Consider the following 144,179-nt stretch of genomic DNA (forward strand, 5'->3'; position numbering starts at 1 on the left):
GCGCGCTTTTACTATTTTCTTTTCTCGAGGCAACACCGTCGTTTAGATTTTCAGAGTCTGCCCTCCATCCAGGCGTGCTTTTACCCTTCTCTTTTCTTTATCTTGTGTCTTCTTGGTTATCTCCTTCTTCCATTTCTCCCACACTTCTGCTCCATTTTTCGTTCTTCTGTGCTACGGTAAACACCATTCTAGCCACCTTAGGACCTCTTCTCTAGGCCATTGTTCAATACAGTGTGGTTGCTCCTTCAAGTTCTAGTAAGTTTTTAGCTTTTGTGGAGGGCTTCCATATCCTGCTAGTCCATCAGCCACCATCATTGGGCCAATCTTTCCCCTGGCTTAATACTTAGTCTTTGTAATTATTGGACACCATAGCCATCTCTCTCTCTCTCTCTCTCTCTCTCTCTCTCTCTCTCTCTCTCTCTCTCTCTCTCTCTCTCTCTCTCTCTCTCTCTCTCATGTCAGCCCCTCCACCTTTGTCTACTCAAAGCAACTTATATCTATAGTGACTACCATGGAAGTCGATGCCCCTTCATTCATCCATGAACCTCTCCCTAATCAAGCTTGTATCTACAGTTATTCAGTAGAAAATAAGCATAAGCAACAAAGCAAGAAAAGGAATTATGGTATGAGAGCTCAACTATAAAAAACCAGGTCAAGGAAGAACATATGCTTAGCCATGGCTCAGTGTTGGCACAGGTAGACTACTAAAGGCCTTACAATAAACGAACAATAAGAAATTATTGAGTAGCTCATGTATCATACGACATTTTCCAAGCTTAGAAATGCATATATTAAAGTGACTCTTATCTTCAGTGTTCATGACACACTGACTCAACTCAAGATACCACACTTAGCAAAAGCAACCTTTTTCTCAAGAGAACCTCTTTAATGATGATCTTGAATAATGATGATAGAACAATATCAATCAATCAAGCAACAATTGCTAATGTCTTAGGTGTTCATCGAAGGAATATAGTGGCAACAATTACTTGGTTGAATATGAAAGATGATGATAAAGTGTTGCTAACAGAGTTGCCTCAAAATAGTAGTATCACACACAAAACCAGAGATTTAGTCTATGCCTTCAAGACATTGAAGATGAGAGTTTCACATTGAAAAAGGACATGTAAGCAAAGAATTGAGGAGACATGTGTTATCAAGCATCCCATGCATCTTCTTGATGAATCTTAGCTAACACGTTATTCTTGTGATCTTTGGTTGCCTCGATTTTGATTTGTACTGATGCTCATGAGTGCATTCTAAAATAGTAGGAAAGAATTTGGACCAGTACCAAATCTGATGCTATAGGTTAATACTCCATACATCATCGGATTAACAAAAGTTTTTGCTTATCATATGTAGGCCACTTGTTCCATGTGTCGCCAAAGAAACTAGATATATACTATCCAAGTGTTAACCCTAGCTCGAGACGGAAGAAAAAGAAGTAAAATATGGAGGCAATGGAAGAAGCAGGACAGAGAACAAGCAAATGCGCAAGGATGGCCTCTAAAATCAAGTTAAAAGCAAAAGTGTGTTTATAAGTGAAAGGTACCCCAAAACTTTTGTAAAAGAGCACTAGGCTCCCTCTTGTGCAAATTGTAAAAGGGTAGACATGCATAAGCTAAAGAGATAGGCCAAGTAGAAGGGAATGAGAAAAAAGACCTTGCCACAATGGCTAGTCATGTAAAGAAGGGGATGGGTGCCCATGGGATTTTAGGGCATGTATATAAAGTTCAAAAAGTGAATGAGAGCTCATTCTTTGGTGTGTGGCAAAGTGGACTCTTCTTCTTCTCTCCTCCTCTTCTCTTGCTTGCTTACTTGTGAGTGCTTGAGGGAGGGAGTGTGATTGAGTGAGAAAGTGAGTGTGTGAGGGTGAGGGATCTTGGAGGTGAAGTCCCCCCCACCATCTCCTCTCTTCTTCTTCTCTTCTCTTCTCTTCTCTCATCTCACATGTGGCTATGGAGGATGGAGCTTGGAGAAAGAGGCTTGAGGATGCTTGAGCTTGCATCATGAATCGTGGAGCTATCGGAGTGCTTGAGAGAGGAAGCAACTCAATCGGGCATCAAAGTAAGCTCAATACACTCATAGAGAGGGATAGTGTGTCAGCTATATGAGAGGTAGCAGTTAGTGCTCGCTTGAAATGCTTGAAGGAATAAGCGGTGGTCCATGGGTCTTGGCGGTTGAGTGCGAGCCTCCTTTACATTTTGGTTTTGTTATTGGGACTAACAGATTCAAGCTTAAGTGCTTGTGCACTTCAAATCGAGCATCGAAGTAAGGTTTTCATCCCCGAATCGAAGCTTGAGATAGGTAGAAAGTTTTGGAGTTTTCTAATATTTCCAACAAGTAAGTATTTTAGTTATTTTGATGGTTGGATGACTTGGAGAGTAGGAGAAATCAGTTCAGTACATTGCTTTCGATTCTTGTTGCATTTAGAGTAGGTTAAAATTAAGAAATCAGCTAGAAAAGCATAGGGTTTGCTGTTATAAAACAATCATGAACAAGACATAAATCAGGAAAAACAAGGAAGGAGGAGTGCTCAAGGGGATTAAGGTCAACAAGTGGGGGATTAGGAGTGGCAAGACCTTTGCTAGGAAGGGGTTTAATAGCCACAAGGCCAAGGGAGAGCTCATTTGAAACCCTAGTTTTGTGTGTGTGTGTGTGTGTGTGTGTGTGTGTGTGTGTGTGTGTGTGTGAGCTCCATTGCATGGATTCACTTTGATCTCGTCACACCTTCTCTTGAATATATAGATAGGATCTAGAAGTGCTTGACAAGTATGAAGCCTTGAATCTCTCGGCGCAATGAATTTTTTGCCATTTCGATAAAAAAACGAGCCGCGTTTGGCCCATTTGAGCAGCTCAATCTTGGATCGAGTCCCAGAATCGACCCTCGGCTACTCATCTTCAGCCATTTGGAGTGTCCAAATCATCTTGGCACATTCGGACACGTAGCCACTCAGCCCACCTACCGTCCAAGTTGCACATTCGAACATGTAGCCACTCTGCCCTTCCAATTCGGCCTCCGATTGCCCGATTTGGCCCAGTCCTGTTCGGCACTCTCGGCCCTCGGACTCGGACACCACACCCACTCGGCCCTCGGTCACTTTGCCCATTGGCCATTCAGCATGCCCCAGTTTCACTCGGCCCTTTGCCATTCGGCCCATCTGAGTCATACACTTAGCCCCAGCAATTTGGACCTGTTGGGCCGAATTTGATTTTTCCCAAAATTTGTAAATTCTAGACCAGACCCACTAGATAGCGGTCATATGAACCTCAGAAGGCCATACAGACACTTGAAACACCTTTATGGCACAAGGAATAGAAGAATTAGTGAGATGTAGACGTAAAGGCGATGCTAGTCGACTATCGAGCGACCCAGTCGTTAGCAGTATCAAGCGGAGTTGTAGATCCCCAAACGAAGTTTGACTGAGCGGGAGGCATTGCAAAAACCCTATAAACCGGTGATGACATGGCCCAAAATCGAAACGTACAAGCCTATCAGGCCAAGCCCATAAACGAGAGTACAAGAGCTCCTTAGACACTTTGTTTTCTCACTCACTCTGATTTTTAGCACTTGGAACACACTTAAGAAAAGCTAAAAACCTGATTGCGCACAATGCACGAAAAAGAGTATGCACACACACACAAAGTGAGGGTAAGTTGAGTACTAGTTGTGATTAACAAGAAACTCATTTAGACATAAAAACTTGAAGGAACCCACTAGTAAGAGAATATCCCAAGACATAGACAGGTGATCGAATCCCCAAGTGTAGGACCAAGTGAAGAACACAACTGAAAAGCCAAACGCAGCAAGGACCAACACTATCAAGAAAGTGAATCTACCCGACCTCATCAACCTGATCGACAACTTGGCAAAACAAGAAATCTTGGACATAGAAGAGGGCAGCTCAATTCGTAGAAGCAATGAAGAACTTGACCTAGGAAACTTTCATGAGGTGATCCAACAATTAGTGAGAAAATATGATCAAATCAGGCTAGAACACCACGGCAAACAACCTGCAGAGGACATCATAGCAGACCTTGAGGAGGAGAGAAAACTAGCACGCAAAGCTCTACAAGGCATAGTTGCTTACAACCAGGATTGGAAGACTAGGAGCTTACGCCAAGACATAGAAATGCGAGAGATCCAGAGAGTGTTAGCCCTAGCAGACAAAAATCGAACAAAGAAGGAGAGAGGGCTACGAGCCCTCATGCTAAGCGAGCTTCTAGCAAAGCGGTTGCTAGATAACATGACAATGGAGCAGAGTGCTATAGCATTAGCAACATCGCTACCAGTAGGATTAGGAGTCAGCCAAGGCTCTAAGAGCCAATCGAAAATTCCCATGGTAGCGAAGCAAGTGGCCGAGAACGATGACCCGTATAGCTTCGTAGAGCAGTTCGAGCAAGTATGCGAGGCCAACTACCTCACATTGATCTCACCTAACACTTGCAATCTTTTGGCCTATGCTTAGGCAATAAGGGTAGAATTTGGTACATAAGTCTAGATGCTGCTGAGCGAGCCAATTTTAGTAGCCTAAAAAATCTATTCATTAAGAGATTTTTCGAACCTAGATACTTTGACAACTTGCTAGTACGACTCGTGAATGTTAAGCAGAGAGAAAAGGAGGACATCCGAGATTACATGACCTATGTAAAGAGCCTCTTCAAGAGAATCCCTTTGGGCGAGAGACCAACTGAAAGAGTGGTATCCACAATGTTCATTAACGGAATACGAAGTAAAGAGCTCTACAAAGACTTGGCTGGCAACTCGAGCCTGCAGTGAGACACACTGGCAAGGGTCTTTAAAGAAACTATTAGAGTGGACGACCAACTCAAGGAGAGAAGCTCCAGAAGCTTAAATCTAGAAGATCCCAGTGCTAGGAATTTCTAGAGGGCTTTGATGTCGAGCGAGAGATCATGTCCAAGTGCTCAGGATAAAGGGAAGGGCATTGATTTAGGATAAGAGCTAGCAGAGAAGAAGATGGAAATAGCCAAATTACAAGAGATGATGAGGCACCCAACACACCCACATGTCCAATGCATGCATTGTGGCGAAAACCACCTGCCAACTGAGTGTCAGGACCCTAGGTCACAACCTTGCGCTAATTGCAGTAGGTTCGCGGCCATGACGCCATGCATTATCAACTACCTTGGAGACTTCCATACACGCAACCTTACATTCAACCCTACCATGCGAACAGGCCGCCGAACTTCTTTGGAAGGGGAGCCCTATTGGCCCTCCTAGCACCTAATGATGCTAAGTCGGCCATCCCTAGGATGGAGATAAATGTTATGGGTATCCCTAGACCACCTGGACCTTACATAACTCATCCACCGAGTGACACTCCACTCCACTATGTGGAGGGGCCGAATGGCAACGAGCCTTATGTATACCCTTACGTATCATACGACAAAGAAGGCAATGCAATTCTTATGGACTACATACCGGTATCGATGATGGTGCTAGCTAGAGGGAGAGGCAGAGGCCTAGGGGGATAGACACAAGAGCCAATCATATGTTGCGACTTGCAGTCACCCCCCAGGGCACATTTCTTTGCGCTACCCTGAGAGGAAGCAAGCAAATAGAGATAAGGCTGACCTAAGATGTGCTGAGTGTGGAATCACACATCTCTTTGTTGATTTCCCTAGACGAAAGCCATCCTCTAGTTTAGCAAATGAGCCATCGGCCCCATTGGGGTTATTTGGTGTTGAGACACTCGATAGGGAGGCCACATCTATACCATTACATGTCATGACCCATGCGCAAACAAAGCAGGCCCCAGCATATCATTGCCAGGGCCTAACAATCTGAATGCAACCTCAATTGGAAAGAGGAGCTGGAGACGGAGAAAGAAGAGACCAGTCGCTAAGGTTACACTCAAAACCGAAAGTACCACGACACTACCTACTAGAAAGAAAATCAGTGATGTAGAGGCAGAAACTTCAGCTCCAAAGACGTCTAAAAAGGGAAGTGCTAAGGTTGGCGAGTACCCCAACCCGAAGCGCCAAGTCAAAGCCATCAAGAAAGTGAAAGAGTTGGTGAAGGAAGCCCAAGATCACCTAAAAGATGTTGAGCCCATACTAGAAGATGAGATCGATGATCTCTCAAGCATAAGCACGCCAATCTCACCCCCACGACCAAAATTGAGGGATGCAACTACACCACAAGCGGTGTTGCTTAAACAAAATCTAAATGCTATTGGCCAGCAAATTAGTCAAGACCATTAGCCAAGAAGCACAGATTTGGGAGAGAGGCAAGCAGTTAGCAACCTCCTTAATACATTGATGACTACCCCTGTGACTCTAAGCTTAGGAGAATGACTTAGGCAACATCCAACACTATGGCAAGAGTTGAAACAGTAGGTCGAAGAATCAAATGAGCAAGCTGCCATAGACTTGCACGAGCACGACGCAGAAATGCAAATACCGAGCCTGACGTCGCACTCCATGCCTAAGTCCTTGCACGTTAATGCCTTCTAGGAAGGCATAGAGATGCATGCAGTACTGTCAGTCTTAGATCTTGGAGATGTCACAAGGAAGGGAATCATAGACACGAGAGCGGGAGTTAGTGTGCTAAGCCTTGTAGTACTCCAGACTTGGGATAACCCACCGGTCAAGACTGCTAGGTTCAACGTCACACTTGCCAACGGAATGAAGGTGAAACCATTCGACGTGTTAAAGAATTGGCCAATGAAGATCGCATGAGTCCACTTCTCTATTGACTTTATAGTCATGAAGGGAGTGGACTACGACATCCTGCTAGGCCAACCCTGGATGCACAACATGAGAGTCATAGAAGACTGGGGCAACAGTCTCATATTCCTAGGTAATCAAACAAAGGTTGTAAAAGTAGAGATGGACACTTGGAAGACTATACCAGTTGACCTAGGTGCCATCTCCACCATGCTGAAGGGTGACGGCCAGTTTAAGAAATCCTACGGGGCCTTAACCAAGTATATCTTGTGTCTTGAGGACGAGCGAGACTGGATGCATGTTCTTGCTACCATCGACCTGCCATTCTCAGACAATGAGGAGTATGACAAAGCCATCAAGACAATTGGCAAGCCCAAGGAGACACCCTCAATACCAATTTGCGTGATGGTTGGAAGCCTATGCGGACGACCCAACCCTATCACATTCCAAGTCCCAAACAATAGACGGGAGCTCCTGGAGATCCTAGGATATCTGACTAACAAGTTGCATGGCAATCCAACAACGAATCTCAAGCCACTCCAAGATCTCTTGGATGAGCCTAAGTGGCTATGGTCTAAGGTGCACGATTTAAACTTGATGTACAATTGGGCCCTAGTCTCTGACCAACAAGAAGAGACGTATCAAAACTTGTGAAATGATGAACAGTTGTATGTGGATAGCTCTAACGACAAATATAAAGACTACTATTCCTTCAATATAAGAGCGAAAGGGAAATAGACACTATAAAATACGACATTAGGAGGCGTGTAATTGAACAGATACGAGTTGACTCCAGACCACACAAGCTGAATGCCTTTAGGATAGAGAAAGGAGTCATGCGCATGGATTGTGATTGAACTTTGTTGGAGCACATAGGTGCAATTGACTATGAGCAGGCATGCCTAACCCAACTAAGTGACACACCACTACTAAGAACGGACTCGCCTTCCGAGCTACGACCACCAGGAGAGACTCCCTCTTTTAGCGAAGATGGGGAGTTTGATTTTGAGTCAGAAGTCAACTCGGAGAGTGATCCTAAGATACCTCAACCTCCCAAGGCTAGATGCACCAAGGGAGACCTACCCGACCACTTAAGGCACGACGATTAAGGGAGGAACGACGAAAGATGCCTAAGGATATGCATGCAAAAGAGCAACGAAAACAGCAAGGCCAAAGCGATTCACGAAATTCAAAAAAGGAGATAGGGCAGTGATCTTGCTAGGAGCCAAATGACAGGGGCAAGCAAGTGAACCAATCGAAGGACCTGCCAAGGTCAAAGAGGTCAATTTAGCTAGAGAAGGGGAGATACCCTGACCTATCTTTGTAGCCGATGACTAGACTAAGGGAGAGGAAGCAAGTCTCACTACTCTCTTACGAGAGTATATAGACCTCTTCGCTTGGTCCCTAGAGGAGCTCAAAGGGGTAGACCCAAGTGTAGTGACTCACAACAAACCCATGACACCTGACACAACGTTGGTCAAAGCAGTGACTATATCCTATGAATCCAAAGCATGGCCACACCGTCAAGGAAGAAATTGACAAGCTAATGAGAGCAGGTTTCCTCTACAAAATTGAACACGCAGACTAGGTTTCGCCCATAGTCATCGTATTGAAGAAGAAAGGAAAGATTAGAGTGTGCGTCAATTACAAGAAGGTAAGCGCTGTTATGAGGAGAGATAGCTATCCATTGACGTACACCGAGCACATGCTTAAGAGAGTGGATGACAAAGAGGCCTATAGTTTCCTGGATGGCTTCTCTAGATACAATCAAGTGTAAATGCATCATAAGGATAGGTGTAAGACCGCATTTGCCACTAAGTGGGGTGTCTTTGCCTACATAGTCATGCCTTTTGGGTTGACTAACGTGCCAACCACCTTTCAATCTTATGTGCACTATATTCAAAGATGTGCTTAGGAAGGAGTTAGAGGTCTTCGTAGATGATTTGTGTGTTCACTCTACTTGGAGGGAACACTTAGACAAACTCCGAGTGGTCTTTGAATGGTGTCGACTATATAGTCTCTCATTGAACCCCTTGAAGTGCCAATTTTGGGTAAAGCATGGATGCATCTTAGGGCTCATAGTGTCGAAGATCGGCATTGCTACAAACTTCTCGAAGGTCAGGGTCATTGTTAATCTTCCACCCCCAACTGATTATAAGGGCGTTCAGTGCTTCTTAGGCCATACAGGGTATTATCGATAGTTTGTGTTGAACTATGCATTGATGGCTAGACCTCTATACAAGCTGCTGATCATATTCAAATGGACCAAGAAATGACAATGCGGATCTTGAGCTCCACATAGGAATAAATTGTCACTACATTGTGTGTGCTAGAACGACTATGGATCCCAATATTCTACAATTCAAGCATGTGTTAGGGAGAGACAAGGAAAGTAAAATTGTTGGGAGATTGTGAGAGAGTTAGGGGTATTAGAGTGGCATTGGTGTTTGTGGGAGCTCATGCTTGGAGCAAGGAGCACGGGGAGTTCAGCTTTGTATCAAAGGTTGAGGATTTGAGCTTCTTCTTTGACATTGATGCTTATTGCTTGCATATCGATAGAGGTAGTATTCTCATAGCAGTCATCTAGATCTAAGTGAAGTAGGTGCTTAAGCCATTGAGGCACCACTTGGGGTTGCAATAGCCCATTTTGGCATTGATTTGGGCAACCATTAATGGCTAAAAGTGATGCAAAACAACTTGGTTTTGATTGCTCAAATAGAGATTTTGGATGCTCCTAGAGATTGAGCAACATTGAAGTCTTTCAAGAGAAGATAAATTGGCATTCTCTTCCATTTTATTCCTCTCATATCTATATAGCAAAAAGGAGAAAGTGAAAATACCTTTCAAGCATTCAATTTGGAGCCATTCTATCCCTTTTGAGTGGATACAGAGCATGTTGTAGAAGTCGTAGACAACTATGGTAGCATGATAACACTTTCATATTTTGGCCATAACTTTTACATATGATATCAAATTGAGATGTTCTATATATTTTAAAAAATATCTAACAAGAGCTATATATTTGAGCAATCATGGATTTAATTCTATGCAATTTTCTACATATAGCAGAAGAGTTCTAGTTTGCACAACACTTTTGGATAGTGACTTGCACTTTAGAGACTCCTAGACTACTCCTGGTTTAAGTTTGTACATAGATTCCCATGAATTTTTTGTCTTGAAGAATTTACATGTTGGTTATGCTTAGTTTGTAGAAATTATATGGACTAAAATCAATTTGAGAAGGTAGTTTGCATGTACTTGAACTCAAGTGGCAATTTTATGCCCAAAAGATAGGCAGGATACTTGGGAAAGCTTGCAAAAAAAATTTATGCCTTTGAGAGTATTGAAATATCATTTTTACATTGGTTTTATACTAGTTTGATATTTGGATACTTGTTGCTTGGCTTTGCGGGCCACTCTGTTTACAATTCAATGGTCTATTTAAGCTTACCATTGGATATTCTTTGTTACTATTTTTCGTGTACAAAAACATACTTTTGTCATTATGTCTTCTTCATTGAGTTCAAAGAATGCATTGTTCACTATTGAAAAGCTTGATGCTACGAACTTTTTATAATGAAATGAGTAAATATACAATGTATTAGTTTAGAAGAAGCATGTAAAGCCAATCAAATACAGTGGGATTAAACTTGAGGATATATATACTGATGTATGGGAGGAATTGGATGAGTTGGCATGCTCTACTATTATTTTGACATTCTCAAATTTGATGTATTTTAATGTAAAAGACACATTAGGTATATATGGTGTGTGGAAAAAGCTTGGTGACTTGTTCAAAAAAGAAAGTGCAACCTCCCAGGTTTATTGGTTGAAAAAACTCATTGAGCTTGCATGCAAGAGGGACCTTTGATATCTAATCACCTCAATGAGTTCAACATGATTTTCAACCAATTAATGTCTCAAAAGATTATCTTTCATGATTCAATAAAGGAAATTTGGGAGACTTTCAAGAATGCCATTAGTAACTCTGCACCCACAGTGGTCTTACAAGTACTAACGTTGAGAGCAACTTGCTCACTAAGGAGGTGAACAAAAAGGATAATGTAGGGTCAAAGAGCTCCCATGTACCTATGGTAAAAGGAAGGTCAAATGTCGGGGGAACTCTCATGAGAGAGGTAAATCAAGAAGCAAGTCACGTACCAAAAAGGATATAGAATGCTACTTCTGTAATAAGAAGGAACACATAAAAAGGAGTGCTAAAAGTGGAAGAACAAGAAAAAAGGCAATATGGAAAATGAGGATGATGGCAAAGAGTAAAGAAATGCAAAAATTGAGGACATTAATGCATGTGGAGTGATAATGGTGATGTGTTGTTTGTATCCTCTTTTGGTGATGCATTCTTGGTTGCCATGGATAATGGCATATCTCAAAATTGGCTTTTGGATTCTGGAGCATTGTTTCATGTTACTCTACAAAGGGAGTGGTTCTCTACCTAAGATGCTAGAAAAAGAGGACATGTCCATATATTGGAAACAACTATGTATGTAACATTGTTGGCATTAGAGTTATACATTTGTCATTGCCAAATGGTTCTTATTTCATATTGCAAAATGTACAACACATTTTGGACTCGACAAAGAGTTTGATCAATATAGGATAGCTCGATGATTGTAGTTATAGAGTGATCTTTAGTGATCATGTGTGGACAATTTGCAATCGATCTCTTATTGTGGCCATAGGACCAAAATTAGGTACTTTGTATCCTTTGCATGTTTTGGGTGTTCAAGACCATGTTGTAGCTATCCTTAAACATCCATCTATCTCTTTATGGCATCGTTGTTTAAGGCAAATGTCAATCGTTAAAATGAAAGCTTTATGCCATTTGGACTATCTTCATTGTCTAAATTTTTCTACTCTCAGCTTTTGTGAGCATTCTCTTTGGAAAGCACACTAAAATATCACATAAGAGATGTAGTGGAAGTAAAAGATCATAATAACTTGATTTGGTTCATAGAGATTTGTATGGGACAATGCCCATAGTTTTATTCGGTGGAGCTTTATACTTTGTCACCTTTATAGATGATGCCACAAGGAAGGTTTGGGCTTATCCTCTTCATAAGAAAAGTGATGTACTAGATGCATTTAAAAAGCTCTTAGCATTTGCAGAAAATTAGTCATGCAAGAATCGTAAGTGCTTGAGGACTGACGATGGAGAGTACATCTCACATGCCTTTACGAACTTTTGTGCAAACCGTGGTATCAAGAGAGAGTTGATAACTTAATCTTGCTCAAAATGGTGTAGCTGAGAAGACGAACATGACCATTCACTCAAGAAATGATATGTAGTATGCTCTCTAATGCTAGTCTTACTAATGGATTTTGGACTAAAGTTATAAAAATAGTAGTGCATTTTATCAACACATTTCCTTGCAAGCCATTGGATAGCAAGATACCAGAGGAGTTACAGTATGGCAAGAGACCTAGTTATGATCACTTGTATGTTTTGGATTTGAGGCATTTATGCCTATACCTAGGGACAAGTCAAGTAAGCATGATCCTAAGTTTAAGAAATGTATTTTTCTTGGCTATGGAGAGCTAGGTGAAAATGGGCTATCACTTGTGGGATCATGGATCAAATAAGAAGGTACACAACCATGATATCATCTTTAATGAGAATAAGATGCATAAGCAAACTATCAAAATGGTTGAGATCCATAGAGTAGTATTGTGGGAGTGCTAGTAGATGATGGACTTCCTCACATTTTACAGGATAGCCATAGCTCCAATTGAGGCAATTTTACAGAAGTTTATGAGGGTTCCTAGACTGCCATATAGATATATTCAATCTCTAGACTTTGTCATGGTCATGGTTTGTGATGTATGAAAATGCTCTGACTAGGGATGGCAGTCATAAGTGGATGAGGACTGTGCACTCATAAATGGAGAAAAAAATGTTGCATATGAGTTAGTCTCTTCTCCTAAGGGTAAACATGCATTGCCATGTAAGTGGGTCTACAAGTCGAAGGTATCTCCATCTGAAGCATTACTTAAGTACAAGGTAAGATTGGTGGCCAAAAGATTTAAGTAGCAGAAGGGAATTGACTTTGATGACTAATCAAGATGACCACCCTTCATACGGTTGTTGTTTTGGTTACTAGAGAGGACATGGAGTTTGTTCAAATAGATGTAAAGATTGCTTTCTTGCATGAAGATTTGCAAGAGGATATTTACACAAAGTAACTTGAGGGGTTTGCTGAGGAAGGCAAGGCGAAATTGGTATGTAAGCTTTGTAAGAGCTTATATGCATTGAAACAGGTTCCCATGGAATTGTATCATAAGTTTGATGCCTTTATGCAACCTCAAGGGTACCTTAGGAGTGAGGTCGATTACTACCTTTACACAAGGAAGGCTAGGGATGGTAACCTTATGATCTTGATTCAGTATGTGGATGACATGTTGCGTAGAATCTAGGAGGTCTACTACAAGTTTTGTCTTTACTTTCATAGGTCTACTATAGGTTTTGTCTTTACTTTCATAGGTAATGTAGTCTCTTGGATCTCTTGATTACAACCATGTATGGCTTTATCTACTTTTGAGGCCGAGTATGTTGTAGCCATTGAGCCCTACAAGGAAGCTATATAGCTTACTCATTTAGTGGGAGACTTGGGCATTGGAAGAGAGGTACCTACATTTCACTATGATAGTTAGATATCATTTTAGTTTCTGATTTAAAGATTTGAGAATTGAGATTTTTGATGATGAGAGACCCAATGCAATAACTAAGACAATCATTTTTAATGCTTGGTAATAGTGACAAGTATAGTTTGGCTCAATGCTTCTCTATTAATATACAATTATGTTCTAACATCTAATACTATGGGACCTTTTGATAAGTGTTGGACCAAAGCCATTGTAAATGTTGAAAAATTATCGCATGTAGCTAGTGTGTGGATAAGTTAAGATTGCCATAAATTTGACTCCATGCTTTCATCACCTATTACTCTATTTCAAGCATAGAATCATAAAGCTCTGACATCAAATTCAAGTAGTATATTTGGACTACCTCTTAGTTGCATATAGGTGAATTTCTTATTCAAAGTGATGTTCCAAATTGAAAGCCACTAAGCTCATGCTAGGCTAATACATGGGATTTTTAAAAAAGTAGTTATTATCCTTTCTTGCTCTGTTGATCAATTCTCAAGCTTTTAAATACATGCACTACTTATGCTAGGATATATAAAAAATATTGGAAATCCTAAACATGCAAAAAGAGATGTTGTAAACTTTACGAGAGTTAAACCATAAAGTTCTCATTGGATTGGCACAATGGTTGGCCAAAAGATCTCATTAGAGCTCCAAGCTCACTTATGATAGTTTTGATCTTAAGTATATACGTGTAGTTATAATACAAAATGCATAAGCTTAGTTTATCTATATATGATAAGCCCTAGTCCTAAGTGTACTTAGGAATCTCTACCTAAATTCTTTAAATGAGGACATTGTAGTAGACTAGGAACTTGTCACCATAACATGGGTTTCCTTATGGTGTTTATGGACACTTGAAAGAGGTCTATACATAACATGAAGTATCTACCTACATTTGGCCTTGTGACTTGGATTGAGGTCTTTTTATGGTTGTTTTTAATGGCTTAGGAATACGATTCAAAGTTCTAATGGTTGAACCTCTAAGAACTATTGTATACTAGCCTAGTGACTTGGACAAATGAGTAGATTTATTGACTTAGGAACTAGATTTGGAGCTTCAATTTTTTACTATTGAGACTTATGAAGTTTACTAGCACTTAATACTTGATGGTGTCTCAATTGTTTTATTGCATGAAGTATTGCTTCTAGGTCTACTAGATATATTTAACCTCATAGTATGGTATAGTTGTGATTCTTTTGGGTTCATAGAAGAAAATACATTTTCTTGAAAATTTAAACCTATGTATATGTGCAAACTTTCTACGATAACTAAACATACAAAACTTTTTAGATTTTCCTTTTGACTACATATTTCTAGTGTAATTGCTAGAATTTAATCTTAAAAAAAACTACTTAAACTATTGTGTTTTATGTTGCGAATCATTGCCTCTATAATAGGAACTTAATCACAAGATGGAGTACCAATCCATTGTGCTCTAAATCGACTTATGTCCTTTGGGTTAGGATTTTCATTTTGGAAAAACACATGCATTTACTTGTCATTGTAAACCTTATGGATCAATTGTACAATTCTCATAATTTCAAGTTTTTTAATAAGCTCATTTTTGTCAAAACTTTAGCATGTAAAAACAAAAGTTTTATACTTAAATCACATCTAATTTTTAGAATTGAAACTCATATTCAATTGTACTTTAGTATCTTGTTTTTATTAGTTTATATTATAAAATTAATGTTTGAAGATAATTGTATGCATATTACTTTTTAAAAAATTGGAAATTTATTACTATTTGTTTGATTTTATATTTATTTTTAAAGTTATATTATATAATTTAAATTTTTGGGGGATATTTCACACACACACACACATGCACGCGCGCGCACATGCACACACACACGCACATGCGCGCGCACACACACATGCACGTGTGCCTATGTCCATGTGTGTGCATGTGCACATGTGATTTGGGATGCTATACCATAGGTATTGAGAAGGGGCTTTAGTTTTCGGTCGCTATATATAAATTTATGTGCACATGTGATTTGGGATGCCCTAGACCTTGATGTAGTTGATAAAATCATTCTACATAGACTTGGGATACAAATGTTCTAAATGCTTTACTAGACTCCTTTCAAGGTTTTGCATATGCACCTTAAGCTCATAATGAAGGGAAACTCGAATGCCCTAGAATTTGATGCATTGCCTTAGTGCTATTGTAGAAAGAATATTCTAAACAAGATTGTTCTATTATGTATATACTCACTAAAGCATTTGAGGTTATCATAAAGGGCAAGGAAGAGGCTTCTTTTTATTTGTGGCTCAACATCAGGTCTGATCCTACAAAAATTTATATTAAAGGCATTGAGAAAAAGAAGAAATCCGAACATGAAAGTTGTTATGCTACAAGAAATTAGGACTATCAAAAGTTGACCTAGATTTTTTCTTCACTCTTGCACATCCCCATTATGCAAAATGCAAATCTTGAATAGGTTTTATAAAAGAGCTAGCTCATAAACTTCTATGAAAGGGAAGCATGGGCTCTTTCCAACCTCTCCTTGTTGTCATTCTTATCATTGTCGTCATCACCTTTCTCTCCCATTGTCATCACTATCATATTTGAGTTGCTACCTACAGCCTCCAAAAGTTGTTGCCCTATTGTCCCTTGGTCTCTTCTCACCAATGCCAACCTTTAGTTATTGTCATCACCACATGCACTTTTGAAATTTACTTTTTCTTGTCATAATGGTCACTCAACTATTGTTGCTAGCCTGTGCATTGCTGCATTTTCATTTTCTAGCCACTTCAATGCTACACTTCACTTCCAACTTGCAAATTTGTTGCGGCTCATTTGCTAGACATCATCATGTTGTAGTTAGCAGCCTTCATGTCGTTCCATTTGATCGTTTTGCTTACTTGTCCATATTAGGAACTATTGTGTTTTGGGTCTTGTTGCTTGTGTAGTTGCCCCATATCTCCCCCTCCTCATTTGTTATCGAGCATTGGCGATTCGTTACAGTTGGGATTTATTGTGGAAGATGACACTCTTTGACATTGTCCCCATGCCTACTCCCACTAGAGACAAGTGTTTATTGGATAGCATGATGCTCCTTCATCGGTCGTGTCAAACCTTGCATACTCGTTTTGTTCATTGAGTTTTCATCTTTGTTCATCTCTTCCTTCTTGATTTGCATTTGGCTGAGTTCATTGTGTTAGTCCTACTCATAAACTCTTTGTGTTTTTCTTGTGAACCCCATGGCATCCTCACAAAAGGCCTCATTTTCAAGGACTATTTTAACTTGTAGGCTAAGGAGGGGGAGAAGAAAGAGTAGGGTTCTTGGAAGGATCTCCACATTATGTTTGGGAAGACTTTGTCATTAATGTTAAAGAGTACAATTTGATCCCTTGATTGAGGTGGGGTGGGCCTTGTCAATGCAGGCAAACTAGTAGCAAAAGAACATCTACTTTGTTAGGAAGTAGGTGATGCTAAAGGAGAAGTCTCCTATTTGTGAAGAATTGCGACAAAAAGAGAGCATGCTTCCGTTTGTGGAGGAAATGGAACTTGTGCAAGCCTTGTAAAACACCTTCCTACATATGTAAAGATGATTCCTACCTTTGTAGACAGATTCTATGATTACTTTTCATAGTTCAAAGTTAGGAAAGGGATTCTAACTCTCTTTTTTCTTTTTAATAAGATTTTGATTTGAAGTGTCTTCATAAAATCAGACTTTACAATTCTACTAACAGTTAAAAAATAGACAAAAATGAAGCAAGAGACCCAAAAGGACCCTTTTGGATTCTTGGAGGTAGAACTTAGAAGAAGAAAGGGTAGGGTGAGAGAGATATATAATAATGGCCCTTCGTAGTTTTACGATCTTCTTAGAAATTATCATCGCGTAAGGAGGTTCGATTCCCAAGAAGGAGCTGGTGGGGTGGATTCCTGACTTTCCTTGTATGGGGTGTTGTGCCGGTACCATAATAATATATATGTTGTGATTAAAAGTAAAATTAAAATATTCGGATATATTGCTGTAGAAAAGTAGAATGAAATAAAAGATAAATGGATGTAAGTGTATATATGAATCATGATGGATATGAGCCTTGAAGTCGCTGTCTGAGAGAACCGATGCACAAACGGAACTGCCGCAACAACCAATGAAATAAAAAAACCAACACGAAAATAAAATAATAAATGGCCGAGGTGAAAAAAGTGCAATGCAAACCGGACAATTTCCCCACCCACCCACACACACAGGATCTCATCTCATCTCATCTCATGTTAATAAAATCCCTTCATCCTCGTCCTTCTCGTCGCCTCTTGACTCCGCCTGATGAGTCCTCCTGTTCCTTCCTCAGGCGGAGACTCATCGCCCTTTCTTTGTGTTTCGGAAGGACAAGCTTATGATGTCAAGTGCAGAGCCACCGTCTTGTCTTGGCTGCCTGCAACGCTGAGATTCGTAAAGGCACAATACCTTTTCCTTCCGGTATGGAAATTTGCAAATCCCATCGTTATAACGCCTGTCGTTCATTGGTCTCGGCAGGCAGATCTCTGATAAATCTGACGATCTTTGCTTGTTTCCAATCGTGCAGCTCGAGGCTCTTGTTTGAACTTTATGTCGATTGTGATAATACGCAGTGTCCTTTTGGTATCAGGATTGGAGTAGAAAGAGAAAGAGAGACACACAGACGTGTGTATCAGTTACTCCCGGATTATTATAATCAGATGATGTGAATCGTGCTTTCATCCGAATCATTCAGCTGCAGCTGTTAGGTGGACTGCTGTGCCATCGTTATGGCCGCAGGGACAGCCCAATGGCGTGACAGAGCAAGTGGTTTCTTTTCGTTCTCAAGTATGCTTGATGGAAATCTCACATTATTGTCAGTACCATGAATACTTGGCTGAATCAAGGCCGCATAAATTTGTGGCAGCTCTGTGTTGAATGCTTGAAGTTTGTGGGTTAGAACATTGGAGATTTGTTACCAAGAGGCTGGTGTGAGAGAAGTTGTATCTGGATCTCTCATGTTATCTCTTCTTAAAGATGCATGATCTGATGCTTTCATTTCAAACATCTTGATCCCATTCATTTCAGATATTAACTGTAAGTGCTATGCAGGTTTTAAGCTGAAGGATGTGACGCAAACGGCAAGCATTTTCGTTGGAGATGTTGCGAAAGATGCAGGAACTGGTGTGGCCGAAGTGGCAGAACTGGCTGCGGAGGTGGCTGAGAGGGCCAGTACAGCAATGCGAACTAGGTGGGCTTTACTACAACAGGCTCGGCAGCAGCAGTCACAGCAGAATCTTTCCTCACAGGAGACTGTTCAGGATCGCCTTAAGTCTGCTGCAGCTTCTACGAGTGTTTTGCTGAAGAGAAGCTTGTTGGAAACTAAAGAGAAGGTGGCAGTTGGGAAGACAAGAGTTGAACAGGTTAATCATTTTAATGGGCTTGCTAAAGCGAGTTGCTCATTTGTTCTCTTGAATCCTCACTTCCTGTTTTGTTGAACATTAGTCCCATGTTTAATTGTTTATGAGGGAATAGGCTTGCTAAAGTGAGGTGCTCATTTGTAATTGGGTCAGAAATGAGTATACTCTATCTTATTGTCATTTTCCAACCTCACTTGTCAACAGAGGGTTCGGGTAAGTCATTTTCCATGTTAGTCTCGAACCCTTACTTCTCTTTTCACTTCCAAAAGTAGTCTTCTGTATGGCAATTTCCTTGCTTGCATTTTTGTGTCACGTTCTTGAGTTTTGTGTTTTGTACATCATATTTCTTCTCTCTGGTATGAGTACACATTTATCATATTTGGTCTTCTTGTGTGAAATTCTTGATCAAAGATATTGAGCAGTCCCATTCAGTGGCAGTTTGATCAATTTGACTGCAAGTTTGATCTGTTCGAACAGCAGAGAGTGACTCAGATTCTTGTGATAATAGCTTTACAGCTGGGCCACTCACAATGCCATCTGGAAAGAAAAGTTGTACAGGGTCATGTCAAATGTTTTTATGACTGGGCATTGGTTTTCACCCTTATGATTATTGTCATCTGAGTTGCTTGCAGCTGAGCCTTTATTTTTCTTAGAAAGCAATCCATGGAATATAGAAATTAAGGTTGATGTCCTTGCTGATCAATTTTGTTCAGGATCTGAAAGTCACGTCCTGACTCATATTTCTTTACATTACATTCAAGATTGCCAAGATGTTCTATAAAAGGGACTCAGTGTGCACATCACTCTTCATGTGATTCCTATTCATATCCCTCAGCCTTTTGCTGCCATCAGTCTACACTCATCTACACCATCTGAAAGTGCTGCCCTTGCTGCCTGCCATCACCACTTGCTCTAGAGGCTTCCGCCAGCCTGTCCATGGCCCTCCACCAGCTGACGCCTGCCTGCATGTGGCTCCATTTGCTGCATTATGCTTGCCAGCCCATCATTGACTGCTGCTCTGTTTGGAGGTTTCCCAGCCATCTTGATCTGGTTAAAGGCTGTGATTTCATCTCAATTCAGCTGGTGGCCTGCTGCAGATCCTCATTGACCATCTCATTCCTGCATTTTGGCTGGGATTTGCTTTGTGGACTGATTACAGCACTCGGTGATCTGTGTTTTGCAGTTCTAACTCATTGTCTTCAGACTTTTCATCATTATCATCGGATTTTCAGTCAGTTTCTTTTCCGACTGGCCCTTGGCTGCTGTGTCACATCACGCTCAGCTATGATCTACTTTATCTACCTCAGTTTTTGGTGGTACTGCTGCATCTGTACGTGTAGGACACCACTCCTCAGCACTCTCCCTGAGCCCATTCTTAAAAGAGTCAATAGTTGTTTGACGTCCCCACTCCTTGAGCACCGCATATAGATGATCTTCTTCACTCATTCAGTTACAACATTCATACATACATTTTTATCTCTTTTGCATTTTATGTACTTGTCCAAGTTCATATTTGTTTTAATGGTGTTTGTACATTTTGTGTTTTCTCTATGCAAATCCTAGCATATCTTCACAAGGTATGTCGAATAAGATATTGGATGAGGGCAGGCAACAATGAAGGGAGCTGGATGAAGGTGGGCAACAGTGAAGGGAGTGGAACCTAGTCTTTGTATTGTAAGGTGATGAAGAAGAATAACCTCTAGGGGCTCTAGTAGTAAAAGGCAACTGCATGCTGATGGAAGGACATGTAGCAGCAAACACAGCTGTCTGGTGATGAATAGAGCTTCTAGGAAGGTGGGCAACTATTCGAGAGGATAAGCCACTATACATAACAGCAGCAGCAGCAGCACAAAACACAAATGCAGTTTTTAGAATGTGATGGTGATGTGCTTTGTGTAGGAGATGATAGACTGCTGTAGCTGATAGGTGACTGCTCCAAATAGATGAGAGCAGCAGCAGATGATGGTCATCAACCTTGTTGAAGGGATGAAACACCAAAACACAGACGGCAGCTCTTGTTGATGAAGACAATTGCTTAAATCGGGGTAGAAAAGCTGCAGCTACCAGGTGACAGCATGTAGATATCCAGCTAATAAAATACACAGCAGAAGTGATGATGACTATTACAGCTGATGATATCAACCTCTAGAAGCTAAATGTAGGTGGGCAGCAGATTGATAGCCATGAGTAGCTGCTAGGCGATAGTCAATCATTGATAGTGACAATCCTACAATCCTTTGAATGGGCAACAACAGCTTCGTTGTGATAGCATCCACCTAGTGTTTGTATTGGGATGGGAACACTTGGACAAGAGGGAGATTGTGTTGGAGAAAGTGGAGTGAGATTGAGTGTGGGTGAAGGTGATGGTATTGATGCTATATGAGGATTAGGAGATGGTGGGGGTGGTGTAGAGCAACAGGGGATGTAGAGGACAAGGGCGCGAGACACGGAGATTCCATCCTGAAATGTTGGATGCCTATGAAATGCGTCTCAAAACTGGCCCATTTTGTTTTGACTGCTTGCCACAAGGGGATGCATTTTGGGACGTGATGGAAGTTGGAACATGTGTGAAGATATGCTAGGGTTTGCATGGAGGAAACACAACATGTACGACCAAGATTGAAACACAAAGACTTAGATAATGACAAACAAAACTCAAACCCAAAACGCAAAATGCAAAATGCAAACACGAACATAAAACTCAAAACTCAATCATAGAGACAAATAGAGAGAGAAGAAACTTTGAAGTGAATGAATGCTGTAAATGAATGTAAGAGAGTACAAAATGCCCAAGGGTTGAGCAATGGAGTGTTAGAGAGTAACGTTCATCGGATATGGATCCCAAGTGCTATGACCACCAATTGGAGTGTGGAAGAAGAGGAAAATACTAAACCCTGATCACTAGAGGGTCAGAAGATTGAGGCAACAGTTGTGGATGATACTTGAGCAGTGAATGGCAGTAGTAAGCTGCAAATGCACTTATAAGAGGGCTGCTAGTAGGGTAGAGATGGTCGCTAGCTGCTGCCTGGAGTAGAAAAGGTCCAAATGCAGGTTGCACACTGACGCCCGATGAAGAGGAAGGGGTGCCACCTATTGCTTGGTTGGAGTGTTGAATGCATGCAAGAGGCAATTTGTGGGCTAGCGATGGTAGATGGACCAAATGCAATAGAGAGTGAGATCTTGCATCGAAGGGACGAGGCTAAATGGGGGCAGCTTGTCTATTTAAAGATGTTGAAGGGTGCTCCAAAAATTAGGGTTTTGGGGGCTAAAACTCTTGAATCGTGCACCAATTTTGCGGTTTTCATTAATTAAGTGTGTTTTGGGGCTGTTTTAAAGATGCTAATTAGCTGTAAAGCATGTTTGAGCTCAACATCCCCTCTTAGGCCCAAAACCAAGCCAAGAAGAGAAGGCTAGCAATGGTTATCCCAAAGCATCTTGTGAAGATATGCTAGGGTTTGCACCAAGAAAACACATCATAAAGACTCAAAAAGCAACAAGTAAAATTCAAACCCTAAACGCAAAACACAAAATGCAAAGGCAAAACTCAAAACTCAAACACAAAGACAAACACAAAGAGAAGAAACTTTGAAGTGAATGAATGTTGTAGATGAATGTAAGAGTGTATAGAATGTTTAAGCGCAAAGCAATGGAGTGTCGGAGAGTGACATTCACCAGAGACGGATCCTAGGTTCTGTGATCACCAGTTGGAGATGAGAGTGTTGAATAATGAAGGGTAGCAGGCTAGTCACCACTGGTCACCAAAACAGAGTAGTCAGAGGTTGAAATCTGGTAAATGTAGCAGTGTACCACCAAAGGAAGGTTGAAAATTGATCACCCGAACTAGAGAACTATCAGGCGACAACAAGAGAGGTGTTTGCTGATGTAGACGGCCTGTAGGACAACAAAAACGTAGGTATTGTAGAAGTTGCTTGGCATGAGAGATGGCAGCAGCTTGTGGATTGGCAGAAAATGCTGAAAACGCTGGCTTATTAGGGTCTATGATAATGCAGTAGATGGAGACCCCCAAACAGTAGGGCAATGGCTGCAGATGGAGACCTTCGAACAATAGGGCAATGGTTGAAAACAAGCCCCCTAGGGCTAGATAGTGAGGGGCTGCAGTGGGTGATGCAGATGGTAGGTAGTTGATGGCTGAAATCTGCACGGCAGAGTGAGAAACTTGTACCAAAGGATAAGGTTGAATGGTGGGTATTTTGTCTATTTATAGATGTTGAAGGGTGTCCCAAATAATTAGGATTCTAGGGTATCATTGAAACTCTCGAACCGCATACCAAATTTACATTTTTCATTAATTAAGCATGTTTTGGGGCTATTTAAAAGTGCTACTTAGCTATAATGCGTGATTTTAGCTCAACACCCCTCTCTTAGGCCCAAAATTGAGCGGAAAAGGAAAGGTCTAAAATGTTTATCTGAAGGCCTCCCACCTCGAAGTAGCCAGGTCATCGAACAAAGGGTGCATGTCGATTGCCCAATGGTCTACCAAGACTACAAAGGCCACCAGTGGCCTATCAAGCCCTACAAAGGTATATGAAACCCTATTGAATCTTTTTTTTTTGTTTGGGTGGAAAGTTAATTCTAGGGGGTGGCGGTCGAGTAAGTAATAGTGACCTAGAAGATGGGAGTAGGTATGGTACACCCAATACATCACAAAATAGTACAAGCATATCCAACCACTCCAGGATGTCAATGACGAGGGAAAGGTGATGAAGAATCATGTGAAGAAGGATGTGATGTAATCTGCTGATGGAAACAACTTTTCACTTGCCTAAGCGTCCTAGTACAAAGATGATGAAATCATGCAATGCATAGGGAAAGGTATAATAGGGGGGAAAGGCCGATGTTGAAGAGAAGTGCTAAAACTTATAGAATACCAAGAAGGGTAAAACCCCCCTCTTAACCTGGATGTCGATGCCAAAGAAGGAAGAGCCTGAGGATGTCCGACTTCGTGTGGTGTTGAGAACCATGTGGATGAAGATGATGAAGCATCCCTACTACTGGAAAAACAAGGATAGAAGTCAAGTACAAATGGAGATTCACAATATCCTTTGCTGTTCCAAAATGCCTCTTTGCTGTAGCAACAATTAGCAATCGATTCGGGCCAATCGCCCCTTGATTTTTCACTCAACACTTGCACAAATGGAACCACGAACTAGCCAAAGGCTGCCCCAAATTACAATGAATGGGTTGGCATCTGAATTCCCTGACAATTATACAAATTTCAGGTGTTGAATTCAGTGTACGATGGCTTCACCAATTGGCACGGGTCTTAGGGTGGCTGTCAAACCCTAATTTTTGCAGAAATTTAGGGTATACAAAAGATATCTCTTTGCTGTTTGCCAAATTTGTGTGAGATCTGCTCAAAATGGTTGAGAAATGCCAAGATCTCTTGAGAATGTGTTTGAGAAGATGAGAGAAAGCCAAGATGAGAGAGAAATCTGATTTTCTTCGCAAGAAAACCCTAAATTCTGCTTGCTGCCTGCTGCTCCGTGCATTAAATGCAGTCACCTATTGCCAGGTACCTCCAGAATGCTATCACTTGATCAGCAATACTGTTGACAGCCCTTGGAAGGTGACTTCTTGCTGTCCCCTGCTTGTCGAGGCCCCTAGATGGTTGTTTTTTGTAGCAAATTACTGTTCTCTAATCAGAAAGTGGACCAACAAATCTCTCTCCCTCTTCCAAGTTGTAAAACTGATTGAATGGTTAAGACCTACCCCCCAAAAACGTTTTCTTAGTTTGCATGGTCATTTTTGCCAAGTGGTAGCTTTCTAAATCCATTTTTCAGCATTATCCAGCCATTTAATTAGTTTTTAGAATGAAGTAATTCTAAAAATTATTAAGTCCTGTTGACCCTATCCAAAATTAAATGTACCTATCCATAATTAAATTGGCTAGGCCATTTGCAACCTAGAGCGGTTCCCAATCTCTATTGACCCTTAGACTGGCATTAATTAATTAATTAATGCTTGTCCCTAGTATCGCCACCGACACCTGTTGGCAAACCATTGGCCTAGGGTGCAATCTGATACCAATTGACCAACAAAAACCACCCAGTCGGCATAACTTATCACAACTTTTGTCTTTGACACCCATCCTTGGGGTCCTTGGCCTGTTACTATGGAATATTTGCCTTGTGGAACACATGTGCTTAAACAACCTTGGACATTTGATTAATAAATTAATCAAATGTGATTAGCAAGGTTAAAGCATCTAAAAAATTTCATGTCCTCACCGTAAAACTCCAAGTTGATGGAACCATGAAAGGAACGACATGCATCTTCTGTCTCAGGACTGGTGCAAGCTTGTATGTTAGCCCTATACTGAAATACAAAACCTTGCAAAAGGGATCAAAATCTGCAAGCACTGAGATAAGTAGTGAGGTGCTTCAAAAACAAAATTGAAAATAAAAGAAAGCAAAGCTAAGCGCAGTGCAATGAGTATGTAAGTATGTAGCGGAAGCCTAAAAAGGGAAAGGCTAAGTGTGTGGCCATCATTGCGTATTGCGAGGTGGGGAATGTTGAGAAACCCTTCACCCTTCACCTGCAGTTTGCGTTTTTGCGTTTTGCATTTAGGATTTGCAGCCCTAAAAAGGGGCGCTATCCTAGACTAACTGTGCCTATTTATAGGCCATTCTCTCATTCATTTCTCACGGCTGATTCATTCAGTCCGTCACCTCTTGTCTCCAGTCTCTCCACTACCCTCACACCCCTTCAGGAGGACATTGCGGTTCGTGGTTCGTGGCTATCTTCATCATCTTCCTTGTGCTACGGCACCCTTGGTCCCTTGTATCACATTTACTCCATGATTTGGAACTTCATCATTCCATTCATGAGAGTTTCTTCTCTCTTCTCTTCTCTTCTCCATGTTTGCCGAGTTCACTCCGTGTTCCTTCCCGCAAATCCTACTGTCTCGCTGGTACGTCATCTTTTGACATGGTATTAGAGTTGGATTTGCTCACCTAGCAGCGAAGATCCTCCAGTCCAGTGAAGGTAAAGACCGGTGGCGGGTTCGGCATCCACTTCTCTTTTTCTTCTGCTGCATCAACACTTTTTTTGGCGGCTGTTCTAAATTGCGTTTGCAGCCCTGCAGCTCAGCCAAACCAGTCCAAGGCTCAGCCTAGCTTGCGTTTGCAGCTGGCTGACCTCCGCCTTCTCTACCTAGCTCTTGGTGGCTGTTTTTCTACCGCTGGCCGGCTCTGTCCAGCTCTTGGCGGTTGTCCTCTCTCATTGGCCTACTCCACCTTGCATCTTGGCAGCTGTTTCATGTCTGCCCTAGCAGCTCAGCTCTTGCTGCCGGCGGCTACACCCAATTTGCTTGCGTTTTTCAGGTGATTGCCGTTGGCGGCGCTGGCTACAGACTGGTAGTTCCACCCAGTCAATTGGTGGTGTTGGTTGCAGATTGGTGGTTTTGCCTAGCCAGCTGGCGGTTTCTCCCTATTTCATCATCTTTGTACTAGGGCGCTTGGGCAATGAACAATTTCCCCACGAGGGACACTATCCAAGTGGCACTTGCTGCATGAGCATTATTCAGTATGTAGCATTGCATCTCCACCTCACTCTTCTCTTGTTCCCCTTTCTGAGCCTGAGAGGGGGTGTTGAGAAACCCTTCACCCTTCACCCGCAGTTTGCGTTTTTGCGTTTTGCGTTTAGGATTTGCAGTCCAAAAAGGGGCGCTATCCTAGACTGACTGTGCCTATTTATAGGCCACTCTCTCATTCATTCCTCACGGCTAATTCATTCAGTCCATCACCTCTTCTCTCCAGCCTCTCCACTACCCTCACACTCTTTCAGGAGGACATTGCAGTTCGTGGTTCGTGGCTGTCTTCATCATCTTCCTTGTGCTATGGCACCTTTCGTCCCTTGTATCACATTCACTCCATGATTCGGAACCTCATCATTCCATTCATTAGAGTTTCTTCTCTCTTCTCTTCTCTTCTCCATGTTTGCTGAGTTCACTTCGTGTTCCTCCCCGCAAACCCTACTGTCTCGCTGGTACATCATCTTTTGACAAGGAAGGGGTCCTAGAAGGTGCAGTGGATACCCTAGGAATGGATGCATAAAGTGCAATAGGCGAGCAAACCAATCAGCTAATCCTTGAGGAGTAGTGAACGAGATAGCTGTTGAGACTGTGTGCATGCCACATATCCAACAGTTGTTGGGGCAGATGGTGTAACAGCAGGAGGCATAGCCCCACTGGACAGTTGGAGTGGAGGTAGTCATAGCAGTTTGCAGTACTTTCTAGGAGGAAGACCATGGGCCTTGGTGCAACACTCCTTGTCCACATGGCCCGACCTTTGGCAGTGTGTGCAAAATCTATTTTTCTTAGGAATTTGCTGCCAAAGGGGTCATGGTTCTTTGGTTTCATCAGAGGAAGTCATGTCATCTTTGTTTTGGCTTATCTTCGCATCTTATGAGTTCTTGCGAGTGGTGGTTTTCCCTCCTGGAGAAGAGAGAACCAACCCTCGCACCTCTGAATAGATGTATATGGAGGACTTCTTGTGAACTTGATCGTGCAACCTCACATAATGCAAGAACTAGCACTCAAACTTGTAGAAGGTTGGCAATTTAGATAGTGAGATAATGTGCTGGATAAAATGGAAGGATTTGTTGGGCAACTTAATCAAGAAGAACGTGACTTGATTGTCGTTTGACTTCGGGGAGCTAGTAGTGGCAAATCCAACGAGTAATTGCTGATATTCAGCCAACTTGACTTTTAAATCATTTCATTTTTTAATGGAAAACTCTTGAAGCTCAAAATTGAGATTGATATGTCGAGTGCGATCTTGAGCTGCATAGTGGTCAATGAGATGACTCCAATGCTTATATGTGAGGGAAAAATGCTATAATGGAGAGTGGAACTTAGGAAGCAATCCTTGCATTAACTTAGCATTGGTTGTAGCATTGTGGGCTCTCCATTGACAGATATGATCAAGGTGAGCTAATCGAGGGTCCAGGCTGGGTATCAATGACAAGGTACCAAAGTCCTTGATATTTAAGCACTTGTTGCATGAAGTTCAACCAAGTGGTAAAATTCAACCTGTTAAAACGAGCCTTATCCATGAAGGCATTCTTGGCTATTGCAACAGGGGTGCAGTGCTAGGAGATAGTGAAGGTGTGTAATGGGGATAGAGTGAAGAGGAGGGATAGGGTGGGGGAGTGGAGCACTCTTGGGAAGGAATCCTAGAGTATCCACCATGCATTCAAAAAGTGTACACAATAGATCCATATGTGGGCAAGGGCGGATTAGGTATGGGTATGGTAACTGCCTGTGGAGCCAAAGGTGGAGGGATGGGGACATAGGGAGCTAAGGATGGAAAGCCTTGTGTAGGAGTGACCCAAGGGATGTGTGATTACAGTCCATAAGTAGAGGATGGATATCCTTGTGTGGACGACATGATTAGAGATAGGATTGCATACCTATGGATTGGAAGATTGCAGCGCTTCATTTGTTATCAAAGGTCCCTTTTTTCTAGACTTTGAATTAGTGCATGCTTGTTTCTATTATGGGATTCTTTGTATAAAATCTTCTCTAAGATCATTGCTAACAGAATGTAGAAAGTGTTACAAGCAAAACTCAAACCCTAAACGCAAAACGCAAAATGCAAACATAAAACTCAAAACTCAAACATAGAGACAAACACAGAGAGAAGAAACTTTGAAGTAAATGAATGTAAGAGTGTATAGAATGCCCAAGTGTAGAGCAATGGAGCTTTGCATAAAATCTTCTCTAAGATCATTGCTAACAGAATGTAGAAAGTGTTACAAGCAAAACTCAAACCGTAAACGCAAAATGCAAAATGCAAACATAAAACTCAAAACTCAAACATAGAGACAAACACAAAGAGAAGAAACTTTGAAGTAAATGAATGTAAGAGTGTATAGAATGCCCAAGTGTAGAGCAATGGAGTGTTGGAGAGTGACGTCCACCAGAGATGGATCCCAAGTGTTGTGACCACTAGTTGGAGATGAGAGAGTGCTGAATGATGATGGGCAGTAGGCTGGTCACCAAAACACAATAGTCGGACGTTGGAATCTGGTAAAGGTAGTAGTGTACCACCAAAGGAAGGCTGAAAACCGATCATCCAAGGTAGAGAATTGTTAGGCAACGAGAGGTGTTTGCTGATGCAAATGGCCTGTTGAACAACAAAAAGTAGGTATTGCAATAGTTGTCTGGTGGGAGAGATGATAGTAGCTTGTCGCCTAGCAGTAGATGTTGAAAATGCAGGGTTATCAGGTGCTATGATGCTCGTGGGAAAATTGTTCACTTGTCTGATTGCTCTAGTACAAAGAGCTAATCGAAGGTTCTTTGGTACCAAGGACGAGGTCCCAAAGTTTGTGAGATTCAAGCACTTGTTGCATGAAGTTTGACCAAAATCGACCCGTTAAAACGAGTCTTATTCGTGAAGGCATTCTTGGCTGTTGCTACAGGAGTGGTAGTGCTAGAAGATAGAGGTGGTGTGTAATTGGGGTAGGGTGGATAGGGTGGAGGAGTGGAGTACACTTGGGAAGGAATCCTAGAGTGCCCACCATGCATACGAGAAGTGTGCATGGTGGTTCCAAATGTGGGCATGGGCATATTGGTTATGGGCATGGTAACCGCATGAGGAGCCCATGGTGGAGGGATAGGAACATGTGGAGCAGAGGATGGAAATCTCTACATGTTGATAGTCCATAAGCAGATGATGGATATCCCTAGGTTTGAAAGGTCGTGTGGGGGATTTGCGAGTGTTTGGGGGTAGTGGGGGGGTGTCCATCACAGCCATCCTAGAGTGTAAGGAACATAGTACCTGTCAAGTACAACTTATTACAACTTTTGCCTTTTGGTACCCACTGATTTCTTAGGGTCCTTGTTTTTATCATTGTGAAATAACTAACTTGCACATCATATGTACTCCTTACATTTGCATATTTGATTAACAACTTAATTAAATGCTAAACAAAGCATGAAAATTTCACATCCTTGTGATCGGCCTCCCCCTTTAAACCCTTGGAATAGTCCCCGATTGCATTGCCATGTGCCCAAGGAAAAATATACTGCTTTGGAATTTTCAATAAGGCATCACTAGTAAAACAACATCAGCCGCTATTGCTGAACCATGCTACTGCCAAATACTTATCTGATGATCATCAATTAATACAAATGTACAGTTTCAAAGCTGTAGATGAAAAATCATAGCATATGTATACTTATTGTAGTGACTAGTACAGTGAATAGTGATCCCATTGTCGACATATTGTTAGCGATAATACCTTGGATGCATGCTGAGTACATCTGTGATCCACTATACATTAGAGTTGTTTGTCACTGGAAGAGTGGAAATGCTACCTCCCTCTTGAGCATGAAGCAATGCTTTGGGCCCTTGCCCTACTGAACCTAATTGAGCCCGATCCAAATTCGTCGGTTCCAACTACAAGGCATTGAGGTAAAGCTATAACAATTGAGGGTAGTTTGCGAAGTCACTCTCTTCCATCCACATCTAGCATCCATTGATTAGTAATTTTGAAACTTCACATGGTATCTCTTTGAAACTTTACCTTTGGTCTTTCTCTCTTTATTTGCCAAAATCTACTTAGGTACCAATGTCTCATTCAGCTCCTCAACCTCTAGCTCAATTTCAGCCTAACATCCTCTGACCCATTACCATGAAAAGGCCTCAACAAACTAACATGAAAGGCATCATGTATTTGCTAGTATGGAGGCAATTTCAACTTATAAGCAACATCATTGATCTTCTTCAACACCTAGAAAGGTCTAATATGTACGAAAGGCAAGTATTGCACCCATTGTGTCTTATACTTTCACACATAGGACCTTAAGAGATCTAAAACTGTGGTGCTTACCTCTTCAAACCGACCATTTCTTTGCGGATGGAAGGATGAATAAAATTTCAGGATGATACCTATGCTCTCAAATAGCCCCTTTCAAATCGTGGAAGGGCTAGTATGTATGAAAGGCAAGTACTACACCCATTATGTCCTATACTTTGATACACAACACCTTAAGAGATCTAAAACAATGGAGCTTACCTCTTCAAACCGACCATTTCTTTACGGATGGAAGGACGAATAAAATTTCAGCATGATATCCATGCTCTCAAATAGCCCCATCCAAAGCAAACTAGTCATATGTAGATCTTGATCGCTAATGATTGACTCTGGCATGCCATGATACTTAATCGCATGCTGCAAAACTAATTGTGCCATGTGGTCAACCTTTATCTTCTTTCTCACTAGAATGAAATGGGCTTGCTTAATGAACCTGCAAATGATAGTCCATGTTCCATCATTCCTTGTCGGTGTCCTAGGAAGATCAAATATAAAATCCATAGCAATGCTTTGCCGAGGCCTATCTAGTATAGGCAAGTGTTGTAATAAACCCAATTTCTTCTACCTGTAATACTTACTTGCTTGACATATGATGCATGTATAGACAAACTGCTCTACATTGTGCCTCAAAGCAAGCCAATAGACAAAGTGCTCTACTACCTCGACTATAGCATCAATACCCCTATGTCATGCATAAGAAAGAGAATAACTCTTAGTCATCACCTTGTTAGCAGGATTGTCAACTCATGTCTAAGTCTGTGCATGCTAGTTGGGCTAGGCACACTAGTCATTATTTTAGTGATTTTTTGGGTGGCATCTGTGGCATTTTATGCCAATTGACCAACATTAAATGTTGGCTGACCAACTGCCATACTTGGCATATTTTGGGCCTGTTTATTTAGGGCTCCTCCTCCATCATCATTCTTCAAGTGGTCTTCTTGTTGGAGAGAGGAGCCAGTGTGTCAGTGCCCACACAACCAGTGACTCACTGTTGTACGCGTCATTCTTGTGTTTGGTATATGGATTGTATTTTCCAAGCACATCTTTGAGTTCTCTTCTTTTGTAGTGTTCTTTTGTTTTCTTTCTCTTCTGTCTTGTGTTCAGCAGTTTATTTCAGCACTTGTCTTTGCTTCCATTGTTTACCACTTTTGACATGGTATTAGATTGTAGGATCTAGATTCTTGTTGCAAATTTTTTGCTGATTGTAGGTCTTTTTTCCCTCTATTGATCAGGCCTACTTTTTCAGACCAACTACTTGCATTTTCAGCTTGTGCTTGGATTCCAGCCTGCAATCGTCCATTTGCTGCATTAAATGCTCAATTAGCATGCGTTTTTCATTTTCTACCCCTAATTGTAGCTATGCGATTGTTTGTGCAGGCTGTTTTTGCTGTTTCTAGCAGTTTTTGATTGGTTTTTCTTCATTTTGTAGTAGCTGGCCTTCATTTCTAATTAGATTTTTGGTTATACTGCATGTGAACTCTCATTTTGTGAAGTTTGCTATTGGTTTGGTTGTATTTTCTCTCTATATACATTTTTCTCTTCTTATCCTCTCTCAATGGCTCCTCCTTGCACTTCTACAGATTATAAGTTACATGGACTTGACTATCTGACTTGAAGTGTTGTGATGAAAGCCTGGTTTGTGCAAAAGCGGATTTGGTACATTGTATGTGGAGCTATTCCTTGGCCTCAATGTCCTTTTCCTCTTCTAGACAATTGATGAGGACAACCACGAGGAAGTTGTGTTTACATGGGATCTAGACGATGCCTGTGCGTATTCTAAACTGCTTCGGTGTTGGTCAAAGCTTCAAATGTTTTATGAGGCACCTTTCCCCATGCTTGCTGTGACCCTTTATGGATAGCTTCAACAGATGAAGTTTGAGCCGAAGGACACCATTTAGTCATTTTTGCTCTGTGTTACATAGGTACAAAACCAACTTAGACACATGTAGTTTGCCCTTCTTGAGACACATGTTGTGGGAATGGTACTCTACAAGCTCCCCTCGGAGTTTGATGGAGTGGCGAATTCACATATACGTCCTTGATGCTACTTCAGCATTAGGCATCTTTGTGTTTATAGGGGAGGTTTCCATCTCATTATGGAGATTTCAATGGGCCTTTACAGCTTCCAAGAGGGGTGACAGGAAGAAGAAGTCAAAGGCTCAATGTTATCACTGTGGTTAGAAGGGGTACTTGCAGAAGGACTGCAAGGAGTTAGCAACCTCACGGAAGAAGGAGAAGAAGCGAGATGGGGACTTCTTCGACGAGTCGAACTCTTCCTTAGACTCCTACTCCAATCCTTCAGCAAAGGAGAAGTCCAAGTTGATGAAGGGATCTGAAACCAACCTTCCTTCTTAGATAGGATGTTAATTTCCTGATTAAGCACTAATTTACAATACTCAACAAAGGAGAAGTCCAAGTCGATGAAGGGATCTGAAACCAACCTTCCTTCTTAGATAGGATGTTAATTTCCTGATTAAGCACTAATTTACAATACTCAACAAATGAACATAACCTAAAATGCACAAATTACCTTGATAATCTTGGACATGGCCCCAAAACTAGTACCCCTTTCGGTATTTCTTTAACTTGATTGCTAAGGAATGAGTATAAGCCGAGATTCACAATCTCCTTTGTTGTTGCAAAAGCCCCTTTTGTCGTAGCGACAATCAGCAATCAATTCGGGCCAATTGCCTCTTGATTTTTCACCTAGGACTTGCACAAATGGAATCTCCAACTAGCCAAATGCTACTCCAAATTACAATGAATGGGTTGGTATATGAATTCCTTGACAATTACACAAATTTCAGCTGCTGAATTCAGTATACAATGCCTTCACCAATTGGCTTAGGTCCCGAGGTGGTTTCCAAACCCTAATTTCTATAGAAATTTAGGATTTACAGTAGAGATCTCTCTGCTCTCCATCAAATTTGACTGAAATCTGATCCAAAAGGCTGAGAAATACTGAGATTGATTGAACACAAGTCGGAGAAGGTGAGAGAATGCCAAAAGAGAGAGAAATTCAGGAATTCTTCACAAGAAAGGCCTTCAGATTGGTTGCAGCCTATCAAATACTGCCTAGGAGCTGTCGCCTACTGCTAGGGATGCAAGAATTTGTTGTCCTCACCCATCAGCTGCTGTTGCTAGCTCCAAGAAGCCTCAAAATTGCTGTTGCGTGCTGCTAATTGGTCCTCTCTTGCCCTTGGTTGCCTCAAAAGGTCCTCCAATGGCTGTAGATTAGACGAGCAGCATCTCCTCCCTCTCTCTTGCGGGCTGAATGTTTTGAATGGCTCTCTCTAGCCTCCCAAGACGTTTTTTAGTCTTTCATGGGCATTTTTGTCAAGTGGTAGCCTTCTAAACCCATTTTCCAGCATTATCCAGCCATTAATTAATTGGTTAGGCCATTTGCAACTTGAAGTGGTCCCCAACCTATGTTGACTCTTAGGTTGTCATTAATTAATTAATTAATGCTAGTCCCTACTGTCACCATTGACACTTATTGGTCAAACCACTGTACTAGGGTCACATTTGATACCAATTGACTACTAAAACCCAATTGGCATAACTTTTCAGAAGTTTTGCCTTTGACATCCATTGCATTCTTGAGGTCCTTGGCTTGTTGCCATGAAATAACTGCCATGTGCAATACATGTGCTAAACAACCTTGCACATTTGATTAATAATTTAATCAAATATTATCAGCAAGATTAAAACATCTTAATATTTCACATCCTTATGATAGGATACGGTTCTTTAGACCAAGGAAAGGGCTTGACCGCCCCTTCCTTTGTTGCTTTCTAGTATAGGTGATGCGGTCATCCCTCATGACTTTCTAGTGCCCGAGAGGGAGTGTGAAGAGGGCGGTGAGATCGAGTAGTTGAGCCTCATCTATACAGGTATATAGTTGGACAAGTTCCAAAGAGGGATGTTCTTGATGCATCAACCAAAGTTTGGCAAGTTAAAATCTTGGAGTTGGGATTAACATCCAGGTTCGTGATGGGCTGTTTCTTTGATAGAGAGCAGGATTGGCTCCTAGTCCGAGCTCACATGAGGGGACCCATTGGTGGTCTTGGCCGAAGGCAGGGAATCCTTGGTCATGTATGTTTCAAGGCATTTTTGAAAGGATAGTCTTATATGCTACTGCTAGACATTGTTGATAGACACAAAGATCTGTTATGACTCTTCTCTATTTCTAGGAATTGGTACGATTAACATTGACATCAAGTTCTATCCGAGGCACCTTGGTGGTGGCTTGATCACCGACTTGGGCATCCGCGGTTCTATTGTGGTAGTTCTATGTTCTATGGATCGTGATGAGTCATTATCATTGTAGCATTGTATTGTATTAGATCACCCATGATCTGAGAGAGGGTGTTAGTAGGATTGTCAGCTCACGTGTGAGTTTGTGCATGCCAGTCGGGTTGGGTGCACTAGTCATTATTTAGGCATATGTGGCTGGGCGCACTAGTATTTTTTGTGTGGCATCTGTGGCATTTTATGCCAGCCAGCCAGCATTAAATGCTGGCTAACCAGCCGCCATATTTGGCATATTTTGGGCCTATTTATTTAGGGGCTTGTTCTCCTCCTCATTGTATGATCATCATTCTTTAGGTGGTCAACTTGTTGAAGAGAGGAGCAAGTGCCAGTGCCCACACAGCCAGTGACTCACTATCGTACCGGTCATTCTCTTGTTTGGTATATGGATTCCATTTCTCGAGCACATCTACGAGTTCTCTTCTTTGGTAGCGTTATTCTGTTTTCTTTCTCTTTTGTCTTGTGTTCAACAATTTATTTTAGCACTTGTCTATGCTTCCATTGCTGCACGACTTCTGATACACCTTTGGCCTCAATTGGTTTGTAACACAAAGTCGCCCTCGAAAAGCCATCCCTAGGTACATAGTGCTACCCTTGGCTATTACAAAGCTGGCCATAAACATTAGCAAAGTTCAACAGCAGTATGTTGATCTTTCATGCTATCCAACTTAGTGCGATAGACCATAGTAATTGCTGAAATCTGAGGGTTTCTTGATAGTGCATCAATTGCTACATTCTTTTTGCCATCAACATGCACAATGTGGAAGTGAAACGTTGAGAGGAAGGCCCATCTCACATCTTTCTCATAGAACTTCGTTTGGGTCAAAAAGTACCATATTGTATGATGATATGTTTGCATAGTGAAATCAGCCCCCAAAAGATAGCGTTTCCATGTAGAAAGTGCATGAATTACAACTAATAATTCCTTCTTATAGACTTGGAAATTCTTCTCTACATCATGGAGAACATGGCTCTCATATACCATTGCACAACCGTCCTGCATTGAAACAGCCCCAATGCTGTTTCCACATGCATCACGTTGTACAACAAATGACTTTCTTAGCTCAGATAGCACAAGCATAGTATCTTAAGTCATCTTTTCTTTCAGCTTTTTGAATGTTGAATTTTTCATTGCTCTCCATTTAAATGAAACACCCTTCTTTTGCAAAGCATGCAATGGAGAAGTAATTTCAGCAAAGCGCCAAACATGCTTTTAGTAGTAAGAATGTAAGCCCAAAAAGCGGTGAACTTCATGCGCATTTTGCAAGTGTAGCCATGACTATATTGCCTCAACCTCAACCTTCACAGGATTCGTCCATACCCCATCAGTTGATACAATATGCCCCATATGAAACTAGCCTTCCTCCTCGAAGAGGGTGGTAATTTCACTTGGCCAATAATTAAATTGGCTAGGCCAATTTGTCTTCCAAGTATGGGCATTAATTAATTAATTAATTAATGCCTAGTCTCTAATGTGGCCACCAACATTAGTGGCCAAAAAATTGGTCTAGGCCAAAATTTCACATTGGGTACCACCTAGTATTTGTTAGGCATAACTTATTACAACTTTTGCCTTTGACATCCATTGCATCCTCGGGGTCCTTGGCCTATTACCATGAAATAACTGTCATGTGCATCACAGGTGCTAAACAACCTTGCGCATTTGATTAAGACCTCAATCAAATGTTAGCGGCAAGATTAGAGTATCTCAAAATTTCACGTCCCTATGACACCACAAAGTGGATTTTATGCAAAAAGAACTTACATTTCTTGGCATTGATCACTAACTGATCCTTATGCAGCTCATTAAACACTATGTCGAAGTGCTTTCTATGCTCCTCCTTATTCTTAATTGAAGAATGTACTCACAAATGCTCTATGTGGTCTAAAGATTTTGTTCATCATCCGATTGAATGTGACAAGAGCATTTATAAACCCAAATGGCATGAGAAGAAACTCATAAAGGCCAAAGGATGTCTTGAATGTTGTCTTTGACACATCTATTGGTCTTATATGAATCTAACAACAATTTTATACATATTAACTTATGCAAATGCACACATATGGACAAACATCCAAGTATTTATGCATGGTTATATTGAGATATATACATGGTTATATATAGATGTACTAACACATGCATAGATATGTACATGGTTATATATAGATGTACTAACACATGCATAGATACATATACATGCACATATTTATACATAACATTGTATGTGTACATGGTTACTTGTATTTGTATATGTACATATATGGAAACCTGTACTCGTACTTATACACATGTCTAATCCATGGACTAAATCTCCATTTTCTTGGTCAAGCGTAGTCCTAATTGTGTACACTAATGGACCAAATTGTAAGAACCTTTTTATAAATATTACCACTAACTTCATAAAAGGACCTCATATTGGCTGAGAAAGTCTTTGGTGAGTATTCATTTTAGATTTCAATTAGAAACTCTACCCAGATTGTAAAGTATGATTTGCTACTTTAACAATGCCCATTATGCTTTCAACTTTAAAGTTTGGGATTCATTGCATTGCTTTCTTGCGTCTTAAAATGATCCTACTAGGATTACTATTACTATTTTTTGCAACACTTAATGTAGGCAGTTGGTGTCTGTCACCTTGTTTCACTTCTTCGTCATGTATGTTCACACCATCCACTTGTGATGCATATTGCAAAGTACAACTTTGGTGTAATAAAGCTGTTGAGTCTTTTCTTAGTGTAATTCTTGTCTAGACCCTATTTATGTTGTAGTGTCAAGAAGCTATGGCCCTTGATATGTCCTTTATTGTGCTGAACAGGCTGCAAAGCGTGTGGCAGAAAGAAGTCGAAGTATTTTAGAACGTTGGCAGAAGGTTGGATTTCATTCAGTGTAATTAGTTATTGCCATCGAGCTTTAAGAATGGGATAATGTCTGAGATAATGTCTGAGATAATGGCTGTAAATTTTGTAGGGACAAGCAAACACAGGTGGGAATCTTGAAACTTCTTGATCAACCTTGTAAGTTTTAAATTCATTTCAGTTAGACATACCTTATACGGCTTGGATTTTCTGGTTTTGGGTGCCTTGTGATGTCTAAAGGTTTTGACACCTGTTATAATTGCCTACAGATGTATTGATCATGTTTTACACTTCATACATTGTCTATTGCATCTCAAATACTTTGAATGATTAGTACCAATCATATCAATCATGTTGCTTTGATATAACTTTGATCCTGATCAACCAGCTAAAAACATCATTAGGTTGTACTGATCATTCGTACTGTTAATCACTTCTGTTAATACGACGATTGATTTCTCTTGCCAAATTCAACCATGGCTGGAGACATTTTATGATAAAGATCCACCTCATACAGGTGCAGCTGTTGATACCAAACCCCATGTTTCTGCCATGTTGTTTGGTGCCAATGCTGCTGCCGTCAAAATCAGGCCAATCTGGAGAAACTGACTGGGTGCCACATGCAGGCGTTTATTTTCAGATCTGATGCTGCAGTTGTCAGATCTGTGGCTGTGAGAAAGCCATCAAGAAAGTCCAAGGTAGGTAGTGTTTATACAAATGCTAATAGATGTAACGAAGTATAGGCCCGAATGCAGTTTGGGGAGACTATTTTTGGGTTCTTGAGGCTTTAGTCATTTGAGCCATTAATAACTCTAAGCATTTTTTTACCCAAGTGCTTCAATGGGTGTTGGCTTGAGCTATCAAATCAAGTCAAGCCAGTGATTGAGTGCAATAATTAGCCTTGTCACTTACATTCCTCCAATCTTGTATTGAAGTTTGATGTTGGGATAAACACTACTTTTAGAAATCCCAAATGAGTGAGACCTTTTCACCTTATGGATTTTGAAGGTAAAAAGTTGAATGGCTCGTTTTTTTAAAACACGCGAAACTAGGTGTACATCATTCTACTCATGATGATGAATTCTTAAACTCAAAAGGAACCTTGGTTGAGAGCCAAAACCTGTATGGACCGTATTGGGAGTAACTATCCGTTCACAATGTGCCTTTAGTGTACTTGCATTGAGTCAAACCCTCCAAAGCCTATAACTTCCTTGCCAGTGTTGATGGAAAGCATTGTGATGCTAAAAAATGGAACTAAGAAAGGCATATGCAAAATTGTGGTTGTGTGTATATATTACATTAATTGTCTAGAGCACTTGATTGGATTGTGATTGTATTTTCCTTCTCGTAAAAGTATAGCATGATTTGTTTGCATTTGAGTTGTGTAACTTAATTAAAGTGATACTCCTTATGGCATTTTTGGGAAGAGACTAGTTCTTGGTTTGCGACTTCTTACCTCAAGATTGGATAATTGTCTTGACCTAGGAAAACATGATAAAAAAAGGATGCAAATAGGTGAGCGATTTTGGCTTTGACATGGCCCCTTAAGCCATGCGCACTTCTCTTTCAAATATCAACATGTTATAGCACTCTTGCGATGCTTTTATTTATGGAGTTACAAGGATGGATGTGTGAAGAAATACCCTATAGCTGAAACATAAATGAAAGCGTATGACAAAGCATAAACTCAAAAGAACATAGTTAGGATTAGGGCAACTCAAAGACAATGAACACAGTGGAAATCTGAATCAATGATTAAACTCTGAATATACAATGCTCATGCAGCCAAGGTAACCACAAAGGTTTCACCTTTGGACAAGTCCCAAGCGAAATGCCAAGTGAAATTATTGAATAATATATATGAGATAGTTTTCTTTATGAACAATGAGTTGCAACTTACATATTTATACTATGTGAATTTGTCAACAAATGATGTCTATCCTATACATTATGTAGAGTGTGTAAAAACTCTCAAAAGAGCAATAAAATAAAAATTTTTTTCATTTAAAAATTTTGTTTCAACCAGTTGTTTCACTTAGGGCGTTTCATGTTTTACTGAAACATTTCAGCTGTTTCACATTTGAGTGCTAGCAACATGTGTTCTGTGATTACCATGCATGCAGCAAACAAATTGTGTAGGAATGAAAATTGTACCTTGAACTTGTGTCTCGAGAACCAAGGCAGAGGTGTTGAGTGGGAGTGTGAGTCCTACTCTTGATGGATCTTGAAACGCAACAAGGCAGCCTCCAAATGTTGAATAGTAGCAAACACAGTAGTGTGTGGTACTAGATAGGCAGAGGAGAGCGAAAAATTGCAAATTCAGCAAGTTGATGATGACATGGTACGTTGATGGCAGCAAAAACGCAGGTATGATGATGTTGCAGGCTGATGGTAGTAAAAAGCACAGGTATGATGATGTGGCAATCTGTATAGTAGTTGCAGATCACAAACATAGTAGTTCAGGTCACTAGTTGTAGAGGATGTGGTTGATCAGCAAACGTAATAGAAACGATGTAGACTGTGTGATAGAGGCCGAAAACAGGCGCTTGATAGATGTAAATAGCAATGGGTAGCTTCAACTGAGATGTCCTTTGCAATCAGGGTGTGGAAGTGAAGTTGGGGGGCTTGAAACTTGGAAAATTGAGATTGGACTGAATGGAGGGTAGCCTACCTATTTATCAAAAGTTTCGGGACCTCGTACCGTACACCGTTTTAAAACTCTCTTGAACCATGCACAATTTTATGGTTTTCATTAAGCATTTTTTGGGCTGTTTGAGTAGCTAATTCAACGTGTAATGCTTATGTTAGCTCAACACCCCCTCTTAGGCTCCAAAACTGAGCTAGAAAGAAAGACTAACCCAAAATTTTGAGGGTTTTCTTTTTGGGTGTTTTTATGTATTTTTACCCCAAGGCATCCCATCCCAAAGCAGCCAGGGCATGAGACATAGGGTGCACGGTGGTTGCCAGTGGCATACCGAGACTACAGAGGTGATGGTTATTTTATTAAGAAAGTCCAAGTGGTCACCCTAGCTAGGGCATCGGAAAACGGGTGCATGTCAGCTGCCCAATGGCTACCAAGTCCTACAAAGGTAGATGGAACCATAGTGAATCTTTTTTTTTTGGTTTTATTTTTTTATTTTTTGGTTGTTTGATAATGAGTGTTTCAAAAAGTAGAGGTGGCAGCCAATTAAGTAATAGATAGGAGACTAGTAGCTAGACCCAAAGGCTTTCACAAAATAAGCAAGCTATCCCTATCACTATCGGATGTCGGTAATGAAGGAATAGGCTAAGGGTTTGTGAAGCAAATATGGTGGGTATGTGGAGAGACAAAAAGGAAGTGCAACCAAGGGAGATTGCTAGGTGCAATGCCGCAAATATGGTGAATCTAGAGTCAACAACTTAGAAAGACAGAAAAAGAATAAATACATATGGATGTATATATACAATAACAAAATGTCAATGCATTGGAGTTATGTAAGAGGCAATGTAGGCATGATCATCCTCATGCAAAATGCTATGCAATGGTGTCCTTGGATAATGCTCTCATAAGGAAATTGTTCACTTACACAAGCATCCTTTTACAATCATGTCATTTTGATGATGTGGATGAAGAAACAAAATACAATATTTAAAATGTCGTTTTTTTTTTGTAAACAACATCTTATCACCACCAAGAGAAAAAGGCTGCTCCCTCTCAAACTGGAAGGGAATCCTTGCCAACCCTTTCCTCGTCAATGTGAAGAAGTAGAGAAGGGTGTACGCAAGCCAATTTTGGGTAGAATATATTGCAACATCGAGACTGATTGATTTCATTGGTTAATATGTATGCAAAATTATCGGATGAAGGCACAAACTCTAGGTATATGTGCCTAGCTCAACTTGCTCTTTGGTGAAGTGAAAGTGGACTCAACATACCGTATTCCTGGAGTAAGGATTGGATTGTTTGCAAGGACAATGGCACTTTGGTTGTCGTAGTAGACAATGGTGGGAGAGTTGTATGGAAAATGAAGTGTTGCTAGGAAGCTCCTCAAGTAGATAGTGTGTGTGGTATCATTGAAAAGAGCTCGGTACTCGGCCTCAGCCGTGGAAGTAGCCATCGTCTCCTGCTTATAGTTGCCCCAAGAAATGGATGCCATGCCCAAGGTAAAGAGAGAGCTGCCATGGGAATGCCAGGTGTTAGGATCTCCTGCTCAATCAAAGTTTGTGCACCCCTACAAACATAAACTAGATCCATGAGTTAGGCCATAAGAATAGGTACACTACACCATAAGTTAGGCCATAAGAATAGGTACACCGCAAATAGCTCTAAACATGAAGATATGCAATCCAATGTGACATCCTAGGTGCAGTGAAATATTGACTAAGCAAACTAACCGAGTAAGCTAAATCTAGCCTAGCGTGAATTAACCAAAGAAGTTTCCCTACCATAGATCTATAAGTATGCTCATCGAAGGGCTTACTAACGGTATCCTTAGAAAGATGGACAATGGGATCAAGAGGTGTGGCCATAGGCCATGTTTGATCCGTGTAAAATTGGTCTATTAATTGAAGAGCGTACTTTTGCTGTGACATAAAAATACTACTCCTAGATCAAACTACCTCTATCTCCAAAAAATAAGACAACAAACTAAGGTTTGTCATCTCAAAAGTAGAGCAAAGCTGGGCCCTCATTTTTGCTATAGGAGTAGAATCTGAGTTAGTGATAAGTAAATCATCTACGTATAGTAGGATATAGCTGATCTCCTCTGAAGTAGTATGGACATATAAGTTCAGGTCATAAGGGGTACAATGATATGAGTAAGTTCTAGGGAACTCATCCATCCTTTGGAACCAAAACTGCGGTGCTTGCTTTAGCATGTAAAGAGCTTTCCACAAGCGAAATACCTTATCTTTTTGGTAAGTGGAAGAAAATATCGAAGACATTGCTCCACATAGTCTTTCTTCCCTAGATAACCATTCTGAAAATTAATGATTGGATAATGCTGAAAAATGGGTTTAGGAGGTTGCCACTTGGTAAAAATGGCCATGCAAATTGAGAAAACGTTTTTGGGGGGTTGGTTCTCAACTGTCTTTCCTATTTTTTCATTAGGGGTGTGCATGTAAGCACGATTCCCAAAGACTCTAAAGTGGGAAACTATAGGTCCAGAGCCAAAGAATGCCTCATATGGAGTCCTCTTGAGGGACGGTTGTAGTTAGGCATAGGTTGAGGATGTATACTTAAGTGTTAACAACCTCAACCCAATGGCCTAGGGAGCTGTGCTGTGAACAAAATAGAGCATGCCATGCTCATGACGGTCTGGTTTCTACGCTCTACAACTCCATTCTGTGAAAGGGAGTTTGTAGATATGAGCTGGTGTGAAATACCATGCTCTTGTAGAAACTCGGAAAATTCATGGAAGGTGAGCTCATTTCCACTGTCACTTCTCATGTATTCTACACAACGATCAGTCTGGTTACGCACCAGCAGTATCCAAGCACTCCTGTAAAAACTTGGAAAAGTCATGGGAGGTGAGCTCACCCCCACTGTCACTTCTAAGTTCTCATGTATTCTACACAAAAATAAGTCTGGTTACACACTAGCAGCACCCAAGTAGAAAACCCAAGTAGAAAATTATGTGAAGCATTGGACTGCTTGAGTAAGAACACCCACATGTAAGGAGATTGGTCATCCACAATAAGAGGCATCTCAGCTTTGTGTGTAGAGTGTCGAGGGAATGGGGGATGGTGCTACTTTTCGAGTTGATAAGCTTTACAAACATCCCACGATAGCTTCAGGCATGGAAGGCCATCAACCATTTGTCGATGTGATAACTCTTGACGATAGTCGTATCCAAGATGTTCTAAGCGAAAATGCTAAAGATGCTCAGTGCTCGTAGGCTCCCGTATAACGATTGATGCTTGGAAGTAGTGGAACTCAAAGCCCTCTCCTGTTGGCACAAAAAGAAACTGTGTCATGTGGTACATGCCACCAGGTTGTGCCTCATTGCAAGCAATCACTAAACTAGTCTGAGAGTCAAGGACCTTGAATGTGGTCGCTTTAAAGAGAACTGCTTGACCCAACCGGCAAAGCTGTTGAACTGATAACAAGGTCATCCCTAGTTAGGGGATATAGCATATATCATCCAACGTAGCACGATCCGAGCTCTAGTTAGTGGCAAAACTAATGCGATTGTGAGTTTAAATTTTGATCGAGGTGTTGTTCCCAACTCAAACGTACTTGGCTGTAGGGGCTCGGGAAATGAAAATATCCTTGATGGCGGTTATATGATGGGTAGCTCCATTGTCGACAATCAAGGGAGTATGAAGTACTCAGCTGTGATGAGTGGGCTTCTGCAGTCACCTCATTAGGAGCAACTTGCAAACGTGGATACGACTCCCATACTCAAATGTCTCTATAGAGATGATGAGGGCCTTTGCAGACCAGTGAAACAAGCCCTTTGGTGTTGAGGATGTTGTTGATTGTGATGGTTGACCAGTGGCAGTGTGGGTTTGGCCTTGCCATTTCCCCCGTTGAGGGTTGCTACCACCTTGCCTCCCCTGATGGGGGTGACTCGACTGAGGGGTGGGAGTCTGAGTCTTAGATTTTGATGTCGTGCCTCTTACCTTTGATCGATACTTGTTGTCAAAGTGGCCAACCTTGACAATGTTGACAATATTGATTTTTCTTCGAAACATTTGCCACCTAGGTTTTAGAGATGATTTGGAGTTACCTTGGTTGATTGAATAGCTGAGCATAACACGGTAGTGGACACTCAAATTGATAGAAGGTGAGTATAGTGGGTTGTGAGATTACCTATTACACAAAATGGAAGTATTTCCTTGGTAGCTTGTTTAGAAACAATGTGACTTGATCATTCGAGGACTTAGGAGTCCCCATGGTAGAGAACTTGGCGAGAATATGTCAGTACTCGGCCAACTTGACTTTCAAGTCATTCGGGTCAATGATTTGAAAGTTTTGGAGCTCATGATTTAAATTAATGTTACGGATCCTATCTCAAGCCGCATAGTGGTCAGTCAAGTGTGCCTAACACTTGGATGCTAAGTCAAAATGCTGAAGCTGTGAATGAAATTCAGGTAACAAACCTTGCATCAGCTTGACAATAGCAGAGTCATTCCTAGCCTTCCATGAGCGGACAACCTCGTACAGAACAAGTCACCCCAACCCTTGCACAAGATCCCATAGGTTTTGGGAGTTAGGAATATGTCTCATCACGCTGGACCAAGTAGCGAAGTTCAACCCATTAAAATGAGTCTTATCATTAAAGGTGTGTTTGGTTGATGAGGAGGAAGAAACACCTTTGGTTGATGAGGAGGAAGAACCATGAGTTGTTGGATAAGTGGAATAAGGAGGAGGTGGTGGAGTCGGATAGGTAGGAGGGCGAGGTGGATAGGTAGAAATAGGCTGATAATATCTAATGGGTGCCGATTGATGTGGAGGCACTAGAACATGAATATTTCCATAAAGTGTTGGTGGAGATGGAGGCATTGGGACATGTAAACCCTATCCAACAGTCGGTTAGGGCACAACAAAATGACTAGAAGGCCCAATAGGCATTGGGACATGTAAACCCTATCCAACAGTCGGTTAGGGCACAACAAAATGACTAGAAGGCCCAATAGGTAATGCCATGGAGGCAAATTGTGCTACCAATAGATCCACACTCATTGAGCACTAGGTGGCATTTCCAAGCTGTGAAAAACCTAAAACTATGGGGATGGGAGAATAAACCTCCATTATGGAGACATCACCTAGCTAAGAAAAAGACTAGATCCTAAAAGGCATTCTTAAGGGTGAAGGACTTCCAGTGTGATGTGTGAAGACATGTAAGGTGCACTTAATGGAGGTTGAAAGGATGCTATAGCGATGCTATAGCAGATCTAGTGGGTGGGATGGGTGGGAGATTAAATGGATTTGTTATTTGTGTAGATGTAGGAAATGCTTTAGGTTCCTTTTTTTCATTAAATGCAATTGTTGAAAAAGATGAATCACCAAAATTATATTGACCATGAGATGTAAAAGCCAAAGGAAAAGATGGAGGAGTACTCACCATAGATTCTTGAAATTTTTGCTTACATTTTCTTGATTGCAATCGAAAAAATCTATCCTCTTTGGGGATAATGAACCAATGCTTAGTTTGAAGAGTTCCTTCATCATGAGCGTCTTCGATATCTTGCGGAAAAGAGAAAGTAAAATCAAAGGATTGAGAAGTAATAGCATGCGTATCTGACATAGGAGTGAATGAAGGTGGAGGTGTGTGGAAAAGATGAAAGAGGTAAGGATGTAGATGATGGTAGTAGAGAGGAAAATGGTTTGTACTCCATGCTAGTTTCCACATCAAGATGGCAGGTCCATTGTGAAGCTTCCATGCTCGATACATGAGGATGAGATCGTATTCGGTTCTTGAGATCTTGTATGGTTTGTGGACTTCATGGTAGTCTAAAGACTCTTCGGCCATGTCGAATGGAGGAGCAAGCTGTGAAGCTCACTCCATCATGTGCCTTGATGTGCTAGGCTTGGGAGCATAATGATGATGTGGTGATGATGTGTTCCAAGTCATCTTGCGCTCCTGTTGTTCTTGCTTCTTGCGAAGGGCCTTTTGATCAAAGACCGAGGTTTTGTGGAAGAGAATCTTGCTCTAATACCATGTGAAGAAATACCATAATGCAGAAACATAACTGAAAGCGTATGACAAAGCATAAACTTAAAAGAACACAATTAGAGCTAGGGGAACTCATGGACAATGAACACATAAGAAATTTGAATCTATGACTGAACGTTGAATATACAATGCTGATGCAGCAAACAAACCATGTAAGAATGAAAACTATACCCGGAACTCTTGTATCTTAAGGATTGAGGCAAAGGTGCTGAGCAAGATTGTGTGTTGTACTCTTGACGGATCTTGAGACGCAGCAAGATGTTGAGCTAAAAATGCATTAGCTTTACTTAAACAGCCCCAAAACTTGCTTAATTAATGAAGAAACCTAGTTTATTTAAAAGAAATCTGATACTAGAGAATTTGGTGTCCTTATTTCTACCTTTCATTCTTTTCATTTTCTCTCTCAAAATCAGAATGAATTTGGTGTCCCTATTTCTACATTGCATGATGTATCATCATCATCATCATTTTATTTTCAATCATTAAATGGTAAAAATGAACAAAATGCATTTGCATCTTTCACACCACAAATTTAAAACCCACCCATCCCACCACATTCTTTCACTACTTTGCTACTTCTCTTCACACCATTTACATTCCCCTATCAAACACCTCATGTTACACATCACATCGCACCGAGGGGTTATAAAAACATAGGCACCTTTAGGACCTCATTCTTTTCTTCATCGGGTAGTGTTCCACCTACTTTTCACACACTTTCGGGATCATTGCAGCTTCGGTATCCCTCCTAGTCTCTCACGAGTGTGGATCAGTTGGTACCACAACTTGCCTCTATAGCATTACCTAGTGGACCTCCTGGTCATTTGGCTGTGCCTCCCAGTCTCTCCCGAGTGTGGATCACAGTTGGTACCACAACTTGCCTCTATAGCATTACCTAGTGGACGTCCTGGTCATATTGCTGTGCCCCCCCAGTCTCTCCCGAGTGTGGATCAGTTGGTACCATTGCTTGCCTCTATAGCATTACCTAGTGGACCTCCTGGTCATTTTGTTGTGTCCTAGCCAAGCTTTGGACAGGGCTTTCGTATCCCAATGCCTCCACCTCCATCGGCACCTTACGGAAACATTCATGTTCCAGTGCATCCGTATCAATCAGCACTCACTGGACACTCCCAGTCTATTTCTGTCTACCCACCTTTTTTCCCCAATTCTTCCTATCAGACACACCTACCACCACCATCTTACCCTTCACCTCCATCTTATCCCACTTTCTCGACACCTCATGGTTTCACCTCATCTTCTGCCAAGCATGCTTTCAATGATAAGACACGATTTAACAGGTCAAACTTTACCTTTTGGTCGAACTTGATGAGACATGTCATTGACTCCCAAAACCTATGGGATCTTGTGCAGGGGATGGAACCCCAACCCGATCCCGTACTTATTCCATATGAGGTTGTCCACTCATGGAAGGCTAGGAAAGCCTCCGCTATTGTCGAGCTGATGTAGGGCTTATTGCCTGAGTTTCATTCTCAGCTTCAGCATCTTGACTTAGCGTCAGAACGGTAGGCACACTTGATTGACCGTTATGCGGCTCGAGATAAGATCCATCGTATAAATCTTGACCATGAGCTTCAACTCTTTAAAATCATTGATCGGGATGACTTGAAAGTCAAGTTGGTTGAGTATCGACAACTTCTTGCCGAATTTTCCACTACGGGGACTCCCAAGTCCTCTGACGATCAAGTCACATTGTTTCTAAATAAACTCCTTAGGAAATACTTCAATTTTGTGGAAGGTATAGTTTCAAAGTCTACCATGCCTACTTTCTATGAATTTGAGTGTCAGTTGTGTTACGTACAGTTGTTCGATCAATTTCATATGAATTCTTCCTCAGAGGGGGCTCTTGTTGCTCATTCTCAAAAGGGGCAACAAAGGGAAGGGCAAACAAAATCAAACCTCCGCTCAAAATAAAAAACAAAATCAATCCGAAGAATCACAAGGCAACTCCCAGTCACAAGTCAAATAGGGGTGGTAGAATGTACCTAAAAAGAATAGGTATTGTCAACATTGTCAAAAGACTCGTCATTTTGGCGATAAGTGTTGATCAAAGGCAAGAGACACAACACCCAAATCTAAGTCTCAGACCCTCGCTCCTCAGTCGGGCAATCCCCAGCAGGGGAGGCAGGGTGATGGCAAGGGGCAGTTTAAAGATTAGACTCATTCTACTACCGGTTAGCCATCTCAATCGACAATGTTCTCAAATCTAGTGGGCTTGTTTGATGGTCTGCAGGAGCCCCACATTGTCTTCATAGATACAATAGATGCGAGTCTTGTTAACATTTGCGAGTTGCGTCTTGTCAAGGTTACCGTAGAGGCCCACTCCTCACAGGCGAGCACTTCAGTTCTTGTTTGGATTGTGGATAGTGGAGCTACACATCATATTACTCCTATAGAGGATATTTTCTGTACCTGAGTCCTTGTAGCTGGGTGGATCCGCGTAGGAAACAACTCCTCGGTCAAGATTGAGGCTCAAGGTAGTGTCAGTTTTGCCACTGACAAGGGTCCGGATTGTTGTCACAGAGAGCGCGTGGATCAAGACACGCAATGCTTTCTCATATGAGAGAGAGAGAGAGAGAGAGAGAGAGAGAGAGAGAGAGAGAGAGAGAGAGAGAGAGAGAGAGAGAGAGAGAGTAGTACAAGCGTGCTAAGGTTGTGTTCACACTCGAGCACATATAAAAGGCACGAGGGCCCTTTATTCCCAACAACCTTCCACTGAAAGGCAACGCGTATTAAGAGGAGAAAAGAATCAGCTAAAGTCTAGGTATGTACAAAGCTGAAATACATATATCTATCCAACTCCCATCATGTGTCGGCAATGAGCAAACCGCTCTACTAGAAGACCCTTCGCGAGAAGGTCTGCAAGATTATCATTTGTATGCACTTTGACAAGCTCAATGCTCTTGCTGTCAAGTACATCTCTAATGAAGTGGTACTTCGCCTGTATGTGCTTTGTCTTTGTATGGAAGACGAGATTTCGTGCTAGCATGATAGCACTCTGACTATCACAATGGAGAATAGATAACTCTGTAATTCCAAGCTCTCCCACCAGACGTGAAAGCCATAAAGCCTCTTTGCATGCCTCAGTGGCAGCCATATACTCTGTCTCTGTAGTAGACAATGCAACACACTTTTGTAGCCTGGAGATCCAAGAGACTGCTCCTCCTGTGAAGGTAAGTAAACACATACTCAAAAGTGGACTTTCTACAATCCGCATGACCAGCATAGTCTGCATCCGTAAAGCCAACGACAGATGCCTTCTGCTTTTCAAAGTAGATGCACAAATCCTCTGTGCCTTTGAGGTATCTCATAATACCTTTCATTGCTTCCCAATGCTTTTTACTAGGGTTTGCCATGTATCTGCTAACCACTCCCACTGCAAAGGCAATGTCAGGACGTGTAGCAACCATAGCATACATCAAACTGCCAAAAGCTGAAGCATATGGTATCTTGGTCATTTCAGCCTTATCATCAGATGTAGGGCTGTCCTCAGCACCGAGTTTCGCATATGGAGGCAATGGAACCCCAATTGTTTTCCCCTCCTCCATATTGAAACACTGCAAAACCTTGGAGATATACTCCTGCTGAGATAGATAGAGTAATCCTTTTGACCTATCTTTGATTATTCTCATGCCAAGAATGTGATTTGCATCACCAAGATCCTTCATGTAAAAGCTTCCATGAAGACTTTGCTTTAGTGAGTCCAAGGCATGAGTATCCCTGCTAGCAATTAGCATGCCATCAACATACAAAACCAAGATAATCATGTTGCCATAATCTGCTGCTTTCTTAGTGTACAAGCAATGATCCACTTGACTTCTATGAAATCCTTGAGACCGCATAAATGTATCAAACTTATCATACCATTCTCTTGGTGCTTGTTTCAGCCCATACAAACTCTTTTTGAGTTTACATACCATCTTCTCTTTCCCTTTTTCCACAAACCCTTCAGGGTGCTACATATATATGTCTTCATGCAGATCACCATGTAAGAATGCAGTCTTTACATCCATCTGTATGAATTCCATATCTTCAGTTGCAACCAAGCCCAAAATGGTTCTCAATGTAGTCATCTTGACTATAGGAGAGAAGATCTCATCGAAGTCAACTCCATGTTCCTGCTTGTACCCCTTTGCAACCAATCTTGCTTTGTACTTTGGCGAGGAACCAGAAGTGACCTTCATATTGTAAACCCATTTACATGGAAGGGTTTTATGCCGTTTAGGCAAGTGCACTAAGTCCCAAGTGCCATTTTTCTCAAGAGATTCCATCTCTGACAACATGGCTTTATACCATTTCTTGCTGTCCTGTCTGTCCATTGCTTCCTTGAAGCAAGACGGTTCATCATAGTCTTTCAACATGACATAATCAACCACATTGTTTGCACTAGGAACAAATCTATCAGGTTGTCTAGTAGCCCTAGACGATCTTCTAACCCAATGATCATTGGTTGTTGGCTGCCTTGCTGTCCTGGCATTTCAGCCTGCAAATCAGAATTAACAGCTTGCTGTCCTGGCTGTTCCTGCACATCTAGTGGCTTATCATTATGGGCAATGGCTGGCTGATCATTTCCAGCATTATTTTCTGCTTTTGCAGGTTCATTTACAGCGGGTATTTGCTACTGTACAGTAGACAAATTTTGCTGTCCGAAAGGTATTTCTTCTCGGAATACAACCCTACAGACCTCCTCAGTCTTTTCAGGCTATTTATGTATGCGATCTTCTCGGAAAATAACATCATTTTTGCGTACTACTTTCCTTTTCTCGGAATCCCATAATCTATACCCCATTTCACCCTCATCACTATATCCTAGGAAAATGCATTTACAGGACTTTGGCTCAAGTTTGTTGCGTTTTTCTTTACGAATGTGCACAAATGCTTCACAGCCAAACACTTTTAAGTGTGCATACGAAGATGGCTTGCCCGACTACGCTTCTTGGGGAAACCCCCCCCCCCAACAACCCCCCCCCCCCCCCCCCCCCCCTCCCCCAAAAAAAAAAAAAAAAGACCTGTTTGGTGGCTGATTAATCAAGTGTATGGCTGTCATAATAGCCTCTGCCGAAAAACCATGGGGAATGCAGCATGAGACAGCATCGTACAAATCTTATCTTGTATGGTCCGATTCATACGCTCTGCAACTCCATTTTGGGGGGGATTATGAGGGGTAGTGAGCTCCCTCTCTATTTCTTTTCTGTCACAAAATGCCTGAAAGGCCTTGGACACATATTCCCCCCCCATTGTCAGAGCGACGACACTTAAGTGTCTTATCAGTTTGATTTTCAACCAATGCCAAGGATTTTTTAAACTTGTCAAGCACTTCGTCCTTGTGATGCATATTTCAACCAATGTCAAGGATTTTTCAACCCATACCTTCCGTGTAGCATCATCGACAAAGGTGACAAGATATTTCTTTTCCCCTAAAGATAACCTTGGCATTTGATATACATCGGAATGTACTAACTCCAGAGGAGAAGATTTTAAGTGAAAGAGACTTCTTATGAGACGTCTGTGCATGTTTACCGTAAACACAATGATCACAATGCTCAAAATCAGCATAACGAAGACAAGGCAAGTAACCCAAACGAGAAAGTACTTTCATTCCAGTTTGACTCATGTGTCCCAACCGGTCATACCACAAAGAAACACTTGGCACGGCAACGACATGATCACTCACACTAGATACATGGAGAGGATACATGTATCACTTTTACAACCTATGGCAATCACTCTAGATCCCTTACAGATCTCCCATTTCCCATCTCCAAAGGTGGTATGTAATCCATCCTCATCTAGCTACCGCTACCTTGTGCTACAAGCTCTTCTTGAGCTGAGGTACATGCTGAAGTGTGAAGACAGAACCCTGCTAAAACTGCAACTACGCACTGCCTATACTTGCAATGTTACATGCATAGTTGTCCCCAAGATGGACAACACCATGTTGACCCCCTGTATAGTCAGAGAACCATTCATGATGAGGGGTGACATGAAAGGAAGCACTTGAATTGAGAATCCAAGTATGCATGTCATCATCTGTATCTGCAAGTAAAGCACGTGCACTAAAGTGTGAAGAGACCAAGAGTACGTCATTCTTGAGTGACTACATTCACCTCTTCAATTTTGACACTGCTCTTCTTAGGCCGACTCTCTTTCTTCTCTTTCTTGCTATCATCTGTCTTCTTGCCCTTTCCTTTTTCTTTCTTCCATTTGTAATGATCAAGTTTAAAGTGACCCTTCTTGCCACAATGATGGCATTCGGCATCCTTGCCACTTGATTTACTGTGTCCCTTGCTATCAGATTTGCCTTTCTGCTGTGATGTGCCCCTAGTATGCAAAGCACTTGAAGACTTACTGGATGCATTGTTCTGCCGGTTCATTTCTTCCATGAGTAGAGCACTCTCTACATTAGCATACAAAAGAATCGCATTAGAATTGCTCATAGCAGTCCTGAATGTTTCCCAACTCTCTGGCAAAGTGCAAAGCAATAAGGTAGCCTTAAATTCTTCATCAATCAAGAACTTCAAGGCAACCAGCTGGCTGAAAATGGAGTTAAACTCACTCAACTGAGTAGACATTGCTGTACCCTCTTTCATATGCAAATCCATAAGCTTTTTCAGCCAATACACTTTGCTTGCGGCACTCTTGTGTGCATATAGTTCTTCCAGTCAAGTCCAAATAGCATAGGCAGAATCCAAATCTTCAATGTTAAACAACAAGGCATCAGAAATCGATAGCTCGATGGTTGAGCGTGCAAGCTCCTTTAACTCATCCCAATCTTCTTGTTTCGTATCTGCAAGCTTTGCCCCTTTGGTCTTAATCGGCTTTGCCTGCTTCTTCCGCAACAGGATATTGTAGCATTGTTTTTGCCAGATTGCAAAGTTATGTGCTCCTTCAAGCTTCTTAATGTGCATGAGATTACTGCTATCATTGTTGCCAGCCATGATTTTCAGCCCAAATGTGACAAAAAAATTCAGCAAATGCAGGCCCAAACTGTCACACAGGTGACCAAGGTACAAACAAGTACCAACCCAATAAATAACCACGTAGTAGCAGAAATTTCAGATCTGCAGATAAATTTTCAAAAGCACTAAACCTTGTGCTACAACACTCCACAACTGATTACAATTGTTTCAGGGGCACTCCACAACTGATTACAACTGTTTCAGGGGCAAATACATCACATTACATGAGAAGTCCCAAATTTTAGTTGCAATTTCTGTTGTACATGAACCACACGCACGGTCAAAAGCCCCAAAATTTTTGTACTCAAAACATCAACCATACATCTGCACTATCTCTAACGTGCATAGAATGAGCCAGTTTTGCCAATAGAGCAATTTCAGCAAAACCCCCAAAATTTTCCAAGTGCTAGATGTCCAAATTGCATAGAATTAAACCCGCATGTACATAAAATGACCAAACGGCGCACAAATTTTATCCAAACAGCAAAAGCCCCGAATTGCACGTGGTCCAATGTGCATCAATGTCGAGAAATTGGGTAAATTTCAGCCCGATTCTTGCATGTACATGAAAAGCTCTAAATGTTGGAGGCAAAATGTCACAAATTCCTGCAATTTCCAAGGCAAATGGTCTTGCTCTGCATCACAATCCCCAAATTTGGGAAAAGCCCTAAATTTTTGGTTCAATTTTGCACAGATCTGAGATCTGTGCCTCCAGTGCGTGAACTCCCGCCAAGACAGGGATAATTGAGGGGATTAAAAGAATAATTTTGATTTTAAAAAAAACATTCGTTGACCCTTTTGGTTTGTGAGCCGTCAAGTTCGTGACGAGTCGATGAAGCCCGTCCCGTCCGTCGCGCGCCATCTCCGTCTGACGCTTGCAGCTTGTCGATTGGTCGTTTGTTGCGTTCGGGGGATGCTTGCAACAACCGTTGTCTATCCTCCAGTATCCACGACCTGTCGCATGCCACCTGGTCTTCGTCCAACCGACTTGTCGCACGCCACCTGGCCTTCGTCCAACCGACTTGTCGCACGCCACCTGGCCTTCATCCAGCTAACCATTGTCTCGTCCAGCTGACCACCATCTGCTGACACTTGCCTGCGCTACCTGTCAGCCACCTGCGACTTGTTTCATTTGCAGCTTGACTTGAGCCTGTCGCCTCAACTGTCTGTTGCTTGCCACTAGTTACCTCATGCTTGTAACCCGCTCTGATACCAGTTTGTTGTCACAAAGAGCGCGAGGATCGAGACACGCAATGGTTTCTCACAACAGAGAAACAAAGAGAGAGTGGAGAGTAGAGAGTGAGTGAGTACGGCTTGTGGATACAATGACAAGTGTATCTCTTTAGGTTTTTAGATAGATATATATATATGAAAGTACAAGTGTGCTAAGGGTACGTTCACACTCGAGCATATATAAAAGGCACGAGGGCCCTTTATTCCTAGCACGGATCTAGCTTCTTTGGACAATGTATACCATGTTCCTTAGCTTGGGGTGAACTTGTTATCTGTTTCATAGCTTCCAGGCATTAGCCACATCTTGGGAGCCTACGAACAATGAGCGTCTTTGGTATTTTCACTCGGGGCATATTGGTTATGACTCTCATCTCCTCGACAACAAGATCGCAATGTCTGTAGATCGCAATGTCTGTAAAGCTTGTTAGGTTGGAAAGCAACACCGTACCCCATTCCCTCAGCAGTCCACACATCGTGTTGAGGAGCCTCTTAGATTGATTCATGTTGATCTTTGTGGGCCGACATCCACTTCTACCTTAAATGGCGCACTATACTTCTTTTCGATAGTGGATGATCATTCTAGATACATGTGGGCGTACTTCCTCAAGCATAAGTCTGATATTTTTACCTATTTTTTTGCTTGGGTGTTGCTGGTTCATACCTAGATTGGTTGTCATGTTGGTTGCATGAGGAGTGATAGTGGTGGTGAGTTTATGTCCCATGGCTTTTCCGAGTTTCTACTGAAGTACGGTATCTCTCGCTAGCTCACCTCCACTAACTCTCCCTCTCAGAATGGAGTCGTAGAGCGTAGGAACCGGACAATTATGGAAATGACATGCTCTATACTGTCTGCAGCAGAGCTTCTTGAGCGCTTTTGGGTCGAGGCTGTTAACACTTCGGTGTACATTCTCAAACGGTGCTCGATTGCGGCTCTTCTTCAGAAGACCCCGCATGAGGTATTTTTTGGCTCTCGGCTTGTCATTTGTCACTTTAGAGTCTTTGAGTGTCGTTCTGGGGGATGCATTTTTGTGTCACAGCAGAAGTACGCTCTTCAAGTAGTGGAACATCACACTTAGGATCAGACACGCCGTGTCTCTTGATCCTACTGTCCACTTGTTGAAGGATATACCTTAGGACAGCCCTTCGATGCATATATCTATCGCTCTGTTGTCGGAAAATTTCTTTGGTTAATTCTCACTAGGCTAGATTTAGCTTACTTAGTCAGCACACTCAGTTAGTATTTTATAGCAACTAGGATGTCACATTAGATTGCATGTCTTCGTGTATTGTGTTATTTACGGTGTACTTATTCTTATGGCCCGACAAATGGTTCTAGTTTATGTTTGTAGGGGTACATTGATTCTGATTGGGAAGGAGATCTCGACACCCGGCGTTCTCATGGCGGTTACCTCTTTACCTTGGGTACGGCTTCCATTTCTTGGTCAAGTCGTAAGTAGGAGACGTAGCAGCTTTCATGGCCGAGGTTGAGTATTGAGCTATCTTTGATAGTATCATCGAGGCTATCTACCTGAGGAGTTTACTGACGGCACTTCATTATCCATGCGACTCTCCTATCGTTGTCTACTACAACAACCAGAGTACCATTGCCCTTGCGGGCAATCCGATCATTACACCATGGACGCGGCATGTGGGAGTCCACTTCCATTTTTCTAGAGAGCAGGTTGAGCTAGGCACTATCCGCCTAGAGTTTGTGTTCACATTCGACAATTTTGCAGATATTTTGACCAAAGCGGTTGACCGGCCGGTTCTTCAGTACATGTTACCCAGGATCGGTTTGGGTACACCCTCCCCTACTTCTTCAGCTTGATGGGGAGAGGGTGCTTGCCTCTTGCTTTCCCTTCTAGTTTGAGAGGGGGTAGCTTCTACTCTTGATAGTGACAGTGATGATGCTTACAGTTTTTTTAGATATTTATTCATTTATTCTTTTGTATTGTATTATGGACATTTGCAGGTTTATCCGCACAGTCAGGATGACCTGATTGTAAAAGGGCGCTTAAGCAAGTGAACAATTTCCTTGCGAGGGCACTGTCCAAGTGGCACCGTTGCATTGCATCTTGTGTGAGTATGACATCTTGCATTGCCCTTTGCATTACCCCATGCATTGACATTCTGTTCATGTGAACATGCATTTGTGCGTATTTATCCCTTTTTCGGTCTTTTAGAGTGGTCGACTTTGAATCCACCATATTTGTGGCATTATCCATGGCAGTCTCCAAGGTAGTTTTTCCTTAGCTTGCTTGCTTGATTTGCATATCTTGCTTGCTTCACTTATTTGCTATATCTACATCTGAGCCTTCTTCTTCTTCATCGACACCCAATAATGGTAGGGATAGTATGCTTGTTTTGTGAAGGTCTTGGGTGACCATCCTTATCATTCTCCCGTTTGGGGCACGGATACTCTATAGGATGAAAATTGATTTGAACCTTACACTTAATGCTAAACCTATTAAATCTATCAAATTAAAAAAAGAGAGAAAAAGTCCATAGCTGATTCCATCCGCCTTTGTAGGGCCTGGTAGGCCATTGGGCAGCTGACGTGCACTCTTTGTTTGATGCCCTATTCTCTTTGGGGTGATCACTTGGACTCCCTTGGTAGGATAACCATCGCCTCTGTAGTCTTAGTAGGCCACTGGGCAGCCGACGTGCACCCTTTGTCCAATGCTCTAGCTACTTTGGGGTGGGACGTCTTGGGATAAAAGATCTTTCTCATGGCACCGTTTTTAGGCCTAAGAGGAGGTGTTGAGGTAAAAATGCATTAGCTTTACTTAAAGAGCCCCAAAACTTGCTTAATTAATGAAGAAATCTAGTTTTTTTAAAAGAAACGCGATCCTAGAGAGTTTCTGTGTCCCATAAGCACAAACCCACTTGGGAGGGCCCAAGCTTTCTATAAATAAGTATGCTACCCTCCATTCAGTCTACAATCTCGTTTTTGCAGATTTTAGGTGTTTCAGCTTGCTGCCCACACCCTGTTCGCGGAGGACATCTCAGTCGAACCTATCCATTGCTGTCTACATCAGTTTGCGCTTGATTTCCAGCCCTCTTCTCGCAGTTTGGAGCTGATCCCAGTCAGGCGACTATTGTTCCTGCACAGACCTGTTGCCGTATTGTCTGCCATGTCATGTGCAGCTTGTGTATGGCAATTTTCTCTCTCTTGTAGGTTATCTTGCTTGCATTTTTGGTATTTCTCTCTCTTGCAGCGTGCATTTTTAGTCTTCTCTCTCCTCACTGTTGTCTGCATCAAATCCAGCTTCTCACTGCTGCTTTTGCTAGTGTTGGACATTTGAAGGCTGCCTTGCTTCTATTCGGGATCTGTTCAGAGTGCGAAACACTGTCTAACTCATTACCCTTGCTTTGATCTTTGAGATACAAGAGTTCGAGGTTCAGTATTCATTCACTGCATAGTGTGTTTGCTGCATGAACATTGCATATTCAATAATTATATCACTTCAGTTATTTTTTGGGTTCATTGTCTCTGAGTTACCCTAACCCTAACTGTGTTCTTTTATTAGTCTGTGCTTTGTTGTACGATTGTTATTTGTGCTTCTGTGTTAGAGTATTTCTTTACACAAGGCAGCCTCTAAATGTTGGATAGCTGAAAATGCAGCAATGTGTGGTGTTGGACAAGCCGAGGAGAGAAAAATTGCAAGCGCAGCAAATGATGATGACATGGCAAGCTGATGGTAGCAAAAACGCAGGTATAATGACATGGCAGACTGATGGCAGTAAAAACCATAGGTGTGATGATATGGTAGTTTGTACATCAGCTGCCACAGATCACAAACATAGTAGCTTAGTAAGTGGCTAGATGTAGACAGTGTGGTTGATCAGCAAAAGCAGCAGAAATCGATGTAGATTGTGCGATGGAGGTCTGAAATAGACACTTGATGGATGTAGATAGCAATAGGTAGCTTCGGTTGAGATGTCCTCTGTGAACAGGGTGTGGGCAGCGAAGCTAGAGGGCCTAAAACTTGCAAAAGCGAGATTGGACTGAATGGAGGGCAGTCTACCTATTTGTAATACGTATTTATAGAAAGTTTTGGAACCTCATACCGCCTACCGTTTTACAACTCTCTTGAACCACACACCATTATAGGGTTTTCATTAATTGAGCAATTTTGGGGCTCTTTAAGTGGCTAATTCAACATGTAATACTTATGTTAGCTCAACAGGATGGAGCACAAGCATCGGTGTTATTTATGAACCTTAGTGGCTATTGTAAAGAAATACTCTATTGCAGTAAACACAACACAATTGTACGACAAATGCACAAATCGATAAAGAAACATAGTTAGGGTTAGGATAACTTAGAGACAATGAACAAATCAATGATAAGGAATGAATTGTGTATAGAATACAATGCCTAATGCATCATACACACTATTAGTGAAGAATACTAACCTTTGAACTCCCATGTCTTAAGGATAGGTAGAGAGTATGAGCTGGAAAGCGTGCTGTACTTTGACGGATCTTAAAACCGAGTAGACAGCCTCCGATTGTGTCAGGGAGTTGTAAATAGAGCAGTAGGATGCTAGATCAATGAGACAAATAGGTAGTAGATTGACTTATTGCTCCCCTAATTGCATTTTGAGTAGCACCATAGGAACGGGTTTGGCATACGGTTTTCAGACTGTCATCTGGGCATGTGTTTATTTGTTCTTGTACTAGATTAGATTAATCTTAATCTGACTTGTGGGCAGTTCAGCTTTGGAGCTCAGCATATAGCCAAAGGTTGCTGATGCCTGCTCTAGTTCTGCTCCAGTCCAGTTCAGGGAGGCTGCCCTAAGGTGGATTCTTCCACAAGTTGCCTTTTTTAAACTTTTTGAAAGAAAGGGGACAGGCTTTTTAGCAGTTTTGGGACCCTAGCCAATGTTGAATTCTCTCTCTTCTTTATATACTCTGGGGGTTAGCCACTACAGTTTTAAACGCTGTTCATTCGTCTGTGGGAGCTCATAAACAAGGATTGCTTCTGAGGCTTCCGCATGTAACAACTTCAGTGTATGCATCTCGATGCTATATGTGGGTTTAATGTTTCTTATGGAAGAAAATGAACATGAATCTCAACATATGTTGTTCACGAGGAAAGGACTTGTGAAGGTGTAACACTCTTTGAAAAAGAGCAGAAAAGAAACACAAAAATCAAAATACTTAAAAGCGGAAAGGAGAATGAGTCCAACAAATGGAGAAATCTGACATATTCATTGCATAAGACTGGTGTGCTGTAAACAGCAGGAAATCTAAGGATTGGGGAAATACACGCACTACAGGGAAAGTACAAAGCAGGAGATTTGTGCCATTTGAGGAAGGCTATTTTGTCTAGACTGGCTGACTGGCTCACTGCCTGGCTGACCTGCTGGTAGCAGGTCCAACCTGGTAATGCCACATGGGATGTTAAACCTGCCACATCATGATGACTAGTGTCTAGTGTAAATGCATTTTACTTAGTATATGCACCATCGTCTCGCCCTACATCTCTTAACTGCTTGCATGCTTGTGTTGATGCATTCCCGCAGTGCTTCCTTGCATTTATGTCTTTGTTTTCTTCTGTTGTTTGTCATTCTAACAGGTTTGGCATCTCATTAATGATTCTTTTGGTTTAGAAATTACATGATTGCTACAAGAAAAACTGTTCTATGATCATGCACGCATTCAGCTGATGGAATTTGTTTCATTTTTGACTGATTTTGGGAAAAGTTGGAAGAAAATGCTAGGGAAATTTCCCTATTGTCTCAGTTTGGGTGCTGTTGTTCTTACAGTTCACAAGTGTCCTAAACCCAATTGTTATGAGGATGGTTTACAGCTTTGACAAGGCTAATAAAGAGGCCATCTATGCGAGGTGACATTTAAGGTGCACCTATAGTTTTAGGTGCTGGGTTTTAATGCTCAAGTCAACTTTCCCTGCTTTGCTTGCTTGATAGTCCATCTGCTCTTTGGTGGGTTCAGTTTTAACCAGAAGCAAGGAACATATTGGCCTTCTGGCTTTAACACTGCATATTGTAATTTATATTTTTCTGCCTTTTAGCACCTCGTATTGTTATCTTTAAGTGTTTGCAGCCATATCTTTTGACAAAGTGTCATGCTGTTATATATTCAAATTTAAGCTATCTGCTCAACCAGTTGGAGCAAGATCTGGCAGAAGGGGGAGTGTGTCTAAGGTTTATAAATCTGTTTTAATGTGAATCGATTTTGAGTTCTCGATTTGGAGACTTGGATGTTGCATATTTTATTTGATAAGTGATCGATATTATTTGGGCTATGTGATAGATTAAGGTGTTGATATCCAATATCCTCCTGTACATATGAATGCTCATTGAAAGTGTTTGGAAGTGATATTGTAAGTTTGATTGCATTGTTTATGAAGCCATACTCGAATACGATGTGAGGTGATTTTGTAAGTTTGATTGCATTGTTTATGAAACCATACTCAAATATGATGCAAGGCAGCGCTTGAATCAGTTGTGGAGCTACATCTGCAGATGTCTGGTCATTGTTTTTTGACAATGTATCTTTGCAGTATTTGGGGTGCCTTTAGAAGACCTTGTCCAAAGGCAGAGAAGTTCAAGACCTGTGCCTCAGATAATCATAAACTGTGTTGATTACCTTGCACAAACAGGTACAGCTCAGTATGTGAAAAATCATTTCTGTAGTTTCCTTAATTTTACTTTTGTCAGTGTTTTGATTTACACTTCTTACTTGACAGGCCTTAATACTGAGAACATTTTCAAACGCAATGGGGATCAGCAAGTTGTGCAACAACTTCGTTCTTATTTTGAAGAAGGTATTGTTGTTTTCCAAAACATCTGAGTTGCTTTAATGGCTAGAAAGAAGGTATTGTTGTTTTCCAAAACATCTGAGCTGCTTTAATGGCTAGAAAGAAGGTTACTACTTGGCATTAATCAAGTTTCTAAATTTGTGCTTGCAATTACATCTTCTGCACTGATAGATTGATTCTGAAATAATCTTTTAAAGGATCATTTTGAGAGTTCGAAAAATGCTTTAAAAATCAGATATAACTCTCGGTAATCTCTACATCGCTTAATACCCCCTCTCAAGCCCCAAAAAGGTGAAAGAAGAAAATGAGAAGCATGCTCTTAGTCTCATCCAAAAGGTCCCATACTAAAGTGGCTAAGGCATCTGACCACCAGTGCCACCATGTGACCTGAGGGCCTACTAGGGCTGCAAGGGCAGTGGATATTGAGTTGCCCAAGAGGTGCACCCCAATGAAACCAAGAAATTGGACCGAGTGCCATTAAGGATTGCACAAGGGTCCACAATGATTGCAAAGGCAATGGAACACTCCTATGTCACTTAGATTTTGCTGATTTGATTTGTTTTATTTTTTACAAGATATTTGAGCTGGCTCATTAGTTCATATAAAAGTGAAAGCAAAGTACAAAAACCCATTGAGGGTATCAGTGTAGAAAATATGTTGAGGTAGAGGATAAATCTGCAAGAAATGTGGTAGCTGCTTGGGATTGTGGGTGAGCAATGAAGATTATGGTGCTCTACTTGATGAGGTAAAGGGAGCATGCAGTATAAATGCATGGGTTTTTGCTTGGAAAGATGCCTGCAATCATAGTTTTTCATCTGTTCAAGTGCCCAGGTCAGAAAACGCAATGCTATGCAAAAGGAATGCATATTGAGGCATGATTATGCAACAGGATTTTGTTTCGAAAATTTCCTTGCAAGGGAGTTGTTGAATTGCCCAATTGCCCTTTTAAAATGGAGAATGAATGCACGGGTACAGAAAGAAAGGGATGTTGATGTCCAAGCTAAGGAAGACAAAGTGAAACCTGAATGTAATGTGTGGGGAAAGTAGCCTCTCTCAAACCAGGGATATTGATGTCATCGGAGGAGCTGAAGTTGCATATGATGTTGAGAGTTTGATGCAAAAGATGTAGTGTGAATGTGAAGACTGATCCCTTCACTTAGTGGGAGATGGAGCTAGAAGAGGGGCAACTGAGAGGCATTTCAGAGAGTATGGGGAGGGATTTGAGGAGGCAGACGAGGAGGCCACGAATGAGATGGGAGATGAGCATGCTATCATAGATAACTTGGAGGAGCTCAGCAAGCCCATGAGGCTTGAGTCTTGACAGATAAAGCTTGCAGCTTTAGATTGCAATATCATCTTAGTACGTTATTGTGTTACTTGACATTTGTTTTACTATTGGCTTTGCTACTTGCACCTTACTGATTTGCTGCATGAAATTGAAGTAAATGGGGGGCAGCTTGTTTAAAAACATAGTGACCTGATCATCATTTGGCTTGGGCAAACCAGTGGTGTGGTCAACTTGGTGATCAGACACTGATAGATAGCCAACTTTACTTTCACATATGCTGGATTCAATATTTAATCACATAGCAATCAATGAGATGACTCCCATTATCAGATAGAAGGGGGAAGTGCTATAATTGGGAATGAAATTCAGGCAATTGACCTTAGCCATAACATTTTGAGCCTTCTATTGATAGACTAGATCAGGGTGGGCAAGTCAAGGTTTGAGCATAAGCTCTAGACCAATGGCTAGTTCTTGGGTACCATGGGGCTCAAGCACTTGTTACATGAGGTTTGATGGAGTCATGAAATTTGATATGTCAAAACGAGTCTTATCACTAAAGACATTCTTGGCTGTTGCAACTAACCGTGAGTGCTGAGTGTGGGCTAGGGTGGGTAGGGAAGGGGAGTGGAGTACACTTGGAGATATGTCCAAAAGTGCCTACTGTGCAGAGGTGATGTCTTCACAGTTGATCCAACGGTGGTGTAGAGAGGCTCACTAGACAAATGTACGCTAACCCTCTGAGTAGCCTGAGGATAAGAGATTGGCGCCATATTAACACTATTTACTCTTACAGCTTTAAAAAGCTTTAAAACTTTTGCAGTTGCCTGGGCATCCAGCCCCAACACAATGTAAACAGTAGCTTTTGCTTAAAAATTGTCCTACCTAGTGTGGACAGTATTGTGGTGCTACAGAAGAGGATAACATCCAGAGTAGACTCTTAATTTATGAGTATAAATGTGGTAGTTGGTCTATCCATTATGTACATTGTTGCCTGCATCAAGATGTCTGTTCACAAATGTTTCAGATTCATTAGAAGCTGTATATTTCAGTTTACTTTTCCAATATCTTGTCTTGGCAAGTTGGAAACTTCCTTAGTGTGTCTCACAGTATCTGTATTCTGTTTGTAGAAACCATACATGTCCTTTATATAGCTTAATCAGTGATAGGACAACAAAGAAAATGCTTAAACTCTTTTGTTATACTCTTCTGAAGCTTCATAGTTTTACAGCGGTTGAGGTTTTATTTTGGAATAAGTTGCCTTTTGTTGCATTTATTTTCAGATTGGAATGCAATTATTCCTGAAGGCACAAACCCCATAGATGTAGCAGTGCTATTGAAGACTTACCTTCGCATGCTTCCTGAACCTCTGCTTACATTTTCTCTATATGATGGGATCAAAGGAGCACGAGGGAATGTTAGGCAACTGGCAGATTTGATACGGACTATTCCTTATGCAAATTATTCCACACTGGAGTGCTTAGCATCCCTCCTGCTGCGAATTAGTCAAAAGTCTGTGTTAAATAAGGTAAGGATGTTCGATGGCTTTGTCTGTGAATTGAATGCCTTCTTCATTTATGTCCTAACTATTATTGTCCCAATTTATGTGACAGATGGATGGTTATAGCTTGGCATTTGAACTTGCTCCGTATCTTTTGTGGAAACAAACTTCAGCCAGCCAGCTTTCACAAAGATCCACAAGTTACAGATCATCTGGTGCTTTTAATTTACCAATGGACAGAGACTCTGATGGTGACATTGGTGGTAAGCTCCACTTTGTATACAGCAGTTTAATTGATTAGAACAACAAATCTTACAAGTGTAAATTGTGAGTGCAGGTGTGGACAGCGTGATACCTTTGGACGATGAGCCAGCAATCGCAGATTTTGCAATTGTGGAGGCTGTGCAATGTCTTATAGAGCAGCAAAAGGTTATCTTTGATGATTCTATGGAGGCTTTTTGGCATGAGTCGGAGGGGTGAGCCTTTTATTCATTACAAAAGATCCTATACTTCAGGTGTTGCTTAATTTCCCAAAAGCAAAAAGAAAGATCTTGGCCTCAAACACGGCTTTGATATTTGTAACATACCATGTGGTCACAGTTCTGAAACTCCTTTTATTTGAGAGTGTATAGTTAAGTTCAATGCCACCTTGAGCTGGGCCTTGTGTGAGGGGAAACTGGAGCATTTTGACGTATTCATCGATTCTTTTATTATAAAGACTTTCAAGTAGTTGCCCTAAAAGGCTCGACACTGACTGCCAAGGCTGAAACATCCTTTTGCTGCTTGTTGGTGATAGCTTAAGCGTCTTTATCATGTGATGGTCAAAACAGCATAGACTCACCTATGGGAGTTGTCTATGGAGCCAGTATTTTTAAAAAAGTTGTGATCATCGAACTCTACTGAGAAAGTTCTCTTTTGTCTTCTCGAGATTTAGACATAATATATTTTACACTTTAACATTTATATGGGTAGATTCTAGAGTGAACTGTTACAAAAGATGGTTGCTTCTTTTTCTTCTCAATCTCCTCCTCTCTATTCTTCTCTTATTCTCTTCCTTCCTCTCTATTCTTCTCTTCTTCTCTTCCTTCCTCTCTATTCTTCTCTTCTTCTCTTCCTTCCTCTTTCTTCTTCTTCAAAGGCCTCAGTTCCACCACATCAAACCCTAAACTGTGGAAAGGCAATGAGCCACATTGTTTAGGATCAAAAAGTTGGGGAGACTGCAAATGGAGTCTCCTTTAATAAAGGGTTGGAGTCGCACTGACCACGAACTCTCAATTTCTTTATTTAGGCTCAAGCCTGTAGCACGTTTTTTCTGTCAGTAAAGCACATTCTATTTCATTTGACCTATGTTGTCACTGGTAAAGTTTGGAGGATTCTTGCTAGCTTACATTGAGAGATGGTAGCTTAGTATTGGGGTGAATAACATCAGTTTGGGTTGAGAACACTTCACTCAAATCTATCCTATCATTGTTGATTATGCGTTTCTTCTTTTTCATGAAGGACACTGGACAATAAGAATCAACAATTGAAACCTTTGATAATTGACAATGATAACTTTTAATCACGTTTGCTTTGAAAATCCTTGTTCACATGCTACTGATGATGTAGAAAGAACAATAAGTATTTGTATAATCTCATCAATTTTAGATATATTGTATGCTGATCAAAATTTTTGGAGATGTCCCCTATATCCTTCATACTCATTCCCTTGCATCCAAAATATGTTGGAAGAACAAGTAGGATTTTTCATAATCTCATCAAGTTTACATATGTTGCATTCCAATCAGAATTGCTGGAAGAGCATGGCCCTTGCATCCTTCATACTCAATTCTCTCACATCCAAAATGTAGTGTATTAATGAATGCATAGATTTATTTTACATCCTTGAACATCCAAAATAGGACCATTGAGCTTTTGAAGCAACATGTCCAACCACATATTGACATTTCTTTTTCTTTTGAGTCATGTTAAAGAAATTTGTGAGAGAATAATCTTGTTGCACCAAAAGTACTAGTGTCTAGAAACTACTAATTTATACTTATCTACCCCAACATAAAGGTCCCTAATCTCACTCTTTGAAAATGATTCATCAACATGCACAATAATGTTGCCAACCAAGTTGGATGGTTATTGTGTTGGTAATTGTTGGAATGAAAAAGAGTTGATTATCGTTTGGGAGAGGGATGATTTTATTAAACTAGTGAGACACATGTAGTTAGGTAGGCAATGTGATTTTGTAAGATGCAATGGTCGTAAGTTTGGTGGTTGGGCACAATACAAGTCCATTGTATGCATGGTGATATTTCCTATCCTTGTCAGCTTTCCTTGGCGTATCTTTGTAGAGGATGTGTCCATATATTTGATAGTTTGGCTTCTTGTCACTATTGGAATTTGTATGCAGTTCAATGATGCTTCAGAAGGTGATAATGGCTTTGAGATTGTTGTGGCAAAGATTAGTTTTTGCTTGTTCAAGTCCAAGTCTTGTAGACCTAGTCTCTTGGTGTCTTTTGTCTAAACGTTTGATTTTTCTTGTCGACTCAGCCTTCATTGTGTACTTCTATAGGAAGAATTAGATGGATGAGCTTGTTACTCATTGAATGTTCGTGTGGGCTCCCCACAAGTGTAACAAACTTGGACGATACGACACATCATTTTGGTGTTCATCTCTAGGACCGTAGTAGATGTATTAGTGGGTTTCAACATCTATAGTTGGTTTTGGATTGTGGCATAGGGCAAATGGAAATTCTTACTTGCATTTTGCTACGCTATTACTATCGGTCACATAGCATATAGAACAGTAACTATGAAGTGTTTTTCCAAGATGATGCCTCTTAATTTGTGTGTTAAGCTGCATTACTCATCATTGGATCAAATGTATGCATAGATCTTGTTTGTAATATTATTGATGTGTGTGTTGTGCAACCAGATGATGACATGTGCATGTAGTGAGCCCCTATGTTGAATCTCATATTTGATGATGTGTTCTTGGGCATGATTGACACAAAGGCCTTTTGTAAGAATAAGAAAAGGTGGAACTTGATGTGAAAGAGGATGGCACACTCGATGAGGTAATCTTTCCACAAGAAATTTGGATTGAACTATTTTGTTAGGGATTGCATTGTGTTGATCTCGAGCCATCATTTACTTGTCATCTCATCTATAATGAACACAAGGAAGAAGTGAGGCATGCCCCACACATCTACCATTGTGATAAGGTCCTTCAAGTTACAACAATGCCATGAAGGGGAGCTTCGCATTGATGGGTGAATGTTGTAGCAAAGTATGTGCTCGAGGACCTCCTTGTTCAAGATCTTCTTGTTCCCTTGCTTGCGGTTGTTATTTGCAATCAAGCAAACTTGTCTTAGGTGGTATAGAAATAGGCTGTAAGGCCTATTCATGGTCTAGACGAAGAATAGAGTTGATGTGGAGATCTTGATGTGCTCACTAAGATGCATGTTACCTTTGTATGCACCACAAGCAAATAGGAAGGGGAATGGGACCAAATGGAAAGAGCCAAGGTGATATCTAAGTAGGATGAGCATGTTGTAGGTACACAATTTGTTCTAAACATTACTATTCATTCTAGAGGCTGGTTGTTGTTCCACAACACAATGCATATGAACTCTTGTTGGTCGACTCTTTGGAATGCATGGCATTAGTTGGCCTCAACTATGTTATTCAGAAAACTATAAGCTATTGTATTGTTTGTTTCTAGCATTTTGTTGAACAAGGACTTTTTCATAGTGGATTTTCAGAATCCTTTCAATTGATTGCTTGTTGAGTACATTAAGGCATGCCTTTGGATGCGAATGTTCTGCTATTATTATCGATTTTTTCATTACTAGATTAAGCAGCATATTGAAAGTGAATACAAATAATTCTACATCTCATCACGTTAATTTTGGTAGATGGTTGAGTGGATGTTGCTTCATTCCAAGACACCAAAGGATTGTCAAGAATCAATAATTGTTCCAAAATTCCATTTATGATCGCCCTTGTTTAACAAGGCAACCACATGGTTGTTCTAGTCTTTACTCGCACACTATGATCAATATCTCCTTATTATGATGTCCATCTTGCATTGTTAGCATGCAAGAACAAGGATGGTGCTTGAGAGAGCCATTGAAACTTCCATTTGTTCTATACATCTAGTACTCTTTTGTGAGATGGTGGTTTGATGCTGCATTGTGATTACCATTGAAGTCATGCATATTGTTAGTGTGCCAATGATGCTTGCATATTTGGTTTCCTAACATGATTCCAAGTTATAAATATCATACCAACCTATAGTGCATGCTTTTAGTGATGTTTTTTAGAAGCCATAGTTTTCCTAAAAGACAATGAGGCCATGTGATTTGCATAGAGTTATCATTTTTGTGTTTTTTGTTAGTATAATAATATGTATTTATTCATGATACCCATATAATTCTATGATCAAATATGGTTTTGAATCTTGATCTTATATTTGAAAAAACTACTTGCTTTAGAATGTTTTCACATAGTTTAGTTGATGTTTCTATGCTCAAAAATAAATATTACATGCTTTACTACAATACTAAACTTAATAACCATTTAAGTTCATATTAAACTTATTAGTGTATTTTGGGAGTGATGTGCGTGAACATACTTGGGACTATAGGGGTATTTTTTCTAGCTTTAGGATGTTTTTTCCCCACGGCCTTGTATATATGCTAACTCAATTTTAGGGCATACTTTGTCTTATAAATATTCTCTATTGATATTAATATACTTGAGTTGTGCTTTCTCAAGCTTCCTTTTCTCCAAGCTATATATGACATTCTTGCAATCCTAATCTAACAATTGGTGTTAGAGCGGGCTTCGACTTCTTTGGCAAAGTCCTCAACATTCTTTGCTTGATCTCCTTAGATTGGGATGATATTTGACAACTGTTCCATAGATCAACAAACATTGCAGGTAAGCCCGTAAGGGCTTGGCATCGTTAGATTTTTAATTCGGGTTCATTTTGTCCTTTATTTACACTATTACAAGTACTACACATGCTACTTTGTCCTTTTGTATAGAATTTTCAACATCAATCATTTTTTTAGATAAGAGCCCTTACAATTGTAGGTTGTTTTTGTGTATATTTTGCTCTATACAAGCATTTGCATCAAGTAGAGATAATGGCCATAGCTAGAAACATGAGGTGTTTCGTATGTTGGTTTGGTTGTTGAGGACAAGTTGGATGGAACCAACTATCTACTATGGGCTTATATGATGCATCATGTATTGGTTGCGGAGGGGCTTCGAAACATTGTACATGGAATGGAAAGATGTCCTAATTGTGTTTGAGAAGCTGAAAGTATAACAAAAGCAACATAAACATGTGATGTTGAGGATGCTGCAGGTTTAAGTTTTGCGCAAGCTAACACTAGAGTGCTACTACCACCTATTCCTAAGTAGATTCATTGGGATGGTAGAGATGCAGAGGCTCATGCTTTGATCACATTGTATATGAAAAGTACCATGATCCCACATATTCGATTATATAAGACAACTGAGGATGCTTGGGATACTATTGCACATTTTTATCAAGAAAGAAATGAGGCTCGTATGGCTTACCTCGATAAGCATTTAAAAAGTGAACATACGGATGAAGGTGACTCCATGGAAAGTTCCTTCACAAAATCAAGTATTGTAAGGAGCAATTGATTGATATAGATGAGATTTTGCTAGATAGTTCACATGTACAAATCATTCTTGATTGTCTTCCCTATTCTTATTAGAGTTTTGCATCTACTCTTTGTTTGATGATGAAAGGCAACCCGAATGCTTTGTTATTTGATGATTTGGTTTCTATTTTGTTGTAAGAAGAATAATCTAGACAAAACAAGTCCACTAAATGTATTGCAAACTATGCCTTTGTGGACTAGTTAGAAAGGTAAAGAAAAAGTTTCCTTTTCTGCTAGTAAGTTGAAATCTGCAAGTGCTACCCAAACAAAGGAGGTTGATAAGGATGAGAAGAAAAAAGAGAGTTAGATGTTTTGCAGGTATTATAAGATAAAATATAATGTAATAAAAAACTATCCTAAATTGGCTATGAAAGAGGCTAAGAAGAAATCGTCTATATGTTTGGTGTAGATGCCTCACCTTCCAAGTTAGAACATGCAAATGTTGTGCATGATATAGAATGGCAATTTAGTGCACAATGAAGTTATGGTCCTTTACATGATTCTTGATTGTCTATTGGGGATTCACATGTATGGTAATTTGAAAGTGGTGCCATGAAGCATATTACTTCTCTACATAGTTTAGTCGCCTGCCTAAAGTCTATCCCTAAGGGCAATATTGTGACATATGCCAATAACTCCTCCTATTTCATCAAAGGAGTTGGAAAAATTTTCCCTACTTTTGCTAATGGTAGTATTACTTATGGATGCTTTGTATGTACTAGAGATTAAAAAGAATTTGTTGTCAATTTTTACACTTACCAAGAATAGCTTAATTATGAAGTTTGTCGATGACAAATGTATAGTTTGTGATCTCCTTTGTGGTGGTACAATTATTATATTAGGTTCACTATGTCATAGGTTGGATATGGTTGATAACTATAAGAAATGCATTGAAGACATGGCATGTAGTGCTGGAGATTCACAAGTAGTTTCAAATGCAAAACTTTGGCATGCACTTTTTGGTCATTTGAATCTTGCTAGTTTGTTGCGCTTGCAGAAATGTGATATAGTGTCTTCATTGCCTACTCTTGAAGCACTTAGAAAACACATTTTTGAAGGTTGCATATTGGGTAAAATGTAGTGTGCTTTATTTCAAAAAATGGTTCAATGAGAGTTGTTCGCAAATGTAGTTGGTACACAATGATGTTTGTGGTCCAATGCAAACATAATCTTTTAGCAACTACTTCTACTTCATGGACTTTCATTCATTAGTATCCCAAGTATGCATGGGTATATGGTTTAAAAGCTCAGTTTGAAGTCTTCAGGGAGAGGGAGGGGAGTATATATCTAATGAATTTAATGCATATTTGGCTAAATGTGGAATAAAACACTAATGTATAGCGCAATATACACCACATCAAAATGTTTTAGTTGAGCGGGAAAAAAATTCACTTATGGGAGATGACACCATGCATGAAAGAGTCAAGCTTTGCCACATGGTTTCTACATTGAAGTTGTTTTATGTGTAGTGTATGTACTTAATAGGTGTCCCACTAAGGCTTTGCAATCTATCACTATGTATATAAATCTTGGTGTGGTAAAAAACCATATGTGGGTTACTTGCATGTTTTTGGTTCTAGTGCAACAACACAAGAAGTTGGATGACAAGGCTGTAAAACATATTTTTATTGGGTACAATAATGAAACAAATGTTACAAGTTATACCATCCATAAATTAAGTGTATCTTGGTCAATCGTGATGTTGCCTTTGTGGAAGATGTTATTTAGCCTTTACTTTCATGTACAAAAGAGACAAATGCATGCTTACAGGTTATCCATTACACTTTGTTTCCTTTTTTAACTCGCGCATAATCACATGTAGTATCAAATGAGGTAATTTTTCAGCCTACAAAGATTTCTCATGATAATGTAGATAAACATATTTCTACGGCAAATGTAAATGATGCACTTCTTGATGAGAGAGTAGAGATTGAGAAGTCTAGGACTATGCCAAAATGGATAGTGCAAACATTGTGTGATAACAAGTTGGATGAGAGAGTAGAGATGATGCAAATGTAAATGATGCACTTCTTGATGAGAGAGTAGAGATTGAGAAGTGTAGGACTATGCCAAAATGGATAGTGCAAACATTGTGTGATAGCAAGTTGGATACATCGTTGGGGCTAGTCATACTCATTTAGGTTGTCATAGTGCCTCTTATACACAAGATTATTATGCATTGGCTATTTTTAGTTTGTGTGATGAGGATGAGCTTGCAACTTTTGAAGAGGCAAAAAATTCAACAAATTGGAGTGAATGATATGTAATGTGAGTATGATGTTATTATCAAAAATTGTACTTGGTTCTTATATGATTTGCCTTCTGGTAAGAAGGCCATTGATACTGAGTTGGTTTACAAGTTAAAAGTGCAAGTCGGATGGTAGTGTTGATCACTACAAAGCTAGACTTGTGGCAAAAGGTTATGCTTAGCAAAAGGATATTGCTTTTAATGAGACCTTTGCTCCCACTTGCCATATGATAACTATTCATAGCATTGGCACATTGGCCACTCATAATATTTGGAATGTGCATCAATTAGACATTAAAAGTGCATTTCTAAATGGTGATTTACATGAGGAAGTGTATATTTTTTAGCCTCGTGGTTTTATGCAAAAGGGTTCTTCAGTCTCATGGTTTTGTGCAAAATGGGCAAGAAAACAAAGTGTGCAGAATGAAAAAGGCTTTAAATGATTTGAAGTAAGCACCTTGGGCTTTGTATGATAAGATATATACATACTTGATTGCACATGGTCTTCAAAATAGTCCCATTGAGAGCACATTATATATTAAACATGAGGGTAATGTGCCTCTAATCATTGTGGTTTATGGTGATGACATGCTACTCACTGGTTCTAATGAGATACATATTGCTGAATTTAAGGGTGAGTTAAATTCAACATTTAACATGCCAGATTTGAGCCTACTGTATCATGATTTGGGCATTTGGTTTAAGTAGTGTGATGGAGGTATTGTGTTGTGTCAAATAAATTATGTTAAGGTATTGTTTTATAAAATTGGTCTGGAATACTACAAGCCTATGCCTATTCCTATGGAGATAGTTTTGAAGTTAAATGTTCATGATGCTAGAGATAGTTTTGATGTCTTACTCTATTTGTTGCATGTTGGATGTTTGATTTATAATGCATTACAAGGCCTGGCTATTAGTTTGTAGTCTTGTAGATGAGCAAGTTTATGCATAGCCTAGGCACAAAACATTGGCAAGTAGTGAAGTGGATCTTTTGCTACTTGGGTGGCACTCTAAACTTGGTTGTTTTATCCCAAGGAGGCATTGTTATTGCTACATTAACATGCTTTTCAAAATCAAGACTAGGATGGTTCTATGTTACTTATGTGTCCACGAGTGGTTTTGCTACATGCGTGGTAGCTCATGCACATTGTAGTTGAGTAAGAAGTAGCCCACTATAGCCACTTCTAGTTGTGAGGCTGAGTACATGGAAGCTTTCAAAACTACGGTTGAGTGTGTTTGGCTCAAATGCCTCCTGGCTTATTTGTGTATTGGATAGTTATTTGCCACCACCATCTTCACGGACAATCAAAGTGCATTGGCAGTTGCACGGAATCTAGAGTTCCATGCACATACTGAGCACATTAAGATGCATCATTAGTGTCAACAAGGAGAGACTGTCTATAAGGGAGATTAGCTTGGTCTATTTGCCAATACAGGAAAACCATGTAGATCTTTTCACAAAGGCTTTGTCTCGTGAGAAGTTCGAAGCTTTTTGGAAAGCTTTGGGCTTGCTCTCCTTAGTGGATTGATTTAGTCCACTAGGCATGACACTTCGCTATATTTTTTTCCAAGTAGGAAGTGATGATTCACATGCATGAGAGCTAGCTCTTATTCACTATATCACTCGCAAGGGGTGATTTGTTACTATATTTTGATATTGATATGTGCGAACATAGTACAACCACTATATTTTGATATTGATATGTGCGAACATAGTACAACCACCAATGAAAATTTTTACCTTTTCAGAATGTTTTTCCCCCCATCCTTGTATGCCTATTCACTTTTAGGGAAAACTTAGTCATGTAAATTTTCTTTATTGATACCTCTCAATGCACTTCACATTGTGCTCTCTCATGCTTCTTCTTCTCCAAGATGTGTACTTGCATTCTTACAACCTTGAATCCAACAAAACTCATCAAATTGAAGTTACATTTAGCCATATCTAGGCAAATTGAATGCGTATTTCAAATTCTACATGGGATACACAATACTCACAAGTTTTTGAAGCTAATATTTGGGCAAAAGCCTATTGTACAATTTGAGACATTCTCTTGATAGAGAGTACATTGTAAAACATAGAACATAAACTAAGCAAGTTACTTGGCCAAAGTTAAGACGCAATGCATTTGACATTTTTTTAGATTTAACTTAAAACTTCATAAAAATAATACAAAAAAGGACATGAACATATATCATATATAAGTAACATGCTGAGGAGTTTGCATAAGTGTCTTCATTGTTTTATAATTATGGGGAAATATTTCAAGAAGATATGTGCTTTTCTTTACTTTTCTCTACTATTAAATATTTTCAGTGTAGGTTGTGGTTAAAGAAATGTTGTTTTGAAAGAAGATCTTAACATTAGCAAAAGACAATTCTTATGAAGATTGTAGTTACCTTTGCTTTGTAGTCAAGTTTATGATCATGACAATAAATCAAATGAGGCAGCTACACTAATTCTAGATACAAATTAACGATTGTTACAACTAAACTAAACTAATGATAAAATTTACTATGACTAGATTTAATCATAAATTTTAAATATATTAATTAAAATAATTAAAGTAAAATTGTAATAATATTTGCTATCACTACAAACTAATAACTCACTATAATTATTAAAAATAAAATAATTAATAAATTTAAATTACTTACCCATCATTCACTGCTCACATTACTAATTATGAATTAATGCTGAAATTTAATTATTCTAATTGAATACTTTAAATCACAAATGTTAAAATCACTTATGTTAACTTATTTAACTAAATACTATTTGCTAGTTTAATCAATAACTAATTTACAACTAATGTTTAATGTCTAATGTCAAAACAAACATGTATTAAATTATAATTAGCTAATTAATTAAAACAATTATTTAGTCACAAATTAATTAATCAAATATATTAAATAAATAAGAAGTTAACATCATTAAGTAAAAAAACTAAATAATAATTTAACAACTAAGTAACATTGAAATTAATAAATAAGCAATTACAACTAGCTAATCATATTTATTAATTTATTATTTTAAATAAATAAAATAATAATAAATTAAATGGACTAGTTAAATGACTAACTAAACTACTAAAACAACTTTAATATCTCATTTAACTAATTAAGTGACTAATTAAACATGTTAATTAAAATATTTTTAAATTAAAATTATTAGTTAAATAGTAAACAACTCAAATGAATTGAATAAGTTGAATACTTTAAGTAATTGATAAAAAAATTTAATTGATTAGACATATTATTTTGACTAAAAAATTAAATAAATAAAAATGAGGTAAGTAAATAGAGTAATTAACTCTTACTAATTAACATTATTAAATAAATAAATGGACTAATTAACCAAAATATGTAAATTAAATGAGTGATTTGAATAATTTAATAATTGTATAGACTATAGGAAAACTACTAATTTATTTGTATGAATCAATCATTTATAATATATAACTAATCATACTGATTAGTTAACTATTATCAATCAAACTTAATTAATGAATATTAATTGATCATTCATGATGAGGGCCATAAACTACTAACATCATAGCCAAAAACTACTAACCTTAATCAAGTATGATAAAATAGCATCATTGTAGCAGCTGAAGAAGAGATAGAGTACATACATGTTAAGTCCCATGCATCATCTTAACCTTGAGTCATACATTGGCATTGGGTTAAGTGACCTAAAGCTTGCCATCATTTGGCAAAATAAGCATGCCACTATCATGCATAATTTCCTATCAAAGCTTAAAGCAAGGATAAAAAGCAAAAGATATTAAGTATTATGATTATTTTTTCTAATTTATTTAAATAGACTAACTAACCAAATTAGCTGAAGATTAATTGCTCATTCATGATGAGGGCCATAAACTACTAGCATTACTGCCAAAAACTACTAACTTTAACCAACTACGACAAACTAGCATCATTGTAGTCGCTAAAGAAGAGATAGAGTACATACATGTTAAGTCCCATGCATCATCTTGACCTTGTGCCATACATTGTCATTGGGTTAAGTGACCTAAACCTTGCCATTGTTTAGTAAAATAAGCCTACCACCACTATCATGCATAATTTCCTATTAAAGCTTAGAGCAAGGATAAAAAGCAAAAGGCATTAAATATTATGATTATTGTTGCTTCTCATATATCATTAAAGTTATTTAATAATTTTACAAAAAGTGATAATCCAAAAAAATAAAAAAAGAAGAAAAAAGATAAATAAAAAACATCCTTAAGCTGTATGTGTAAAGAAAAGAATTTACATTCATCATTTATCGTAGCAGGCTTAGATGTCTTTGAGATTATCTTTTTCCTCAATATATCTACTTTCGTCCCCTGTGTTGGCAGATCCATGGAGGGCAATAGGCTAGAGAGTACCCATTGAGTCCTTCATGTCTTGGAGGTTAACGATCATGAGTTGGGTAGGTCAAAGTCACTAATGGGGTAAAATGAGTGGGGTAGATCAAAGTCACCGATGGGAAAAAATGAGCTATTAATTGAGCAAAAATTTTGGGAATAGAGTTGCCTAGTATTATGGCATGATGTGTAGCTAAAAACCAAACACCCAGTAGCTTTGGATGGGAAAATACAAGTTGAAAGTTTTTGCTTAGTGGTGCCAAGGAAATTAGGACTAGACTTATGATAAATAAGAGCTAAAAAGTCAAAAGTGGTTATAGAAAATAATAAAAGATAGATACACTACAAGGGATTGAGGCCACAGCAACAATAGACGGCCGTTGCTATATGCATTAGTATGATCATATAGTGACATTGATTCAGACGCTGATTCCAACACTCATTTCAATGCACATTTTGACACTAATATCGATGGAAATAGTGATGCCTCACTTGGAGAGAAAAAAAAACGCCAAATGTAGAGCATGACATTTTTAGTCATGGTGAATGAGTGTGAAGAAAGAGAAAAAGAGGGAGAGAGAAAGAACAAATGCAACGAGAGAGAGAGAGAGAGAGAGAGAGAGAGAGAGAGAGAGAGAGAGAGAGAGAGAGAGAGAGAGAGAGAGACCCACAAAGAAGGAGACGATCATGAAGGAGAAGAGAAGAAAAGGAGGAGGAAGACCATGAGGAAGAAGACTACAAAAAGGAGTGCTTCTTTGAGCTTATATATAAGTCTTTTACTCTATTCCTTCTTCATTTTTCTTTATACATTGCCCTTAAGATAGAGAGGAGGAGAAAGAGAGAGGGGAAAGGAGATAGAGATGGATAGAGAAAGAGGGTTATGAAAGTAAAGAAAAGGAGAGAGGGAGAGAGAAACCATTTATTTTCTTCTTTCTTTGTTTTATTTGTGCATTGTGCTTGTGAAAAAGAGGAGGGGGAAGAGAGGGGGGAAAGGATATATATATATATATATATATATATATATATATATATATATATGTATGTATATATATGTGTGTGTGTGTGTGTGTGTGTGTGTGTGTGTGTGTGTGTGTGTGTGTGTGTGTGTGTGTGTGTGTGTGTGTGTGTGTGTGTGTGTGTGTGTGTGTGTGTGTGTGTGTGTGTGTGTGTGTGTGTGTGTGTGTGTGTGTGTGTGTGTGTGTGTGTGTGTGTGTGTGTGTGTGTGTGTGTGTGTGTGTGTGTGTGTGTGTGTGTGTGTGTGTGTGTGTGTGTGTGTGTGTAGAGAGAGAGAGAGAGAGAGAGTCGCTTGCTTTCGACTTTGGAGAATGTAAGTGAAGGAGTGGCAACTTAGGCATGAGCTTTCGAGGATAGGGAGTGTGTAGCTAAGGAGTTATCAACCAACATGATCGTGATACCAATGAGATTGATGAGATCAAAAATGTGTTGAAATTAGACTTAGATTAGAGATTTTGATTTTCTTACAATTCAAAATACAAAAATACAAAAAATAAAGACACCCACTTGCCTATGAATAGAAATATAGGCTTGCCTATCATTAAATTCTAGAGTTTTTACCAAAAATCTATTGGATTTGCTAATTTCTACTTGGTTTAGGGTGGGTGACCTGATCATTTAAATAATCTATTGCCTATACTATAACGAAAAAGACCAACGATGATGATCGTGATATTGGAGATCGAGAGGCATATCTCAATCAGCGTGTCCCATGTCTTTGCACTCAGTGCAAGTTTGTGATTTGCCAAAAACATCATTTGTTTATAGATCGTATGTGATGTTACGGTGAGTTTTAGCCAGAAATCATTGGTTAAGTGATCTTGGACTTCAAGTTAGCGATGAGCAAAGTGTACACTAATTGTGCTTTATAGTCAAACTTTAATTGAAATGATTTTCAATAATATTATTTTTCTATGAAAGATCTCCATAGGAGGATCGCAAGAAATGGATGTTTTGGGCCCGATAATAAGAGTTCATGATTGTACAATGCAAGGAGCATTGGAGCTGATAAACCCTCTAGAAGGTGTTGCCTCTCGTGTGACCTCAATTGTAGAAGATATTGGGGACCTATTTGATCTTTCTCAGATATTGGAGCTTGAGATGGAAGCAATGATTGAGACATTACCAACCATGGATGCTGAATCAACTAACAAGACTTGCAAGATCAAATCCCCCCCAAAAGGTCCTCAGACACTTTTTGCTCATACTAGGTGTCTGTCGCACTTTTCACATGTTAGGCATAGTGAACTTGTCAATGTGGCATGCACAAAATAGATCCACAGATGATATCCAACACATACCAATAGACTTGCATGCATAGCATTACATTGATTCCACCTTTATTAGCTTTGCAAGAGAGGCAATCAATCTTCAGCTTGGTCTTTCTATGGATGTTGTGAATCCATTCGGGCTCCGCTCGATTTCTTATAGTGTGTGGCTAGTAGTGCTTGTCAACTACAACATTGTGCTATGGCTTTCTACCAAGAAAGGACACTTGATCCTTAGCTTGCTTGTGCTTAGATGCTATAAAGTCAAGAATATGAATGCATATCTCTATGCATTGGTTGAGAAGCTTAAGATGTTATCAGAGGAGGGAATTATTGTGGAAGACATGAGCAAGCATCTTGGGAGGTGGTTTGAAAATATAAAGGCAATTCTTATATGGACCATGTAGGTAAATGAGCCTCCATTCTCATTGCTTTCTCTTATACTACACTTTTATATTCATGTTGAATAGATACAAATGTTGTGGTAGGCTTGGTCACCTCAAGTTACCATGGATGTCCCTTGTGTAGTTGGACTCACAAAAGTCATGGATGATGAAGAAGATAGTTTATTAGGGGCATGCATCATTCTTGGTGGAGAGCCATGATTTGCAAGAAGGATTTCTTGGATGACCTCCTGCAAGGACGAATGCTCAAAGCTGGTACGATGTCCATGAAGAGTTGCTTCCAAGTGGAATGTGATGGTTCTTCGTCTTCTATGAGTTGCCATGTTGGACTCATTTAGAGATAAATCATCTTTTGGATCCCATGCACATTTTCAAGAATGTTGATAACTTATTGTGGGACCATATCATAGGAGTGAGAGATACTCCTATGATATGGTCCCAGGGGCAAGGATGGACTTGAAAGAGAAATGTAAAATGAAGGTGTGTTGGCCACAAAAAAGCTTTGATGGTTGTACACAACTACCTCATGCTCCTTGGGTCTTGTCACTAAAGAGGATCATACAGTGAAGCAAATCATTGGGCATATCTACAAATCAATAGGTTAAATTATGTGCCCATGATTGGCATAAGATATGCCAGGTTTGTAATGGCCACGATAGTCACTGGCTTGATTAAGTGCTCCTTGTATTTTCAATTTTGCATCAACCTTTAGTACATAATGCATTAAATTTATGGCAATTCATACTACTGATTGTGATTGCATATTGTCCCACTCTAGAGATATGTTTGGTGATTTATAAGTCATCGAACTTAGTGCAGTGGGTCTCACAGAAGAAGACAAGAATATCCTCAATTGAATCCACAAGGTAATTAGCAGTTGAGACAATCTATCTCTTTGAGAAGTTACCCACGTGTATGCTCACAATAGAGATCCACCTCCTAGTACATCTTGTGGACGAAGTTGAGATTAGAGGACCGGTCCATACCCGATGGTTGTCTAATTTGGAGCACTTCATGAAACATTTGAAAGTCTTTGTGCGACAATGGGCTCATCCAAAGGCCAGCATGGTGAGAGGCATTGGTATATAATTTTGAGTGGTTACCAACAGAAGGTACATATAATAGAATGTTATGGATACTGTACGAGGATAGTGAGAAAATAATTGGAGATGTGGTAGTTGGACATGCGATAGAGAAGCAAATGGATGGAACCATGGAGAAGAAGGTGAATTGTTTTTGTATGCTATACCATGTGTCCATGGAGAAGTGGCTAAATAGGTACAAGGTCGCTATAAGGCGATGAGAGACATCACGACCAGAGTTTTGGCTGGTACACATCAATGATCTGTTTGATACCTTGATAGCTTGGAGGAATTGATGTGGTTCAAGCTTGCAGCAAGGTGGTTGCATGATGCACTGACAATAGCATCAGGGGAAGGAGAGAAAGTCACTACGGAGGAGTGTGAGTTCTCCAAGGGATGTTGTCTAAAGATATAAACATATTGCTTTTGTCGATGTTGTATCTAGCAACTATAAGTGACAACTAACCCAAAAGTTTCAATGTACAATACAAAGTCTGTAGCACAGCATGCATGGTTGTGTTGACGACATTTTTTAGTAGAATGCATTGATAAATTATGCCAACAACAGATTGTGGTATTATGGTCAAGTTAGATTAAGAAAGTCGATAACAGATCGTAGATTTGAATATTGTAGTGGATGAGATGGAGTACTTTGGCAACTTACAAAGTATGATTGTAGTAGTTTATCATAGCTTCTCCATGATCATATTTGATGTACAATGGTTTAAAGTGGTATTGGAAGGAGTAGGGGCAACCATTCGACAAGGGCCGTTTGGGTTCTTGGAGGTAGGTTTCGAGAAAATATGGAACGATATATGAGACACATTTGTCTTATCGATTCATCATGAGAGTAGGTGCATGACCTTTTAAAAAAAAATTAACAAAATGAATGCCACAAATACCTTTTATTTTACAAGAATTTTTTAAGTGATTCCAAAGATGTGATCTTCTACCCTAACCCACAATAACCTTGTTGGTGGTATGTTGTACCTGTGACACCTTGGATGGCTAAGGTGTATGATGAAAGCAATGTCCTTAGCATGGAGGTGGAGAGTATGCAAGGTGAGTTGTTGTTGGAGAAAGTGGAGGACGAGGAGGGCTTGCAACATGTAGAGAAGACAAGGATGAGTGATAATAAAGGAGAGGAGACATGCTACAAGAATTCTTTTAGACTGAAATAGACTCTTCCCTTTATGAAGACCTTTACTACATAGGCCTTTTAGTATATGTCAAGCTATTCTAAGAGCTTGTTATGGAGCTGTAGAATTGATTGTATTTATGTCTTCTTGTTGTGAGAGTCATTGCCTATTCGCTTATGTTGGTACTTTATTATGTATTTTATTTTTAATTCTTGTAAGTCCATAGATATATATTGTTGTTGTGCTTTACTTTCACCTTTGTATTGAATGTCCAAACATCCATTTCTTGTTGTGCAAGTCAATTTAGATAGTCCAGATAGCACGATGAGTTGACAATACATAGATGAGGATTTGGAGGAGATTTTCACACATATATCTACTTATTAGATGTGGTGCTTCAGGGACAGAGTAGATGAGGACACATATATCTATTGATTAGATGTGGTGCTTCAAGGATAGAGTAGATTCAGGATTGTCTCAATCAACGTCTAGGTGTTTTGTCTCGACATGCTTCAATCCATCGATCTTGAGTAAGTGGAGTCAACACTCCACACATTGGCCATGGAGGGAGGTGGCTTAAGTAAATATCTCATTCGACACTTCGTGGAGGTGCGGATGTGGTGGATGATTTAGGGAGCCGTAGACTTCTTCTCCTCTTTGTGTTGGGAGTATTTTTTGCTATAGCATTCTATCATAATTCATGATCCTACAGACTTGGAGACATGATATGCAAAAAGACATTGTGAACTGGCTGCACTTATCAACAAACTATATGCATAGGACAATTCGGTATGCCATGCCTCTTTAATGTTTCCAATTTTTAGTTCTTGTGATGCACTGTCTACTCTAGATTGATCTTTGGTTATGTTTCAGACTTCTTTTAATAATCCATTGTGTTGGTACTATGAGCTATCAGATGGCGACCAATTGTAGCCAGAGGATTCATGGAGTGCCCCTCTCTTTTTTGGCCTTATGCTCCATATGTACTTTTTCCGATTGATTGTATCTAACTTTCTATATATAAATTTTTCCTTTGTTGTATGCACCTTGCATTGAGCAACTTTTATAGATAATTTTTCCTATTGTTGTTCTCTTCCCTATTATTCAATGTAGTACTATGGAATCTGATGTTATCATTGTACTTGTTCAAAAATTCAATCAATGGATTTCTTGTGTTTGGAAAATCATAATATATAACTTTTGGACATTAGTTTTATGTTACCTAGTAAATGAATTATGGAAGAATATTCAACCCATGTGGCTAGAAGTGCAGCAATACTATCTTCTTCTTTTTAGGTTTGTGATCATTGCTATTTGAATAAAAAAATTGCCTACAATGTTTGCAATCGCATCTCAAATTCACTACAAAATTGTCACTATTTTTGTTAGCATCTGCATCGATATTATATAGCAACACATATAGATGCAAATACCGATGTAAATAGCAAAGGTTTTCTAGTTATGCTAATAGCAACAATAATAATGACAACTAGGGCAAATTGTTCCATGAATAATTCCATTGTTTTAAATGTTGGTATTGGGTCTATATGTTGTAGTAGTAGATGGGAGTCTTACCATGAACCAAAAAGTGAATGCAGCTTTTTATGGCTTAAAATGAATGTGCAACTACGTGGAGGTTGATACAATCAATGCACCACAAACGGACTAAAGGAAGGCAAGGGTAGCTTTAAGAGGACATAGGAGCAAACAAGTTTGAGAAGGGGCGTTTCTATCATGAGTTCCATGAGCTAAAAGAAGGTGAGTTTTTTGAGACTTGAGTGCTTTGGTGATCATTGCTAGAAGTAAGAACTTGTGAAGAGCTACTTGAGGTGGTCTCCCCTCTCAGTAGGCATTCGAAGTTTATTATGGGTAGTTTAGGCTAGTTGTGCCTCCCTTCGCTCTTTCTCTTGGCTTAGAAAATTTAGATTATGTGCAATCTATTTTTAGCACTTGCATCATAATAAAATAATATTTTTATAATCAACAAGAGTATGTTTGAAATAGCTACCAATAGACACCATGCATACTCAAGGAAAGTCAAAGCAATGAACTACAATTATAGGTTCCTATTTGGCAACATGGCTTTCAGTCAGTCTTAATTGATTATTATAGAGGTGGAATGAGTACTTTTAAAGTTGAAAGTTACAAACATCTTATGATTCCTCAATCTAAATGTCAAATACTCTTAGTAGGCACGCTTCATTATTCCAACATCTCTATATGTAACCTCTTAGCATTATGTTCTTAATGCCAATTTTTCATATTCTCAGAATGCTAGAATATGTTTTTCATATGTTTTGTGCACAAAGGATTGAAGCTATCCATGGTTGAGAATCTAACATTATACCCTTTTTCTTCCATAACTACTAGTCATTTCATATTTCTCAAATTTAAACAAGAAGAATGGCCATTTATGGTTAATGGGGAATTGTTTATGGGCTCTTCAAGCAAGAATGATAGATTTACGAGTTTCAGTTCTTCCATCCGTCATATGCATTTAAAGTTATTTTTCAGATAAGCCAATTTTCCTAAATTGATGAAATAGTACACTCTATATTATCCCCAACATCTTTCTACCCATAGTGTACTAGTGGTCGATACATATCTTCTACCATTTTCATAAAGGTATCATGCTAGAAATAATCCCAAGAGTGAAGCACATGGAATGCATAGCCAAAAAAGGAGAAAATCATGTCATGGAGATCAGTTTAAGTGCATAAAAGATCACAAAATCAATAAACCTAGACATGACATTATCCATAGAAAATAAGACCATATTTTATTTACTTTCTTTGTAGAAAATATTTACGTAGGAAAGTTCATGGTATATACAACACATCACCCATGTGGTACTTGTCAAAAGGCGTGGATCTAGAGCATGGCATGAGCTATGGAGGATGGAAGATGTAGACAAGACTCATGTAGACATAGACACAGACACAGACAAGACCAACTGTCACACAAGTGAATTAGGTTCCAAGATTGAGACTTGGACTCATAAACACAATCTTGTGTGTAAGACAATGACACGGACACTTGATGGAAAACCAAAAGTACTATGAAATTGCATTGAAAAGTAAACCAAGTACATCATTATATAGTCTCAAACCTTTCTCCACTCTCCTCACTATGCATGTGGGATTCAAGTCATCTCTTCTTGGAGCATACATCATTTGTCATATCTTTCAACACCCCCCCTCTCAAATGATAAGTTCCTACACTTGGTGGCTTTTCCCCCTCTACATAATGACATGGCTCGAGAGACTAGCTCATAGGCAGCCTAATCAAGTTAAAGCTTGAAACTCTACATATTTGGCAAGGGTTTTGTTTTACAAAGAAAATCCAGTAAGGGAAACAAAATCCACTATGGGAAAACATAAGATCCACATTGGGAAAGATGATTTCTTTAAAGCAATTTGTCAGAGTTGTTGTTGATAGTGGAAGCATCTTCTTCTTCTTCTCTTTCATTCATGAACTAATTTCGGTTATGATCATCTTGCACTTGTTGGGCTTTTTTCTTGTGAAAACATTCACTAGCTACATGGCCAGTCTTACCACAATAGTGACATATAATCCGATCCTTGTTGTTGTTGTTGATGAATCCTTGACCTCTTCCTTTAGGTCCAACAACTCCTTTGGTGTATAAGAGGTTTTCCCTAGATGATGGGACACAATCTTTTGCATTCTTGTTCTTCTGTTTACTCTCTTCAATAAGAAGAGAGTGATCAATATCTTTTTGTAATAAATTAGATACATTGTTGAGAATAGAAACTAGATTTTCATAAGGATCTTGGTTTACACTAGCAAGGAGTACAACAATGGCTTCATCTTTATCTATTGTTTTCTTTAGAGTGGCAAGTTGAGTTTTTAGACTTTTGAATTTGTTAATATGCATAGTCATTGAAGTGTTGTCTTTTATGTCAAGCTTATAGAACCTCATTAACAACTTGATCTTAGAGTTTTTGGCCTGACTTCCAAAGATCCTGTCAAGCTCATCCTAAGCCTTTTTAGCATTTTTAATGCTAGAGATATGGTGCAATACATCATTGTCGTTAGACAAACCCCATGAAATAATTGCTTTATTATTCATATTTTTCCACTCTTTCGACTTTGGTTCTTCGGCTTTGGTTGGACCCTTCCAAGGATTTTTCCATCTTCACTTTCTTCTTCTTCCTCATCTTCCTCAAATAGGTCCCACAAGTCCTTCAGCATAAGGTGGTGCATGGTCTTCTCCTTCCAAGCATGAAAGCCTTCTCCATTGAGCTTGGCTATTTACTCAAGCTCTACCATGTTGATCACCTTCAAATAAGCAACAAAAGAGTTCTAGTTCAATGTGTCAAGAGACACAAGAAGATCAGTGTCAAATTGACACTAGTTGAGTATCAATGGATACTATTCTTTGAGCTTAGTGTTGCATGTCGGTGCTTGATTTCTTCTTGTTTTTTGATTTGAAATGTTGCTCTTGCTGGGAACTGAGTTTAGGCTCAAATCACAGTTTTTGTGGGTCAATGAGCTAAGAGGTGTGGAAAAATGAAGTGGGGATGAACTTGAGTGAGATTGGCTATGGCTTCCACAGTTAGGGTTGCAAAGCAACTGATTTCTGAGCTCGTGTAGTTCATACATTGAACCATTTTGCATGGGACTCAAGGTGAAGATAGTCCATACTGTAGCCTTCCTTTGCCCCATACTTCTAGGAAGAATTGTGATGCATATCGGGAGCCTAGGCGATAAGACTAGAACAAGGTGGAAATTTGTCAGCAAGCTTGAATTCGTGTAATGCCGGGGTAGCTGGAGCTCAATGTTGGCATTTGAAGTGATAGAGAGTTAGCCCCTGAGCTAAGGAAGATGTGCCCAGAAGAACTTATGCTAGAGAATAACACCTATATTAGCTTTGTTTGGATTCTCACTATCCAACTTTTTAGTATATCTAAGCTCATGGCATCATTGGTATAAATACCTTCTATTTGCTCAAGGCTAGCACTGAATAGACATCCATATTTCTCTTTGGCATTTTATCCTCTCTCTTTTTTGCCAATTTACCACATTGGTAGGAGTGGTATTTCAACCTACCATTGACCATCAATATCCTCCACCAGAACTACTCCTTATGCTTATCAAGTTGGTGATTATGAGTTTTCATAATCCACCTCCACTTCATACTTTTCCTTGCATGTGTTTAGTCCATGCCTATCTAACTAGTTCTTTTGCTTCTAGGTTCTTGAGCACTTCTTTAGCAACATTATGAATCTATCAGTATTGTAGGTGGTGATATCCCTTGATTTCCTTCTTCAACTCGTATTTTTTGGCTCTTCTTCTATAAGTGGTAGCAATGGCTTGCCAATTTTCTCCTATATGCATTTATCTCCTTCTTCTGCCATATCAAAGATCCTAACACAACACATTATGGTGAGATATCAAGGAAAATGCATTTCTCATTCATATAGTAACTTGCTTATATACAAAGATTTTTCTTTGATTTCTATTGAATGTTCTTTTCTCTATTTTATGGATTTCTCAATGTAGATTGCTCAATTTCTTGGTTTTTTGTTTTGTGTTTGTTGTTGTCTAAGTCTAAAGAGTCCCTTCCCCCTTTAATTGATTGCAATAATTTCGAGGATTGTGAGGGAGAGTTGTGATGTCTTGCTTCACCATGTGTGCATTTTTTTACTTTTTATTTATATTGTACTTGAGCACTTATTACATATATACATAGCCATAGATACACATCTATCTTTGCAACAATTAGTCAAAAAAAATGAAGATTACATTCAAGTGTGGTATATTGATCCATATCATGTGGGTGTACACATACATGTGTAACGTAGGTCAGGACATCAATTAGGAAGTGGCTTGTACCTATTTTGTTGACAATACAAAGCTCTTCCTCACCACCAAGAATCCAATCCAGATAGGGATGGAGCATGATTTTATCCTGTAATGGTTTGTTACGAGTCAAGGCAAGGGCCCGAAATAATGTAGAAGCAACATGACTAAGATCATATTCAAATGTATTAATGGTGTGACATTGTTTAACTTGGTCATGATTTGACAACCCACTCAAATGTGCAGGTAGGGTAAACCATGCTTATAGAAACAAGGACTTAGATTTTGTGAGACATCAATGAGATCCTCATGTGTTTTCTCTATGCAACTACATGCCAATAAGAGCATTGTTTATATGCACTTTCTTTGTTGTAAGCTTCAACCGAAGACATGTAGTTGGTATTTATTCATTCTATTTGGGGTTGAATTAGGCAATTTTTACAACATGTACAACAACTAGTGGCAACATCATTGATGGTTCATGTAGTGGATGGATTGGTGGATAATACTTTTTTATTTGGCTATTGTTGAAGAAAACATTGCATGCACCATCAAGTGTCTAAAGCTCAATATTTCTAGTTCTATTAATTGAGTATACACAAAAAAAGCCAAGGCCTCTAGATTGCATATTTTGCTTATGGCCTTTAATAGAATAAAGCAACACTAGACCACCTTTTTTGAATTCTCTTTGCTTGGAGTGCTTGTCAAACTAGACCTTCTATCCAACTTTTTCATAGAATGACTTTTTTTAATTCTCTTTGCTTGACATGCTTGTCAAACCGAGCCTTATGTCTAGATTTGTCATAGATAAGGGCATGTCACCAATAGCCTTGTTTCAAATAATCATTCTAGTATGATTAAGTGGTTGGAGCACATGCTTTGCAAATGGTTAAAAGTATTCATGGATGATCTTTAAGTATACATCAACTAGGTAGAGCATCTAGACAAGCTTGAAGTAATTTTCAAAGAAGTGCTAGTTCTAGGTAAAGCATGGCTATATCCTGGGGCATGTAGTTTCCAAGGATAGCATTGCATTTGGCTTCTCAAAAGTTAGAATTATTGTTGACCTACCACCACCAACGAACTACAAGGGATTTCAATGCTTCCTTGGTGAAATAGGATAGTATTACAAATTTATGTTGAACTATGTAGTGATTGCTCAACCCCTCTACAAGTTGTTGACTATCTTTAATGGATCTAAGAATACCAATGTGCCTATGGGGCACTGAAAAAGGCTCTCATATCAAATCCAATTCTACAAGCCCCAAAGTGGAACATAACCTTCCATGTGCACATTGATGCGTCAAAGTTTGATGCAAGCACAATACTATGCTAGCTTAGCAAACACACTTTAGACTAACCAGTTAGACTTGCTATAGTTGATAGCTCACTAATATGGAAATGAATTACTCCACCACTGAGAGAAAAGGCTTGGTGATGGTCTTTGCTACTACAAAGAAGTTTCACTACTATTTACTAGCAGCACCTGTCACCTTCTATATCAACCACCATCATGCTTTGTTTTATTTTGTGAACAAACCCTGTGTGACACATAGTCTAATGGCTATTGCTTTTGTTAGAGGCTAACTTCTTGGTTTTTGTGAGAAAAGGAAAGAAATACCATATGGGCAATCACTTATCAAGAGTACATAATAGAGAATGCACTAAAGAAAGAGTTGTGGATGATCTTCTTGATGCACATATGTTTAAAACCTCTCATGGATAATATATTTATAAAGAAGACCTAACCCCATATTGGATGATGATGCTATAGAAGTGTTGCCAAAAGAAATACTCAATTTCCCAATAGAAAAAGCTTGACTTCATCACCTCATATTCAAACTGCAATCCTATATAGTTGAGCAATTGCACTGTCTAGGCCAAGATGGCTTGCTGAGAATGTGTGTTTATGAGCATAAGATGCATGATGTCCTAGCAAAAGTGCATGTAGAAATTGTAGGAGGGCAATTTGACGGACTATATGGCACACAAAATTATGAAATCTTAACTATGGTGGCCGCACTTTTCTATGATTTTACCAAATTCATAAAATGTTGTGATGAATGTCAGCACATGAAGGTATTTGTGCTAAAGGATAAGGTGGATCTCATGTTGATCATAGGCCTCTAACATTTAAGAAATGGGGGATTGACCTTGTTGGACCTATAAGCCCTACAACCTAGTATTCATAGACTAAAGATATTATTATCACAACTGACTACTTGACAAAATGGGCTTAGGCATATGCCACTCATAAGAATGATGCTCGAACAACAATGGAGTTCTTGTGGGAATAGGTAATCTCACTATTTAGTTGTACCCTTGAGAGATTGTGAGTGACCAAGATACAAACCTCCTCAATGAAGTGATCTTGCACTTGTTGTCCACATTCATATTCATTCACCACAAGTCCTCTTCCTACTAGCCTCAAGTAAATGGTCAAGCAAAATCCACATAAAAATCATGATCAATGTACTGACCATGATATTCTTAGCCTCTCAAAGTGATAAGGACAACAAACTTATGGCTACTTAGTGGGCCTATCGAATGGCCCACACGATCACCATATGTCAAACTCCATTTCAACTCACATATGGAACTAAGGATATATTCCCAAAGCTGAGTTCTTTATCCCAAGCTTAATAGTGGCTTGTAAGAATGATGGGAAGGTTGAGAGGCTATCCAAAGGGCATCACTATATGCAAACACTTTCCATAAGAGAGAATGTTGATTTGTGCCTATTTTTTTGGATGAACTTGCACTGTTGTAGCCCAAAAATCCACTGAGCAAATTGTAAGCCTCTTTTTTTACAACCCTTTCCAACATGCGCTCCATGTAGAGCAAAACATACTTGTCTCTCTTGATTGTTGCATTGACTTTCTTATAGTTTACACACACTCTAATCTTTTTGTTTTTTCTTCAATGCGATGATAATAGGTGAAACCCAATCCATGTGTTCCATTTCATAAACGAATCTTGCATTTAGGAGTCTTTCTATTTTCTCTTTGACAGCATGAGCATATTTAGGATTCATTGCATATGGGCATTGGTCTTTAGTACTACATTTGGCACCATGTAGATATTATGGGTGATGATGCTAGGATCTATCCCTTTTGAGCTCCTCTATGGACTAGGTGAATATGTGTCTACATTATCTCAAGAGATTTATGAGATCTATTTCCTCATCCTTGATAAGGTTATCAACTATAAAGACAAGTCAAGCCTATTTGGTAAGGCTGACTTCCATTACCTTGGCGTGTTCCTCTATCGGCTTGCTAATGTGTCCTTGATACTTAACTCCTAGCAATAGTACAATTCAATCTCCTTTCATACACTTATTGAGCTGTCCGGGAAGATCTAAGGGTCTTTTTTGTTTCTCAGCTTCCAAGTCCTTGGTGGTTCTTCTCCCTTGCTCCTTCAACTTTTAGCACCTTAGCTAGATTGGAGATCCCTCTTGGTGTATCAAGTCTTTGGTGGCAATGAGATTTTGGATTGTTGTTAAAACTAGCTTCTAAATTGGAGTTACAATTACATCCTTTGCTAGAAGAGGGTGTTTCATCTAATGGTTATAACTTGGATTCGACTCCAACCTCATATAATGTAACTCCTTCCACTTGTTTAAGCTAACTTTTGAATTAGAGTTGCAATCACATCCTTCGCTAAATGAGGGTGTTTCATCCATTGGCATAACTTGGATTCAACTCCACTCTTATATAATGTAACTCTTAACACTTGTTTGAGCCCTAGTCGCTCATAGTCTAGCACCTCAAGGTACTCAAGTCAAGTTGATCGCAATTCATCTTCATTATTCCATCAACAAGCATTATAGAAACTTCTCTAGGCTTAGAGTCCACAATGACTTGTTCTATTGCATGCTCATTGGTCTCATAGTATATTGTAGTGATTTCATTTCTTAGGCTTCTCCCTTAGATTCACAATCACTATAAGCACTTTTAGTGTATGCTACATCAAAAGATTCATCACATCAAAAGGTGCATTGCGATCAAGAGTATGGCTCTCATCTAGAAGGGCCCAATCATATAGGAGATTTAGTTGTGCACCTTGGTCCACTTTCATTTTCGAGCATCCAAAAGTTTCTCTAGGGGTTTCAAATTTAGGTTGAGGTTTTTTTGTCGTTCCTTCTTTAGAAATGCTAGGATTCTCAATCATTCTAGTTTGTTGGTGGGTACTTGTTGATAGGTCATGTGAGGAGTCACATTTGTACTTCAAACCAACATGCAAATTGGTATTGAAGATAGGGTATAGTTTGAGTTGTCTACCATATTGTCTTACTTTTTACATCACTTGCTTTATCAATAGCTCATTTGTAGTCATCATCATCTAAAAAGAGCAAGTCAATGGTTGCAAGAATGTGCATCCAACCTTGCTCATCGTTAGGACAAGGGATGCACTACTATGAGTGTGCCATAATTTGGCATGGTTTAAGATTTCCCCTTTAACATAGCTAATATAGTGTCTAGGTCAACTGACAAGTACTTCATACATCCATTTCAATTCTAACTACCTTCATGTGATTTTATTGAAGAATATCAAGCCATTTTCCTAGTTCTTGATTGCATGTGTAGTTGCTCATTTACGATCTTTCCAATAGGATATCGTAATCCACTCCCTTCATAATTATGGAGTTCACAACAAGTTGGATACCTACAATCTCGATTGGTTAGTTCAAAATGTATCACTTTTGTTCCATTGGCCAATGTAACATTAAATTGAGGTATTTCCACATGTGGGTTGCTCCAAGCTTGTAAAACTGTATAGTAGAGGGCACTAACTCTTGTCCCAGTGCAAACAATTGCCTTTCTAGTCATGTTGCCCAAGGGTGCAATTGGAAGAACTGTATGCATTTTGATTCCTTCCAAAAAGGGATTGCCTTGCAGGGTTCCTAATATGGGATTTAGGGTTGGGCTTGGTACATGCATTTAAGCATTGTGACCGTCCATGATTCCTTTTTTTGAATGTGGTGGTCCTTCTATCCACTCATTCACTACATTCTAATGTGTAGGACTTTATTTCAGCAAAACTATCCAAGTGGCAAAGAGATTGGTGTCATGTTTACAAAGGCTACGAGGTTGACGTTTAGTCCCATGTGTTTACATTCTCTAACATTTGGCTGGTGCTGAGCTACATTGCCATTTGCATCTCAATAAGGTGACTTAGGCATGTTATTTTCCTTCAATCCAAGGTACATGGGGGATGGCGGTGGGCTCATGCTCAAGAGGTCATGTAGCTCATTTTCCAACATGGGTTTTGTATCTCAAAGATGCATATGTGCTTCCCTCATCCATCTTCTCATATTTTCCACTATTTCCAACTATTGGAGTGGATCAAGGTGCTTTCCAACCTTAGCACTCTCCTTTTCTTTCATTCTTGGAGTAGACATTTCTACCTCCACATCAAGGAATTTTGTCCCTTAGTTAATGTTGTGCACTATCTATTTTCAAGGTGACTTTCACTCTCCTTCCCTTCTTTTGGTTCTTCTTTCCAATAGAAGATGCATCTAGCCTTCTAGGTCTTGGTATTAAGATGCTACGACATGTTTTGCTTGGGCTCTGGTCATTACATTCAAGGGTATTGGAGTGGCATCATCATTAAGGGACTTTATACTGAAAATTTTGAGTAGTCTAGAGGGTGCGATTGTTGAACTAGTGGATGGTTTCCATCTAGGAAAATCAACTTACATTGATCGATAACCCAACTTTCTTCCCAAGACGTATAAAACTAGTGGTCTTTACTTTGTCTCAAGGTTTCCTAATCCTTGAGCTCTCCACTTGCCTTTGAGGCCTGGAGTTGTTGTTTGTACCTAGCCCAAACCCCAAATAGGATCGATAAACATAGTAGCTATCGAATGGATCTCAAGGCATCTTAATTTTAGCCCTTATGATCGTTGTTTGTACTAGCTACGCATAACATCAAGATTCCAATATATCAAACCTGAGCTATTAGTTCATGTTGTTAGCAAGAGCTTGGGCAAAGCCTAGAGTTTCTAGGATGAGTTTCCTTTAGGCTAAATCACTTATCATGCCATCCGTCAAACGTGCAAGCTACAACATACACATATCTATTATTTACGAGAAAAGAAGAGCCGACAATACCTTGGAATCCTATATGCTATTTATGCTATGTACGAATTTGTCGCATAGCAACTAAATGCAATTTACTTCTCTTGATACCTGCGCTTTGCAAACTCCATCTTTTGAATATGTGAGATGAAACCTATCCCTTTCAATGACCTATTCTCATACGGCATAGTACGGGGCCTAATGTATCTCATGCTTGCATAGCTCATCAAGCTCATCCCAATCACTTCTATTTCAATCTTTCAACTTTATTCCCTTGGTTTTCAATGGCCTAACTTGTTTCTTTTGCACCAATATCTACCAAATTCAGATATTCTAATGCTGCAAATTATTGCCATCCAACATCTCTATGTTAAAGATAGCACTATCATTGGAAGCATTTGAAACACCTGCCATTATGTCTGCCAACTAAGGAGAGTATAGCCTACTGCAATAATAGTAAATCAACTCCAAAATTGAGCCAAAAAGTGTGCAATAAAAGGAATACTGAGTCAATACAATATTGTCCACCATAAGTAGGAAGCACTAGGGTACTCAATACATCTATTCTCAAAAAAAATGCTCAAAACTAAATATCATCATGGCTATCCACAAAATTGTAGTAAATGAATATATACTTTTAGGCAAAAGACTAAAATACAAAGTTTCCACTACTAAGGACGTCTAGGTAGCAATAGGGATATAGAATACAACCAATAGTGTTAAAAAGAGCATAAAACCACCAAGGTACCAAATACTATTAGAGACCCATAGATGTCAGATACACAAATGCAATCCAAAGAAAATATCCCCAAAGGCAATAGAGAGCCGCTAATTTGTAACTAACTCGTTGTATATAAATAGTAAAGCTCAAGTATATAACCAAGAATGCATTAAAGCTTTACCCATCTGATAGGATGAAGCATTGGGTGTATAAACCAAAGCTAAATTGGCCCACAATCATCAATATCTACAAGGACATTTTATAGGAAACCAATTGAGCCTATATGCATTATTACATTAACAATACCTGCACACTTGCACACTATAGGTGGTGGGCACACCTACACATCTGTACACTATAGGTGGTGGGCACCCATCAATGTCACTTCATTCTTTGTGTGATCTAAATTTTGGCAGGCCAAGATATGGACTTTTGCATGGACGACTATTGATATTACATTTGGGATGCTTGGTTGATATCCCAGCTAGCAGTTAATCTTTGGGCATGGTTTAAAAAAGATGATTTTAGATGCTTCCCATGAGCACCCATTGAATGGAAGGGCTTTAGCTCCCACTACAAGTTGGTTGGCACTTGACGGGACCTCCACAATTAGATTCTCTAGTTCTACCAAATATTGGATCCCTCAACTAGCATTCAGCATTCATTCTTCCTCCAAGTCCTTTCTATTCATACTAAGACTGTGCTTGATTACTATATTTCAATCCACTATAACTAGACAAACATATAACTGTCTCTATTTTCCTCCTAACCTAACCATGCATGTTTCAAAAGCCATTGACACGCAATAAAAAATCAATCTCCCATCAATTTCCTGCTCACCCCTCACAACACACTTCTTAATCCTACGCATGGCGAAGAAGCAAGCACTTTATATGGTTGATTCTGCGATCTCGGCAATGGAACCAAAATTTCAAGTCACAGATGTGCTCAATGATGGGACAAGTGCAAAGCTCCAATTGTTTCAGGAGTTTGTGATCATCCAATGTAGACCATCTCTCACCTAGTCTCTCACTTCTCTCTCAAAACCATTGGCTACTCTCACAAGCAGTAACAACAACCAATAGTATTGAGATTGTAATAGACACACCTTGAGCTCACTTAAATTTAATCTCTCACAAGCCAAAAGGTATCTCATGATCCTTGTGCAGCCATCTTGTTCTATAGCAAGCTCCAAATGTGCTTACCACCACAAGCCTCAGATTGTTGTCATGAGAAGAACATAGGGACAAGGGAAGAGAAGAGAACCACCGAGTGCTTCATGCCACATCCCTTGCACTCTCATTGTTGCACTCTCTCGCTCTCTCTCTCACTCCCTCTCTCAATAGTACTCAAGAATTCAAAGCAATAGAAGTAAAAACTTGAAGAAAGAAAGCTCACATAAAGTTGGCACACACTTGAATAGCATGTTTCATTATCTTTCCTTGTTTTTATACATCCTTTTGAGGGTTTCCACCCTTTTTGGTCCTTTGGGCACATGGTATTAAGAGCTACATGGGACTCTCTACTCATGAAAATATTATAGTTTGCATGAGAGTGAGCCTAGTTCTCGACTTTTATAGATCACATTATTTAACTTATGTTTGTTGACATAGACAAAAAATTTGATTGTTCATGTCGTTGGGCATTCCCTTACTTATCCATTTGCATCTAATTTGTGATAGGGTTAATATCACGGGGTTAACAAAGAGTTGAAAGAGTTTTTCCTATTACATGCAAGATTAAATAAGAACCCAATTCGTAAGAACTAGCATGGAATTCCTATGTTGTAGATGTCAATAAAAAAACCTAGTTGCCATCCATGTCATAACACTAAGGTAGTCGCCTTACAAGATTCCATTAAGAAGATGTGAAGCTTAAAGAAGAAGTGCAACACTCTAATAGCTTTTGATAATGAGACAATGGTATAGGAAAAGGAGGAGGGTTCATCATATTTATAGTAGAGCCCTGAGGATATAGAAGAGCAAATGCTCCATTTCACAATATCGAAAAGTGGTCTAGGTGCACGGTACCCATGTCACCATCAATACAATAGCTCAGTAAGGAGATTCAGGCTGAGAGGGGGAGGAGAGAGAGTAATTTATGTAAATTAATCTTAAGAAAAAAACTACTGAGATTGAAGTAATATGCCTTAAACACGTAGGAGATGAGGAGAATGAATAGGTCTTCAAGCAAATTGAAAAAATGAATCAATATCTACGTAATGCAATTTAGTAGTAGTTAAACATGTACTTAGAATGGAGTACAAACCACATTGACCAGGGCTTGAGGGGAATTAATTTTGTTAAACAAGAAAGGGAAAAAATTTTCATTCTTGGTGCAAAATTAATAGCCATAAAAATAGATGGGGTATTTGAAATATTGGCCAGCTTGACTGATCAAATTTGTAGTATCATCATGGTGCATAAAATCTAGATAGATGGAAAGAGACATTTGAATCTATATAGTAGAGTAAAGAGAATGGGAGAAGTAGGATCTAGCAATAGCCAAGTCTTGACATGTAAAACCAATATATGACCATTTTTTGAAAAATAGTGATATTAGAGCATCTATCTCAATGTAATGTGCCCTCTCCAAGCACGTTTTTAGCAGCCTATCATGTAATGAAAGCAATCAACCATGGAATGAAATCTAACTGAAATTGAAAATTAACTAAGCTACAACAAAGAATTAACAAATCTATTGCACCAAGACATCCTCATCATGTATTAATGGTTGGAGATTCAAGAATACATGACGGCCATGGCTGAGTGCTTCATAGGCTAGAAAGAAGCTAACTCCAAGAAAATGGTAAAGCCAAGATTATTGAATGATCAAAAGATGTCTTGCCTTTGGCCTCTAGTCCCTTTTATTCTAATTCCTCTTCCAAACTTAAGGGCTGTTCACACATGTACATATAGGCTAAAGCTAAATTTACAAAGGCTGGAATTAATCCAAGGTGCAAATATTAATGTTGCATTTTTCCTTCATGACAAACCATCCCTTCCTGAAGATGGTTTTGTCCTCAAAACCAAGAAGCAAGGCCTATATCCAAGTCAAGAATAATAGTAATCATGCCCATTCGTCTTCCAAATGATAAGAAAGCACTGTCCATGAAAAGAAGACCTTTTGCATACCAAACTGTGAGAAAACTGGCTACTGTCCAAACAGGGCTGATTCGCTAAAACTGCCATAACTTTTGATATATTGGTCCAAATATGGCGTACGAGGTGTGGAAACGAAGTATACACTCCCAAGCATCACCCCATAACATCAGAATCAAATTTTGATGTAGTCAGGACAGTTTTATTGTCTGCAGAAATTTCATACAGCAAGCTGTCTCTGCACAGTCACTGCATACTCCATCATATATCATCCTGTAGTAGCCAAGGAAAGTTATTGACATAAGTGGATGGTTGCCAAGAAGACTCTTCAATGGGCAAATTCTTCCACTTAATAAGATACTCAATGAGAGTACGATTTCTGAGAACTTTCTCTCTCTTTCCAATAATGCTTTCAGGTTCATATATGATCAGTCCTGCCTCATCCAATGGTGGTAACTCTTCCAATACTTGTACATCGGGCCCAACATACTTCTTCAGCTGTGAAATATGGAATACATCATGTATTCTAGTGGAGGATGGTAGCTGAAGTTTATAAGCAAGCTCTCCAATTTTGTCTAGAATCAAATATGGTCCATAAAATCTATGAGCAAGCTTGTTATTCCCACCCTTTAGTGAAGCATAATGCGTCTTGGGCACTTTGAGAAATACCCAATCTCCAACCTTGAAGTCTAAATATCTTCTTTTCTCATCAGCATAGACCTTCATTACGTCTTGTGCTTTCCTTATGCTGTCCTTGCATTGCCTCATGAGCAACTCCATTCTTTCCAACTCTTCCTTTGCTTGTGGGTTGATGTCTTCATGAAATAAAACTGATGGAAGTTGAACTTTATACCCATAAAGAGCTTCAAACGGAGACATCCCAATGCTCATGTGATGCGTGTTATTATAGCAAAATTCAGCAAGGTGGATCCAACGATCCCATGAAGCTTGTGTGTCATGACAATAATGCCTAAGGTACACTTCCACCCAATGATTGACTCTCTCCGTTTGCCCATCAGTCTGAGGGTGATAGGCCGTGCTAGGAGTGAGGAAAGTACCCATAGAAGAGAATAGACTTTTCCAAAAGTTGCCCATAAACTTCGAATCACGGTCTGATACTATTCTCATAGGCATACCATGTAGTTTGAACACACCTTCCATAAATTGCTCGGCGACTTGTCTTGCTGAATATTGGACTTTAGTTGGAATAAAGTGGGCTGATTTGGTCAATCTATCAACTACCACATAGATACTATTCCATCCATGACTGGTAGTAGGCAATCCCGTTATGAAATCCATGGAAATATCTGTCCATTTGCCCGTAGGTATAGGTAAAGGCTGAAGTAAACCAGCTGGTAATAGAGTGGAATCCTTATTTTGCTGACACTCCAAGCATTGAGATACATACTCTTTAACATCTTTCCATAGACCTTTCCAATAAAAACTTTGATGAACTCTATCAAACGTCTTGAAAAGGCCCAAGTGACCAGCCATTGGCGATGAATGCATCTCTTGAAGCACCTTCAGCTTGAATTTACTGCTGGGAATCAAGTACACTTTACCTTTAAACCATAAGAGGCCATTATGCACTTTAAAATTTGGAAATTCAGCATCACACCCTTGCTGTAATTTCTGTAAAATATGGGCAGCATGCTCATCAAGCACATATTCCTCTTGAATGTCTTCAATCCACTCCTTATAGATGGTAGACACAGTAGATAGACTGCATGCCCACATTCTTGATAACGCATCAGCCACCACATTATCCTTGCCAGCCATGTATGATATTTCAAAATCGTATGATTGCAAAGTAGCCAACCATCTCTTTTGCTTGGGAGAAAGATTGGGCTGCGAGAGAAAATATCTCAAGACCCTATGATCGCTTTTGACTTTGAAGTGTGTCCCATAGAGGTAGTGGTGCCATTTCTTGATTGCATGTAAAATAGCAAGCATCTCCTGCTCATAAACATGCATCTCTCTCTCTTTGTCATCAAATCTGCATAAATGGTAAAAGTCTTGGAGAAATCAGGGCAAACTAGTATGGGTGCTGAAACAAGCAATTCTTTCAGCTCATTAAAGCTCTTGTCCGCGATCTCATCCCAAAAGAAGGCCTCCTTTTTCAGCCGATCGGTAAGAGGAGCTGCAATATGAGCATAGTTTTTCATAAACCGTCGGTAAAAGGATGACAAACCAAGGAACCCTCTTAATGAAGTGGCATTGATTGGTGTAGGCCATTCTTTGATGCACTGAACCTTCTTAGGATCCACTTTGATTCCATCTTCTCCCACTATATGACCCAAGTACTCCACTTCCTTTGTCATAAAAGAGCATTTAGTGGCCTTGGCAAACAGTTTGTGTATCCTCAATATGTCAAAGACCTCTTTTACATGCTGCAAATGGTCTTCTTTATTCTTGCTATAGATCAAAATGTCATCAAAGAATACCAAAACTGTTTTAAAGAGCAATGGCTGAAGTATCTTATTCATGAGAGACTGGAATGTGGCTGGAGCATTTGACAACCCAAAAGGCATAACCATAAACTGATAAAGACCCCTCTCCGTCCTGAAGGCTGTTTTGAATTCATCCCCTTCCTTCATGCGTATTTGATGATATCCCGATCTCAAGTCAATTTTTGAAAACACCTTGGCATCCTTCAATTCATCTAAGAGATCATCTATTCTAGGTATGGGATACCTATTCTTGATAGTGACCTTGTTGAGATCGCGGTAATCAATGCACATTCGAAAGGAGCCATCTTTCTTCTTCACAAGAAGGACTGGAGAAGCAAAAGGTGATTGGCTTGCCTTAATGAGACCCATTTCCAAAAGCTCTTTGACTTGGCGTTCTACCTCTTCTCTTTCCACTTTGGAGAGGCGATATGGTGGTTTGTTGATGGGCTTTGTATTGGGCAACAAGTCAATGGGATGATCCACTTCTCTTTTGGGAGGAAGAGAGATAGGTGGCTGGAAAATATCATCATATTCTTTCAGCAAATTACAAAGACATGGGTCCATATTGTTGGTAGGAGAAGAGGGCTGATCCTCTTCAATCTTGGAAAGAAGAATGGTGAACATACATGCCTTTGCATTTATCTCTTTCTTAACCTTCTTGGGACTGATCATCTCCATTCTTTTCTTTTCAGCTCCATGTAGTGTTACTTGTTGTCCACACCATTTAAACTCCATTTCCATGTTGTTGAGATCCATGGTAAATCTGCCCAAAGATTTCAGCCAGTTGCAGCCAAGTATTATATCAATGGGACCCATTTCTAATGCAATTAGACTCACTGATGTAGTGTACAATGGAGAAAAGGTGATAGGTACATTTGGACAGCATTGATTGCTCATCTCAAAATTTCCATTTGCCACTTGGATTTTGAGTGATGTAGGCATTTCATGCGTATTCAATTTCAGACCATTGAGTGACTTAGCATTAATGAAGCTACGTGTACTTCCCGTATCTATGAGTATATGAGCGGTCCTTCCCTTGATTTGACCTTTAAGGTGTAGGGTATTATCCCCTCTTGAACCACTCCATGCATCACTTGATATGGCACATAGCGATGGATGTAAATCAGTCCATGAATCATCCAAATAATGACCACCCGGGTCGAAAGGAAACCCATCCATCGGATCATAGAACTCTTCATGGACATTCTCTTCATTTCCATGCGCCTCTTCTTGAGTTGTTGTGACATCAAGCTGAGCCAAGCTTCCTTCAATAGATTCACCATCGGAATCATCCTCGATGATCATGCTAATCTTCATATTTTTGGCCTTGCATTTGGACTTATGATCGGGTGACCATTTCTCTCCACATTTGTAGCATAGACCTTTAGCATACATATCTTTGAGCTTATCATTCGATACATGTTTGCCTTGAGTAGGGACTGAAGTTTTGGCATTTATATCAGTCCTCTTTCCATCAAATCTATTTTTAGCATTAGGTCTGAAATTACTGCTTTGTTTTGACCCAAACACAGTAGGAAAAGTGGGTATCTTGCTGTAGGTATTGCTGTAAGTATTTGATGGCTTCCCAATATGCTAAAAATCAGTTTTAGCATGCCCATAATGGCCTGATGTCCTTGAGAACTGCGTAGGCTGAAAAGAATGCCCTGTTTTTGGCTGAAAACCCTTGTATTTCTGTCCATAATGTTCAGCCAATTGAATGGCAGCTTGTAGGGATGTAGGATTCATGGCTCCAACTTCAGAAGAAAGAATAGGTTCCAAACCAAATATGTATTTATTCAACTTGGCACTATCGGAGACCCCATGAACATACATCGAGAGGTTCAAAAACTGATTTGAGTACTCTCTAACTGAGAGACCACGTTGCTCAAGAGCATACCACTTTTTCTCTAACCTCTCTTTTTCAATAGGGGAAACAAAGACTTCAATCATAGCATTTTTCAATGCATCCCAAGACAAGAAGTCATGTCCCATCCTCGCCATATATCTCCACCAAGTGTGAGCATAGCCTTCTAGATGAAGGGCTGCGAATTTTACTTTGGCATTCTCGGGCCTTGGGTAAAGAGAAAAATACATCTCTAACTTGTCAAACCACTCCTCCAACTCCGTGGGTGAAGGATTCTCTCCCTTGAAGTTTGAGATAATTATTTTCTCCTTGTACTCTCTCTCGTATTGAGGAGGTTGTCCATTAGGGTGCTGCTGCCCACTATGGTTTTGTGGCCCAAAAGAATTGCCAAAAGGTCCTTGCCTAGGATATTCATTATTTCCATGCCCTTGTGCATAAGGAGTTTGCTGTCCATAATGCATACCATGACTTTGTGGCTGGAAACAATGTCCTTGAGGATGAAAGTATGTATTGCTCACATTGGGAGGTTGTCCATGCATCGGTGAATTGAAAGGTGGTTGCTGCCCATTATTTTGCTGATTCCAACCATGATTTGACATGGGACTTGGCCTATTGGCCTGCACTTGAGGAGAGAAATTTTGTTGTGGCTGTCCAAAAGCATTTGGGGCTGAATTCACATGTCCATGTGGCTGCCCATAAGAGTTTGGGGTTGAATTAATATGGACTTGCTCATAACCACCAACATTTGCTTGAGGGTAAAATTGCTTGTAGAAAGAGTTGCACCCATGGATGTCTTCATCATGCTTTGAGTTTGTTTGCACTCTTTCTTGAAAATCCTGCCCATGTGGTTGAAAGTGACCCTTTTGTTGATGGAATTGTGGCTGAAGTGAAGTGGGATGAGCAAAATCCTTAGCTTTAGACGATTCTCCAACTTCAAATTGACCTACCACCTTAGGAGTAAGTGGTTTAGGTGGTTCTTCAGCCCTATGCGGGTGTGGGATATTAAGACCAGCTGTAGGCAACATTTTCTCACCAAGAAGTGCTACAAGCTTGTCAATACCCAACCTCATACCCTCGAAACCTGATTTCATATCCTTTATGTCATTTGACAATTGCTGAAAACTGTTTGAATTCATTAAGATATGAGACGTCTCTATGGGTTGATTGGTAGGGGAGTGAGTGGAGCTTGCATCGACCTCATCGTTCTCATAATGCATTCGATAAATGGCATCTTGAGAAGTGTCATGATGTTCACCCCTTTCCTGTTGATGTTCATCCCTATCCTGCTGATATTCCCTCAATTCTTCATTGATAGTATCCAAAACAGGGTCTCTCTTCTTATTTCTAGCCATGGGTTGATTTCTGTCCTGAATTTCTGTAGTAGAAAAACTTGATTATCTTTACTTCTAGAGCTCCAAATTACGAGGTCTCTGGCTCTGTTCAAAGCTTGAAGAGCCCTCTATCCAATGATCTATCAAATGCAGAAAATGGATGAGTACAGAAATTTCTGTAAGGGATTTTCTGTTGCTGTCTGAAAATTCCTGCAGGCAGTGAATACCCTGTTCTAGTCAATTAATGGCTTGTACTATCAATACCCAACATGTACCAACTTCAGAACCTTGTAGGAGAGTCTCATACGTCTGCCCATACTGAAAATGACCTCAGTAACCAGTAAAATGGCTGTCTGACTCAAAGTAGACTGCAATCTTTAATGAGGGTATGTATACATACTCTGTTCCAATCTTTCAGACTGAACCATAGTGTCTTTACCATAGGATGTATACATTTTACTGTAGCCATATGTCTTCATACATTTGCCATACCATACATTTGCCAATATCACAAGAACTCACTGTCCATACTCATGATGTAGGCTGATTTCAAATGCCTTTGAGATTTGTACCTGCACCTAAACTTGAAAATACGTGGGATCCGAGACCCAAGGGGTTTGCAAAGTTCCCTCTCGGACCGGGTTGCGCTCCCCTTCAGGGTCCTCGTCGGTAGGGGAGGGTCACCTCACTATTGTCCTACCGACTCGCCCGGCATCCACTTTTTCCTCGTGGGCAAGTACATGGCAAGTGAATTCTAGCTCTAAAAATCAGTATGATATGCATGGAATAGGAAAGAAATACAATTGCCTTTCATTTGCCCTTTTTCATGATATGCAAGATTGAAATTGAAAAGGGTGAAATGTAAATGAGAAGTGGAGAGGTATTTACCTCAGCAGTGACTCACTGCTTACAAAGTTTTTCTCACTTACCAATTGGGTAATGATTTTCTTATGATCAAGAGGCAAAATAGGCAATCAACTTCATGTCAGGGTTAGGCAATAAAAGATTGAGTAATGAAGCTCAAGAAATTACTAATTTCAGTGAATGGAAATAGATGGGTAATGCTCATTCATTATGGAAGAGTTTGAGACATTTAGAGATGGCCATTTCAGTAAAATTGAAGAGGTTTAGTAAAGACAATGACTGAGATAACCTATAGGCTTCATGTAATGCATTAGGCTATGAATGAAAGCTTCATTGAATCCTCTTATTTCTCTTCAGCAATTGGAAATGAGATCAGCAACAATTGGATGTAAAGAGAAATTAAGAGTGATTAGAGTACCTCATTTGATTGATTGGAGAAGAGCATTGTTGATGGAATGACCTTCAATCCATAATGCTTGACATAGGTGGGCTGAGCTTGATAATCCAACTAAAATCAGTCCAAGAGATCTTCAATATTCAAGGATAATCCCTTCCTTGATAAGCTTCAGCTCCATTGATCCCATGAAAGCTCCATGACTCCATGAATGATCCAAATGAGGGTTGATGAAGATCAATTACCTTCTCTACTTGAAGTAGGTTGCAATAGGTAATAGAGAGGGCTTCAATGTGTCCAAGAGATCCCGAAATTTGAGAGAGAATGCCAAAATTTAATGGCATAAAAGCTTCAGGCTGTCCATTGAACACCTAGACCTCCATTGGCTTCAATCACTTCAATGTCGGTCCAATGTTGATGGATTCTTGAGGGAAATGGTTAAGGAAGCTTCAGAGATGCTTTGCCCACAAAAGCCCCTTGAATTGCTTTAAAAATTTCAGGAATCTTTAATGCTGTCCCAAACTGTTACACATAGAGTTTGCAATCTCCATATCCAAGCTCCAACAAAGCTTCAAGCTTCAAGATCAGTCAATGTTGGTACTAGGATGTATGCAGAGGCTTCAGGGAGTATAATAGAACAAAAACCCTTTGATCTTGATGAAGAAATCTGAGAAATTTGAGTGCTGTCCAGAACTGTCATAAAACTCCATAACCAGGGTTTGAAGAAGAGGGAAAACTCCAAACTAATAAGGATCTTGAAGAAATTGGTGAAAGATCACTTGCCAAAGGTTTGAAGATCAATAGCAAGGCTCAAGGGCATCATTACTCAAAATTTGATCACGCAGTATAAGAGTATGTGCTGGCGGCGCAGACAGCGTGAGTACATACTCACGTCCTGGAAATCAGCAAAGACACTAAGTAGCTACATAAGCTACTCTTCTTGAAGCTCTTGAGGCAGGGGAAGAGGTCATACAACCCATTCTCATGATAGAAGTGAGAAGAAGAAGATCTGATGTGGTCTTGGCCATGGATTCTTGTGGAAAGCTTGAAGAAATGAGGAAAGGGAAGAAGAAACCCTTTCTTCTCAAAAGTAACCACGGTTAAAATGTCCTGCAACCATTTGTTTGTACACTTACCCCAAATTTTGGCTCAATCTTGATCACGTCCTGCTATTTTGGCTGGAGCCTTCCATTTCTTCCCTTGGTAATGCCAAGAATCACCATCTTCATCCTTGTTTGTAGCAGACCTTCACATATAACTCCGGTTTGAAATCTTCATGTCCTGTCAAGTCCTGTCACTCAAATTCCTAACTATGGTTTGCTCTCTCTAGCCTAGGAAACTGAATCTAGTACTTGAAAATGACTTCTGCAAGGATCTAAGCTACAGCTCTGATACCAATGTAATGAAAGCAATCAACCATGGAATGAAATCTAACTGAAATTGAAAATTAACTAAGCTACAACAAAGAATTAACAAATCTATTGCACCAAGACATCCTCATCATGTATTAATGGTTGGAGATTCAAGAATACATGACGGCCATGGCTGAGTGCTTCATAGGCTAGAAAGAAGCTAACTCCAAGAAAATGGTAAAGCCAAGATTATTGAATGATCAAAAGATGTCTTGCCTTTGGCCTCTAGTCCCTTTTATTCTAATCCCTCTTCCAAACTTAAGGGCTGTTCACACATGTACATATAGGCTAAAGCTAAATTTACAAAGGCTGGAATTAATCCAAGGTGCAAATATTAATGTTGCATTTTTCCTTCATGACATATCGAGAGACAATCGATCTAAGCAATGCCACCCGGCACTCCCATAATATGTTACAGGGTTTGTCGCCCAGGGTTTCCGAGTCCACCTCGCAACGGAATACTCGTGAGGCCGAACCCACTAGGATTGACTTGGACCTGGGGTTTGTCACCCAGGGTTTCCCGAGTCCGCCTCGCAACAGAACGTTCGCAGCCAAACCCACTAGGATTGACCTGAACCTAGGGTTTGTTGCCCAAGGTTTCTCGAGTCCGCCTCGCAACGGGACGTTCGCAGTGGAACCCACTAGGATCGACCTGGGTCGTTTTCCGAGTCCACCTCGCAACGGAACGTTCATGGCCAAACCCACTAGGATCGATCCTAGTGGGTTTGGCTGCGAGCGTTGCGAGGCGGACTCGGGGATCGACCACCTCGATCCTAGTGGGTTTGTCCACGAACATTCCGTTGCGAGGCGGACTCGAGAAACGACCCAGGTCGATCCTAGTGGGTTTGGCCGCAAACATTCCATTGCGAGGCGAACTCGGGAAACCCTAGGCAACAAACCCTGTAACATTCCATGGGAATCCCGGCGGCGTTGCTTAGATCAATGGACCACTAAAAATGTGCTTGGACGGCTGATAGGCAAGCACGTTACAGTTGGTATCAGAGCAAAACTTCTTAATGATACATGATTGATTTATGTATGGTTCGTAGATATATCCTAAACAGAATAACCTAAGTGGTATGGCTTGATTGCTTCTACGCCCACGAATGCTGACGTACAAGAGAAGAAATTCCTTCTCAAGCAAATTAAGGCACTCGAGCTGGATGGATAATGAATAGACATCGCAACAAAGGCAGAGATATGATTGAGTCGATGGATAAAGATCAAGGTGTTTCTGAAACCGCTGTCACTTGGGCTCAACTGAAAGATGCACATGAATGATACCTTCGGCCAACCTACCAAACTTTGAGGATGAATGAATTCTTCAAGGTAAAGTAGCTGGAATTAACCTTGGAAGCCTACTACTCAAAGTTTGTGACCCTACTAAAATACGCACCCCCTATGGATATTGCACAGTAAGTATCCAAGCTTTGCCATGGCGTGAACACTCCTCTAAACCACCATCTTGAAGCAATGCGCCAACAGACTTGCAAGATGCATTACTTTGAGCGACTCCAATCATCCAAGAACTTAAATCAAGCAATTGTAGCAAAGATAATTCTCGAGATCAGGACAAGAGATGCCACATGTCCAGAGAGATAGGGCACATCCGTAGGAGATGTCCCTACAACCATTGATGTTTTCATTACAATGAGCTAGGGCATGTCCAAGTAGACTGCCTTGACTTAAGTCCAAAAGATATGGAGCCTCCAAGGAAACGAAGCTACACAAGTGCAGTCTTCGGATATATAGAGGAATCAGATGAAGACGAAGACTTAGAACCCACTACACCTCTTGAGGATGACTACAAATCCTGGAAATTTTATCGACATGAAATACAACTTGTATCGGAATAAACTTTACTCTTGTAACTACAATTAACCTGAGTAATACGAGTTGCATCAATTTTGAGCCTAGAACTTACAAGTGATCAGAGATACTTTAGCAAGAAATGATAGTTATAACTTATAATGAATTTCTCTTAAGTTTTTTCTTCCCAACTAATATAGATTGGGTCTTACCAGAATGTCGAAGCTTGGGAGTACTCTTTAGTATTATAAGCAAAGTCGATTGTGCATGGAGCTTAGTGTCCCGAACTAAGAAGAGGACAATCTGGGAATAGAGTTTCCGAGATAAAGGACCACTTCGATCTACTAAAGGATCCTAATGCAATTTTTTCTAAAGAAGAAAATCCCGCCAAGGACAACTAGGAATCTTGTGACCACAAGTGATAAAGCACCACTCTATTTTTATTGCAAGGAGTTAGGCCATTTCAAAAGGAAATGCCCAAAGCACCCTAAACACCAATGCTCCAAGTGCCACAACATTGGGCATAATTATGTCAATTGTCCCAACAGAACTCAAAGAGAACTTGAACTTACAAGGAATGAAATTGTACAAGCTCCAATGATCCAGAATATACCAGATACTTAGGAAAAACCTAGAAGATATTCTTGAGATGTAACTATAATAAACTTTTCTATTGTAATCCAAACTCGGATACATCTAATATAATAAGTGGTTGTTTTAAAAGACCGTATGCTTATGAGTAATCAAAGTGTCGCAACGAATGTGTAATGGGTCCTACCCCACAAGTTCCATAACGAAATCCCTAGTTCTTCCAAGATGAGGACATCTCGAGTTCTCTAAGGGGGAGAGGATGTAATATCCCTGCATACAAACTCCCTCCCTACAATTTTAATAAAGTTAGTTTAAAATTTTTTTCCCACCCCCGTTGCTGCCACCGAACAGGTGGCGAGAGGAGGGGGATGTTGATGATGCCAAGGCGGGAAGGAAGAGCGTGATGATGATGATGATGGAGGAGGGAGGCCACGGGCCTACTACCTCCCCCCTCTTGACCAGCCCGCCATGCCTTATGACAAGTGGTGGTGGGGGAAGACCACCACCACTCCACCTCTTCCACACCCCCCCCAATAATACCCCCCCAACACATATAAACCCCCCCCCCTAGGGTTGCAATCAAGACTTCTTCCCCCTCCCCCATCGCAAGGGAAAAAAAAACAACACGTTGGTAGAGAGAGAGAGAGAAAGAAAAAGAAGAGGGAAAGAGAGAGAGAGAGAGAGAGAGAGAGAGAGAGAGAGAGAAAGAAGACGAAGAGGGAAAGAGAGAGAGAGAGAGAGAGAGAGAGAGAGAGAGAGAGAGAGAGAGAGAGAGAGAGGGAGGGAGAGAGACTCTTTCTCTTCCCCTCCTAAGAGGGTGGCCACACACATCTTTCTTCCCCTTTGCCTGCAAATCTATTCCCCATACCTCTTGCGAGATTGTCCTCCATCCCACAAGCTGAACTTTTCCCCAATCGGCCCTCCTCTTGAGCAAGTGGTTGCTGAAGTCTTGTGCGAGTCGTCGCGTCTAAAAGAGGAGAAGACCAAGGATGACCCCCGAGCAAAAAGTGTCACGCATAGATAGCAACCCCACAGCGAGCAACAAAGCCTCGGGCAAAGGCATCACTGCCAATCCAACTGTGGCACTGGTCGTAAGTAATGTATTCCCAATATGCCTTGACAAGGATTGGGGGGGTTATAGAATAGAAAAATTGAAGTAGAGGAGGGTCATAAAATCAAAAGAATCACTACAAACCACCATTGGAACCTCTTAAAAGGTTCGGAAGAATGAGACATCATGCCAAAAAAATTTGTAAACCACCGTTGGAAGGCCAGCACTTCAAGCGCTACCAAAAAGAGCATACTCTTAAAAGACTAGGGAGGAGACATCGGGCCAAACAAAATTGCATAAATGAAACCAAGTAGGGATGAAGGGGGATAATTATATCCATCATGAGGCTCACGAGGGGGAGCCCTTAGATATGACTGCATGGACAATGGTAAGACATTGCTTGTGGGGATGTGAGGAACACCACAGATCATGGAAGAAGGCCAAGTAGGGCCTAGATTATCCATGATCTCTTGGCTATGAGAAACACCCATGGATCATAAAAGAAGGCCAGGCTTGGACTATTCATCAAGAGGGTAAAAGAGGGATGTATAGCAGAGAGGATGGAGATACATCCCTTTCAAAAGTCATTACATAGACAAGAAGCCATGCTTAGGTTTGTATGAAGACCCAAACCCTAGAAGCATGCAAAAAATAAGGAATTCAAAGTATGCCATCCCACCCTTTAGTTGTTTACTTTTTTGCTTTTGAACTTAACTTTCTATAGAGAGATGTCCTGCATTCTATGAGATGACTACAAAAGTTTGATATAAGGGACAAAAAAGGGGAAAATATATTTACAACAAGCATTGGATATCATTTCAAAATATTAAGAGCCTCTCACTCCGTAGTCAACCCAAGTAAGACCGAGATAAAGTCAACACTGAGGCCATCCCCTAACTTGCTTGTGAACCAAGGGTGTTTGGTCATCCCTAATGGCAAAATCTTTCATCTCTTAGGTTTTGTGATGGGGTTTATGGTTTCTTAGAATTAGTGTTGGCAATGGGTAATGACTCATCTAAGAACCAAGCTTGACTATTGGAAGAACTTTTGGGGTAACTTGGTGGCTAGGTTGATTGTACTCAAACACATCCTCATAGCATCATTCATTCATTTCCTGTCTTGCTAGAGATCATTGAAATCTGCCCTAAAAGAATTGGAATCCATATGTAGGGACTTCCTTTGGGGCTCAACAAAGAGCTAAAAAAAAATCCCTAAATTGGCCTAGGCCACCTGTATTCTACCCCAAGTCTCGACCTTCAAGACTTTGAAGTGTTAGCAGACAAACTGGCTACCAAATGGATCATTCGCAACATTCAACACCTTGATGAGGATTGGGCAATACTGTAAAATGTGATACACATTTGTCAACACTTGATTGATCTCTCATCTATTCATTCTTCCAATCGTATGCTCTTTTTCTCTCACTTCCCCTTCTATGTGTGAAGAGTTAGGAGAATGGTTGGTGCTTTGCACTAGTTTCAGAAACAATTAGTTTAGGATACTTCACATCTTAAGGTATGCTTCATGTGGCAAACAGACACACACGTTCTCTCTCTCTCTCTCTCTCTCTCTCTCTCTCTCTCTCTCTCTCTCTCTCTCTCTCTCTCTCTCTCTCTCTCTCTCTCTCTCTCTCTCTCTCTCTCTCTCTCTCTCTCTCTCTCTCTCTCTCTCTACATGTGTATATATGTGTGTACATGTGTGTGTGTATGTGTTTGGTCTCATAAGTGTGTGTCCTCTCTATCCCTCTCATCATTTTTCTCTAATCTCCTTTCTTTTTTTTTTCTCTCAAGTCCCCTATCTCTTATAATTTTTCACCTTATAAGTGTGCATGATATGTATGCATGTGCGCACACATGTCTACATGTGTATGTGTGTAGGTATGAGTTTGTGTATGGATATTTGTGTTGGCATGTGCATGTATGCATCTATGTTATAAGTGCATGTTTTATAAGTTTGCATCCTCTCTCTCTCTCTCTCTCTCTCTCTCTCTACATGTGTATATATGTGTGTACATGTGTGTGTGTGTATGTGTTTGGTCTCATAAGTGTGTGTCCTCTCTATCCCTCTCATCATTTTTCTCTAATCTCCTTTCTTTTTTTTTCTCTCAAGTCCCCTATCTCTTATAATTTTTCACCTTATAAGTGTGCACACATGTCTACATGTGTATGTGTGTAGGTATGAGTTTGTGTATGGATATTTGTGTTGGCATTTGCATGTATGCATCTATGTTATAAGTGCATGTTTTATAAGTTTGCATCCTCTCTCTCTCTCTCTCTCTCTCTCTCTCTCTCTCTCTCTCTCTCTCTCTCTCTCTCTCTCTCTCTCTCTCTCTCTCCTCTTTGTTTCTTCTCTTTTCTCTTTAAGAGTCTCTTTCTTTCTCATGGATTTTTCTAGTCCCCCCCCTCTCTGTCTCTCCATTTTTTGTGTTGCTCATATGTTTATAAGTGTACAAGCATGTGTACATATGTGCATAGATGTGTATATGTTTGCACATATGTATGCATGTGTATGTTATTTGCATATATATGTTGTGTGTGTGTTTTAATAGTATATGTACATTTGTGGGTGTTTTTAGAATATGTGTAGATTATATACATAAGTTCACTCATTGAAACATAATCTCATTTCTCTAAAAAGAAATTCCTCTCTCCTTTTATAGGCGCTCCACATCAGGTTTCCTCCTGGCACTTTGCACCGAAGTTGGCGCTTTGTGCCAAGGCTGGTGTTATGCACTAGCTTAAGTTTGGCACTTCGCACCAAACTTTGAAGCATCATTGTTACTATTGGTTAAACACATTTCTCCTCACGCTTTGCCCTAGTGTTCTATAGTGCTTTGCGTCAGCAAATCATGGGGCCCATCCACCAAGACACACATACACACACAAAGAATTGATGCTTCTCTCTTGATCCTACTCCTTGCTATCCAAATCAACTTGCCCTAACAAGAGAGAGAGAGAGAGAGAGAGAGAGAGAGAGAGACAACATGAATCTAGAATATATGTGTGTGTATGTATAAATGTAAACATATAAATTTATTTATATATTAATATAAATGGATATTATATTAATTTATATTTTTATATAGATCGATGCAATATTTACATACACACACATGTGTGTGTGTGTAACATATGGTATTATGTATATTAATATTATATAAAAATATGATTATATATGTATGTATGTACGTATGTGTAAACACAAACATATGTATACATAAATGTATATATTTCCTTATTATATATATGCATGCTATATATTTTCTTCAAAGCTGTGATGTCATGTTCCTATGGTTTAATTTAACCTCATTTCCTTTAGGACTAATAAAAACTGTAAACAATTCTAATCACATGTGCGTAGCCCTTCTAAATCGCAAATCCCACACCTCAACTATGATGGCAACATTGCAATTTTTCCATATGGTGCAAGAAAAGGCCAACGTTCTAGTGATGGTTGTGAACCCTAGGGTCTACTAAATTTGGATAGTGGGGAGGGAGCCATGTAGGAAAGGTGTATAGAGAGACTTGGTTTTTTCAATTCACAATCATCGAGCTAGAAGCACCAATTAGCTAGGTAGGAAAGGTGCATAGAGAGACTCGATTTTTCAATTCAAGTTATCGAGCTAGAAGCACCAATTGTAAGTGTCGACTCTTGTATATTATTTCTTTTATTTCAAGGGAGCGCCCATTGTGCTGGCCTTCGAATGCAAGCTTTTAACAAAAATATTTTAAGTCAGCTATAGGCCCCTTTCCACTCTATTTGAGCGGTTTGGCTGAGAGAGAGAGAGAGAGAGAGAGAGAGAGAGAGAGAGAGAGAGAGAGAGAGAGAGAGAGAGAGAGAGAGAGAGAGAGAGAGAGAGAGAGAGAGAGAGAGAGAGAGAGAGAACTTGAGTTTTGGTAGCACAGGTGAGAATGCATTAAAATTTAGGGACATGAATCTTTGTAGGTGGGGAGTTAAGCTTAGTCGGGTGTCTCACACACACATACATATTTATTTTTGTATTTTATATTCCATTATATGTTACATAATTGTATGTGTGTATATGTGTGTAAGAGATTGTGTGTGTGTGTGTGTGTGTGTGTGTGTGTGTGTGTGTGTGTGTGTGTGTGTGTGTGTGTGTGTGTGTGTGTGTGTGTGTGTGTGTGTGTGTGTGTGTGTGTGTGTGTGTGTGTGTGTGTGTAATATATCAAACAATTAATTAATATATTACAAAATATTTTGTGTTATATATTTTAATTAATTTTGTTATATATTAGTTTATATTGATATAAAGTAACATATATATAAACTATTTAATACATTAAGATACTAACTAATTAGTTAATACATTATGAAATATGTTACTTTATACATTAATAGTTTTGTAATTAATTCATTAATTAATTAATACAAAATATATTGCACTATAAATATGGTGTTTTACATTTTTTATTAATTACATGATATATTGAGATACACATTAAGTTTATATATTTGTTAACATTATGTTATTACATCATTCCAACTTTACAATATTTATTTGTCAATCTTATGTTGATCTTCGTGATTCCAACTCACATTGAGAGATTGTGATGTTCTAACTTATTCTAACCCATTTAAAGAGAGAGAGCCGAAATGTGTTTTTTTGGGTTTATGCTTATGGGGCCAATGGAGGGGAAGCACGACCTTCTTTTGAGACGTGACCACACACACACACACACACACACACACACACACACACACACACACACACACACACACACACACACACACACATCTCTCTATTTGTGGTGGGGGTTGGGCACACACCATGTGGTGCTCTTGGGGGTTGTGCACATGCCATGTGGCACCATGATGTGCCCCCAAACCTTATGTTAATATTAGTAAAAGATGTGTGTTTGTGGGTGGTTTTAGAGTATGTATAGATTGCATGCACATGTTTAATCATTAAAATATATCATATCATCTCATCTCATATGTTCAATTGGAGCCATGTTGTAAAAGGGTGAAGACAAGGAATTGAAAAGAAAAACATGTAACAAGCCATGCGATTGCACCACCTATTGAAAATGACAAAATCACTTAGAGTTTTGTATTGATCCTACTATAAATTAAATATTTGTCGCTTGTCATTTGTTCATAGCCTACAAAAGGAAATCTTGCTCCAATAGGATTTGTTAGTACTATTACCAAACTTTAGCAGACCCATTTTCCTGAGTGCTAATAGGGGTAAGAAAAAGTTAGGATTGATGCCAAGATGCATATTCCACGGTGGATTCCATGAGATCACGGCGGATTCTGTGAGTTTTTATTCCACGATGGATTCTGTGAGGTTTTGCGATGGATTCCGTAAAACTATATTTATTTTTCGGGGCTCGTACACAATGTGGATTCCTTGTGCGAGAAGTTGACAGGGACACCTATCCTTTTTGGGTGTCATGTTAATTTAATGTGCATGTGGGTGACTCCACAGTGGGTGATTCCGCAAAATACATATTTAAATTAATGGACATTTATGAGTTTAGAGTGCAATCGTATTAAATTAAGGTTAGGATAGAGTTCCAACCTATTTATTTATTTTGTAGCTAAAGACTACTAGGTATTCACTTTTGTCCGTTTAATTTTATTATTTTTTAACAATTGTGAATGCTTCAGTTGATGTGTAGAGCAAGCGACGATGGTGTTGGGAAGCACTGGGCGATAGCGTGTATTCAAATGACCTAGAAGGAATTATCATTTTTGATGGGCGCACACCTTATCATTAAAGGCTTGGTGCTAATATTTATTTAGGCGCGCTTATTTATTGAAGTAAGCACTTGATAAATATTTATTATTTTGTATACGCATGGACGCACGGTTTAAATATTTCATTATTGGACATTGTATTTGGACATAGCCCGACTCTTGGGCCGCCCAATCGCTTTATTTTTTATTTGGATAAAAGTAAACACAAAAGCTAAAGCATGCTTATTGTAAAATTGGGCTGTTTTTGAGCTTTGAGATGAACTAATTTATAAATACATGCCTTGTGAAGTGCTCACACAAGGCATGGGGGGAGATTGTACCCAATTGGTCTTTTTGCCTCATGTCGTGCAAGTCTATTCTCTTGATTTTTGAGCTTAAAGTAGAGTTCTTTGTTCTTGGGGACCTTTTGGCTCTCGCTACGTATGCATCCAGCATTCGATTTGCGCACCAGTGGTATTAGACCGAAGCTTAGATCAAGGGCGTCCAATTGCTTGCCATCTCGCACGAAGACAAAGCTCCTAGAACGAACGGGCTCTACAGTCAATCTCATGATGATCCGTCAATACCAGCGTGTTCCTGGTAGTAAAGAACCCCCTATTGTACTGTTAGATCGCGAAGGACCACTTCTAAACGGCAGAGAACCACTTCCCAAGCTCCTTTGAAAGCTGTTTTTCTTCTCAGAGAGACAGAAAGTAAGAATTTCATTAACAATAAGATTAAGAGCTTTATAAAAGCTTAAGATTTACTTAAGCTTTACAATTCTCATCGTTTGTGGCAGAAGGACGTCCTCACTGGCGACGATTGTGGCTAGTACATGTCGTCGTCCTTATCGTCAAGTTAAATCCTACTGCGCTCAAGCTTTTCTAAAGCTTAAGGCTTTAAAGCTTTTTAAAGCTTGAAAATTCAATCTTTAAATTCTTCCTTAGTGGGCGGTCATACGAAGCTTACCCTCTGAACTACCATCGAAAGCCTCAGCAAGCCCCTGTTCATACTTACACTCTGACCGATATAGTTTTAGCATGTAAACTGATACACACATTATATTTTCCGCTTGAAGAAGACATTCATCAATTTCTGTACCTGCAAAAAGAAGAAAGATAGCAAAAAGCCATTTAAAAAAAGAAGCAAGCCTTGTAAACCCAACTTTGAGCTACGCTCATCCCGCTAACAAGATTTCGAGTGTATGAGGTTGTTTGAAATTTTGCAGGATGTCCAATCAAAATATGGAAGATTTTATGGCCGAAGGTGATTTACTAGAATCAACGGTGGAGCAAAAACTAGACCTAATTATGATGCAACTTCAAGAGGAACAAAGAGCACGTCAAACTTTACAAGCTCAACTCGCCACTCTTCAACGATCTACTGTCGAACAAGATGGACTGCAACCTGAGGATATTATACAATGTACGATCAATGCGACACTTGAAGCACAATCTATTAGGAAAGAAGCTAAGATAAGTAAAAGAAATTTCAAAATCTATACTTTTAATGGGCTACGTGATGGAAAGACTGTTCTCGCTTTTATCAATCAATTTGATGATTATTTCCATGAAGAACAGTATGTCGAAAAAGACAAACTCAAGTGTGTCACTAACCATTTAGTGGACAAAGCATCGCTATGGTGGACTGTTGTCCGCAAAAGTATTGATTGTCCTACTACTTGGGAGGCTTTTCAAAAGAAAATTTTGTAGAATTTTCTTCCACCTCAATTCCACGAACAAGCAATCAAATAGTGGGATCTTCTGCAACAACAAAGAGATCGTGAGCCTATTTCACAATATACTGAGCATTTCTAGAATGCCTTATTGCAACTTCGAATGCTCGAAGATGTACTTGAGGCGATCCACAAGTGCAAGTTTATGTCTGGTTTAATTAGTCACTTTTATGCAGAGGTGAACATGTTCAAGCCAATGACCCTTGAGGATGTAATTTCTTTGGCCCATGATGCTGAAGACAAAATTCGAGGATGAGAGAAGCGACCACAACAATTCCCAACTAATGGTAACTTCAGTACAAAGCAATTCAATTCTAACTTTCGAAGATTCAATCAAAATCGCTTAGTTCCATCTTCTTTTCGTAAATCTTGGATATGACCCCTTGCTTTACCATCTCACGCAAATCCAAATCCTAATCCATCTTTCCAGCCAAATCCCAACATACATAAATTCCCAGCTATTACCAATAATGTTTCCAAAGCCAAACCCATAATTTGCTACAAGTGCCACCAACTTGGAAATCTAGCGGTGAATTGTCAATCCAAAAACCCATCTATTCACATCAACTACTTGGGAGCAACTGAAGATGAAGACCATGAAGAAATTCCCGATTTCACGGAAGATGATGACGATATCGGTACTACTTTATATACTTTACAAGGTATGCCAAATCCTCATTCTTTATTAATGATGAAATGTCTTGTGCATGGTAGAGAAAAGATTGTTTTACATGATGACGGGAGCAGATACGATTTTATTTCTGTAAAATTGGTCAAAGAATTAAGTTTACATACTGTTTCAACTCATTATCGCATCAAAGCTGCATTCTTAGGCACTAGATACAATGGAACACAAGAAGTTCATGACTCAGAAATTAAAATTGGTGATTATGTTAAGCGCAAAAATTTCTTAGTTGTGCCTTTGCAATCTAGTAACATTATTTTAGGAATGCCTTGGCATCATAAATATAATCCCGATATAGATTATTCCATGCATTCAATGAAGATTCATTCTAATGGAAAACAAATCACATTACATGGTACACATACCTTAGATACTTTTCCATTGCTTAATCACACACAGGCTAAACATGCATTAAGAAAAGGTAGCAAATCCTATTTAATATGGATGAATGAAATTGAAGCTAAGGAAAATCAGATGCATTCTAGGCATGCATAATTTCTTTCACAATTTAAAGATTATTTTGCTACTGACCTACCACATGGCTTACCACCTACACGTCCTGAAGATCATTAAATAGACTTAATTCCAGGTTCTCAACCACCATGTAAAGCACCTTATTGACATAATCAAATTGAACAGAAAGAAATTCAAACCCAAGTTGAAGAATTGTTAACCCGAGGACTCATTAGGCCCAATAGTTCTCCTTTTGGTGCACCTGTCCTATTAGTTAAAAAGAAAAATAACGCCTATAGTATGTGCATTGATTATCGTACTCTAAACAAGATCACTGTCAAGAATAGATATTCGATTCCTAGGGTAGATGGCCTCATGGATAAACTACAAGGGGCCACAATATTTAGCAAGATAGATCTTAAATCTAGATACCATTAAGTATGATTGGACACGTTTGATATTTTCAAAACTGCATTTAGAACACAATTTGGACATTATGAATTCCTTGTTATGCCTTTTGGTCTAACTAATGCACGAGCCACATTGAGTCGTATGATGCATTGCATATTTTTGAAGCATCAGCATTATGTCATTGTTTTCTTTGATGACATATTGGTTTTCAGTAAGAATGAGAACGAGCATTATGAACATTTATCCTTGGTTTTCAAATTATTGAAAGAGAATAAATTATATGCTAATCCTGAAAAGAGTGAATTTTTTCAAACCCACATTGAATACTTAGGATATATAGTTTCATGTGACGGTATTAAAGTTGATCTAAAAAGATAGAAGCAATTTTGAATTGACCGATACCTAAAAATGTGCATGAATTACGTTCTTTCTTAGGTATTGCTAGCTTTTACAGAAAATTTGTGAGAAATTTTTCATTGCTTGCATTACCTGTGACAAAATTATTAAAGAAAGGTATTGTATATCATTGGTCCGATAATCAACACAAGTCCTTTGATTTACTGAAACATGCCTTAACATATGCCCCTGTTTTGCAACTACCTGACTTTAATAGACCATTCTTCCTAGTAGTCACTAATGTTAGTGGATCTCGAATAGGAGTTGTTCTTATGCAAGATTCACATCCCATAGCCTACTCTAGCTGCAAACTTAAACCATCTGAACTCAAGTATTCTACCTATGATAAGGAATTGCTAGTAGTATTACAAGCTTTACGTCAATGGAAACACTATTTAATGGGATCTGAATTCATGATCAAAACTGACCAACAAAGTATTAAACATCTCCTTAGTCAGGCACAAATCTCTGACCATCATATTAAATTGGTTGCTTTTATTCAAAGTTTTCATCCACTTATCCAATATCAACCTGAAAAAGAGAATGTTATTGCCGATGCCTTAAGTAGAAGACCAAGTATCTATAATATCTATGTTATATCTTTTGATTCTCTTATCCATATGAAAGATACCTATGACCAAGATTCCAATTTTCAAGATGATTGGAATAAATTACTTGCAAATAACTGGATTCCAATAGATTCATTGTCTTATACTGATGGATTTATGTTTTATGAGAAAATATTATGTGTAAATGTTCCATTTCGATCATTTGTGTTGCACAAAATTCATTGTCCCCCATATCAAGGCCATAGATGTATTATTTCTACTTTACATACATTAGTTGAAGATTTTTACTGGCCATAAATAGAATCTGATGTTTCTAACTTTGTATCTGAATGTTTAATTTGTCAAAGAGTTAAGCGGCACCATGGTAAGCAATATGGTTTATTAATGCCTTTACTAATTTCAAACGACCATGGGAACATATTTCAATGGATTTTATTACGGGTTTGCCTAACACCCAAGCTAATCATGATATGATTTGGACTATTGTAGATCGATTTAGCAAACAAGCATATTTCATTCCATGCAAGAAAACATTAATTGCATCTCAAGCTGCACAATTGTTTTTAAAGACTATTTTCACTAACCATGGTTTGCCAAAAGTTATTATTTCTGACTGTGATTCTAGATTTTGCAATAATTTTTGGACTACTTTGTTTGCTAATTTAGGTATAAAGATCGATTTTTCATCTGCATTTCATCCTGAAACAAATGGGCAAACATAAGCTACTAACAGTACAATTTTAGATCTTTTGCGTGTATACACAATTTCAAAACCACAAACATGGGATACACACTTACATTTACTTTAGTTTGCATACAATAATACACCACATACAACTACACAGAAATCACCTTTTGAAATCATTTATGGAAATAGGTTGCCTACACCTATTACATCATTGTCAAACAAAGTTAAAGCTGCTGATGATATTGCCAATATGCATGCTACTATTTTTGCTAAAGTCAAAGACATGATTGCAAAAGCCCAGCAATCATACACTAAATAAGCTAATAAGAAAAGAAAAGCTATGAGTTTCAAAGTTCATGATTATGTTTAGTTACGCACTGAAAAAAGAAGATTACAAAGTGTTGAGAAACACCCTATTGTTAAGTTAACCCCTCGATTTTATGGACCTTTTAAAATCATTCACAAAATTAATGACAATGCATTCAAATTAGAATTACCCCAACACTGGAAAATCCACAATACTTTTCATATCAGTTTGTTACGACATTTACATGTTCACCCTATCTATGAAAACCCTCCTTTGTTAGAAGAAGAAACTAAAATCATTGAACCCGAAACTATTCTAGACACTGACTTTATGACCATTAGAACTGGCCGTAGATACACTAGATATTTAGTTAAGTTTAAAAATCATCATGTTGAAGAGGCCCAATGGATGCACACTCGCGACCTAAGTGCTTATCCTTCACTGCTTGCTCCACATTGAGCTAATAGCAATTGAGGACAATTGCTATCCCACCCCGAGGGTATGATGCCGGGAGGCATATTCCACGGTGGATTCTGTGAGACCATGGTGGATTTCGTAAGTTTTTATTTCACAGTGGATTCCGTGAGGTTTTGCAATGGGTTCCATAAAACTATATTTATTTGCTGGGGCTCGTACACAAGGTGGATTCCTTGTGCGAGAAGTTGGTGGGGACGCCTGTCCTTTTCGGGTGTCATGTTAATTTAATGTGCACGTGGGTGACTCCACAGTGGGTGATTCCGTAAAATACATATTTAAATTAATGGACGTTTATGAGTTTAGAGTGCACTCGTATTAAACTAAGGTTAGGACAGAGTTACAACCTATTTATTTATTTTGTAGCTAAAGACTGCTAGGTATTCACTTTTATCAGTTTAATTTTATTATTTTTAAACAATTGTGAATGCTTCAGTTGATGTGTAGAGCAAGCGGTGATGGTGTTGGGAAGCACTGGGAGATAGTGTATATTCAAATTACCTAGAAGGAATTATCATTTTTGAGGGCGCACGCCTTATCATTAAAGGCGTGGCGCTAATATTTATTTAGGCGCGCTTATTTATTGAAGCGCTAGACAAATATTTATTATTTTGTATGCGCATGGACGCACGGTTTAAATATTTCATTATTGGATATTGTATTTGGACATAGTCCAACTCTTGGGCCTCCCAACTGCTTTATTCTTTATTTGGACAAAAGCAAACACAAAAGCTAAAGCATACTTATTGTAAAATTGGGCTATTTTTGAGCTTTGAGATGAATTAATTTATAAATACATGCCTTGCTCACACAATGCATGGGGGGAGATTGTACCCAATTGGTCTTTTTGCCTCATGTCGTGCAAGTCTATTCTCTTGATTTTTGAGTTTAAAGTAGGGTTCTTTGTTCTTGGGAACCTTCCGGTGCTTACTACGTACACATCCAGCATCTAATTTGCACACCAAGGACAACCCCACTCGCCTTGCAAGCATTGAGTGTGACCTCCCTATTGTTAATAGGTGTATCTCACCCCCCTCCCTCCACATTGTTGGGTGTGACCTAACCCTTAGAAGAGAAACTAGTCTTTGAGAGAGAGAGAGAGAGAGAGAGAGAGAGAGAGAGAGAGCCACAAATAACTTTCAAAAACTCACCTTTTCCCTTTTTATCATCATATCACCCTTCAAAAGAAACCCCTCTTTATTTCTTGAATACCAAACCTTTCTTCTCTCTCTCTAGAGAGAGAGAGAGAGAGGGAGAGAGAGAGAGAGAGAGAGAGAGAGAGCCACTAACTACTTTTCAATGACTCACCTTTTGCCTTTTCATCATTTAGTCACCCTTTTAAAAAAACCCTTCTTTATTCTTGAATGCCAAACCTCTCCTCCTTGTGCCACATAGGATTGAGAACCTTTTGGTTAGTTTAGAATCCCCAAGGCAAAAGCTTTAAATAATATATAGGAGATTATTTGTACTATCCTTCCGACATGATGATTTAGGAAGACTTTAAAGTGTGATGGTTGAGTTTCTTAAAATGAAAATGTCATAGATTCATGTGAAACAAAATCTAGTGGAAAGAATTGTGGGGCCAAAATGTGAACATGGAGGAGCATTAAACTTTCACAAGATGAAACCACTAGTACAACTCCATCAAGGGAGAATGAGTAGCAGCCATGAATGTCTTTTTAAATCATTACAAAACCACAACTATGCAATGATTGGGTTACCATTGCTTTCTAGTGTTTACAATGTCTTTCATTCTTGGGTCAGTTATATGGTTGGGCCCTCTACCCTATACCTAGTCTAAAACAACATAAATAATACGCTTATACTCATGTACTGTGTTCTCATAAGTCCAAGCTACTGCCCACTCGAATACTCAGTTAGTTGCCTTCCTTAGTGGCCAAATGAGGAGGAGGATTCCAATGCTATTTGGTGTGTAAAGAACTGCGCACACATGAACCCCTAAATAAGGCCTCTTACACATAAGCTCAGACGATTCACGTTGCAAAATGAAGAAGCATATGATGGATGCATCAATGTGTGATTGGACCTGCAAAATTTGGGCAGGGGTCTTCCTTGCCCGCGGATCAAGTGCGTGCCCAAGTGAGAGGTCAAACAACTTTATTAAGTTTTATCCCAAAAGTATTCATTGCAAGTGGCAAGCTTTGAACCTATGATTAATAGCTTGCAAGCCACTAGCTCTAACCACTAGGCCAACTACACCACTTTGATCTAAATGACCATGCCTAGTATGTAAAGAAAGTCTCAGACTATTTTAAGGGCGGGTGGGGACTTTTTCTCGATGTGTAATCACTAAGTATTTTGATTTGATTGGTTAACACTTACAAAGTGGGTGTCCGCCGCCATTTGGTGTGTAAGAATGTAGCTCTTACCCACTCTCTCTCTCTCTCTCTCTCACCTAAGGCACATGTGATTGAATTTGCCCGACTTTAGCTACCTTTTTGAATGAGGACAAACGAGGGCCCCTCCGTTGCAAATGGACCATTGCTTGTTGGACCTCCCCTGTGCATGATGGAATTCACCCATGGATACAAGTAGGTAAGAGTCTGTTTGATGAGGACATCCAATAGCCTATCCATTGCAAACCGAACATTGCTTGCTAGACCTCTCTTGCGCTTAATGGAATGCACCCATGGATATAGGTAGGCAAGAGTCCGTTTGATCAAGACATCTAATAGCCTATCCTCACATAGAGGAAATACTTGCAGGGTTCTATTTGCACATGGTCTCGTTTGCTATCGGTTTCGTTTCTTGCTGTTTTCTCCACCTTGTTATTTAGGGTATAGGAAATGTAATCTCCCCTGTTTTTAGTGCCCTCTCCATTTCATTAATGATCAATTGCTGCTAGATGACCGGTTCATGCCTTGTTGCGACAATTGTGAAAATGTTTGCGTAACAGATTTTGTATTGTTCATGAGCTCAAGATTCCAGTTGTGAAAAGGTCTCAAGAAGGTTGCTTGAGGGAATCAAGAAGGAACATGTGCCCCTACCTCCGGCGAGGCTCAACAACATACATGTGCCTGGGTTACTTTTCTAAAAGATGTCGAAAGGGGAGACACCCTTTCCAAAATTAGTTCGCTTTTGGTCACAAAGGTCCTCCACGTGGGTTTTCATACTTCGTGGAGTGGTAAAAAGGCAAAACAGAGGCCGCTGCTTTCCACGTCAATGAGTTTATATTATTTGTGTATAACCTTCCTTCAACATTATTGCTCTTTTTCACCTTGCATTTCCATCAATAAGCCTCTCCACCTACTCGACGATGAATCGCTGATGTCCACCCTGTGCTGAATTTTCTCAGAGCACATCAAGCGCCGCACAGGGCTTCTGTGATAGGCCCATCAGAAACCAACACACAAGTATCGGTAAAGGCCGAGACCTTTCCGTACAGGCTGGCTATGGTGTATAGAAGCTCGTCCAGCTGGGGCAGAGGTGGTTGCTGTGATCATCAGTTCGTCTGTCGTTGCTCGCCAATCAAAGAGCCAGCAAGGCATCTGCAGAGCGAGCCTGTGGCCCTTGCACCTCAGCTCAGCATGTCCTCATGTGGTTCATCAGCATTTCTAGATCAAGAGGAGTGGGGTACGGCCAAGTTCCGTGAGTTGGCCGAGCAGCTGCGGTCGTACAAGCCCCGGAGCAACTTCCTTGGCGACGAGGAGGATGAAGAGAGTGCAGGTGGCTCGTCGTCCAGCGTCGGACTTTCCCAGAAATCTACAAAACATATCAATGGCTTGCCTCCAGAAGTAGGAAAGAAGAAAGCGGCAGTTCTTGTGTGCCTTTTTCAGGATGAAGAAGGCGAATTGCGAGTTATCTTGACAAGAAGGGCAAAATCGTTATCATCACATTCAGGTGTTTACTGTGTCCCCCATCACGTTGTTTATTTCTTTATCACATGCAATCAGATTTTGAAGAGTGTAACCATTCCTCCACCATTTCATTAAATTGCCATTCATCTCCACTTATTCTTTCACCTAGCTTGTTACAATGGGTATCTTTGGGCACGAAAGTGTGCTACTGTATTCCATATGTATGGATGTCCTGTTTCAATCGCTTGCCAGCTCAAGCTTAAATTGGATGGAGTCTGGCTCCTTCTGCTCTCGTTTGCAACTAGAAAAAGGCAATCTCTATTGCTTCAATCGCACAATCAAATTGAAAATTGGTGCAACCTACATCTTCTGCATGCAACTTCTCACTTGAATCCTTTGCAAGTGCAAGAATTTGATTTTATGCATGTCACTGCTGCCTGTTAAACCTGCAAGCTTCTGTCAAGGCTGTGTTAGCAGTACAGTGTACAGACAGCAGCAGAAAATAAAGGAATGTGTGCCACAATAGCAGTAAATGCGATAGAAGCAAAATTTATGGAAATTGGAATAGACTATTTTCAAAACATGAACTTATCTGCAATACTTGAAGCATAGATGCAGTACATCCAGTATAGGTTGCGTTTGCAGGGAAAACACAAAGTGTGTATGAAAAAAACATGTCAAACACCTACATCTCATGGGTCAATCAGAAAAATATCTTAGGGATGTGGTAGAGCCACAAAAATATGCTCATCTTTAAAGATAGCCGCAAAAGCATATAGAGAGTACACCCACCAATGTGACTGATAAAACTCTGTCACATGAGTTAATGTGACGTAAAAAGACTTTGTATGGCGAATAGATAAAAAAGTAAGCTTTGTTTAATGTAAGGTATCTATATCTATAGCTCTAATTCTGAATATAGTGATGTTAATCTTTTAATCTAAATAGGTGTATTTCAGTTAAAATCTTAATTAGCTCATTTTAAACAGCCCCAAAACTCAAAATGCCACAAAGTTTCTATGTCCCATAAGTAAGTCCCCAAACTTTGGAAGGGTTTGTCGAGCTAAAAGTGCATTAACGTGACTTAAACAGTCTCAAAACATGCTTAATTAATGAAGAAACCTTATTATTTTAAAAAGAAACGTGATCCTAGAGAGTTACTGTGTCCCACATACCAAACCCTAATTTGGGTGCCCCAAACTTTTTATAAATAGGTATGTAGTCCACCACTGTTCCTTAATCTCGTTTTCGCAGGTCTCAAGAGATGTATCTCTATTGCCCACACCTTGTTTGTGGAGAACACGAGTGGTTAGATCTTCCCCTTGCTATATCCTATCATCTGGCACCTGATTCCAGTCTCCAACTCCACTTGTTGGTTGCCGCCTGCATCTTGGAGTTGCTGCTTGTGCTACCCTGGAGCTGCTGCTTGCACTTTGAGCTTGTGTTTATTATTGATGTCATCAACTGGAGCTGTTGCCATCAATCACATTGTCACCACCTATCAGACATTTGGGTTTGCCAAGTTTCTCTCCCCTCTAGTTGTCGCCTATACTTCTTGCACGATTGCCTATAGTCTCCAATTGTCACCGAGTTTTTCTCTCTCCTTAGGTAGCTGCGATTTTAGTCATTTTTTCTTCTCACTGCCTCTATACATCAGATTCAACCTTTGACTACGATTGCTAGTGTTCGACATACGGAGGTTGCCATGCTGTGTTTTGGGATCTGTTTCAGAATATGACACACTCTCCAGCTCATGATCTTTGCCTTAATCCTAGAGATATAAGAATTCGAGGTTCAGTATTCAATGCATAGTGTGTTTGCTGAATGAGTATCATATATTCATTAGTTATTCACTTCATTATTCATTGTGTTAATTGTCTTTGAATTATCCTAATCCTAATCGTGTTCTGTGTTATCGATTTGTGCTTTGTTATATGATTGGTTTTGAGTTTTCTATGTTTAGAGCATTTCTTCACATGGTTTCAGAGCTAGATACCCTTTAAGAAACCTTTGCCTTTGATAAAAAAAGCTCATCTGTAGGAGTTGGAACAATAAAAGAATTAGATGACTGCGATTGCACTCTCACTATTGTCCTAGTCTCCACAATCAAATATGGAAAGAAATGATCAGGAGCGGGCCTCCCAGCTTACTACTATCCAATTTGACATGGGTGGAGAACCATTGGACTACCATGGCGTCCAAAGCCCATATCAAAATTTTCGCCGCTGAGAATGATCTCATCCTTATGCAAGGCTTAGTAGAAGCTTGAAGGGAAGGTTGAGTTATCTCCTTTAGATTCGGTGTATAGAACTAATGATCTTGTAAGACCTTTGGAATCTTCACTATGGACTGGCCATTCACAAGTGGAACTTGACTCGGATTACACTCCATTTTCACAATACTTATTTTCTCCAATGCGAGGTATAAACCCTATTATGTCAAATTCCATGCCAATTGATTTTGTATTTTTTGTTGGATTAGGGAATGCTCATCAAGAAGAGGCTTTTCAAAATAACCTTTGGTTTCTAAGTTGTGTATTTTTTAATGAACTAAAAACTAGGTAAGAAGTCGAAAGAAGAACTTGTAAGTATTTCTTCCCTTTCTTTCCCTTCAAATAATTTTGGTTCTCATGGTCAATATGGAGTAGGTGCATCTTCATCCAATGCATTTAATGGACAAAAGAAGCCAATTATATTTTCCATAACAATATTTATCACTCATCCATTTGGGTTCCCAGCCATTCTTGCCTCATCTTTTGTTGCACCTTCCTTTCCACTCCCATTAAGTAAACCACATTTACCACCACATACTATACCGGGGGTCCTGTACACTTAGACACAGTCTTTAGGATCTTGACATACCCATTTTTGGGTGTACTTGTGTTAACTCCCACATACACTCTTTTGGGTTATCCCTCTAGAAGTGCATCCTAGACATACACGAGTGTGGATCATTTGGTATCGCAATTTACCTTTATGGCCTTACTAGGGGATCATCCTGGCATTATGTTGTGCCCTAGTAGACATTTGGATAGGGCTATCATGTCCCAATACCTCCACCTTCATCTCCACCTTCGGTACTGAATGGAACTATGGCAGTTTTGGTATCTGCGTACGGCACTCATTGGATATCAATAGGCTATTTTTGCTTATCCACAATTACCTCCTTCTCCTTCTTATCCACCCTATCCCACCTATTCATCTTTAGAGACACCTGATGGTTCTAGCTCCTCATTCGCCAAACATGCTTTTAATGATAAGAGTCGCTTGAACGGGTCAAACTACACCACTTGGTCAAATTTAATGAAGCATGTCTAAGACTCTTAGAACCTATGGGATTTAGTGGAAGGGTTGGAACCCCAACTTGATCATGCACTTGTTCCATATGAGGTCCTATACTTCTAGAAAGCTCGTAACGCCTCTGCTACTGTTGAGCTTATGCAGGGCTTATTACTTGAGTTTCACTCTTAGCTTCAGTATTTTGACTTAGTATTTGAGCATTGGATACACTTGATTGATTGCTAAGCGGCTCAAGATAGGACTTGTGGCACCAATTTGAATCATGAGCTGCAAAATTTTAAAATCATAGAGAAGAATGGCTTGAAAGTCAAGTTGGCTGAGTATCGGTGTCTCCTTGCTGAGTCCTCAACCACTGGGACTCCTAAGTCCTTTGATGATCAGGTTACAGTATTCCTTAACAAGTTGCTAAGAAAATATTTCCATTTTGTGCAGCAGGTGATCTCATAGCTTCAAATGCCCACATTTTATGAGTTTTGAGTGTCAGCTATTGCATTACGTATGATTGTTCGATTAGTTTTATAACACGTTGTTGAGAGAGTGGGTTCTTTTTGCATCTTCTCAGAAAGGGGCAACTAGGCAAGGGCAAACAAAATTCAAATCAAAATCCAAATCAAAACAAGGCTAGAGAATCCCAAGAAACCATGCAATCCACCCTCAAACCTGGATGACATAAGCCAAACTCCAAAATTTAGATCCTTGTATCCTAATCGGGTAATCCACAGTAGGGGAAGCAGGGTGGTAGTAACGCTCAACAGGGGTAGTGGTGAGGTTAGACCCACATTGCTACCGGTCAACCATTATAGTTGACGAACTACTCAACTCGAGAGGGTTTGCCTGATTGGTTTGCAGAGGCCCACATCGTCTCCTTAGAGACATTGAATACGATTTTGCGAGTTGCCTCTTGACGAGGTGACTATAGAAGCCTACTTGTCACATCCAAGCACATCCTCTCTTGTTTGGCTTGTGGATAGTGGAGTCACTCATAAAATGACTCCTATAGAGGTCATTCTCATTTCGCGAGTCTCTACAGTCGAGAGAGTTTGCGTAGGAAATAACTCCTTAATCAAGATTCAAGCCCAAGGTCAGTACTATCCCCTATGCTAAATCTTCTTACACAAATTTTTATAAGAAGATAGGAGTTCCAAAAAAGGTAGGTTCATTTCCTATCGGGTCAATAGATGGAAAATCTTCTGAAGAGATTAAACTTCTTATATATATGATGTATGCATATGCGGGTCAAACAAACCTTGATAAGCCCCAAACTAATCGAATTGACATTCTCAATGCCATGACGCATGGCTTTGTTGGTGGCTTAAAACAGTGGTGGATTTCAATACATCCATAGGCCAAATTAGCTATTGTGCTTTGTTGGTGGCTTAAAACAGTGGTGGATTTCAATACATCCACAGGTCAAATTAGCTATTGTGCTTTGTTGGTGGCTTAAAACAGTGGTGGATTTCAATACATCCACAGGTCAAATTAGCTTTTGTGCAGTATGCTGACCCTGTCCAGCTCTTTTTGAAATACAGCTTGTTAAGCTGGTAGGAAACAAACTAGATGATGTATTGGAAGCTTGAGAAGCTTTCTTCAAATCCAAACTATGTGACCCTAGACACTATTAGGTGAGCACTACAACAAGAATGTCTTTAGATAGTGAGATGGGATCAAGCAGGGGTGACGTCTCTCAAACTAAAAATTTACGAAGTGTTGGGGGAAATGCGATGCTTGATCTTGAACAAGTACACAACATGAGCAGCAAGTTGATACTATTGGTTTAGACCAAAATGAGGGTCCTTCTAGGTCACTTGAAGATAATGACCAGCAAGAGAATGAGGAATTTGATGACCAGTTTAAAGATTAGTTGAGGACAGCAGCTGAAATTTTTGTGTAATTTGCAAATGATCCTTAGTTCATGTGCTTTTTGAACCGCTTAAGGGAGGGTAGCAAAGACAAGAAGAGAAATTGTCTTCAAGAGCTTTGGGACAGCAAGATGCACCGAAAGATCAACTGAGGATAGCAGCTGAAACGTTTGTGCAATTCGCAAATGATCCTTAGTTTATGTGCTTTTTGAACCCCTTAAAGGAGGGCGGCAAAGGCAAGAAGAGAAATTGTCTTCAAGAGCTTCGGGACAACAAGATTCATCGAAGGAAGAGCTGATCCAACAACATGATATTCCAAATGTGAGTAATGAGCATAAGCAAATGGTGCCAATGGGGTGATTGATGCATATGCAAGGCCAACTTGGAAGTGCTAATCCAATGCTTGTTGGATAGCAGGGCATGCATCCAATAATGGGACAGCTAGGGTATTTTTGTGGTGGCACTAGTTTCCATGCTATAGTGGGTGTGGGACTGCATACGGGGATGTATGGCACAACTACTTATGGTATGCAACAACTAATGTGTGATGCAAGGCCTAATGTATTTGGGTATGGCTGGTAATATACATAACCCCATGTATAGCAATGTTGGCATGATATTGGTTTGGCAATGCATATATGCAGCCCATTGTGTTTGGGGACTCATGCAAATGCTTCATATCGTATTGGTCATGAGCAAAACACGGCCATTAATATATGCAATGTATAAAAAAAAGTATCTTGATGTAGCTGGTAGTATATAAACTCCCATGCACACTCATATTGCAATATTCCAAAGTATCCAAATAGGAATGTTTCCTAACGCATCTGGTGCTCCTAGCATGTCATGCATACATGAGGGGCTAATCAATTGGATGTGAGGTTTCATGTTGGTTAAGATAGAATTGAAGGAATGTGAGTGTACGAAGAATCTCCATGCTCTAGAGAGACAAAGGCCTAGAACCTAGTGGAGGTTTCAAGGCAAGCAAAGTTAGAGATAAAGTTTCCATGTGCTTCATGGTGAGCTTCAACATTGTTTCACATGAAAAAATGCAATTGGATGGAGAAGGGTGACCTAGCAAATCATCCTTAATGTTGCACTTTACCTCTATGTATTTTAGGTAGACCTGACTTTGGACTGAGCTCTTTCAGACTCGATAGAGCATAGAAGGTTTAGAGTATTGTTTAATGCTCAAGGTGGAGGTTGCATGTCCACTATCCTAGTGATGGAAAACTTAGATATGTAGTGGATCTCGGATGTACTTGGTTTACATCCAGGGTACTATATGTTGTTAATATTTTTGCTATTGGGATCACTATTTAGTATACTAGTTACTGTGAGTTGGTATACAGATGTGTATGGTTTGCATCTAGGTTTTGAAGCTATACATTTGCAAGGTTGTTAGCATGTATGGAATACACGGAATGTACTTTTGGATATGATGTAAATTTGCAAGGCATGTATGGAATACATGGATGGTATGCAATGTACATTTGCATGTGATGCAAAAGAAGTACAATTGCGTAAATTACATGTGGTTATTGCTGATGTATGCTTTTCATGACTATCATGTGGTACATCATTTCTATGAGGTGTTATTTATGCTCAGTTTATGCATTACAATGCCTTGGTTCTCAAGTTATCTCAACAAAATCCAGCCATTTGAGTCACCGGAGGTGGAGATATTGGAAAATTTTTGTTGTAGACTCTAATTTATAGGAGAAATTAGGGTTTGACAACCCCTCAGGATGCATGCTCGGAATTCGGGGCCTAGAACTTAAAATCTAGCAATTGAAATTAAAGAATTTCAAGGAGATTCAAGAGGCCAGCCAGCCCATATTAGATTTGGGGCTTAAAAATGTCTTTCAATACAAGGAGTAGGGTGAAGGCCAGTCCCTAATCAAACGAAGGGGAAAATTGGTTTGAAGGCTTGCTGGTTAGTTTTGACAGCAAGAGGCACTTGGATTAGCAGAGGAGATTAGATAATCTTAGTTTGCTCCATCTATTTGCAATAAAGGCTGACGAAATACCACAACGGGTGCTAGTTTTGGGCCCAATAGGTGGTCCATTGTCCAATATTAAAGTGTTAAAGTGTGCGTTTCTAGTTTATGTGGATCTTATGCGTGTTGTAATTGTTGATTAATGAGGTCATTAGCACCCTATCCAAGGAGGAAGGCTAGTTTCAAAATTTGCTGCAAAGGATAAGAGAGAAGACAGCAAGGATGAAAGAGAAATCTGCACTGAAGTTGGAAAGAATGCTGAATACAATGATGGACTAATCAGTCCCTACATGCAGCCTGAAGTGTCAATGAGGGCACAATCCTTGCCAAAGATGGAGAACAACACTGCAATCTGGCTGAAAACCTGTAGGAGGAAGAAAATATTAATCTGTCCCAAGTGGAGGACAGCTATAAATAGCCAAAAGTGGCTGAAACTGACCGATCAACAGCTGCATAATAAAATGATGCAGTCAGCAAACTGGCCAACCTGTCCTGACAAGGGACAAAAATACTGATGTGGCATAAACTGTGGCCAACTTGAGCAAAATCGCTGATGTCTAGGCTGGCTGCCCAGGAAAACAGCTGAAATCTTGCACTACACAATGTGAACACATCTAAACTGGCTGGAAAAGACATGCATGCTCTTGAAAGAGTTGCCTCCTCCATCAAAACATGTGATAGATTGGATGTTAGAGCTCCTAATATCCCTGTCTGACTTAGAGTGAGGTTCATAGGCAGGAGATGTTGGCAATCATGACAAACATGACTACCAACATGGTGGTATGGGAATTCCCCCTCTTGCATAGTGTACCACCCTCTATTTCTCAAAAGGACGGATTCCTCTCTTGTATTGATGAGTTTTCTCCATCAAAGGAAATAGGGAGTGGAAAGGAATTACCTAGACAATAAGACTCAGTCCCATCCACCTTGATTGGTCCTAAACATGGACCATGTTCCCATTCTGATGCTTAGTGTCCTTCATTGAAGTAAAAAGGGAGCGGTATAGTCCAACTATCACAAAGACTCTTTTGGCATTACTTGCCTAAAAAGAATAGGTTTTGTATATTTTGCCAAAAACCTGGCCATGTACATGACAATTATTGCTTAAAGGCCCGGGTATTAGACCCACACCTAAAATCACACCATCCCTAACTCTAGGTATTCTATCCACACCGATGATGAATCCATAACCAATTCCCAAACCAACCTTAGCTCGCCCCTTTTGGCATTGGTAGTGTCACTCCAAGGTTATTAAGAGGGGATAAGCATAGTTTCTCCACCCCTTGGTATCTGTGTTCATTAGTAATTGGCCCTTGGTGTGGTGGATCATTGATCCCCTCTAGTCAGTACCTTATAACTTATTTGACTCCTTTGGTTATTACCTACTCTTACCTATCCTTAGGCTAGTTTCTTTAGGAGTTCTAAGTCATCCCTAGGAACCTTAGGCTAGGTACATTTTTGTTAGGATACTTTAGGTTTAGCCATACTTTAGTGTTTTTAAAGTCTTCTGCTATACACTATACTCACTTTTTATTTACTTCCACTACATCTACACTCACTCGGCTTTATTCTTCACTTTAGCACAATATTGAAAGTATCTCAATATCGAACATTTGGTATATAGGTTTCTTTTCTGATCCTTTCATGCTAGGTTTTGTACGTCAATTCATGATTAACATTGCATGTATTTACCAGTCCTAACTAGGCTAAAGGCTTAGTTCTTTGATGCTTGCCTTGATGAGTCTCATCTCCAATAGCATGGAGACAAAGATAGTATTTTCTCTCCTGAGATCGGGTCTTGCACAATTTTTTTCCTTGTCTTGGCATCCATCTTTCTTTCCTTTTAGTTAAGGTGTTTTTAGCATTTACTACACTACTGGCTTGTTTCTTTTTTTTAATGCTAGGTGGACTGCTAGTTTGGTGGTTGTGCCTACAATCTTTGGTCAATATTGGAGCCATCTCTCGAGATGGAGTATGGGTTGGCCGTGACTGCCTTGGTGGTTAACTCTTTCCCCACTCTTCTAGTTGGGGAGTATTAGGTCTTCCCTCTTCATCCATTAGGCCCATTTGCATTATGGACTGCTATCTTGGCCATTCTTATCTAGCATTGTGCCCTTTTCCAAGGTTGAGGTTTGAACTTGCCTATGCCACTTGGTCAACACAAGAGACGTTCCTCGAGGTCGAGTGTGAGCATGTTCTATATATTGGATGGCCGATTCTCCTTTGGCTCTTCTGGCTAAGAGGTGTGTGATCTATCTTCATTATTAAACTCCATTTCTTCTTGGTTTTTGGCACCACATAAAGTTCGACATTAGATTCTCCTTCGCCTTTGACATCAACATTCGATGTGCACCCATTGACTAATGCCTTGGCTGCATTGTGGTGGGATGTCTCCGGCTATACACTAGACGAGCTACACTAGTAGTCTCTTTTACATTGGATGAGCTACTTTGGTAGTCCCTTTCTTGTTCTAGTTTTGGTTGTGAGTGGGTATGTTAAGCTAAAAAAGATGCATACACATAAAACCTTCATTAGCTCATTAAACAAGCCCAAAACTCAAATGCACTTAGTGCGTTTCAGTGTTCCATAAGCAAACACCCTTATTTTTGGTTGGTTGCTTATCAATAAATAGTTTGCTAGGTGACTTGTATCCTCGTGCCATCCCTTGTTTTGCAGCTTATCCTAGTTCATCTGAGCCTCCATCCATCAGGTGCTTCATCTAGCTGTTGTAGTGGTGATCCTCTATTGGTGCCAATCAGTCTAGCAACTCTTCAAACTTGTGTTTCATTCCAGTCTGCTATTGCCCTTATCTCTAGCTTTTGCAATGGCCATCGGTAGCTGTCGTCTTCATCTTGGTGACTTCTAATTCCCAATTTCTTGTGAATTGTTTCTTAATAATTTTAAAGGTTCAATTAATTTAAGGTTTTAATCAAAACCTCATTTTTGGTTGATGGACTGATGATGATTAAGGTGTGGTAGAGCAAGTATGGTGCATATCAGACACACATGGGTGCAAGATGATTGTGACATGGCGGCACACTTGCAACACGCCTTTACGTTGCCGATTTTATGATAGGCATACGTGGATGTAGAAGCGTCGATAGATTGTTCGGCTGAACGAGTAGATAGGGGAATAATGCCTAGGCATTGGGCAAGCAGTAGTTGTGGCACGTGTGAGGTAGAAGTGATGCATGCAATCGGGATGGATAGGCGTTGTAGCAACAACTGTGGATTGCAAACCTTCTCCTTCTTCTTCAATGTGGAATCAAGCTGTTGCTTTGACTTTTGTTGGACAGATAAGACCCGCGTTGATACCACTGCTGGGTATGGAGCTCATGAAGATGGACTAGCAAGCTATGGAGGGTGAAGCTCCATGATATGTGCACACACACACACACACACACACACACACACACACACACATATATATATATATATATATATATATAGAGAGAGAGAGAGAGAGAGAGAGAGAGAGAGAGAGAGCTCGTCAGGCCAACCAAAGAGAGAGAGAGAGAGAGAGCTCTTGCAAGTACACAACAAGTTGAATAGATTGATGTGATAGTTGTTGATGAGTGGGATGAAAGTACAAGTGATAGAGCCTAAATATATAGGTTGAGGTATCCACCTACACGTTTGACCCTTATTTAATGCTAAGTGGTGTAAAAGGTGTTCACACCTAAACACACACATTTACACATAATTTGTGTTCACACACAAGGATGAAGCTAATAAACCTAATACTGCATGCAGCCCAAGGGATCAATTGACAGTGAGGTCACTAGATCCAGCTGAATAATGATTACTACACCTTTGATGGTGATGGTGATGACGGTGACGGTGATAGAGACGGAGAGTATGCAGCCTGCTGTCCACAACGGAGATGGAGAAGACTGCAGCCACCTGATGGAGCACCTGTGAGACAGAAAACTGAATGATCTACCCAGCCAGTGTGCCAGCTATATATGGCTGAAACCTCCAAAACTGGCTGACCTGCCCTTGACTAGGCCAACTGCAGAATATGCAGTCCGACTGCACTAAAAAACTGGGCAAACACTGATGTGGTAGTCTTGAAGCAGTCGCAAATTGGTAGGGGCTGGAAACTGACTGGCAGGGCAGCACAGATTCTGAAATGCCTGACAAACCTATGAAATGCATAGTGAAATATGCAGAGGGGGAAGAAATGCGCAGAAAACTCAGTCACAGCTCCTATTTCTCCATCAGACTCTGACGGAGCTCACAACCAGGAGATGACAGATAGACTAAAATAGGAAAGCTAACAAATGTCACATTGATTACCCTTGTGTTAATTAACATGACAATCTCCCTCTGAAGTCCTATGTGCAACCTTGACAAGGTCACTAAAGACCCTTATGAATAAGAAACCACATCTCCATGTCAATGCATGAAGCCATCGAGGGAGCATTTTCTATGAAGCAGCATGCACTGGTTCCATTTCAAACTCCAAGCTGAAACCTCCACTTTGAGCCAATTTCAAGTTGAAACGTCCATTGAAGTAGAGAGTATTTGAGTCAAAGAAAGTTTGCCCTCCCAGACAGAGGACTCTAAACTGAAGCCTAGATGAGCTCCTGAGAGCTGTTTGGTTATGGACAAAATCCAAATAGATTCTCTCAAGTTGAAACTCAAACCTCCAAATTAGCGATGATGAAAGCAAGAATCTGCTTGTATGCCAACCATCTGAGCACAACACAAGGTGATGAGCATGTGAATGTGCTTTAGGATAGAAGGATGGACCCATAAATTTTTTAAAAATCAGTGGCAGACTGGTTGACATAAATTGATGTGCTAGCTCTAGTTGGAAAATGGAACTCATGTTGCAAGTGAAGGCAACACATATGGCAGCAGAAGTTTTTTGTTAAGAGCTCACCCTTCAAGGAAGCCAAATGATTTCTTCACGCTTGACATGCTCCTAGCTTTGGGGATAGGTCATTGACATGGGGACCTGTGTGGAGTGGATCTGGGGCTACAGTGCAGTGTAGATCTGTTGTTGGCAGCTTTTGCCCTTGTATACATCCATATTACTCCTATGTAATGACATGGGAGGATCACTTCTGCCTTTGGGTTCTCTTATCTTTCTCTAAGTTGTGAATATAGGGGTCTAATGTTTGATAGAATTGTTGATACATCAACAATTGAGTGAAGGTACTCTTCTTTTCTTCCTTCCAAAATGTACAACAGCTGGAGATAGCATCACAGCAGACAAAGTCCTGGTTCTGCTAATTGATAACCCACTCATTTTGTAGTCTACAATGCCTGTGATTCCATCTCTGATCTTCAGAAAGAAGTTTGAGCGTGTGTGTTTTGCTGCATGAGTAACAATTTGATATTGGTATTGGAATTTTGATTGCAAGTTGTTGGAGGTGTCTATTTTGTGAATGGCTTTATGTTATTGCTCATTAATCAACCAACTACAACACATATAGGTGAAGTTGCTTTTCCTGGTGGGAAGAGGGATAAGGATGATGCAAATAACGCAGCCACTGCTCTACGAGAAGCTCAAGAAGAGATTGGTTTGGATCCATCTATAGTTAGAATTGTGGCATACCTTGAGCCCTTTTTGTCTAAGGTGAGTTGGGTCCTGTTGAACTTGTAGCAAAGCCTTAATGCAATGGTTTGAAAATGTGAAAATTGCTTGGTCATGTCTCAACCTTCTTGAAGAGACTGATGAGTGTATTGTTTCCCATGCCAGCACCTTTTGAGAGTCACACCAGTGGTGGCTTTGCTGCCTGACAGAAGAAAGTTGAAGCTGACTCTGAATCCAAGTGAGGTGGATGCTGTTTTTGATGTACCACTTAGGATGTTTCTCAAGGTAAACATGGAACTCTTTTCTTCTGAATGGTTATGTCTTGCAGTTTATTGAATTAATGTAGTTTTTGGTTGAGGGAGTAGGGGGACTGGTAAATCTGTTCGATTGTTCTCGTCGGCACTTGCAAGAGTATCCATTCTAGATTTGACTGACTGCATCTGAAACTGATCAGCTGGGAACGATTACTTGGCTGGTACATCATAAGCCTGATTTTTGTATGAGAGGTGATTAAATCTGAATACCCTACTAACTACTCTTCCTTACGAATGGACAGCCTGTACAACCTCAGGCCCGCAGCAGTGTCTCCTTGGCAAGTGGAAGCAACTTAAATTTTAAAAATTTACCAGTGCTTTGTCTGTCCTTCCTTTTGTTGCTTTGACATGTGCACAGAGTATCCATTCTAGATTTGACTGACTGCATCTGAAACTGATCAGCTGGGAACGATTACTTGGCTGGTACATCATAAGCCTGATTTTTGTATGAGAGGTGATTAAATCTGAATACCCTACTAACTACTCTTCCTTACGAATGGACAGCCTGTTGTAACCTCAGGCCCGCAGCAGTGTCTCCTTGGCAAGTGGAAGCAACTTAAATTTTAAAAATTTACCAGTGCTTTGTCTGTCCTTCCTTTTGTTGCTTTGACATGTGCACAGACGGCTGATACTTTTAACAATTAGGATTTAGGTAAAGACAGTTGAAGGTAGGACACAACTAAAAACAAGGGCTGCAGAGTCTCATGATCGAGGCAATGAGTCAGAGGTGGCAGCATGGATGCTTAAATTCTGGAGTCCACGCTGTTTAAAATGTGAGGTGTGAGACATGTAGACGTGAACAACATCCTTTGATATTCTGCTTAATTTGGCAAATCATCTGTCTCTCTTGAATCAGATGCTCAAATTTCTTAGTTTGCTCCTTCCTTAGATTCTATGTACATCTTATACTCCATCTTGGATGTCAGTAGAATATTTGGACCCTGCTACACCTCTGTATGCTTGTTGGTATTTCCACCTCCTGTGTGCCATTTATTTTTGACAGCAAGCACTGGGCCAATTAGAACAACAGAAGCAGCTAACTTTGTTGACAAGACAGTCTAATACGCAGGTATTTGGTCAGGTGGGGTGGTTAAGGCCAATTGTCGGGGTCTTTGGTAAGCAGGCATGGTGTCATCTCTTTCCCACTTCCAGACATGCCCAACACTACGTATAGCCCTTAAATGATTCCAGTGTATACCAATGCTGACATAAATGAGCATGTCAAGAACATTCCTGACCTTAAACATGTGTTATGTATGATGATGTAACATTTTTCTTCCTCTTGCTTGTTTGGTGTGTGAGAGTCTCCACACGATGGTACTGAAGTAGTGTTGATTGGAGATTTGTAAGTGTTGTGTTTGACAGGATGAAAAGCATCGCAGTGAGGAGAGAGAATGGATGGGCTTTGAATACCGTGTGCATTACTTTGATTTCGAACACAACCATGAGAAGTACCTCATTTGGGGATTAACGGCTGCCATGTTAATTCGCTGTGCATCGGTAATCTATCAACGTGCACCAGAGTTTACTGAGTCACCGGAATTTCTTCCTATCACAAACCATATTGTGGCTTGATTGTGGTTCAGTTCAGCGAAGTTGATGCAAGCTTGACGAATTGAGGTAAATAAGGCAATTGCCTTGTAATTGGATTTATATGCAAAGATACTCAAATGCACCTTTTTGTTGGGAAAATATTGCGGTCCCCTGTGAATGAAGAGGAGAACTCTTTAAAATCGCTCAAATCCAATTGGTAAACAACATTGAGTGCATGGAATATGGTATAGTTCATAATCAAATTGTTAAGAGTTTCAAGGAATATTTATGAAAACATGTTCAGTATGCTTTTTGGATCCTCATTCAATGGTTCATAAAATATTCATATCGAAATATCCACGTAGTTTCAAATAATCTTAGGATATTTGCTTTCATTGCACTTGAGAAAGCACTCTTGAGTGTGTGCTCTCACAGGTTGCCCTTGACTGCTTTTGGAATGTGAGGTGTGACCTTTGGGGGTGGTTTACGTGTTTAAGTAGAGTTTAAGCTTCTTTATTTGCAACTTCATCCTCTATCCTTCAATAAACCTACACATTTTTGACGATTTAGAACAACTAATCCACCAATACATATGCATTATTAGAAAGACCTTTTACTATCAATATCAAGGCGTTCTTATGATGATTGGATAGGGAACACTAGGATAGCCATAATTCAGCCACTTACCCCTCAGTTGAAGAATGTGGTGTAATCACAAGGGCTTGCTTCAGGGTGGATAATGTGAAAATTTGGATTCTAAACCATCGTTAAAAAATGTTGCAAAAGAATAGAGAGGTAGTAATTAATGAAGGACCAAAATGGGACTAAAACATTGAAGGTCTTGATGCAAGGGTTTATTTTAGGCTAAAATGAGTGTCTTCTAACACCTCCAACATAGAGCTTTTAGATTTTTGTGGCCTACTTTGTCATAAATTAAATCTATGCATATATGTGTCTTGTTCTTGGCGAAGGGCTTAATGTGTTGATTTTGGATCATGTATATAATAATTGGATTGATACATACATGGTATTTTTGAGCTATTGTCTTAGGTTGGGCTATCATTTTAGAGAAATTATCTTGAGCCATTGTCTTAAACTTATTTGAATTAGATTCTTGTATACTATAAAAGATTTGAATCAAAGACTCTTTTATAGTTGGGTTTTTGATATTCTTATCTTTCTATTGTAGAATACATTTTTTCTTTTAGAGATATTTTCTCTCCTCTGTGGCTCTTCTTATTGAATCCTTGTGATTAAAGCCCTTCACTTAGAAACCCCCCTCTTCCCCCTTTCCCCCAATAGCAGATAGCTAATTCCATCCAACTTATCCTTATCAAGCAACATATGGAATACACCATTAATTTTTAGCCATGGCCATTGATTGTACTTATGAAAAAGTTGCATGCATAAAGGAAAATATGCACACAATTAATCTATGCTATGTTGCATTGTATAAAGGAGATTGTAAGGGCTTTTACCTTGTAGAAATGACTTATGTTGAAAATTTTGCATAAAAGAACAAAATAGTCTACACAATATTGACAGTAGTGCAAATGGAACTCGAATACAAAAATTGACGATGCCAAGTCCTAATGTTGTTGTGTAGTTTTTATCCACTTGTGAATGCTTGTCAAATCTTATCCCAAACTAAAGAAATTCAGGGAGAGCATTGACTTTGATTTGGAGGTCAAAGCACGATGTTGCATTTAGAGTTGTAAAAATACAAGTATATATGTGGGAAAGAAGAAGCTTAAGAGAGCACAACCTAGAGTGTATTAAAAGGTATCAATAGAAGAGCTTTATAATACCAAGTATGTCCTAAAAGTAAAAGGCATATATATGTAAGGCCTTGGCGGTCCTAAGTATGTTCACATTGTTAACGACGTTTTGAGAAGATTGCATGAGCGAAAGTATCGGTTAATATTTTTTTATGGATATTATTTTTATGGAGCTTTAGTATCTCATTTTTTGGGCACTTGAATTATATTTGTATTGTATGGACATCATCATATTATCATGGATGTATTACTTTGTAAGAGTCAGGCTCACTCTCGTGCACATTGTATTCACCACTCAGTTGTATTTTGTCACACCTGCAACTGTTGTGTGGGTTGCACACATGTATTTGCGATTAGAATAGCATAGACTTGGTCTAATTAGACTAAGGTTGAAGCATGCAATGATGATTGATCGGCCTAGAGGCTATTAAATGGGTAGGATGCCTAAAAGATGGTGCAAATCCTAAATGCAAAAGGGGATTCAAACCTTAACTCTAACCCTAATTCTTGGTCTATATAAGGGTGGGAGGTCTAAGTTGTATTCATCCCTCTTGGCACATCCATGTTGCAAAAGATTTATCAGTGTGACTATTCACGCTTTTTATTCAATCTTTCTTGTTTAGCATCTTACCTCCATTGTGTTGAGAGAGAGAGAGAGAGAGAGAGAGAGAGAGAGAGAGAGAGAGAGGTGTGTTGAGTGAGGAATTGAGGGAAGGTGAAGCTCTTCGCTATTGTCTTGCTTTTCTCATCTTCTCTACTAGCTCTTCAACTCGTTGGTGTGCTTGGTAGTGAATGCGAAGGAGTAATAGTATTGGATCGTGTTGATTGTGGTCGTGGAATCATCTACGAGCCTTTGAGTCATCAAACATAAGAATGTAAGTTAAATGAGTTCACTACTGTTAACCCTCAAAGGAACAAGGTGGAAAAGCTGAAAAATCTAAAGCAAAAGACAAGGCCAAGGCAAAAGTGAAATAGAATATGAAGGTACACCAAGAAGAATCTGGAAACACAAGAAGTGCAGAAAAGTCCTAAATCAAGGAAAAAGGTGCATGAGAAAAAGTGCGAGTCTACTATTGTAAAAGAGCGCGAGGCGCACCATGATTTATTTTAAGAGTGCCGAGCTCTCACTTGTGCAATTTGTAAATGTAGACGGGCGGTGGAAAGGAAGCTAAAAAGATAGAAAGACAATGGGAAAAAGGGCCTAGGTCATGGCCCGCCATGTAAAAAAGGGGATAAGGGGATAACCGCTCAAAAGGGATTTAGGGTTTTGTATATAAAGTTGAAAAGTGAATGAGAAGCTCATTCTTGTGTGTAGCCAAAAGTGGCTCTCCTCTTCCTCTTCTTCTTTTTCTTGCTTGCTTGAGCTTGTGCTTGAGAGAGGGAGTGTGAGAGTGTGAGGGAGTGAGTGTGTGAGGGTGAGGGACCAGGGAGGAGAAGCTCTCTATCTTCTCCTCTCTCCTTCTCTTCTCTTCTCTTCTCTTGTCTTGCTCGTGGCAATGGAGCTTGGAGTGTGGAGCTTGAGGAGGGGGCTTGCTTGAAGCTTGCACTTGGATCGTGGAGCTACCGGAGTGCACGGGAGAGGAGATAACTTGATTGGCATGAAGATAAGCTCACTATACCCGTAGATATGAATGGCGCGTTGGCTATGTGAGAGGTAGCCATTAGTGCTCGGCTTGGAACGCTTGAAGCAATTAGCGGTCCGTGGGTCTTGGCAGTTGAGTAAAAGCTTCCACATTTTGATTCCGGACCAATGGATTCAAGCCTTGAGCGCTTGCGCGCTTCGAATCGAGCACCGAAGTAGGGTTTTCCCTGAACCGGTACTTGAGGTCGATAGTTAGGAAGCGAGGGAGTTTGAAGAGGTATTCGATCTCCTTAGCAAGTAGGTTTTTTGTTTTTGGACTTGGAAAAGCATGATGGAGTAGTATAGGTATTTCACTTATGATTTTTTCTTGCATTTAGGAAGGATAGGAGCAAAACATTGGAGCACGCAATAGGGTTTTCTGTTGCTGTATAAAATATGGAAAAGAAGGGCAAAAAATAAAATTTTGGGTTAAATGTTGGTGAAGGAGCAAGATTAAAGTGAGTGCAAGCCTAGGCAGGGTGATAAGGGGCGAAGAGTGGCAAGAAAGGCCACATTTTGCATTGCAGGGTTTCAGGAGAGCAGGAGAGAGGGAGAGAGCTTCATCACGTGGACTTGCTTTGATTTGGTCATCTAGGAGTTACTTGCCCAGCCCAGGTAATTCCACATCTTCCCCTACATGAGTAGCTTGGATATGGAGGTACTCAGTAGGTAGGAAGGCCTCGATCGCTCAGCTCGACGAATTCTTTGAAGTCCGGGAAAAATCGCATCGCGCTTGGCCTGTCCGAGTGACAACGATTCTGGGCCGAGTCTTAGAATCGGCCCTCGGACCGCTCTGCCATTTAATCCTTGGACCACTCGGCCATTCGGCCCTCGACCAACTACACTCGAACGCCTTTCACTCGGCCCTCTGAGTGAAGCATTCAGACCAACTTTAAAATTCAGTCCTTATCCCTGCCGACTCGGACAAGTTGATATTCGGCCTGGCCGAATTTACCATTCGGCCCTTGGCCCACTTGACTCGGCCCTCGGACAACCACACTCGGATTGGCCAAATTTGACATTCGGACCAGTTACATTTGGCCCTTTTTCATTCAGTCCCCTCGACCATTCGGACGGGCCGAATCGAGCATTCGGCCCCTTCAATTCAGATTTGTTGGGCCAAGTTTGGATTTTTTTTTTCAAATTTAACCTATAGACCCTGAAACTGACCGAGAAACCATATAGAGCCGAAACCACATCGTAGATCTATCACTGGGCTGAAATCTAGAGCAAGTAGTTCAAACTTGGCTATAAACGGTCCCTCAAATTGCTTCAAGCATTCGACATCTGTGTTTCAAGTCGAGCACTAATGGCTACCTCTCACATAGCCAACGTGCCATTCATATCTACGGGTGTAGTGAGCTTACCTCAATGCCGATCGAGTTACCTCCTCTCTCGCGCGCTCCGGTAGCTCCACGATCCAAGTGTAAGATTCAAGCAAGCTCCCTCCTCAAGCTCCACACTCTAAGCTCCATTGCCACGAGCAAGAGAAGAGAAGAGAAGAGAAGAGAAGAGAAGAGAAGAGAAGAGAAGAGAAGAGAAGGAGAGAGGAGAAGATGGAGAAATTCTCCTGCTTGGTCCCTCACCCTCACACACTCACACCCTCACACTCTCACACACTCTCTCTTAAGCATAAGCTCAAGCAAGCAAGCAAGAAGAAGAAGAAGAAGAAGAAGAAGAAGAAGAAGAGGAAGAGGAGAGCCACTTTTGGCCACACACAAGAATGAGTTTCTCATTTACTTTTCAACTTTATATACAAAACCCTAAATCCCTTTTGGGCGGTCATCCCCTTATCCCCTTTTTTACATGGCCGACCGTGGCCTAGGCCCTTTTTCCCATTGTCCTCCTATCTTCCTAGCTTCCTTTCCACCACCCGTCTACATTTACAAATTGCACAGGTGAGAGCCCGGCACTCTTAAAATAAATCATGGTCGCCTTGCGATCTTTTACAACAGTATAGACTCGCGCTTTTTCTCATGCACCTTTTTCCTTGATTTAGGACTTTTCTGCACTTCTTGTGCTTCTAGATTCTTCTTGGCGCGCCTTCGTCTTCTGTTTCGCTTTTGCCTTGGCCTTGTCTTCTGCTTTAGATTT

General features: G+C 39.9%; 2 protein-coding genes across 3 annotated transcripts; both read left to right on the forward strand.

The window, feature by feature from the left end:
* The first annotated feature begins 17,565 nt into the window (after window positions 1-17,565).
* On the forward strand, window positions 17,566-65,149 carry LOC148034096 (small G protein family protein / RhoGAP family protein). Of its 2 annotated transcripts, none has more exons than XM_087682094.1 (10): window positions 17,566-17,796; window positions 17,903-18,162; window positions 18,427-18,737; window positions 37,703-37,756; window positions 37,855-37,870; window positions 61,145-61,243; window positions 61,331-61,408; window positions 63,971-64,215; window positions 64,301-64,451; window positions 64,526-65,149. In XM_087682094.1, exons 2-10 carry the CDS (start codon window positions 18,105-18,107, stop codon window positions 64,666-64,668), a joined length of 1,155 nt encoding a protein of 384 aa, XP_087538220.1. In that variant the 5' UTR covers window positions 17,566-17,796; window positions 17,903-18,104; the 3' UTR covers window positions 64,669-65,149. The 2 variants fall into 2 exon arrangements, with proteins under 2 accessions (XP_087538220.1, XP_087538221.1); XM_087682095.1 differs by having other exon boundaries at window positions 17,966-18,162.
* A 58,383-nt stretch (window positions 65,150-123,532) lies between these two features.
* Window positions 123,533-138,986, forward strand: LOC148034097 (nudix hydrolase 11-like). The gene is made up of 4 exons (XM_087682096.1): window positions 123,533-124,179; window positions 136,739-136,881; window positions 137,005-137,124; window positions 138,519-138,986. The coding sequence occupies exons 1-4, from the start codon at window positions 123,732-123,734 to the stop codon at window positions 138,726-138,728; spliced, it is 921 nt and encodes a 306-aa protein (XP_087538222.1). The 5' UTR covers window positions 123,533-123,731; the 3' UTR covers window positions 138,729-138,986.
* The last annotated feature ends 5,193 nt before the right edge of the window (window positions 138,987-144,179 follow it).

This window comes from Lygodium microphyllum, chromosome 7 (genome assembly GCF_053477565.2).
Source record: "Lygodium microphyllum isolate KBCC chromosome 7, Lygodium_microphyllum_v1.1.10, whole genome shotgun sequence".
In the NCBI taxonomy this organism is placed as follows: Eukaryota; Viridiplantae; Streptophyta; class Polypodiopsida; order Schizaeales; family Lygodiaceae; genus Lygodium; species Lygodium microphyllum.

What these genes read in the sequence shown, in the direction of transcription:
- LOC148034097 (XM_087682096.1), top strand. Translation starts at nt 123,732, where the DNA reads ATGGTGTATAGAAGCTCGTCCAGCTGGGGCAGAGGTGGTTGCTGTGAT. An exon ending in ATCGTTATCATCACATTCAG is followed by an intron (nt 124,180 to 136,738) that starts GTGTTTACTGTG and finishes CAACACATATAG; the next exon opens with GTGAAGTTGCTTTTCCTGGT. An exon ending in TTGAGCCCTTTTTGTCTAAG is followed by an intron (nt 136,882 to 137,004) that starts GTGAGTTGGGTC and finishes TTCCCATGCCAG; the next exon opens with CACCTTTTGAGAGTCACACC.
- LOC148034096 (XM_087682094.1), top strand. Translation starts at nt 18,105, where the DNA reads ATGGCCGCAGGGACAGCCCAATGGCGTGACAGAGCAAGTGGTTTCTTT. An exon ending in GGAAGACAAGAGTTGAACAG is followed by an intron (nt 18,738 to 37,702) that starts GTTAATCATTTT and finishes TGTGCTGAACAG; the next exon opens with GCTGCAAAGCGTGTGGCAGA. An exon ending in CTCTGATGGTGACATTGGTG is followed by an intron (nt 64,452 to 64,525) that starts GTAAGCTCCACT and finishes TTGTGAGTGCAG; the next exon opens with GTGTGGACAGCGTGATACCT.